The 144,179-nt window shown below is 39.8% G+C and overlaps 1 protein-coding gene and 1 long non-coding RNA gene across 4 annotated transcripts; one reads left to right on the top strand and one right to left on the bottom strand.

The window, feature by feature from the left end:
- Positions 1-25,566: 25,566 nt before the first annotated feature.
- Positions 25,567-120,710, bottom strand: Flrt2 (fibronectin leucine rich transmembrane protein 2). 3 transcript variants are annotated; one of them, XM_087552881.1, is made up of 3 exons: positions 120,597-120,710; positions 119,033-119,281; positions 25,567-32,348 (listed from the first exon to the last, which is right to left on the bottom strand). In XM_087552881.1, the coding sequence occupies exon 3, from the start codon at positions 31,954-31,956 to the stop codon at positions 29,974-29,976; it is 1,983 nt and encodes a 660-aa protein (XP_087409007.1). In that variant the 5' UTR covers positions 31,957-32,348; positions 119,033-119,281; positions 120,597-120,710; the 3' UTR covers positions 25,567-29,973. The 3 variants fall into 3 exon arrangements, with proteins under 3 accessions (XP_087409007.1, XP_087409006.1, NP_001100220.1); XM_087552880.1 differs by lacking the exons at positions 119,033-119,281; positions 120,597-120,710 and adding an exon at positions 115,700-116,493; NM_001106750.1 differs by lacking the exon at positions 120,597-120,710 and having other exon boundaries at positions 29,821-32,348; positions 119,033-119,404.
- Positions 120,585-136,293, top strand: LOC108351288 (uncharacterized). Its single transcript, XR_015622536.1, has 3 exons — positions 120,585-120,890; positions 121,607-121,820; positions 132,646-136,293. It is a non-coding gene; the product is annotated as an uncharacterized LOC108351288 (long non-coding RNA).
- Positions 136,294-144,179: the final 7,886 nt, after the last annotated feature.

The raw sequence follows: 144,179 nt of genomic DNA, 5'->3' as shown, positions 1-144,179 counted from the left end.
TCAACTTAAGGTCAGCATGTAGAAGAATGCAAATCAATCCATTCTTATCACCCTGTACAAAGCTTAAGTCCAAGTGGATCAAGGACCTCCACATCAAACCAGACACACTCAAACTAATAGAAGATAAACTAGGGAAGCATCTGGAACACATGGGCACTGGAAAAAATTTCCTAAACAAAACACCAATGGCTTACGCTCTAAGATCAAGAATCGACAAATGGGATCTCATAAAACTGCAAAGCTTCTGTAAGGCAAAGGACACTGTGGTTAGGACAAAACGGCAACCAACAGATTGGGAAAAGATATTTACCAATCCTACAACTGATAGAGAGCTTATATCCAAAATATACAAAGATCTCATGAAGTTAGACTGCAGGGATACAAAGAACCCTATTAAAAATGGGGTTCAGAGCTAAACAAAGAATTCATAGCTGAGGAATATTGAATGGCTGAGAAGCACCTAAAGAAATGTTCAACATCTTTAGTCATAAGGGAAATGCAAATCAAAACAACCCTGAGATTTCACCTCACACCAGTCAGAATGTCTAAGATCAAAAATTCCAGCAACAGCAGATGCTGGCGAGGATGTGGAGGAAGAGTAACACTCCTCCATAGTTGGTGGCATTGCAGACTGGTACAACCATTCTGGAAATCAGTCTGGAGTTTCCTCAGAAAATTGGATATTGCACTACCTGAGGATCCAGCTATACCTCTCTTAGGCATATACCCAAAAGATGTTCCAACATACAACAAAGACACATGTTCCACTATGTTCATAGCAGCCTTATTTATAATAGCCAGAAGCTGGAAAGATCCCAGATGCCCTTCAACAGAGGAATGGATACAGAACATGTGGTATATCTACACAATGGAGAACTACTCAGCTACCAAAAACAATGACTTAATGAAAGTTATAGGCAAATAAATGGAACTAGAAAATATCCTGAGTGAGGTAACCCAATCACAGAAAAATGCACATGGTATGCACTCCTTGATAAGTGGATATTAGTCCAAATGCTCGAATTACCCGAGATGCACAGACCACAAGAAACTTAAGAAGGATGACCAAAATGCGGATGCTTCGCTCCTTTTTTAAAAGGGGAATAAGAATACCCATAGGAGGGGATAGGGAGACAAAGTTTAGAACAGAGACTGAAGGAACAGCCATTCAGAGCCTGCCCCACATGTGGCCCACACATATACAGCCACCAACTAGGTAAGATGGATGAAGCTATGAAGTGCAGGCTGACAGGAACCAGATGTAGATCTCTCCTGAGAGACACAGCCAGAATATGACAAATACATAGGCGAATGACAGCAGCAAACTTCAGGGTTGTTTTGACTTGCATTTCCCTGTTGTCTAAGGATGCTCATCATTTCTTTAGGTGTTTCCAGCCATTTGATATTCCTCAGCTGAGAATTCTTTGTTTAGCTCTGTACCCCATTTTTAATAGGGCTATTTAATTCTCTGGAGTAGAACTTTGTGAGTTCTTTGTATATATTGGGTATTAGCCCTCTATCGATGTAGGATTGCTAAAGATCTTTTCCTAATCTGTTGATTGCTATTTTGCCCTAATGACAATGTCCTTTGCCTCACAGAAGCTTTGAAATTTTATAAAGTCCTATTTGTTGATTCTTGATCTTAGAATAAACCATTGATGTTTAGTTGTGGGAATTTTCTCCAGTGCCCATGTGTTTGAGGCCCTTCCCACTTTTTCTTTTATTAGTTTGAGTGTATCTGGTATTATGGGGAGGTCCTTAATCCACTTGGACTTGAGCTTTGTACAGGACTGTAAGAATGTTTCAATTCCCATTCTTCTAAATGCTGACCTTTTAAATTCTTCTAAATGTTGAACCAGCACCATTTGCTGAAAATGCTATCTTTTTTCCACTGGATGGCTTTAGCTCCTTTTTCAAAGATCAAGTGGCCATAGGTGTATAGGTTCTTTTCTCAGTCTTCAATTTCATTCCATTGATCTATCTCCCTGTCTCTGTCCCAATACTACAGTTTTTTATCACTATTGATCTGTAATACTGCTTGAGGTCAGGGATGGTGATTCTCCCAGAAGTTCTTTTGTTGTTGAGGATAGTTTTCACTGTCCTGGGTATTTCATTGTTCCAAATGAATTTGAAAATTGCTTTTTCTAACTAAATGAAGAATTGAGTTGGAATTTTGATGGAGATTGCATTGAATTTGTTTATTGCTTTTGGCAAAAATGGCCATTTTTACTATATTAATCCTGCCAATCCATGAGCATGGGAGATCTTTCCATCTTCTGAGATCTTCAATTTCTTTCTTCAGAAACTTGATGTTCTTGTTATATAGATTTTTAACTTGCTTAGTTAGAGTCACACCGAGGTATATTATAGTATAGTGACTATTGTGAAGGGTGTCTTTTCCCTAATTTCTTTCTCAGCCTTTTTATCCTTTGAGTAAAAGAAGTTTACTGACTTGTTTGAGTTAATTTTATATCCCTCTACTTTGCTGAAGTTGTTTATCAGGCTTAGGAATTCTCTGGTGGAACTTTTGGGGTAACTTAAGTGTACTATCATATCATCTGCAAATAGTGTTATTTTGACATCTTCCTTTCCAATCTGTATCCCTTTGACCTCCTTTTGTTGACTGATTCCTCTGACAAGGACTTTGAGTACTATATTGAATAAGTAGGGAGAGAGTGGGCAGCCTTGTCTAGTCCATGATTTTAGTGGGATTACATCAAGTTTCTCTCCTCATACAGGTATGTATTATATTTGAGAATTAAAGCAAACAATGTGATATGTGAAAGGAAAAAGGACATCATCTTTTATTAATTCTTTAATCTTTTATTTACAGTACAGTTGTTATCCTCTTCCTAGTTCCTCAACCCATAACTCCTACCCTGTCTCCAAGAGGATGTCTCTACCCATCACATCCCCACCCAACCAGACCTCTCCACTCTCTGAGGCTTCAATTCCTCAAGAATTAGGTGTACTTCGGCTAACTAGAACTCCTGAGATCTCTCAGACAATGAGTCTCCAACCAGGCAGCATACACCAGCTGATTTGAGGACCCCGAACACATTTATAGCAGAGGAATGCATGGTATGGCCTCAGCAAGGGAAGTTTTTCATGAATCAAATTCTGAAGCATGTTTACAAAAATATTAATTCAGATGCAACTTCTTGACCTGTAGATGAATCAATGTTCTCTTTCTCCCTCTTTAATTGCAGCATGATTAAGATATTTTACCTACCAAAGAAGTAAGGAATTATAAAAGAATAGAACAAACTCTCCATTACCCTAGAACTGAAACTGTATTTTTCCGTCTATATGATTTGCATATGTATGTAGATTAAACATACATTATGAAAATGGAAGTACTTATACTGTTTGCACAAACGTCTTTTTGTTGAAGTTAATGATTCGAAACCAGCAAAAACAATTGAAGAAATTCAAGTTAATATGAAGCTATTAATGATATGAAGGACATTAATTTTGTAATGAGCACAAGGTGTGAATATTATAGCATGTGTATGTTATATTGTGGAAACATTAATGTTCTCATCCCTTGTTGCCTACATGCCGTGTGACAAGTGCAGTGGTCCTGACTACAAACTTTTTACTTGTTAGACTCTATCAAGCATGATTTTTTTTCCTTTTTTTTTTTTGGAGCTGGGGACCGAACCCAGGGCCTTGCGCTTGCTAGGTAAGCGCTCTACCACTCGACTAAATCCCCAACCCCATCAAGCATGATTCTTGGATAGCATTCCAAGCTTAATCTACTATAATCTATGCACATTTCTGAGATGAGCTTTGAGAGTTCATCTGACAAAATACTTTGTACTGCTTTATATTCTGCCTCAAGAAACACATTTCCATCTCAGTTTCCGATTACTATCTTGTTTTTTTATAAAATTATTAAATCACATAAACCAAAAATCCAATGGATAAAAATGGGAGTTTTTGTACGTGCTTGAGTCAATCCCTTACAACAAGTGATTAAATCATCAAAATTTGGGTCAAGTAGTTTCCATTTGAATAAAGTGTTACCCATAAAACTGCATTGGGGAGTTATGAAAAATATTTCTAAAGGAAAAGTGATAATTAGAAAGTTTGTGTGCATTTGAACATTAAGCGATTCTAAAAATGTTAAATTAATTAGTAAACTATGAGACAAGACATAACTAAGTCAAATGTGTTTTGCATTGAACATAGGTAAGATTTTTAAAGATCAAGACTTTTATATTATTCATAGTAAATATACGTGCAATACTTTAGACTCTGGTATTCTCCATGAACTAAATATACAAAAAGCATGTTACATATTCAGAAATGTCCGAAATAGAGATCAGCTCTCCGTATGCTGCTCATGTACTGAAGGAACATTTCTAGTAACTACAAGAACACTAGTCTATACTATGTGTCTAGCACTTGAAATTTTAAGGTTTGGCCAGATGTGCTTTCTCAATAGAGTACGTGACATGTGACAACTTCTATCTCTTAAGGTACTTCCTTTTTTGTCATTTTTTGTGCTCATAACTATTCCATCAGCAGAAAAAAAATGACACAGCCATGCACTATAACTTACTAGTTTTCTCAGCTCCAAATTCAGGTACAACTGACTACTACCTCACTTTCAATTCCTTTTCAGGAATGTGTGGATGTACTTTGTCTTTTTCCTGTTAATGTTTCCACATGACACTTAGTATAGGAGTCGGGGGAAGCCCCATTTAATACTCATTACTGTAGACAACATATCTTACTCTTAATGGCAGCACTCTGAATATCCAATGGTATTTCAATGAAATGGTGCTGCGACTGAGTCTTCAATAGTCCATTATCATGTTTTAAATAGCTGGCTGCTTCAAGAAGCTGGTGGCACATAATAGTAATGATAGCTATTGACTTGGTCCCCTGGGTCCAATATCCATGGCTTTGGCCTCCCCCAAAACCTACTCAAAATTCCAAATATGGGTATGAAGAGAATGTCAATAATTATAAAAAGGTGTGACTTTATTTTAAAGCCCCAGTATTCTAAATGGTTAACGTTTATCAGGTCTGCACTATTTTCAAAACTCTGTGGCCATATGTTTCAAATGCCAGCGAATTTTCTGAATCACAGTAAGTGATGACAAAGATAGTTACTTGTGCCCCAGCGTGTGAATGGTAAAAAGTGTCTTCTTTTGAATGAGCTATAAATTCACACTCCTAGAGACTAGATTCAAGTATCTAAATAGCGCATCTACTGGGCAAGTTAGTTGCTTTCAAATATTGGAGAATGTAATGAGAGCTAACTCTAGTCATATTTCTCTAGAGAAATTATTCAGATATATACCAATGAACACACAGAACTTTGTCAAGTATGGCAGGTGTGGGCGTTTTCATGATCATTTTTGTCCTACCCAACTGAATGCATTTGAATTTCCGAGTTACTTAGGATGGTTTTTGCCTCAGCTCTCCATCTTCAATCATGTGACGTGTTACATAAGAGACAATGTCTGGTGTAAGAATGTCATGAACCCTAGGAGTCATTTATAATATCCTCATATGCTATGGGGCCACTCTCTGCCTGCAAAATTAATATACTTAAGTCATAACCTCAAACTCAGTTAATGATCCTGGAGATGCACCACTTTATGGTAACCAATTTTAGGTATAATCCTCAATTTGGATCTCCCTGGGGCTGTTATTGGATTTCTAAAATGAAGAAGATCTAAGTTATCATACTATCTATGTCTTGACATGTGATGTGCAACACCATCTATAAAGAAATGAAAGAGGTAGTCCTCACCAGTTGCTAAGTAGATGCCTGCTTCATACAGTTGTATTTTCCAGTTTTTAGTACAAAACCAAAAAAAAATCTATTTTTATAAATTATCCAGGCTTGAGTGATTTGTTATATCAAAAAAAAAAAACCCTGAGATTTCATTAACAATATTAATAATGTTAAAATCAAGCTATGGAATTTCATTGGCTATTTATTATTTCAGTAAAGAGTGTCTTCTATTAATAAATAGCTGTGTCTGAGATGGCATAACTCAGTTGACTTTGTCTCTAGATGAAATCATGACTGGAATTACCATAACAATGAGCTCCTTCTGATCTGAAAATTTTTTTTCATCCTTATTAACTTGAGTATTTCTTATTTACATTTCCATTGTTAGTCCCCTTCCCGGTTACTGGGCCAACATCCCCCTCCCCTTCTCTGTCGGTGTTCCCCTCCCCATCCTCCCCCCATTACTGCCCTCCCTCCAACAATCCACTTCATTGGAGGTTCAGTCTTGGCAGGACCAAGGGCTTCCCCTTCCACTGATGTTCTTACTAGGCTATTCATTGCTACCTATGAGGTTAGAGTCCAGGGTCAGTCCATGTATAGTCCTTGGGTAGTGGCTTAGTCCCTGCAAGCTCTGGTTGGTTGGCATTGTTGTTCATATGGGGTCTCAAGCCCCTTCAACCTCCTTCAGTCCTTTCTAAGATTCCTTCAACTGGGGTCCCGTTCTCAGTTCAGTGGTTTAATTATGGCATTCACCTATGTATTTGCTGTATTCTGGCTGTGTCTTTCAGAAGAGATCTACATCCGGTTCCTGTCGGCCTGCACTTCTTTGCTTTATCCCTTTATCTAGTTTGGTGGCTGTATATGTATGGGCCACATGTGGGGCAGGCTCTGAATGGGGGTTCCTTCTGCCTCTGTTCTAAACTTTGCCTCCCTATTCCCTCCCAAGGGTATTCTTGTTCCCCTTTTAAAGAAGGAGTGAAGCATTCCCATTTTGGTCATCCTTGAGTTTCATGTGTTCTGTGCATCTAGCCTAATTCAAGCATTTGGGCTAATATCCACATATCAATGACTGAATACCATGTGTGTTTTTCTGTGACTGATTTACCACACTTAGGATGATATTTTCCAGTTCCATTCATCTGCCTATGAATTTCATAAAGTCATTGTATTTGATACCTGAGTAATATACCATTGTGTAGATATACCATATTTTCTGTATCCATTCCTCTGTTGAAGGGCATCTGGGTTCTTTCCAGCTTCTGGCTATTATAGATAAGGCTGCTATGAACAGAGTAGTGCATGTGTCTTTGTTATATGTTGGGGCATCTTTTGGGTATATGCCCAAGAGAGGTATAGCTGGATCCTCAGGTATTTCAATGTCCAATTTTCTGAGGAACCTCCAGACTGATTTCCAGAATGGTTGTACCAGTCTGCAATCCCACCAAAAATGGAGGAGTGATCCTCTTTCTCTGAATCCTCGCCAGTATTTGCTGTCACCTGAGTTTTTGATCTTAGCCATTTTGACTGGTGTGAGGTGGAATCTCAGGGTTGTTTTGATTTGTATTTCCCTTATGACTAAAGATGTTAAACATTTCTTTAGGTGTTTCTCAGCCATTCAGCATTCCTCAGCTATGAATTCCTTGTTTAACTCTGAACCCCATTTTTTAATAGGGTTATTTGTCCCCCTGCAGTCTAACTTCTTGAGTTCTATATATATTTTGGACATAAGCTCTCTATCAGTTGTAGAATTGGTAAAGATCTTTTCCCAATCTGTTGGTTGTCGTTTTGTACTAACAACGGTGTCCTTTGCCTTACAGAAGCTATGCAGTTTTATGAGATCCCATTTGTCAATTCTTGATCTTAGAGCATAAGCCATTGGTGTTTTGTTCAGGAAATTTTCTCCAGTGCCCATGTGTTCGAGATGCTTCCCCAATTTTTCTTCTATTAGTTTGTGTGTATCTGGTTTGATGTGGAGGTCCTTGAACTACTTTGACTTAAGCTTTGTACAGGGTGATAAGCATGGATCGATCTGCATTCTTCTATATGCTGACTTCAGTTGAACCAGCACCATTTCTTGAAAATGCTATCTTTTTTTCCATTGGATATTTTTGGCACCTTTGTCAAAAATCAAGTGACCATAGGTGTGTGGGTTCATTTCTGGGTATTCAATTCTATTCCACTGGTCTATCTGTCTGTCTCTGTACCAATACCATGCAGTTTTTATCACTATTGCTCTGTAATACTGCTTGAGTTCAGGGATAGTGATTCCCCTGGAAGTTCTTTTATTGTTGAGGATAGTTTTAGATATCCTGGGTTTTTTGTTATTCCAGATGAATTTGCAAATTGTTCTAACTCTCTGAATAATTGGATTGGTACTTGATGGGGATCGCATTGAATCTGTAGATTGCTTTTGGTAAAATGGCAATTTTGACTATATTAATGCTGCCAATCCATGAGCATGGGAGATCTTTCCATCTTCTGAGATCTTCTTCAAATTCTTTCCTGAGAAGCTTGAAGTTTTTATCATACAGATCTTTCACTTGCTTGGTTAAAGTAACACCGAGGTATTTTATATTATTTGGAACTATTATGAACGGTGTCCTTTCCCTAATTTCCTTCTCATCTTGTTTCTCTTTTGTGTAGAGGAAGGCTACTGATTTATTTGAATTATTTTTATACCCAGCCACTTTCCTGAATGTGTTTATCAGGATTGGTACTTCTCTGGTGGAACTTTTGGGATCACTTAAATATACTATCATATCACCTGCAAATAGTGATATTTTGACTTCTTCTTTTCCAATCTCTATTCCTTTGATCTCCTTTTGCTGTCTGATTGCTCTGGCTAGAACTTCAAGAACTATATTGAATAAGTAGGGAGAGAATGGGCAGCCTTGTCTAGTCCCTGATTTTAGTGGGTTTGTTTCAAGTTTCTCTCCATTTAGTTTAAAGTTAGCTACTGGTTTGCTGTATATGGCTTTTACTATGTTTAGGTATGGGCCTTGAATTCCTATTCTTTCCAGGATTTTTATCATGAAGGGGTGTTGCATTTTGTCAAATGCTTTCTCAGCATCTAATGAAATGATCATGTGGTTTTGTTCTTTCAGTTTGTTTATATAATGGATTACGTTGATGGTTTTCTGTATATTAAACCATCCCTGCATGCCTGGGATGAAGCCTACTTGATCATAGTGGATGATTGTTTTGATGTGCTCTTGGATTCGGTTTGCCAGAATTTTATTGAGTATGTTTGCATCAATATTCATAAGGGACCTTGGTCTGAAATTCTCTTTCTTTGTTGGGTCTTTGTGTGGTTTAGGTATAAGAGTAATTGTGGCTTCATAGAAGGAATACAGTAGTGCTCCATCTGTTTCAATTTTGTGGAATAGTTTGGATAGTATTGGTATGACATCTTCTATGAAGGTCTGATAGAATTCTGCACTGAACCCATCTGGACCTGGGCTCTTTTGGTTTGGGAGACATTTAATGACTGCTTCTATTTCTTGAGGTGTGATGGGGTTGTTTAACTGGTTTATCTGTTCCTGATTTAACTTCAGTACCTGGTATCTGTCTAGGAATTTGTCCATTTCCTGCAGGTTTTCAAGTTTTGTTCAATATAGGCTTTTGTAGTAGAACCTCATGATTTTTTCCTCTGATTCTATAGTTATGTCTTTTTTTTTTCATTTCTGATTTTGTTAATTTGGACACACTCTCTGTGTCCCCTGGTTGATCTGGCTAAGGGTTTATCTATTTTGTTGATCTTCTCAAAGAACCAGCTTTTGGTTCTGTTGATTATTTCTATGGTCCTTTTTGTTTCTACTTGGTTGACTTCAGCTCTGAGTTTCTACTCCTCCTCGGTGTATTTGCTTCTTTTTTCTACAGCTTTTAGTGTGCTGTCAAGCTGCTGATATATGTTCTTTCGTGTTTCTTTCTGCAGGCACTCAGAGCTATGAGTTTTCCTCTAAGCACAGCTTTCATTGTATCCCATAAGTTTGGGAGATTTTCATTAAATTCTAAGAAGTCTTTAATTTCTTTCTTTATTTCTTCCTTTACCAGGTTATCATTGAGTAGACATTGTTCAACTTCCATGTATATGTGGGCGTTCTTCCCCTATTTTGTTGAAGACCAGCTTTAGCCCGTGGTGGTCTGATAGAACACATGGGATTATTTCCATGTTTCTGTATCTATTGAGGCCTGTTTTATGACCAATTATATGGTCAATTTTGGAGAAAGTACCATGAGGTGGTGAGAAGAAGGTATATCCTTTTATTTTAGGATAGAATGTTCTATAAATATCTATTAAGTCCATTTGGTTCATAACTTCTCTTAGTCTGTCTATGTCTCTGTTTAATTTATGTTTTCATGATCTGTCCATTGATGAGAGTGGGATGTTGAAATCTCCTACTATTACTGTGTGAGGTGTGATGTGTTCTTTGAGCTTTAGTAAGGTTTCTTTTATGTATGTAGGTGCCCTTGTATTTGCAGCATTGATATTTAGGATTGAGAGTTCATCTGTGTGGATTTTTCCTTTGATGAATATGAAAGGTCCTTCCTTATCTTTTATGATGACTGTTAGTTGAAAATTGATTTTTTTCAATATTAGAATGGCTACTCCAGCTTGCTTCTTCAGACCATTGGCTTGGAAATTTGTTTTCCAGCCTTTCTCTCTGAGGTAGTGTCTGTCTTTGTCTCTGAGGTGTGTTTCCTGTAGGCAGCAGAATGCAGGGTCCTCGTTGCATATCCAGTTTGTTAATCTATGTCTTTTTATCGGGGAGTTGAATCCATTGATGTTGAGAGATATTAAGGAATAGTGACTTTCTGTTATCTTCGTATTTGGAGGTGAGATTATGTTTGTGTGCTTTTCTTCTCTTTGTTTTGTTGTCAATACGATTAGTTTCTTGCTTTTTCTAGGGTGTAGCTTGCCTCCTTATGTTGGGCTTTGCCATTTAATATCCTTTGTAGGGCTGGATTTGTTGAAAGATATTGTGTAAATTTGGTTTTGTCATGGAATACCTTGGTTTCTCCATCTATGGTAATTGAGAGTTTTGCAGGATACAGTAACCTGGGCTGGCATTTGTATTCTCTTAGGGTTTGTATGACATCTGTCTAGGATCTTCTGGCTTTCATAGTCTCTGGTGAGAAGTCTGGTGTGATTCTGATAGGTCTGCCTTTATATGTTACTTGACCTTTTTCCCTTACGGCTTTTAATATTCTTTCCTTGTTTTGTGCATTTGTTGTTATGACTATTATGTGACGCGAGGAGTTTCTTTTCTGGTCCAAGCTATTTGGAGTTCTGTAGGCTTCTTGTATGGTTATGGGCATCTCTTTCTTTAGGTTAGGGAAGTTTTCTTCTATGATTTCGTTGAAGACATTTACTGGTTCTTTGAGCTGGAAGTCGTCACTCTCTTCTATACCTAGTATCCTTAGGTTTGATCTTCTCATTGAGTCCTGGATTTCTTGTATGTTTTGGGCCAGTAATTTTTTCCATTTTACATTATTTTTGACCTTTGTGTTGATGATTTCTATGGAATCTTCTGCTCCTGAGATTCTCTCTTCTATCTCTTGTATTCTGTTGGTGATGCTTGTATCTACAGCTCCTTGTCTCTTCCTTTGGTTTTCTATATCCAGGGTTGTCTCCCTTTGTGCTTTCTTTATTGCTTCTATTTCCATTTTTAATTCCTTCACCTGTTTGATTGTGTTTTCCTGGAATTCTTTCAGGGATTTTTGTGATTCCTCTCTATATTCTTCTGCTTGTTTATTTATGTTTTCCTCCGTTTTTCTAAGGGAGTTCTTTGTGTCTTTCTTGAAGTCCTTCATCATCATGATCAAATGTGATTTTAAATCTAGATCTTGCTTTTCTGGTGTGTTTGGATATTCCTTGTTTTCTTTGGTGGGAGAATTGGGCTCCAATGATGCCATGTAGTCTTGGTTTCTGTTGCTTAGGTTCCTGTGCTCGCCTCTCGCCATTAGGTTGTCTCTGGTGTTACCTTGTTCTGCTATTTCTGACAGTGGCCAGACCATCCTATAGGCCTGTGTGTCAGGAGTGCTGTAGACCTGTTTTCCTGTTTTCTTTCAGCCAGTTATGGGAACAGAGTGTACTGCTTTTGGGCGTGTAGTCTTTCCTATCTACTTGTCTTCTGCTGTTCCTGTGGGCCTGTGTCCTGAGTCCACCAGGCAGGTCACTTGGAGGAGAAAAGTTTGTCCTACCTGTGGTCCCACAGCTGAAGTGGCTCCTGTGGGTCTGCTTTTGAGCTCTCTTTTAGGGCGGCAACCAGGAGGGCCTGTGTCGCCTTTTCCCTGGGCCCCTGTGCACCAGGGTCCCAGATGGCGTTAGGTGTTTTCCTCTGGAGTCAGAAATGTGGGCAGAGTGTAGTCTCTTTTGACTTCTCAGGCATGTCTGCCTCTCTGAAGGTTTAGCTCTCCCTCCCAAGGGATTTGGGTGCAGGGAGCTTTTGATCGGGTCCCTTTATATCCGGGAGGTTTCTAGACCACAGGGGACCTGCAACTTGAATGCCCCTATCTTCTGGTTCCCAGAGGCCCTATACTGGTCTGAAAACTTTAAAATATAGCCACCCTTTTCACTGGCATATCATTCCCATGGAGATCATCAGTATACCTCAAGGAGTACCTCCAATACAGAAATCGAACGAATGGCTCTTATTCAACATTGTGGCTATCCATTAAGTTTCTTTGCTAAGGCTGGCTTTTTTTTTTAAATCATAGAATTCAGGTACAAATTAAATTAACTATCCATGATGTTAGGCTGAATTTTTTTCTACTCATAAAGAAATAGGTTGAATCACTTTCTTTCTTTTATATCATTATTACATAATATAGACAGCATCCCTACCTGGTGCCTTGCAATATTATGTGTCCTTTATCACACCAGTGTTACATTATTACCACTCAAATCCAGCGTTCATTTCGAGGGTCATATTCACACTTATATTTATGTCCAAGACAGAAAAATTCATGTGATGAATAATACTGATTGTTCAGCTTGATGAGATTAAAAATCATATAGGAGAAAAGCATCTGGTTTCTGGCCATGCTTCTGAAGTACTATCTAGGATAGGTTGCTTTAGAAAGATTTGTTTTAATTGTGAATGCTGCCTGGACTGAATACCAAAAAGCGAACTCAGTATAGTCATTCACATCCTGTGCTAAGTGACTTTAGATAAAATGTGGCCATCTGCCTCAAGCTCTTACATCCTTGATGCCATGATGGACTGTCCCCTAGACCTGTGTGTCAAATAAAGCATGCTTTCCTCAAGTCTCTTTTATTGGTTTTATTTTATTTTTTACTCTTATCTGTTTATGTTTTGCCCATAGCAACATAACAAAACAACTAACTAACACAGAAAACTGGAACCAGAAATTGTGCCATTTTTGAGATAAACCCCAGTCCATGGGTTATAGACCTTTGCGAATGGTCTGTGGGAATACTATGGAAGAATTTAGAACTTGTGCCTTGAATATCCATTAGGCACTTTGAGCACAGCACAGTGGTCAATACTGTAACTTAAAAATTGAAGCACATATACAAAATGGATGAGTTGCTTCTATAGCCAAAAAAAACATGGGAAAGTTTCTGAATTCGGTAACTCTGAACTCATCATATTTTTGGTCCCTTTTAATTAATGACTCGATTTTCACATGTATATAAGTATGCTGGGAATCAACCTCATTTTAATTCAACTCTAAGTATGATTAGACGCTCTGTACCTTTATCAATAAGAGTATTTTATTGTAAGATGGTAAGAGAGTTGTCATGGATGCTGCGTGACTTAGAGTTATCGTGAACCAATATTTAAAAGAATTTTTGTGCTATTTTTGTCCTAGAGGAAATACAGCCAATATGATAATTGATGAATTTATTTTCTCATCGTGAAATTCCATTGAATCAGTCACATGAAATCTTGAAAACCTTCATTTTCATGGGCCCTGTACTGCATGTGACCACAGGTGATGATTTTAGTCACAAAAGGGTTTTAGTTTATTTTCCTTTTTCACTGCAAGGGAATTTTGCCACAGTTCAGCTATCCACTAGAAGAGTCTCCCTTCTTTCAAGTTTAACATGGTTAGGGAAACCAATATTACATTACATCCTTGAGTAAACAAATCTCCTATAGTGTTAGTACCAATAAGATGCAGGGAACAGAAATGACTCCACTTGATTCTCACAAGAAAATGCTTAATACAAGCCTTGCCTTTGTGGAGAAAGATTGCAGGGATTCTCTCCTGAGTACTTGCATCCAAGGACATACTAAAGAAGCTTTTCTTAAGGAATCGGGTTGTTCCTGATTCTATTAGACCCTGGACATAAGAGCATTATTATGCTTTCTCTGCTTGGTTGTCATTGGGTCTAAGTCCAAATCTTGTTGTGAAAATGATTTCTTTCTTCCTGAGCCTTCCTTCAAATTTGATACATGCACATATTTTTCAAGGCTTTGTCATTTATAAAATCCAAGAGGAAAGGATTCCAGCAAGTAGTTGGTTCTTTCCAGATGTCCATGTGGATAGAAAGAATTGTGAGTAATGAACATCTAGCTTATGTGGGACCTTGCTGAAAGGACTCATCCTCACAGCCCGCTACCTCATCCTTCAATATCAGACTTTCTGCTGTGTTTCCTGGTGGTTGTTATAAGTTGTAAATGTTTTCTTTGTTGTCAGAGATCACTTCCAGTGGGTTTTATCAGCATAAGTTATAGGCTAAATACTTAGTGTGTGGTATTACAAAAATTGCACCTGTATTATTTAGATGTGTACCAGATGTGGTACTGGATTTATGTGCACTTTAAGCTGTTGTTACAGTGCAAACAAATGGCTTCAAAGTTGTTGGAGACAGGAAAGTCAAGGTCCATATAGGCCACATAGCCATATTGGATAAAAGCTTACAGGAAAGCTGTAAATAGCAAATGCTGGTTCACACTAAGTAGGGTCAAACACGGGTAGCAGGGGCTAGTGAGTCTCCTTTAAAAATGTGTTTGTTAGAATGTGGTATTCTCCGTATTGTCAAGAGGCTTAAATCTAGCTGCGTTTTGAAGGTGGGGGAGACCTACGAGAGTAGTTGATTGCCTCTGGCTTTCATAATTGCTATGAATCATACTTACATCCCAGCACTTGCAAGTGCTTTACAGATGGAGCCCCTTACCCTGCAGTAGTACTTTTCCCATCTTTAAAATGGATGATGTGTTTAATGGAGGTTAAAATGCCTACACAAAAGAGAAAATTCAGCAGCTGTCAATCATGCGGACTCCTGAACAGCAAGCATCAGAAGGCAGAAACAGAGGTCACTGGATCCCTGGTCCTTTATGTTGCTTGCAAGGCAGAGAGTAAATTCGGCCCTTAAATGTTTGAAGGTCTTTAATGTCCATCTTCATTTTTCTCATACAGATAAACCACTTTCAAGGAAAGCTGCTTATTTTAAAACCACTTTAAAACCACTTCAGAGGAAGAACTCAGTTCTCTTTTACTCCTGTCAAGACTCTGTCAACTTAACAGGAAGGTGTACTCATAAACAACATGGCATGGGATTAGCTGAATTTGTTGACGGGTATTGTCAGTAGAAGGAAAACAGAGAGTCTCTATTTTCTCAGCTTCTAGCCTGCAACTGAGACAATCCACTGGATCCTGCAGGTATTGTTAGAATAATTGGACAAAAATGGCTGCAGAATACAGGCTGTCAGCTCTTAAAATTGCATTGAATTTAGTTTATTTTCTTTTCTCTAGTCACAGCAGACACTTGCCCTACCACACCAGTAATGTTGACTACCACTTGCCTTCAGGTTTCATGTAAAGTGATAAACAATTTCTTTTTGTTTCGTTCAAAGTGCTAGGTAAGTTTTATTTGCTTTTGCTCACCTGTTAGTTTATAGCATTTTGTGGTTGTATCCTTGAAATTACAGTCATCAGAGAAAGGTTCAATACTGCCAAACTAAAGCAAGTTTACTACAAACACATTGGCTGCAATACAGAGGCTTCCAACGTTCACAGGCATCATTCAAATTCACAGAAGGAGAAGAATCATGAAAGATTATAAAATGAAATAAAACTTCCTTTCCACTTTCTCCATAAGACAGGAAGTTTTTAGACTTCATGCTTTCAACTTTAGATACTTAATGTGTCTATCTCTAATTACATTCCGAAAATTTTGTTTTTTTTCCAAAATTAAGAAACAGGTTTGGCAGTTTGCAATTGCATGGAAGCAGACTCAGGCAGACAGGCACGGTCCCAAGTAGCCCAACTGGCTGGTCTTTTGAGCTGGACACCAGTCAAAGGCATGGTAAATAGATGAGATTCGTTAGAGGAAGAAGTGGTCATGATAAGATTTAAATGGAAGCCTGAAATAAGTCTGCATCCCATTCAAAGTGCATGGACCTTTAGGGCTATTCAGAGTAAAGGAAGATGTCTAGGTACCCCTTCCCTAGCTTTTTTCTGTAACAAGGATCTAGCTTTTGTGAAATATCTGTTCAGCTTCGGTGACATCAAAGGGAGGTGACAACAGGAGATTTTCTATTAATAATTCAGTATATCTTATAGAAAAACCAAGCACACAGGTAAAGCTTGCTTTCCTCACTGCCCCTAAGTTAATGTCTTCCCTGGTGTTTGCCAATCCAAATGACTTTTGTTCAAATTTCTTTCATTTTCCTTTGTGATACCCAGTTGTCATTATCCTATCCTGTATCAGTTAATTGTTAGATATTTTTCTTCTGCTGCTGCTATTGTTTTTTAAATAAAAGCATGAAAAAGACATTCTTCACATGAACTCAAGCAGGGGGATTAATCAGGAAGGATGGTTCCAATGACAGGTCGGCAGCAGTCAGTGAGGGCAGGAAACATCGAAGACATCAGAGACCTAGCAGATATGGTCCTAGAACCTTATGATACTGAGAGACAGTGAGGACATGTGCTCATTGCTGGGTATTATATCGGAAGCTTCAATGCTGTTAAAATTAGGAAGTGTCCTGGCTCCAAAATTCTTCCTCTGAGCTCTAGAAGTCCATGGAGCATCAGAAGCCTCAAACCCATGTTTATACCACCAAGATGCCTGTGAACCAGTGTCTCTAGGAAGTCCTTCCAGGTCACATTGAATTGTGGTGAGTGCAATAGCCAGTTTACATGTAACTCAAGTGTCATGGGGGATAGAAGGGGTAGGCTAGGAACCACACTGTGAAGCAGGGCCACAGACCAGCATCTCAGGCTGCAGTGTGAGGGTGAGGTGAGCTCTGAATTATCCAAAATTGATTCTTCAAAGCACTACAGCAATTGACCAGCAAGATGAATGTGGATGTCGGTGCAGAACACAGTCAGCCTAAAAGGGAACTTTACTAAGGAAAAACTAGAAGCCTATGCTTCAAGTGGCCTGAATGGGCAAGCATTAGGTAAGAAAAAAGAGAATCCATGAACCTTAGGGTATGTACGAAAGGAAGTGAGAGGAGGTGAAGGTGGCTTCATGGATACAATTTCAATCACTCCTTCAAAGACCCAGGAAATACAAATATTGGCTCACCTTCCCCATTCCCCTGCCCATTCAAAATGCTGTTTATTGCTTCTTGTGGTGACTCTTGTATATGCAGGTATTAGGAATATTCGTTTCATTTTCATGTAGGCAGAAAACCTTTTTAGTCATCCAAATAAGCTGTAAAGACTTAGAAACAGCTTCCAGACACTTTGACTCAAATATACATTACAGGTCAGAGGTATCATAAGCCAGTAATCTACAGATGTGTGATCTCTTCTCCTACTAGTTATGACTGCTTTCCAAGGTTTTCTGAGAAGATCATTATTCTGTGGAATGATCTCACATTCTGGCTTCATTTTCTTATTGTCTTGGTAGTAGCACTTTCTTGTCAGATGCTTCAAGATGATCAGAGCCTCATTCTCTAGAGTGGTCATCCGTTATTCTCTTTTTCTCTCTCTCATTACACAGGTTCTGCTTGCAGGCAAAGTAGAGCAGGATGATGTTGTTCTAGGTCAGTTATGGAACCCATTAATTAAGAGGACCATTTGTGAAAGTTCCAGGCCCAGATTAAGTTTCTCATTCAGTTTCCTGGCTTTTGTCAGTAACCTCCAGTGCTGTCCTGCTTCTCTTCTTAGTATGACTCTATGTATTACATGAACAGGCAAGCCAGAAAAATTGTCAGGAAGCCTTTGCCATGGGCATTGTATTGATGTCACAGTCAGTGAATCTGAGCTCTGAATGCTGACTCTATCCTAATTTCTTTTAAGCTGGTTATGGATGGTCTGGTGTGGCTTTGCACATCTCAGAATGTATTGCTACCCAATAATTTCCACTCATTTCCTTATAGTTTCATATCCTGAGTTCCAATTACTTAGCTAGGAGTCCTTTATTAAAGGCTTGGAAAGAACCCAGGTTAAGTGTGCATATCTGGGTCATGATGCTTAGAATCAAAAATGTAAAGATTATGATGAGTTATTAAGCCAAATGAAGGATTCTAGAGCAAAAAAAAGTACAGAAATATAAGATTTCTTTTAATGACATCATATAGGTTCATGTCCTTGGCTCTTCTATGATAGTATGAGACTAAAATAAGGAAAGTATGAAGACTTTTCTATAGTCATATGAGTGCATATAAAAAGGGATCATCTTTTAAATTTTATTTTGAATCCAATAATATATAACAGTAAAGGTTTGGCAGAAATGAGTGATGGGCCCATCTGCAGGACTGCATCACTACTGCTCATATGGGAGGAGGATGTAAGTCTGTGAGATGTCAGTAATAGCAGTCAGCTTTCCAGTATTGGAAGCTCACCATTCTAAACTGCTTGTCAGTGCTCTTACTAACTTGTTGGTCTAAATATAATTTTTCATTGCTTCTAAGTTGTAACGATTTATATGTATACACAAATCACAAGTGTTTCATGATTAATAAACATCTATTCATCTATAACATATGTTACTCTTATTCTTAAATGCATGTAGTGTCAAAATTTATTTGGCCACATTCTGTTCTTTATCTTTGAATGGCTGAATGTGACCAATTTTAAAGAAACACGTTAGTGTTAAGTAGATTTATTCTTTGTTTTAATTTGATGTATATTTTGGGGGAATATTGGCATTTGGAAACAGACTTTGTAGTAATGAGTTCACTGATAGCAACTATATTTAATAAAGTAAATTATTACAAAGACACATCTCTTTAAAATGTAATTTTCTACCACTGTAAAGAATTAGTTGTGATTAATAGGATGTGGCACCTTTTCACCCTAGTGATACCACCTTTGAATTCCTGCCACTCGGTAGCAATATGCATGTTCCTAAACTGCTTATTATAATTTCAGTGTTTGCAATAAAAGTGTCACTAAATACTTTTATTAAATTTTCTTTGTTAAATTCCTTTATTAGCTCTACTTAGAGAAAGCATAATATTTATGCATGTTTAAAAATATTATTTAATAATTTGGCTACCTTTTATAAAATTTTCTTGAAGAATTAAAGTTTTAAAATTTCATAACAAGAGCTAGAAAATTGGAAACATAAATAAGAGCTTGTGAAAGAATAGGTAATACTTCAATTTCAGTCCTAATGATCCCTTGCCAATTAGATATTTAAAAGCAATCCATTTAAAATCTTAGTTGTTAGACAATTATAAATTATTGGAAAGTCTACACTATATCAACATCCATACTAAAGAAAATGTTTCATTATTTCTCCAGGTGTGTGATATGATCATAAAGAAGGCTCTTTAAAGATAACTATTTTAAGTCTAAAATTTTGTAATTTGCATCTCATTGTTATCTATTCAACAGTAGTTTTATCAATGTTACTGAAGATGTTGAAGAAGAATAACATAATTATTCTGAGGACTCATTCTCTGATTTAAAAAAAATAAATGTATTGTTTCCATATTTAGAGGATGGAGTGTGGGAGTTGGTGTTGAAAGCTGTCCTGTTTATTCTAAATTGCATTCTGATTATGATTTAATATTATCCTTTGCATTATTCTCCTAATTTCATTTCTCTAAATATGAAACAGTTGCTGGCTTCCAACACCATAGACTTGAAGAAATAGAAGACAGATTAAGCATTTCAAAATAACTCAAATGAAGTTTTTGCACAAGGTTTTTCATACATAATTTTTCTTCAATACTTGTTATCTGAATGAAGTAATGACCATATTTCCAGTTGCTTTTCTCTTTGCATCTTTTCAGGACTTAGCAGTCATGCTGGCCACTGAGCTCTCCACATCATTTGCTCTAGAAAAACCCTCAGAAGGACAAATATCATATCTCAAATATAAAGCATCTGAGCCTTTGGAGCATTGAAAAATCAAATATGAAATCAAACTTACAGTTGTTTGAGATTCAAATCTCCCCTTTTGTTCATGAGTATGTACGTTACATCCCTAAGCTGTTTAAAGTTATTATCATTTTTTTTAATTTTATGTATGTGTTTGCCTCAATGAGTTTACATTTACTGCCTGTGTGCAGGTACCCGTGGGGGCCAAAAGAGGGAGACAGATGTCCTGGGACTACACTTACAGATGGTCGTGAACCTCCTCATGTAGGTGCTGGAAAGTGATCCTGGGTTTTCTCTAGGAGCAGTAAATACTCTTAATTGTTTAGCAGCTGCTTCTGGTTAATGCTCAATGTGACCGGCTTTAAAATACAATTGGTAGAATTGATGGCTTGACAATTCTCTGTGCATTTCCTCTGTGCATCTTCTTCAGCTTTTTTGTTTGCTTGGTTGTTGTCTGTTTTCCCAAGTCAGCGTGATAAAGCGAACAAACTTAATAGAAGCTAAACTTCATGCAAAATAACAAGAGTGAGTCAGAATTTAAACCCAACGGTACAGCTGCAAATGCAACACGCTCTTCTGCTTTTGATGGTGACTAAAACAAGTGGCCATGCCCACGGTCTGACAGATAACTGGTGTATAAAGTATAAAATTCTGGATAACAATTCCTCATACTTCCCGAAGTAGCCAACGTTATTGTGCATTTGGTGTATGCCAGGCATTGCGGCCGGCTGTTACTGCGGAGGTGAGTCATTGAATCCCTCTGACCTAGATGAGAAGACCAGAGTATAAGTGTGCTTCTGATTCCCTTTAGTACAAGCCGTGGCAGAGATCTGAACCTAGTTGTAGATAGCTTTCACCTCAGAATTAAAGAGATCCGTCATATTTGATTAGGCTGGCTCTCCAGGAGGTAGGCAGAGGTTCTACAGATTGGTGCTTTTGTTCTTATGAGATTGAACTCCATTACATTCTTTTTTTTCACTCCAGCTTTCCCTGGCTCAGAAAGACTAGTGAAATTGACAAGTTTTCTTGCTAGCGAAGGCCTAGTAGAAGGTAATATAACACAAAGAACTGAGGGCCAGCCAGTCAATACTTGCCCAAAGAGAATAGACTGGTTCTATTGAATCACATAATGATGCTTTCTTTAGATACTTGGCATTATTGTCAAATGATATTCTTGAAGTCAGTTGGATAAAGAATTTAGGGATGGGAAGAAAAATATTTTCCATGAACGAATGAAATGTCTGGCTTTCTCCAGTATTTTTTTTTTTGAAGAAAAAAAAATCAGAGAAAGGAATGCTGATACAAACTTCAGTGAGAAAGCTGAATTGAGTCTATTTACTTTCGTGGACAAAAATATGATAGTAAGAAGGTATAAAATAACATGACAGAGGGTGAAGAGATGGCTTACTGGTTATAGAGGACAAATATTTCATTACTAGCACTCAAGTAACAGCTCACATTTGCAGAAAATCCGAAGGCGTCTTTGGCTCCATGGGCACAAGGCATATATGTGGTGCACAGACACACATCCAAAAGAAAAATAACATAAAAATAAATAACAAAACCTTTTTAAATATGATAGAGTGGAACAGGATTCATAGCTGTAAATTACGATCAGAATACAAGATTAAGAATATGATTAATTGGCTGGGGATTTAGCTCAGTGGTAGAGCGCTTACCTAGGAAGCGCAAGGCCCTGGGTTCGGTCCCCAGCTCCGAAAAAAAAAAAAAAAAAGAAAAAAAAAGAATATGATTAATTGCGAAAAGTGACTGGCAAGTCGTAAAAATGGCATGTGCATTCCAGAGACATAGAAATGGTTTTCCTTTGGGTTAGTGTCTGCTTGGTCATTGCAATTCCAGAATAGATTTCCATGTGATGATGCTGGCATAAAAACATAAAGTACCATGAATTCAATTAAATTAGACTTGTGTGGCATTCGGTGTGTGTCTTAATAAAAGCAGTAAGTTTGACCCTGAGCATGGCAAATCGAAAAATCACTTACAGATTTGAGGCAAATTCATTGCTTTTTAAATCATGCGTTCTGTATTTTAGTGTCTTCTGACTATTTCATTTTAGGGATGCTTACATATCTTGAGCTGACTCTCAATAATAAGCACACTTATTGGCGTTCTTCACACTAGGGGGTATAGGCAACACATACATGGCAGTGGCTTCTTCCCTCACTCAACAGTGGTTGAGTTCTCAACAGTGAAATGTTCTCACTTCACCAAGAAGCCAAAAGCCTGATGTTCTGTATGCTGTCATGAGACAACTCACTTCCCCCTGCTCTTTAAATACATACATACATACACACACATGTATGTATGTACGTATGTATGTATATGCATGCATAGTTAAGTTGGATTTGTCTTTACATAGATATCCTCTACATATAATTGTCAGTTACTCTAAAGTTTAATTTTCATCATAACAGAGTGGATGTAGGTCACCTCGTATTAAAGAAATCAACAACCAATCCCACAAAGCATAAGGTTTAATGTCATTCATTTGGTGATTTTTCAGGATCAAATGCAGTGCTACACTGCTCTAGTGTTGACATTTGCAGAGTATCATCCGTATTTATATAAGAAGAAATGAATAGCTTCAAATGCAACCTACTACTTAGACTAGTTGGCTAGTTAATAGTATGGTCAAATTTCTAACCAACCGGACTGCGTTTTTCAAGTCTCCGTTTTTAATGATCGCTAATGTACCTTTCTGTAGGGAGACGTTGTTTCTAGGAAGGATTATAGATTCTCCATAGCTGAAAGTAAGAGGAGACAATACAAACCTATAAGTAATATTTTGTATTTTCATCTGGCCTATGACAGTGAATACTGATGATCTGGTCAGAGCTTACCACTTGAAATAAAAGGAATATCTACTGTTTTCCAAATCGAGAAAATTCATTTTACCTCCCAAACTTTCAGAATGTTTGACTTAATGTGGACTGGTGCTTTGTGGATTTTTCATGATCATGTGATTTCATTGCAAGATAATTAAAAATAACAGTTCCTCTATATGCCTCTATATTCAAAACTGGCTCAGAAATTTGAATGAAATGAAGTTTTTCCATTCTTGTAACCTGTTCACTCAGTTCACCCCACGGCCCCATTATGATTCTGTACAAAACCTTCAAATCAAATATATGGCTGCAAAATTTTTCTATATACATATTAATGGGTAGTCAAAGAATTTTTGAGGGAGGGGACTGTTTTCCTTCATTTATGTAAAGGACGTTTCAACTGTTTGAGTAGGACTACCGCACATGGTTCAAGCTCCCATTTGTAGGATGCATTTTAGATGTAAGACGGCTGAAGTGGATGGCACATAGCAGAGGTCTGGAATTTTCCTCAGCAGTGGAGAGGCTAAAGAATTGATAGAATATGTTGAAGATTTCCAAGGTGTCTAGAATATAAGACAGGTGTCAAACCTGATGACCTGAGTTTGATCCCCAGACACACATGTTGAGAACAGACCTCTGACTTCGAGAAGTTACACAGTTGACCTTCATCTCACAAGCTGAGGGCAATAGAATTTAAAAGCAAGACTATGTCCTGCTCAGGCATTGTCTAAGGACTGCTTCCCTGCAGTGCATAAGAAAATCTGAAAGAATCTGGAGACCGAGAGAGGACAAGAGAGGAAAAAGCAAATTTGAGCAGGTCAAAGGCTGGAAGGAGCAACACCCATGAATGGTAATTTAAACACATCTATCCATGTTTAAGAAGCGGGGAGAATCTGGGTCATGTGTCATGTACTGGTGGTTTCTGGGACAGATTTTGTGGCAGACATATTAACTTCCTTAGAATATTGTACAGTTCAGCACCTAACTGATCAGCAAATGATGGTAATAAAAATAAAGCAAAAAAGGTGGCAGTGCCAATTCATGAAGGTTAACAAACTCTAAGGCTGTGTTTTATATCATTAGGGAAAGATTACCCCAATATGGAGGTTATAAATCAACTAAATTATTAAAAAAAAAACCTTTCCCAGGGAAATATCAGTGTGTCCATCTAGACACAGGAGTTAATATTGGCATGCACCAAAACCCTGCAAAAGCTGTATCATTAAAACTCTTTAAAGACTAATATTTTATCTTGAAGGTCAAACTTGGAGCTAGTCAGTGTACTGAAGATTCTATGTAGTCTTTCTGGAAGCTAAGTTCAAACCCCACCATTCCACCACACTTGGGATTATGGACCAAACCCTGAGCGTCTCATGAGATATAGTTCTAAATTTTGAGAAATTACTGAGACCGGGCCTTACATGGATATCTTAAAGGCACAGTGGAGAGATGAAAGAGAAAGATGGAGGGAAGGAGGGAGGGAGGGGAAGGGAGGGAGGGAGGGAGAGAAAGAATGAGAAAAATTATGTCCATGTGTTCTTTACATTTCTAATTATTAATAAAAATGTAATAGTTTGCATGCGTCATTTGGAAATATAATTTGAAACTCTTGCTGTGAATATAATTCATCTTATCCAACTGCACCTCCGCTTATTATCTTCTACTTGCCAATATGCTATCACTTTGCGATAGTTAATGACAGTTTATGACAAAGGCATCATCTTCCTCATAGATGTACCTCCTTTATTCCTGTGGGCATACTGTTAGTATAGTGTCTTACTAAATAGGATATAAGTATATAGGATGTGGTCTTTGAGTTTCTAAATAGCAAGATCATTCTTCTCTGTTTTTTTTTTCCGGAGCTGGGGACCGAACCCAGGGCCTTGCGCTTCCTAGGCACGCGCTCTACCACTGAGCTAAATCCCCAACCCCGATCATTCTTCTCTGAATCTAACAGTTGGAATAATCTAATCCTGTAGAAAGTAGGCCATAAGTGAATATGCTGTGTACACAGATTTTTAGTATTTTAGAAAATAGAGTTCCTTTTTCTAAGATTGCAGTCTATTTTTAGAAAGGCTCTACAGTCCCCCTAGAGCCCAAAACAGTGAATGATGACCTTAATAAATTCTACTGAATGAATGGTTCTTATTGGCTGAGAGCCCTTGTACAGTGAAGTTTGTAATTCTTGTCAAAAATAACCAAGTTTAGCAATTTCGGTATTTTATAGAAAGTCTCAAAGTAGCATAAATTGATGAGTAACACTGGCTTCCACAGTTAACTATCCAGTTGAGGTCTTGGGTTTGTGATGGTGGTTAACTTATGTTTCATAGTTTTTAATCATATTTCCTGATTAATTTGTTCTATGTCAAATGCATCAGTGGTGAAATGATCAAGTATAAGCGACAGGAATTCTGGAAGACTTTTGGAAGTCTAACTTGAATCAAATGTAAGTTATATGAGTAGATGCACTATCTTGAGTATCCATCAAAAAGTACAGATAAATATGCATGAGGAATACTTAAATAGAAGGAACAAGAATTCTCAAAGATAATGTTAACAGAGGTTAATAGTGGGAGGATATGAACACTCTACAAACTGCTTCCCTGGTGGCATGTTTTTGTGTGAAAAGTTTTTCCTTTTTCCACTTACATTACAGCACAAGTACACGTTATATTACAATGAACTAACTCAGATAAACACAATAGGTTTTCTTTTAAAATAAGCCTTTACTGAATATATCAACAAGGTACTGTATAGTGTAGAGTGAAGTTTGTAGTTAACAAAGTGTGCAACATGGTAGGTCTCCGAGGATGCATGACACAGAATCTTCCAGCCCCCTTGCAGTCCCTTTTCAGAGAAACACACTAAACACAAACCAGAATTAAATCAACATATGATTCAAACAGTAACAGATCGTCAAAGTTACTGGTTCAGTAAATATCATCCTAGGAGTGTATACAGTGGTGGCACCTCACTTTTCCCATAACTGGTTACAAATCTCACATCCCACAGACACCTTTACAAACACCCCCATGTATGTGTATGCATGGATTTGCATGTATTATATTAATTTTAAAATATCTGTTGCAATGGCCTTGGTTTGTGCTCTTCTGGTGGATGTGCAGCTAGAAAACCAAATGCTATAACAGAACACTCTGGTTTGCTAAAACAGTATTATACTGAGTACAAAACGTTTTCCCCACAATCAGTGAACAGCATCCCTGTTGCCAACAATTCCTTCAATCCCTCTGATAAAACTGGAAAAGGGTGAAGATACAGCTTCCTATCGTTTCTTACTTCAACTTTAAAAGAAGCAAAGTTTGACAAGACTAAGAATTGAGAGTCGTTTTGTGTAAATATTATTTTTGGGTAGGGCACTGTTCCATTTTGCTTTCCTATTCACTTGGAAAAAGCAAGTTACGAGCTGATATGTTCTCCTCAAGTTCTAAAGCAACGTCTAATATTCTGTTTTGGTAGGTCAGAGATAAATGCTATAAACAAAGACATCAATGGAAATTAACCACTTCACTGTTTAAAGCCGCAGGGATGATGCAGCTGAAGTATGCTGATCCAGTGTGGCACCTGCCTCAAAAAAAACAAAAAACAAAAAACAAAAAACAAAAAACAAAAAAAACAATGGTGCCTTGTGTTTGGAATAGATGGTCCCCTCACATGAAGATCTATGTTTTCTCAAGGGGAGAAGGAAATTCTGGCTGTGCACCATGCTTAAGACCAATATGACCTCCATTATTAAAAAACCAAAGGTGTAATATTAGCTATGCCATTAATACATCTTTATCTAAGGGTTGATATTACAGATTCTGTTTTACTCTTGAGAGAAAATGTCTAATATTGTATCAACAAACATCTGGAAAATTACAAATAGCATTATTTCTCACAAGGGAGGATTTTTCCACTTGTATCAAAATTAAGTAGGGAACACTCTTGTCATGTCTGTCTGTGATTGACCCATGTGTTGTACTACCTGTCCAATGCATATGGCAGTGTTTAAGTGAAACCCAGGACCTCTCTAGGGTCAAATGCATCTCTACAAGCAAGGGGGTATGGGTGACCACCTTCTGTTTAACTATCAGTAATATCTGTGTGGCTAGGATTTGCTTTCTCTTTTGCAATGTCCTGTGCAAGTATAGTTAGTCTGCAGACAGCGGGTAGACAATATATGGGATCAACTCAACTTTGACACTTGACTAATCACCCCAAAATAAATAATGAAGCCGAGAGAGGATCAAAACCAGAGGAGATGGAACTGCAGAATGCAGTCTCCCAATTAAAGATTCCAGTCAAAATGCCATCCAGTAAGGATTGCTGGCCATTTGTTTTTCAAATTTTCATATGCTAGTATAGATTTCATGAGGTGATTTTTAAACCAATGTAGGCGAGTCCCTCAGGCACAGTACTATGGATGTGATCAGATGGGCATCTGATTTTCGTGGTAGACATCCTTTCCGTGTTGTTCATGAGATCAAAATAAAGATTCTCTTTTCAGAAACGCCTTCTACCAGAGCAGTTTTGAGAGCACCCTAAAGGTTTCACATGACTGGCTCTCCCCCCGGTACCACTTTGACTCCCAATACTGTTGTGGATGCCATTCAATATTGTAGGAACCTCTCCACTCTTGTTCCTCTTGGGACAAAGAAAAGACATTTCCACAGTCCCAAATCCAACTGGGAGTTAAATACACAATACCAAGAGACAGTAATGGTTTTCTTTTATAACAAAATAAAAATCCTCAAAAGAGTCAAAGTACCTTTATATTGTTCAGCACACAGTTTTACCTACATAGTGAGAGGCAAGAGGACATTGAAAGGGAAACATCCAGCTAACGGACAGAGCCCCATGTTACTGTCCTGGTTTTAAATGATGTAACGCTACACTGATCACTGATCCAGATGGTCTGATCCCTTTACTGTGTGAACCTACTTTTGCAGAAACCAACAGCCCAAACTCTTGAGCTAATAGACTAAAGTGGAAACCCGAGTCATTTTAGAATTAATTAAATTAATTCGTAACTATGTTCAGCTCTACTGACTGCACAGTTTCAATGCTTGTGTCTACAACATTATCGCTGCAGTTACAGCTTTCTGCCTATTCTGAGGGATGAGGGAGATTAAAACATATGTCAGGGTATATTATTAAAGAAAATAAAGCTCTCACTATAAAGAAAAGCTTGCATAGCATTGTATACCTAAATTTTACAAGAAGACACATCACAGTTTTATTTTGCTGAGAGAGAGAGAGAGAGAGAGAGAGAGAGAGAGAGAGAGAGAGAGAGACAGAATGGCATTGATTTCATGAGTCTCTAAGGTGGAGGATGATTGTCAAGGAGCAGAGAATGAAATACATAAAAGTGGGTTTGAAAAAAAAATCCCCAAGGGTGAATTTTTTTAGACAGTACATGAGGTCTATAGCCCTTCTACACCTATGTGATGACAAGAATTAGGGTAAATTATGCCTGTTTCCTGAAAATGGAGTTGGTTGAAAAATATCTAGAATCAACCATGAATACACCTCTCTCCTACCATGCCCTCTGCTTTTGGCCCTTGTCTGCCATGATTTGGGGAAACTTTCATTCTCTGAGTTACTCGTTTTTACTGGTAGTCTTTTACCATATGGTTGATTATTGTTCTGAAATTACCAAATTAGAGGAGGATCCACAATCTAAAAGAAACAAATGGAATTTCTGTTTGGAACAGGAGCAAAGTTCATTCAAAATGAAAACACAGTATTGCTTTTAACAGTACTCATTGTTTTGGCCAGCTTGGGTGCCTTCACAGAATCATTGGCAATGAATGGTAATATGGAATTTACTATGCAAAAATACACAGGAATATTTGTGCAACCAAAACTTGCATCCATATTTTTCTTTGAAATACCCAGCAAGGGGCAGGGGGGAGATGGCATATACAACTTAATTACAAAAAAAATATATGCAAGATGATCGGAAGACAAGAATTTGAGGGAGAATACAGGTATTAATTCAAGCTATTTCAACATGGTACTAACAAAGTCTGTTGACACAGTGAAAGAGAACCACAAATATTTTTGCCTAAATGTTCTTAGTACTTTTGAAATCAACACATTACCATAATAGATTCTGAACACTGCTCCTTTGTTGGTCTAAATATCATGTTGATATAGCTTTAGTGAATATACCCAAATAATTTTCATTATCAAAAATAATTCCATTCAATATAATTTTCCCATTATTTTTATTAGCCTCTTCTAAAAAATTATTCTAGAATATAACTCTGTTGGGTAAGATTCAACCTGCCATGTGATTTGAACAGTGACAGTTTTGAGGGGAATTTTCTTGCTAGAATTGATGATACTGGTCTCTGAAGAAAACTAGAAGGAGATTCAGGTTTCCAATCTGTTATCGCATAAGGCCAGGGAAGCCTGAAGAGTGATTTTCAAGTTCACAGTCAGAAAGCCAACCTTGGGGCTTTAAGTACATTTCAAATCCCGCAGTTTCCTTGATTTGGTCAAGTAGGCCTAACTTATCTCATGGGAACTGGCTTCATCTCGATATTCTCTTTATTTCCTGCACTCAGTCAAACTGGAATAACTACCTTGATTATTACATTATAGATTTTTTCCACAAAGTGTTTCATTCAAGAGGTATAGAAAATATAGAAATAACTAGGCCATTCTTTCTTCACTCAAACTCTCCCTCTTACTCTGGTGAGCCCATCTGACATTATCCTTTCACATGACTATCCGCTCTAGAAAAGGAATTTATTCTGACAGCCTCAACAGCGAAGTGGTTAATATGCATCATAAGGATGAATCACTTGTTCTTCTGCCTTGGCATTGGGTTCTCATTGTACAACCCCGTACAGTACTTCAGCAACATTTTTTTTTAATTTTAAAAAGCAAAGAGTTACAAAACTGTAATTAACTTGAAATAGAAAAGATAGCACTTTTTTTTTAAATCCCATTATATAGTACACCGTATAAATTACAGAGTATTCAAATGCACAAATGCATCTGGGTAACATTTATCAAATGTAATTTGCATGTCTTTGTGTGCACACGTGTGTGTGTTCTTGAGAGTTCGGTTGTCCACCTTTCTAACGCTGGACCTCTAGGCTGTTACGTGTGACAATGCTCCAGATCTGGCACACTGCTGTTGCAGTATCTCATGTTGTTGGGGATGTGGCAGTCTGTGTAATTAATGCCCCCATTTGGGGTATAAATGGGCTGCAGTCTGAAATCTCCTTTAAGGAGCTGATCGTTATTTAAAGAGACAATCTGAAAACTTGTTTCTGTCATCTCCAAGATGGAGTTGTCCTTTTTGGTACCTGCCTCACAATAGTCATCTTTCCGTCGGCCCCGGTTGTATTTCCACTTCTGGGAGGTGTAGCGTCCCTTTTTGTGCATGTGCCAGCAAAAGACACTGAGCAAGACCACGAGCACAAAAATCACCGCACCCCCGATCAAGCCCGCGAGCAGAAAAGGGGACCCCATGGTGTGGGAAGTTGTTTGCTCATGGCTAGACGCAGTGTTGCTGCCATTGTTCAAATAAGAGGCGTGGGTGGTGGCCTCAGAACAGATGGTATCTTCCACAGTGCGGTAGTTGAACGCGTCCAGTGGCACTAAACAAATCCTGTACGTGGATCTGGGCTCTAAATTAACCAAGCTCAGGTGCTGCTTCTCACCGCTGACAATGCGTTCCTGAACGATTCCCCCTACGAGACTGTGGCCCATTTTCACCCACGTCAGTTTGTAGGCCATCACCGTAAAGAGAGACAGCCAGCTGACTTGAATTGAAGTATCATTAACGAAGTGGATGGAAAGTTGGATCCTTTCAGAAATAGGTGGGGTCGCTCTTTCTCTGCCATCCCAGTCCGGGATGGTGGGAAGTTTGGATGGGGCGGGAGCTGGAGGCACCGAGCCTCTGCTGGGGCTTGGAACAGAGACAGTGGGAGACTGAGTTGTTGGAGACACTGTACTGGGAGCTGGGGTAAAGACAGGTAGGCCGGGAGTCGTGGTGGGACAAGACAAGAGATTCATATTCAACTCCCTGACAGCCATCCCCCGGACTTGCTCGGGACCTTGGCACATGAAACCACGCACATTGAGAGAAGAAGGGATATATTTGAGCCATTCGGTGACCCATTTGATGCTGCAGTCGCAAAACCAAGGGTTATTCCGAGCGGTGAGTTGTTTCAGGTTGGAGAGATGATCGAAGACTCCTTGAGTTAACATTCGTAGCTGGTTATTGGATATATCGAGCCTTTCCAGCTTACGGAGGTTTGCGAAGGCTGTCAATGGGATATGGTTTATCTGGTTATCCTGTAAGTAGAGCCTGATCAGATGCGTACCTGGGAGGTCGGGAGGCGGGTGGGAGAGCGAGTTCCGGACTATGGAAAATTCCTTGAGCTTGGTGAGATGGCTGAAGGTACCGTCAGCAATGCCCTTGTTGGTCAGAAGATTCCCATCCACGATCAGACGCTCCAAGCTTGTGAGGTTCTGAAAGGCCATGTCTGAAATGACCGCGATTCGGTTTTCATCCACTCTCAGCTCTTGCAAGTCTACGGGGAGCCCAACAGGCACGCTACTCAGGTGATTCTTTGATAAAAACAACAGTTTGAGGCTTATTGCCTCCCGGAAGGCCCCGTCTTCCACTCCCACTGTAGATATGGAGTTGTCATCTAGGTGTAGTTCTTCCAGCTTGAGGAGCTGAGCAAGAGCAGCCCGCGAGATGGTCTGAATGTTGTTTTCCTGCAGATGGAGAACTCTGACATTCTTGGGGAGGTTCATGGGGAATTCATCCAGTTGGTTGCCGTAAAGGTAGACCGTGTGCACTGACTGTACGTTGTGCAGCTCTGCAGGAAATCCAGCATTATTAATTTGGTTGTTGTGGAGGTAGAGTACGGTTACGCCCTCCGGGATCCCAAGAGGCACTGAGGTCAAGCTTCTCTCATTACAGTAGACAAAGTTCCTGTCACATCGACACACACTAGGGCAGGCCAGGAGTTTTGACACATGTGAGTACAGTCCCAGGGACATGATGAGCCAAAATTTTAGAACAAAAGTCCCATGGCTGGGCCACTTTGCAGTCTGCAGGCCCATTTCTGAAGAAAAGAAATAAAATACTATGTGATATGGGGGGGAAAAATCAAAAACAAAAGCGCAACAAACAATAGCAAAAACCAGAAAGCAAAATCCAAATGACTGGACCAGGTTCTGTCAAAGTCTATCACTTCTGTTAGAGGAAATGATCCAAGGGACAATGGTAAAACAATCTTTCTGATGTTTTCAGTCTGATCTCCCTAGGTTGCCCTCATGAAGTGGTCCTCCTTGTGCAAAACGACTCAACAGGAAGAATTTTCAACACAAGCAAAGCGTGATGCCAAGTACTGTCAAGAGAAGTCCAGCCAGGCAGGCAAATCTTCCTTCTTCTATAATGAGTCAGGCCAGGGTAGAGCAGCCTAGGAATTTCTTGGTTAAGCAGAGTCAGTAATCTGTTGTAGAAAAGAAAACAGAAGAGTCAGTAAGTTGTTGTAAAGGAAGAAGCACTTGCTACATCTAAGCCCTGGAGCAAAACGATGACGGAGGTACTAGGAGCCAGGTTGGCATGAGGTGGCATTTTTTTTTTTATTAACTTGAGTATTTCTTATATACATTTCAAGCGTTATTCCCTTTCCCGGTTTCCGGACAAACATCCCCCTCCCCCCTCCCCTTCCTTATGGGTGTTCCCCTCCCAACCCTCCCCCCATTGCCGCCCTCCCCCCACATTTTAAGTGAAAACAGTTTAGTTTGAAAGTTTAAGAGTGAATGGAATTGTTGTGGGGAGGGCAGTAATGGGGGAGGATGGGGAGGGGAAAACCCATATAGAAGGGGAGGAGGAGGGGTTAGGGGGATGTTGGCCTGGAAACCGGGAAAGGGAATAATAACACTTGAAATGTAAATAAGAAATACCCAATTTAATAAAGATGAAAAAAAAGAAATAAATGTTTATTGTAAAAAATCTTCCAAAGGAGATGGGACTGAAACAATGGGGAGATCATTGAAAAATCCTAGGGAAAGTTTATAACCCAATCAGTATTTCCTGATATCTATCTGCATATACTGAAAGGCAGGTGCAAATGACACATTGTTGGATATGTGGTGTCTGTAATGATTAGTTGAAAGCTCTACTGTTTTAGATGGTGGTCTGGAAATGACAGGAAGCCCTACAGAATTATCAATGCAAAACAGGTACTAAGCCATTTTAAAATGCATCCTTCTTAAGAAATTCTCCCAAATATGTTGTATTACTAAATATAGTTAACATGTAATATTTACGATATGGTAAGAGAACTGAAAATCTCTTAGTTTCTATCTCCTGCAAAATGTATTTCCACATTCTGGTACAAAATAGTGTTTGTGCCTAGTGGAGAATTCCAGAGGATGCACTATAAAGGTCAGGGGGGAAGGTAAGAAGAGAATAAGGGTACATGAGACAAATTCTTCCACTTTTTCCTATGAACACACACACACACACACACACACACACACACACGTACAGGGAATAATTATCTCCCTTTATGATAGTTAACATCATAACTACACACAACTAGTATCACTAAAAACATCACATATTTTTCATCTGATAACTGGTAGAAACATAGCTCAAGAAGGAAGGCAAAGAAATCTCTTTTCTACACCCCACACCCCACACACACCATTTTCTCCCTGTAGAATAGTTTAAACGTGTTACTCAGGAGATTAACTAAACAGCAGTACCAGGCAAATTTCTACTTAGACATTCCCTCCCTTGGAATCTCTAGCTATAAAAAAAGATAGGCAATTGTGATTGTCCTATGTGTTGCCAGTCTCAAAAATGAGAATGAATTTTGCTTCGATGTGACCACCTTCCAGTGGGAGAGCACTTCTTGCCTTTACAGAAGGACTTTTACCAATTTTGGAAGGAGAGAAGCTGCAATTAAGACAGTCAGTGTAACCCATGGATAGCACTCATGCCTTCTTTGCTCCACAATGTTTTTCATCTGTTTTTAGATAGAGAGGGAAAGAAGTTAATTGAAAGGTGCCAGATTTGATTTCCCTGCAAAGTAACCTAACATGATAGGACATGACTGGCTGTAAGGTCCTCAATTCTCACCAACAGGGAGATTGGAAGAACTGGTATCCACAGCAAAGAGGCTCTGCTCGAAACTATTTCCTTAGCTCTCTTTATACTTAAAATTTATAATTTGAAAGTAAAAAGGAGTACTGTCAGTGTTATCTAAGTGTTAAATGCAGTATACACTTATTCTGAAATTTAAAGATGAAAACAAACTTTATAAAAACAAGCAAACAAATAAAGACATCAGAAAAGGCCTTGGAACACAAATTTATTAGAACTTTATAATATATAATTAATTATTAGAACGTAAAACTCCTTGGAACCTTTGAAGCAAGAAGGATGTTTTCAGAAGGGTTATGATTCCTTTTCCAAACAAAACCTATCTTAATTAAATAGCAGGCTGTTGAGGTTGTAGAGAGGGCTAGAATGGTAAAATCCTCAAAGCACATGCACAAGAACTCGGTTTTGGATCCCCAGAATCTATGTAAAATGCTGGTAGATCATTAAACAACTATAGTCCCAACACGGCTGCTGTGGAGACTGGAGGAAGCCTGAAGTTTGCTGGCCAGTCACTGGCAATGAGTCGCAGAACGATCTCAGTGAGAACAAGAAGAGTGTCTCAAGAGAACAAGAAGAATGTTTGAAAAAGATTCAGAATTTCAACTTTTGGCTTCTACACATACATATATGCATGCAAAAGTATATGTACACACAGGCAAACACAAGTAGACACATTAACAAGTAAATACATACACACAAAATATAACTATTCACAAGTATGTTTAGTCACTGACTCTGAGACATTCCTTTCAGAAGAAAATCTCTCTATATGCTTAAAGATTATATAAATCACACACACACACACACACACACACACACACACACACACAAACACCCTTGATGCCATACTTAGCACAACTTGAAAATAGTCTTAGTGATTCCTTATTACCTTTTACTCTAGTGGTTTTCTCAGCAGCATGAGTCTGACATGGGTTGTTGGTAGGAAGGAAGAATCTCGGGGAATAAAATGTTCATGTGAGGAAAAGCTTAGGGTATGTTCATTAAAGTTGGGCAAACAGTCCCCTAAGCACCAAGGTGCCTTAATTGTTTTAAAATATTAAATATAAGAAAAATGTGACAGCATGTCATATATCTCTTCAGAGAAGAAAGGCAGAAAATATACTAAACACCTTTTTTCCAGAAAACAACCTCAAGTCAAATTTTCCATGTAAATGTTATATTCTAGGCATGAAAGTCCAATGAATACACGGCCATTCTGTTTTCAATAGAATTTTTTTTTTTTACCTCAGCGATTAGCACAAAAGTCCAGTAGCGATTTACAGGTTCATGTGTGGTCAGAAGAGCACAGTTTCATAAAGTAGAAAAAAATTATTTGTTATATAAGTTTAGAAAACAATGTCTGAGTTAGTGTTTGTGTATGTGCATATGGTATGTGTGCATATCTTTACATTTGCATGCATATTCTAAATATGTATGTGAATTTAGTTGACAAGTACTAATTCATGTAAAGACCCAATTTTAAAGTCGCTTGAACTTAGAGCTTGATCCTTGCCAGCTTGGTCTTGGCCCTGCCTCCTGTGCACTTCGAGTCTAGGGTGGGCTGCCATAGTCATCTGACAGTTATATGAGTGCCCTGTATTCAAAATCAGGTTGTCCCACTTAAGTGACAAATCCATTAATAGTAAGCTATCCTTCCAACACAAATTTCTCATTCAACCAATATTTGTCGAATAGAATGAGAACCCAGCTGTGAGAGGAGGTGGTCCAACTTTGGCTGTATGTGACACGAGTTAATGAATAATACAGCTTGAGGTCACTTAAGACTTGAGACTGATATTCTACTGTGTATTCGGCATTAAACAAGAACACACCGATAGAACAACAAACCTTAGTGGTTATGAATTTTCCATATGGTTAGCTTTTACAGCCTAAGCCACTGCATAGTTTTAATCTGAAGTCATGTATTCTTGCAAGCTCCCAGTGTAGAACAATGCATCTACATAGTTTGCTGAAAACAACAAATTCAGATGTTCAATCTTCTAAAATGAATATCTACCATAAATGTTGAATACAGGGTTTATGGATATTGGTTGACAAATAATGACATTTATAGGACTGTTTTCTGAGTCAGTTGAGATCATTTGATGCCAATGACTTAATCTCTTATAAAACACTGTTAAAGATATTTATTAATGTTTCTCATTCTTTCCACAAGTGATGCTTTCTGTCCTGCTCAATAAAAACAAAGCAAAGCCCTTTGTTTGGAACAGACACACACAGACACAAGGTCATACAACAGACACACACCGAGAGACAGATACAGACAGACACAGGAAACAGATGCACAAGACAGCCTTCAGGCAGGCACCGATTCAGATTTATGCAACAGATGGACAGATAGACAGACGGAAGACACGGGCAAGGAACATGAAGTAAGAAAATTCAAATATGGATTCATTCATGGCTAAATAAATCGAAAAGGAAGAGTTTTTATTTACTTCATTAATATACCATGTATGAATTATTGGTTACTTGGAGCTAATTGCTAATGCGCTTAATTCACATACAGGATAAAAGGGACCATGCAATTTTTGACCTAGTGGGGTTTCATGTTTAGTTAGGGGAAGGAATGTGTAAGCAGGGAATTAGCAAATTATGACAAGAGCTGTGAGGTTATAATACCCAGAGATTTGGCACTGTGCATGGGTCTCTAACCTAATCCATGGCATATCTGGAAAAACAAACCAGAACAACCAACAACATGGGGGAAGTGGGACTGGCAAAAGGCCCATGACAAGGGTTGATGTGAAAAGTCTGTGCCATGAGTGCAGACCGCCTGCAGTTTGAATCAAGGTATAGAACCCAGCTTAACCCAGAGAGTGACTGAAGTTTCTACAGCAGAACACTTTCTCCCACTCTTTATTGTCCTTTGAAAGTAATAAACATTTCAGAATTCATTCGACAGTCCATTTACAAGTGTTTAAAAGTCAGTGATAAAAAAAATGCTTTATAAGATGAAACCAAACTTTTTTTCCGTACTCACATGAATAGGGTTTGGAATATGACCCTCTCCGCCACCAGCCCAGGAAACTGGGTTACAAATAATGGCTATATAGATCTTTAAGGGTACGAACAGAAAGTTGCATGGACAGTAACTAGCAGTGCAGCATCAAGATGCAGAATGTACAACTGCTGATTGGAGGCAAGGAGAGCGTGGTGCAGCCAATCGCTTAAAGAAGACAGGGACAAGAGCAGCTATTCTAGGCTACTGTTAGTTAATAACTCTTTTCACAGGAACTGAGATGCAAAGCACCTAAGTCATGCAAAAAGCTTTCCGAATATTTCTGCCAGGATGCTGCCTAAGAAGAGGGCTTTTTAAATTAATTCCAGAAGGCTGGATTCCAGGAGCGCTTAATAAACTCAGACTATAAAAATCATAGAACAGAAAATAAGAATCGTCAGTAAGCACTGCCAATCGCATCTCATAATGATACCAGGACAAACCTAATAAGACCTTAAGGGTTCCAGGGCTAGTTATGCTAGCTCGATTGTAACAGGACAGCCCTGGGTGTGATGTGGTACACAGGAGAACGTAGGTTGGGGAATGTAGATCAGTTGTTAGGTCCATGCTCAGACTGTATGGTCTCCTAAGTTTAATACCCATCGCCACATTAACCGGCATGCTGATGTATACCTATAATTCTAGCAACCAGATCAGAAGTTCAAGGTTTCCCTTGGCTACAAAGTGAGATCCAGGCCACCCTCGCTTACATGAAAATATTTGTCAGGTGCAGGGGATGCTGGTCTGATTAGGGTCCATCTAAGAAAAGCTTTCCAGGTTCAAGTTCCACTCAGGTATTTTTTGGAATGCAGCAATTTGAACTTAAAGTCATTTCCTTTCAGGTGAAGCCTCCACACAGCCAGCCAATACATGGTTTCTTTGCAATCCAGAATCACCAAAGCAATTTAGAGATGGCGCACACAGGTCTTCATTCTTAAGCATACGTTATAGGTACTGTGATGTAACAGTAAAGATGTCCTGATAGCACTGACCAAGATGAGCTGGTTAGGAAGGGGATCGAAAGAGTAGAAGAATATCCTCTTCCTCACCTTGAAATCACTTTTGCCCTCTTGAAATACACCATCAGGTGAATATTCTTCTTTTCTCAAGAAGAAAGGGAAAAGGAAAAATACCAGAGAAGAGAGAATGATGGTTGGGAGGGGGGGAAGATACAGCTCAAGCACTGGACAATTTCCTGGCTCCGCTAACTCTAGGACTGAAAACAGAAAACGTAAAAATAAAACCTACTCTAGCCAGGAACAGACTCGAGGGGGCTTAAAAGGCTTTTCTCCTGCGGTTTCCAATTAGTTTGAGAGGTAGAAATAAACTTAGGAAAAACAGCCACTATTACAGAGTCAGATACCTAACATCTGAATACGCGTTCACTACTGCCACCTGCCTGCCTCATTTCACTGGGAGTTCCGAGCGATCATCTTGGAATCCCTGTTATGTCGGGGACTGCCAGGCACTGACCACTTTGCACATTTGCCACCCAGGTTACTTTGAGCCAGCAGTTAGTATGACCAGCTGTCGTAATAGATGCCTGTAAAACAATTTCTGACCACTGTCAGAGCTGCTCATTAGTGGCCATGTGAGGGACACTGCAGAAGGAGAAACTGAAGAAAGAAAGAACAAATAGTCTACAAAAGGCATGGTGCACTGGGTATGACCATCCTGCAGCTATGCCTATAAACATTTTAGTCCATTAAAGGTAGATAGACATGCACATGGTATAGACTTTCCCCAGTTAACTACACGATACTTAACAACTTCAGCATGCATCTACCCAGGTACTCCCTTCAAGAACTGCTTTCCTGGCATCTACACATTATGCTCATTCTCTTCTACAACAGTGATGAAGGAGCTGGTCCAGCATTTTGAAAGATAGGTGGGTTTGGAGCCAATCCAAATCGGTTTTGATCTTAGGTCATCCACGCACTAGGAGCAGGGTGATAATGTCAGATTTCACTTTGAATGGGCCTATTATGTAGAGGTAACAATCACAGTGTTTTCAGAACACTGTGGAAGATTATATGTCGAAAGGGTAGCCTGAGAACATCAGCAATTAAACAAAAAGTACATTGGCTTGAGACAGAGAGAGAGAGAGAGAGAGAGAGAGAGAGAGAGAGAGAGAGAGAATATCTACTGAGCAAGGGGTAACCAATGAGGACATATAAATTCAAGCAGCATTTCCATTTGCCCGATGTGTTAACTTGGACAGTTGCTTCCACCTCTGCAACCTAAATAATCCAGGTAAATTTGTAGGAAAGAGTACCGCCATCTCTTCTCCTCAACACCCAGAACATAAGGCTCCCCATGTTGATATGTCCAACTATTAGTTTAGACAACAAGACTTCCCACATCACAGAGCATCTGATTCTCCTCTAACAAGGGCGCTTCTGTAAAATCCAGACAACTCAGTTTCCTCCTTCCATTCGCTCATTACTGAGGTTCCTTTTGGTGTTAGACACAGATCTATTCCCAGCCAACGGTGATGTAGATATACGGACACATATATGGCTGATCAGGGAATACAAGACTGGGTGAGAATATATGTACAGATGTGAGTTATGAGGCCTTGTTTCTCCATGTAGGCTCCTTGCAGGCTGGTCAGATTTTATCTTGCTTATTGTCCCAGAATCGGCACCTCTATATGGCAAACATCTAAGAACTACTTATAAAAAAAATGAACAAATCAAAGTATGACCTTCAGGTATGCCTCCATTTGAAGAGGCAATCTGTAAATCTTTGCAACATCTTCAATCTGAAGTCCCATAAGAAATCGCAAAGATAATATTTCAAAATGGCTTCTAAGAGTTTCAAGATACCCTAACCTATGCAGAAGGACTGAGTGACAGAGATGGATGAATAGTCAGTCCCTGAATACTGAGAAAATTAATGACCAGAGAAAAAGATATAAAACATGAATCCTGATGAGAACTTTAAATTGATGCAGCACTGTGCTTGGTTTAAAAAATAAAAAATTATTTCGTAAGAATTACTAAGTTTTTTGGTCTTATTAACCTAGAAATGGGGTCAGGATAGGAAAAGAAAACTAGGTTTCTCTTTTTATTGGTTATTTTATTTATTTACATTTCAAATGTTATCCCCCTTCCCAGTTTTCCCTCCACAAGCCCACTAGCCCCTACGCCTCCCTCCCCCTGCTTCTATGAGGATGATTCCTCACCCATTCACCCACTTCTGCCTCAGCAGCTTAGCATTCCCCTAACCTGGGTCATCAAACCTCCACAGGACAAAGGGACTCCCCTCCCAGTGAAGCCACTTAAGGCAATCCTCTGCTACTTATCCAGCTGGGGCAATGGTTACTAAGTTTCAAAAGAGGCGTGTCCTTATCTAATAATTCTGTCCTATGAGGACTGGGAACTAAAATTAAGAAACTCTTTTGTGATCTACTATAAAACATATATATTTCTGCCCACAAAATACCATTAGTTTCTACATATTTACATAACTCCATTGAATTTATAAATATTTACGGAGATTCTAAATATTTAAATAAGCACATTGTTCAAGTGAGCTTTTGTTACATGGTATTTTATCATTCTACGTAGTCAGTATCAATAAAAAATAGGCCAGTATCTTTGAGAGCTATAAAAAAGCCAATGGGGGAAAAACGAGAAACTGATTCCAAAAATATAAACATGGCCTAGTTCTCCACCAAAATATTTCACCACATACAATATACATATCACAACGGAAAATCTTATGCCCGCTTCTGAAGGAGAACGCAGATTTCAGTGGGCAATAAGGTTTGTACACGTGAAATAAAATTACATAGTGTGTATTTCCAGGTGAGTTATCTAATTTTGAGTCTAAAAAATGAAAAATTCATCACATCAGTTCATTTTGGTACTAGTCATGGCTCCGAATGTAAATGGTGTAAGTGTTCTTTCTGAATAAGTAGTTTTTACAGTGTGCATTCTCATCCTCAGAAGCCTGTCATGTTGAGGTGTCAAGACTACATTCCGGGGACTATTTCTGGATTTTGGAAATAAGAAGTAGAAGAAACAGAAGAAAGATTACTTTTTCATATCATTGACCCTTTTATTCTCTCAAAGATGTACTACCCCTAGAACAAGAGAGGATATAGGTTAAGATTATGCATTCCTAATTCTTAAAAATAAAACCCCTGATAAGGGTAATCAGCATCATACACAGAGTGGCTGCACAATCCACGGAAGAAATTACTCAGAGAACAATATATTTTAAAAATACATAACAGATTATAGAAGCCTTCATGCCTATGTAGCGTGGGGAGGGGAAGAAGGGAAGCAGAGAGATAGTGGTATTTGTTTGAGAAATATTTAAAGATAAAAGGAGAACCTTGTAAAGGTGTCAAGTGTAGGTTATACATTATCAGAACACTGCTCTTAGATTTTATTGCAAATGCAAAAAGATGATTCTCCCTTCACTCATATGTATATACTGTCGATGGGTTACAGCTATTTACTTCTAGAGGAGATAAAAGGAGAGGAGGAAGAAGGAAAAGGAGGAGAGGAGAAGAGAACACAACATACACCCATGTCCACAAATAAAGAAAATCATTCTCTCTCTCTCTCTCTCTCTCTCTCTCTCTCTCTCTCTCTCTCACACACACACACACACACACACACACACACACACACGGGGGTGGGGGGAGAGAGCAGGAGAGACACACACACATGGGGTGGAAGGTGAGGGGGGAGCATTCACTTGAAAAGATAGCTAAGATTCATTTTTAACCTTTTGTTTTAATCAAATGGTGCTTGGACAGAATACCCACAGCCTTCATTGCTAATTGTAAGTGACATGCACACGTCAGAGAGCAATAGGAAGTGAATGGTCATAAATTAGATTTGAAACACCGACAGTTATGAGGAGATCATTACATGCTTGCACAAGACTGGGCTACTCATGCCTTCTTTAGCTTGGCTGCAATGCAGGCCCTGGCTCTAAGGAGTGTTGGAAGTAATCAAAAAAACAATGATCCTTTAGTAAGTTAAGCTGGGAACATGGCATCACCATTGTGTACCTCCTATTGCTCACATTATGTCCAGGGAGTATCTGTCTTTTCCAATCACATAAAGTTCAGAAAGTTAGTGTTCAGCATGCTGGTCCTATTTATCACTAGATTTAAGCAACATAAGCAACTAAAGCAACAATTCTCGGTCCCTCATGTGTTGGAACTGCTTCTGCTGATACATTCAATCTCACTCCCTCTCATCCACACATCAGAGCTGTTTTGATAGAGAGTTCTGAAAAATGAGTTGAGATGTGGTCACCATGGGTGGCATTTTAGAGAATGAGATTCCATTATGAACTTGTAGAGAACTGCATTTGATGGGAGATCATTACTTAAAACAACATGACAAAGCACACATGTCAAGGAGAACGATACAAGTGTGAGGGGGAGGACCTATAAGCAGATGACCCAGGATGGTAGTTTTCCAATGGACTTCCTCCACTTCCTTAAGCACTGTTCATGTCAGCTAGAATTATTCATTTGTTTGTTATTACTACCCAGCGAGTTTATACCACAACTATGGGTGCCTTTCACATTTTTGCATGAGACAGGGTGTCTCTCATTGTGCTGGAACTTTGCCAGGTAGGCTAGACTAGCTGGCCAGTGAAAATGGAACAAGGTTCTGTCTCTACCTCTTATTTTCCCATTCCTGGGATTACAGGCACAGGGCACTATGCCCAGATCTTTATAGAGATTTTCATGTTCTAAACTCCACACTTGTGAAGCCAGTGCTTTACTGAATGAGTCAAGTTGCTAGGCTTGGATCTTTTCTTAATCACTCATCCACTGTTCAGTGGTTCCTGTGTAGTACAAGGCAATAGGGATGAACTTCCTACAGCCAGCACAGTCCCATGGATAGAAATAAAACATGTAAAATAAAAACAAACTAACAGCAAAGGAGACTGGGAATGACTAGACTATCAGCAGTGTCATGAAGAAAATAAAATGTGATATAGAATAAACAGAAAGACACACAGGAGTGAGTTAAGATTGGGTAGACAGGAAAAGTAGATACAAAATAAAAATGAAATGCTACAGCAGCTGTTAAGCACCAAGGATTGAAGATGAGGAAGGGCAGTTATCAGGGAACATGCGTGAGTTCGTGATCCATTCCTAAGGCACATGCAATGCCAATGAGGGAAAACCCATCGACTACCTTAAGAAACTAAAAACAATTAGCTTGTGTTGAAGAAGGAGACAGTCAAGAGTTCTACTGGGTTAGGGTGTGCAAGCCATGTGGCTTTGCTGAGCCTGGGGATTATATTCTTGGAATGAGGGGAAAGCTTCATCTGAATGCCCTTGAGCAAGGTGTAGCTCTGATGAGAATATAAGAATTCAACCGTGTCGCTAAGTGCAGTGAAGGACCAAAGGAAAGTCATAAAGAACTAGATGGGGAATGTTGTCAAGAGAAAGAAATTGAGGGGCTGGGGATTTAGCTCAATGGTAGAGTGCTTACCTAGGAAGCGCAAGGCCCTGGGTTCGGTCCCCAGCCACGAAAAAAAAAAAAAGAACCAAAAAAGAAAAAAAAGAAAAAAAGAAATTGAACAGGAGAGGAATCCTCCAACCACTGTCAGAATTCTTTAAATGGCTACTTGAGTGTCTCCCAAACACTCTACATATTTTGTCCAGCTGTCTCAAATTTGGAACTAGACAAAGCATAATAATCAAACAGACAAGTGAGCAAGCAACAGACATAGATAAGTGAAATGCAGCTTTGAGTCAACAGGGATTTGATGACAAAGTGATCTACTGGTGCTGGGTCATGTAATTAACTAGAAGGGTCTCCTTCATTCTCTCAGCCTTCCTCGCAGCCTACCATAGTGTCTCTTCCACAAGGAAAGTCGCAGAGCACCTGCTGTTCTCTATCGAGTAATATTTGATGTGGTGAAGACATTCCTATGCCATCTTTCTTCTATGTGGGTTCTAAGCACAGACATGGTGATAAGCAACCAAGGATCATTTGAAAATTAGCTTTGTGGCCCTAATTATTAATCTGGCATTTGGCAGGTTCCTTGAAGGCTGTCAGGGGGAAAATCTGTGCTTCCTCACCTGAGAAGGAAACAATGGGGCAGCATAGATCCCTCTCAATGAGCGCAGGATTCCGCTCATGCTGTAGTTCTTCCTAGAATTTTATGGTTCTAGAGCCCTGTCCCCTTACTAGTGGTGAGTTGGTCTTGGAGCCAGGGTGTGGATACAGAGACTACCTTGTTTCCTCCTTGCTCTCGAGCATTTCTCAGAAAGTTCAAAGTCTAGAAATAATCCCCCAAACTGATAACAGTTGTAGAAGATGTTCAAACTGATCAGATTACCCTTTCTAGACAAATGGTGTCTCTATATACCAGGCTGGAAGGTATAAAGTGGCGCACTTGACTAAAGCTGGTAATGCCCCACCTAGACAACATCCTAGGTACACAGATCCCATAATATCTGTTCTAAAATCTTCTGGGCCTGGGTGGCTCGCATTAGGATGTTTCTAGGCTGGTTGCCAAAGGAGGAGCAGAGGGTGCAGCTGGAGATTGGAGTGTGTGCACAGACAGCTGGAAGAAGAAAAGACCAGTCTTCAGTACACTGCCAGTTTTCCAGCGGGAACTTGCTGGACTTTGAGAATTTTAATGTATAACTTGCCTGGCCATCCAGGATGCTCCGAGACATAGGTCATCCATATTACACAAACCACACATGCATTTAAAAATTTGATTAATTAGGTTTGTAACTTTTTAATGATTCTATTGGTAGCACACTTCTCTAAATATCTTTCCCAAGGGCCTTGCAAACTCCTCCGATATCCTTTTGAATGGTAGGGTTATGGTGGGTGTGATGGTAGATATAATGGTTCTTTAACCAACTTACATGAAGAAAATATGGGCACAGTTATTGAATGAATAGAAATGTCACTAAGGAATGTTGCTTCCTAAGCATATTGGCAGGGTGTGCAGAGCACAGAAACTTTAGAAAATGGTACATTAGTTAACTGCTAGAATTTCTAACTCCTAATGCACACTAAAATTAAATAGAAATACCATTACTCATTCATGCATGCAAATTCATTTGTTGAAGTCTTAACCCCTAATATTTTAAAATGAGGCTATATTGAGAGATAGAGGCTAATATCTCTGGTGTTGCTATAAAAATATAGGAGAACAAGACAGATTTATATAGAAGATAGACCACGTCAAGGCAAACAGGAAGAAAGTAGGGTCTTATGCAATTCAAGGAGAGAGCCCTCAGAAGCATCAAATTCTGTCCATATCTCTACTCTGGAACTTTCACACTCAGAATAAGAAAAGAATAAGCTACCTAAGCCACAGTCACTTAATGGGCAGTGCTTTTTTGTCCAGTAGGGTAGCTAATACAGAAACGTGTAACTTCAGAATACAGCAACATGTGCAGAAACACATAGCATAAAAGAAAATAAAAGTCATCATCACAGAGGATGATTAAAAAACAGGCAGATTTAGCCAGGGACATAGCTCTACAGCGGAGCTCTAACATGCAAAGGGCCATAGGTTTATTATCCAACCCCAGCTCTACCACAGGGAGAAAGAAACAATCTACTTGCACCCAATCCCCATAATAGGTCTTGCAAAGCCTGGATATGTTCTACCTGAGCCTAGTTTTTCCACTTGATGCCCATTTTGCTCCTAATTTCTGCTGCCAGGCATTTTCCCTAGACCATTTTTATTCGAGGACATGAAACCTGTCATATCCTGGGTGCTGTGTTCTTAGCAGTCCTAAGAATGGACCAACTCCCTCCTGTCCAGAGCAGTGAGTTATGACTTCATGTCTTCAATGACAAGCCATTAACAAAAATGAAAACTGCTGCTAAGTGTTCATTAAGATAAGTGATATCAGCTAACTCTAATTGCTTTCTCAGACTGTGAAAAAAATCACTGATGTACTTCAATATTTTACTGACCCTTTGTACCAACAGCTTCCAAAGCTAAATGTCTATCTAAGAAGGGACATATGCCAGAGAGAAAGGAGTGGAGTGGCACTTTCAAGTGGACATTTGATCAAACCCCAATTAATGTAATTCCCATTTTAATGTGGTTCCATTGCCCTGGTACGACAGAGAACCCGATACTGGAAACAGACTCTCCATCTTCAATGAAGACAGTAAAAATGAAAATTGGCTTTTGATGAGAAGAGAAAAATCACCTAGCCATGTGATATTGTGTCCCTGCAAAGACATGAAGTAAAGAGAAGAAAGGTCTATGAGGCACCTCTTCAGAGAACAGAAATGGAAATATACAGTGTCATAGACCAGCAAGCATGGAAGTGATCCACTATAAAAGAGAATCCTGCATCATGGGACAGGAAGTTTGTCACATGACTGTGTGAAACTTGTCAACTGAATTGATCTTCCTGACAGGACTATGAAATAAACATTACTAAGTTATCACATTTGGGATGTACACACTGAAAAGTCAACCGTTTAGGTCGCTTTCCTAAGGTAACATGATTGAGAGCTCCCTGCTAAGATTCATGGACTGGAGGTTTCCATGCCAACACTCTCTCCTCACACCCTCAGTAAATACATAGGCAAAAGCACTCGGTGAGTACAGGATACGAAGAACATATATTCTTCTTGTGTCTCTACCAGTCCTCAGTTTACATGTTTGTTTTTGAATCTGTGAGACCCATTTTGCAGAGCAGGCTGACCTTCAACATGCCATCGTCATGCATCAGTTTCCTTTGTGCTGGGATTGCAGTTGTACAGCATAGCACTGGCCAACTATGCGTACTTTGGACGGCTGAGCACCCTGCTAATCAAGAGTTGAAGATGATGTAATCCTGCTCATACTCTTCTGCTGTTGGAGGGAAGGATGAAGAAGGACAAAGGGGAGCCCTGGAAGCGTGGACAGGAATGTGATAAAATTACAATAATACAGTAGAACTTGTATGAAACTTTCAAATTAAATAAGAGCGAGAAAATAATAAACACCAGCAATGTTGAAAAATTTAATACTAAGTCAACAAATTGACTGAAATGAGGTTGTGGATAGATAAGATAGAGAGAATCTTAAAATTTTCCTTCTGATATAAGAGAGAAAATTGGAAGGAGAGGAGCCTCCATGAGAGGGAAAAGCAATGTGAACTCCTCAATCAGTGTCTCCATGGGCAGAGTGAAACCTGGGCTCCACCGCCCGGCAAGTTCATGGCAAACTGCACACTTTAATGTTTAAACTGACATTTTATGTTTATATCTTCATTACACCGAAGTAACAACCAACTTTGTCTGATATTAGGTAACCTGAATACAGTAGCAATTTCCAAATGCATAAAATGCTTTTATGAGCCCGAAACATTAGAGTCATTGAGGTAAAACCCCATGCAAATTATCCTACAATGGAGAGAGATATAATTACCCAAAGAGATTAAGGTCAATCTCCACCTGTGTTTGTGGTTACCATAAGAAAATCACCTGAGTGCAAGCCAAACCCATGACTCCATGACAAGTCTTCTTGGACCAAAGCAAATATGCACAAGGATGTGAGTCAGATGGAAAGGCCCAGGATAACATTGGAGGAGAGAAGGGAACTATGGGCTTCCAGGTACACACAAATCTCTCTATCTGCCTAATTTATCAGGTAGCTGCCTGCAGGCCCCCAGAGGGCTATGACTAGTGCGGGATACTTTTTCTGAGTCCTGGGAGAACCCTGGACCCTGCACAGGAGAGTCCCCCTGTCTTTGCTGACTGCACTGATAGACAGGCATATCTAAAACGTATCCCCCAGTTTCCTGTTTTATTTCCTAGTGCCTGCACCTCAGCTCTTTGCAGACATACACCCAGTAAGGGACAACTAATCTCCCACCCTTGTTCTGTTGGAAGCCCTTTTTGAAAATACTTCCTTAGCACAGCTCTGAACTACAGCAATTTAGAATGACTACATTTATCTGTACCCAATTATTGATTCTGTAATTTGTCCAATGAACAATAACCAGTGAAATAACACACTGATTGAGAAATCCCCGAGTTCCCACTTAACACTTTTTGTGGTATAATTTTCCAATTGTTTTTCAATTTCGTCACTCATATCCACTTGTAAAAATAAATGCAAACCACAGTCATAGTTCATCCTTTAAGTGTGACCTATTAAGAATTGCAGTGTGGAAGATGTGGGCTAGATAAGAATCAGGCGTCCGTAAAGTGTGACTAACCAAGAATGATAATGGCCAACACATGACGTAGGTGGTAAAAAAAAATCAAAAGATGTCAAAGATAACATTTTTGAAATATTTATAAAGTCCTTGAGAAACATAGCCTAGTTTAATGAACAGAATTGATACAATAAAGAAGAGCTAAGCATGTAGAAAACACAGGAAAAACATCAAGTTCTGGAGAAATGCTGGGAACTTTTACTTTGAGTTCTGAATGTTAAACATATGCAGATGTGTCCCTCAGCTTTCATGGGCACAACACATGGTTACTTATAAGTATGCTGTAACCTGTTCTCCAACTTTAAAATGTGTGACACTTCCCCACCACCCATCTATAACAATGCAACATTCCGCAACAACAGACAAGAGAACAGCTTCTTAACACATTTTAACTCATCAGATTGATGTAGAAAGCAACAGACATGAACATCTATGAAAAAAATAAAACAATACAATCAAGACGGCCCCAATTACAACACTAGAAAGATATTTTGTTACTTGGAAATCAGTACAAATTTAATTGTTGAACTTTTTTTTTTGCATTCTTAGGGCAGAAATTAAATCTTTGCCAGAATAAACTGCCCCCCCCACATACACACAAACATTATATAATTGAAAAGGGATTCAAAAATCTCTTATCTGTTCTTATCATGTCCTCATGAGAAAGATTTCATTAGCAGTGGACAATACTACAGAAATTTTCTGTTGTGGTTCTCAATTATTCAATAAATTCTCTTGTTCTAGGATGCATCCTTGGGTCTATTACAACATGTTTAAAAACCAGCGCCCAGGACTTCAACTTCACTCTTCCCTATAGCATAAAAAGGACCTCTATGTCCTCTCTTCTGCAACTCATACCAGAAGAATACCTGCATTAGTTAATAAGTGAGATTGTACATGGACAGTGTATATACTAAGCAGTTCTGGGGAACTCACCAATAAAGCACTTCAACACCCCACCTACATATCATTTAGGATAATGACAAAGATGCTCTCTAAGCAGAAGGTCATGAATAGTGGTCCAAAATGTACTGTGTTCAAAAGAAGGAGATACTATTTAATTAGGGAGATCTGATAGGCAAGTGGGAAAGTTGGATGAGAGATAAGTTGTGCTTGACTCTTTACACTTTAGAGTGAGTTTTAAGAAATTAACCACAGGTACCCTCTCTGCTGAAACATAACCCAAGAACATGGATACTATTAATCCAGACTTATGGGAGATAATTATTATTCTCCACAGCAGCAAATATCTCCACACAGAATCCCATGCCTGGAACCATGCACCATTTATGTGTGACATAAGCAACTTGCTCTCCAATATGTTGCCAGACCAATACAGTTGATGTGACAAAAGGCACTAATCTGGAAGTGCAGTTGATAAATTATAATTACTCCCTTTATAGTTCATTCATAGAGAGTAATCAGAATTTTGTTCAAATTACACTGCTCTTCCCTGAGTACAGGATGGCATTTGGTGACTCTCACTTTGAAAACTCCAAAGTTTTGAACAAACCTCAATGCATACAAGAGGAGCAGAGAATGGAATCAATCCTGACTTCTTCGATTTGTCCTTTGAGCTACAGGGTGCTTCTATGACTTCAGAAAGGACATCTCCCATCCCACAAAATAGCAGGGGAGAAAGAAGAACCAGGGTTGTAGTGAGAATCCTCTCACAAAGAGAAATCTAGTTACAGTAAAAGGGATTGTCCGAAGGTTACATCGCATCGCTGTCTGAAAATCTAGACCAACATTTGACAGAACATCGCACAGAAAACCATCAAACATGTAACCTGAGAGAAATACATGCAAACTTCTATTTTCATCTACTGTGTTCATGTATTCCCACAATATATCTGCATAGACAAAATCCTACCGAATATCATTAATAAACGTTTGTCGATAAGTCATGCTCCCCTTTATATGGTTAAAAGAAACACTTTATAAAAGGTTCCCATTCCTGAGTATTCTGTGCCTGGTGCAAGGCAGTACCTCTGTTAGTATTCTTTCAAAGCCAACCCAACCTCTGAAGCTTTACCAATAAAGATGATTAGTATAGATCTAATATTTGTATACAACTTACCCATTGAACACTATCCTGATACACCTCACTGGATAGATCTTGGGAGCAAATATCATCACAGGTCTCCCTTTTGAAAATGACAAAACAGCCTTAGCAAGGATTTGCATAAGCTGGTCTAGGCAGCAGACAGCAGAGCTTGGAGTCCAGCCACAGTGTTTGTTCTTTCCTTTGGTCTGGCAAGACAGTCAAGGTTTATTCTCTGGGCCATTTATCTGCGGGACCCAGCCACTAACCACGAAGGTATGTGCTGTCTCTCATTAATGAGAGATTCCCCTCTTTCCACAGGTAATGGGTGATACTGGGGATTGGTTTAGGCACATTAAACTTTGACTATATCTCAGAACCCTTTTATGAAGTTCTGGCCACATTTAATATTGTGTGTGACACACAAGTAGCTCTGGCCACAGTGGGACAATGTTGCACCTCTCACAGAGCATCTTTTCTCGCCTCCCAGTCTGCACCACTGTCCTGCTGCCCTTGGTGTGTTTGGATTCATGACTCGCTAGCGCAATAACAATACAAAGTGTGAGGAGTATGTATAATTTAGTTTTGGGGAAAAAGGGGGCTAAATTTGTCATCAGAAACACATAAGCAAGATACTGCAACACGAAGCATAAGCCAAAGAAAGTTGGGGCCTCAGGCAAAGTCAACCTGGAGGATAAAGCTGGTCATGTTTTCACTGTTCCACCAACAGCCCACCCAATTTCATCTTTGCATTTACATAAATTATGATGTCTTCTATTCTCTAGCTCCGTACAATTTTAACTTAGACCTACTAAATTAGCTGTGGAATTATCTCATGTCTCATGGTCTTCGCATTTTCCCTGGATTCAAAGAGGAGGTGGCCATCTCTTCTTTCCCTATCCTCACCCACCTAAAATTTTCTTCCTTATTTTTTCTTTTCTTCTTCAGTGTGCTTGTCCACTTTCCAATCCCTGAACCACCCTCAAAGGAACCTCTACGACTCCAACTGATTACATACACTATGGCCTCAATACTTAGAAAAAAGAACCCTCAATGTTTAATAAAGATATAGCATTTGACCAGAAATTCAGTTCTATACTTCTAAACCTTTGGAATACCGAATGCCATGTATAAAGGAAGAAGGGAAAGGAGGAGGGGTAGTCAAGGATGGAGAGATAAGAAAGGCAGGAATTCAGGATGAAGAAAAGGAGAGAAAAAAGAGCAGTTACAAATACATGACTAAGGTATAATTTACCAATTTTTTCACTTGTGCATTGCACTACTAGATCAAGATAATATGTGTCCAACCAGTCCAATATGTTATATAAGCAAGTAAGCAAGCACATTTAAGCATAAATTAATTGCTAGATATTTTTAATATGTGTATTACTGAGAAGATACTATGCACTATGACCTTTAATTTAAAAAAACTCAATATAAGGCAATAAAAATACTTAACTTTAAGAGTTATTTTGATGGGGCTGGAGAGATGGCTCAAAGGGTAAAAGGCTGCTCTTCTAGAGGCCCCGAGTTCAATTCTCAGCAACCACATGGTGGCACATAACCATTATACTGAGATCTGGTGCCCTCTTCTGGCAGGCAAATATAAATGCAGGCAGAACACTTTACATAATAGAGAACTGAGAATAGCAATGTAATTTACCTTTGGTCATCACCTATTCCACTGTCTTTATTAAGTAGGTGTGTGTGTGTGTGTGTGTGTGTGTGTGTGTGTGTGTGTGTGTGTGTGTGTGTGTGTGTGTGTGTGTGTGTGTTTGTGTGAGAGAGAGAGAGAGAGAGAGAGAGAGAGAGAGAGAGAGAGAGAGGGAGGGAGGGGAGGGAGGGAGGGGAGGGAGGAGGGAGGGAGGGAGAGAGATAGAGAAGGAGGAGGAGGAAGAGGAGGAGGAAAAAGGGGAGAGGGAGTGTTACGTCCATATTATGTGTGATAGACAAGCAGGTGTCAGAGTGTATGTGCCCATATATGTGTACAGAGGTCAGAGGAGACCATGAGATATACTGGTCTACAAATCTCCACATTCCCTTGAGAAAAGATCTGTCATTGAACTTGAACCTGAGAGTTACCTTTTGGGGGATAAGCTAGTGTTCATCAAGCCCCCAGAGATCTTTCTCTTTTTGCTTCCTTTGTACTGGAGTTACAGACACTCATGTTCATGCCGGCTTTTCACACACATATTGGGAATTCTCAGCTCCATTCCACATGCTTGGCAAGAAAGTACTTTTGACCACAGAGCCATGTCCCTACTTCTATTGAAACTATTCCTGAGACTTGTCTAAGACCGCGATCTAGATCAGCAAACAAAATGGCTATCTCTGACACTTGGCAATATGGTTAGCCTATTGACACTAAAACGTCACCTTAAGTCCATCTGCCACATTAACACAAAGAATAACAGCATTCTTCTTATTCCCTTACAATGTGTAACCGCACCAAATGGATTATACACCATTAAGTCAACCATGTAACATGCATAGTATGAAGGGGAGATCTTGGATTCCAAGCTTTAGATCTTTATCTTACTTCTGCCACTGACTAGACACCTTGGTTATCTGGGACTGAGTCTTTTGAAAATGAAACAGGAGGGAGTTTTCATAAGTAAGGTCTCAATCAGCCTGAGATCCTGAGAGTGTGATGGACATACAACACTGACTCCAACTGAGAAAAAATCCCATCAGCTAGAAATGTCTGGAGCATCTGAAATTCACCATCAAAATCCATAGCTTATGGTACCACTAGACCTGAAGCTTGAAAGAAGCTAGGAGAAAAGACAATTGCTAGCGCATAGTTTGAATTTTTGGCATTACTTTGAATTGTGGCCAATAGTTAACTTGAAAATCTAAAGGAGCTTAGGATTCTGGAATAACTTGTTTCAAGAGCTAAGAAGTCTACTTCATACCCGGATGAATGAAATATAGCCAGTGCAAACACTTTTCTGCCATTAAATGAGCTGTGGGCAAATGTAACAAGTCCTTTAGCTCCTCTAATGCAACATGCATTAAATGCAGAGATTAAACAGGACCACTCTGGCAAAGCTTTTACTTGGGAAATAGCCTACATGTAGTAAATGCTGAAGAAAAAGTAATCATTTCTAGCATTAGACATAGGCTGTATCTCTATGATGTGACCAGCTTGATAGTTTAAGGTACGACACTCAAATAGTGGTAAATGTACACTGGTCATCAGAGACCATTTGACACCAGGGCAATCAACCTAGCTGAGTTTCCAAATGAGGATGTGTGTCGTGACTGTAAATATAGAAATTATGCTGGTATAAAGGCAATACTACCAGACTCTATCGTGTCTGTGTTTCCATTCAGCTATAACATCTTGTGTTATATAACTTTCAGCCAAATATTACTGAATAAAACTCAATACCATTGAATTTATTTGCAGAAGTAGAAACCACTGAGAAGAGAAATGCAGAGTCTCCGTGAACATATTGGGATTCTCTGGCTTGTTCACACCCATTAAATATCTTAGAGACAACTGTATGTTGATATTTCCAGTATTTGTCTCTCAAATGAGAAAACAGTATCAGTTTTAAAATTAACTTAGAAAATTTTTTGCTATTTTGTTGCAATTTTATCTTGCTATCTTGTTACTGGAACAACTTACAAAGTAAATTTATAAATTAAATATCTAAATATATATATATAATATTTCTCTGCATAATTCAATCAAAGAACTGCAATTGACTGCATTCTTGGTGTCCGAGAATCTAGCTCCTACTGTTACAAATACCTTGGGACTTAAGACACAGATAGCTTTAGAATTCCAAAATATGTGATAGACATAAGGATTAAAATTTATTTTGACTAGAACTCAGCATCAAGGGGGGGGGGAATTTAGCTGCCCGAGGCATTTATATGGTAACATGTGGATCATGATTAGCTAGAACATACCTGGGCTTTCTCTCATACTCTTTACATGTTCTAATGTTAGTGAGAAAATAGTCTGGCCACCAAAGATAGTATATAATTCTTGGATGAGAGTTTTAGTTACTTTGCTTCTCTTACAGGTTTGGGATGTGGACAGGATTCATTTATCAAGCAAGACCATAGCTATGGCTAAGATGTCTCTTGTTCTGTCAGCATAAACTCTTATGGTCTCATTATATTCAGCCACACATTTCTCTAGATTAGTAAAAGAATATACTTCTCATTTACATATTAACTTTTATTAGAATGATTTTTTAGTTCAAAAGCCCTAAAGTAGTCATGTTACCATAGTGGTCTTTCACGTCATTGTAGTTTTATCTAACCTTGAATAGTTGGCTCTGCCTTTTCACATATGTGCTCAAAACAACAGAATGAACCATAGCTAAACTAAGGAAGAAGGAAATCATTTCTGCCATTCAAATATCCTGATTTCACCTTGATTTCCACTGTCACAAAACTGTCATTTTAAAATATTTGCTTGCATTCTGAGAATCAGATCTTTAAAGCTGTATGCTATCTCCCTGCTCAGCATTCACATTTAATGCAAGCATACCGTTTAAAGTGTGCTTAAAATCAACTGAGAGTCACCACATCATATAATAAAGCCTAGCTAGCATGTTTAGATCTGTGCAAAAAAAAACACCTGAATTCTCCCAGGGACATGCTGACAGGCAGAAAGAGCTTAGGTGCATAGAATTTTCCAGAACATAATTGATTCACAGGAAAGATGATAGGTAGAGTTATGCCAAAATTCCTAAACTTAAATTTTTTTATCTGCATGCACATTGGACAAATCTAGAAAATATACATTTTCCCCTACTATCTTCACATTAAAAGTTACTTCCTAGGCTGAAGAAATCATTTAATAGAAATAGTGCCTACAGTAAAAAGCACAAGGATCCAAGTGCTTATTCCAAGTGCCCGTATAAAAAGCTGGGCACTGCAGCACTTCCTATAGCACCAGTCCTGGAAAATAGCCAGGTAGGTTTCCTCACCAGCCAATCTATCTACATACCTCAGCTAGTTCAGTGAGAGACCCTACCTCAAAAACTAAATTGTAGACTTATTTTAGGAATGCTTGTGGTATTGGTCAGGCCAACACACATGTAAATAGTTATATTCACATATATAATGCGCACATACCTGCATTCAGCACAGGCATATTTATGCATGGGCATGGGCAGGCGCGCGCGTGTGTGTGTGCGCGCGCGCGCACACACACACACACACACACACACACACAAATCAAAAATCAATCAGCTTATCTTCTGCTACTCTCTAATTCTGGCTTGGTTCAGAATTATAAAAAGACAGAAGACCAAGAGCAGAAAAAATATGTTTCTGCTCCCCCCCCCCGCAAAAAAAAAGAAAAAGAAAGAATAATAAAGAAACAAAAAACAAAGAAGTGACAGAAATACATGGAAAGTGGGTGTCCAACTTTGTCAGAGGTATAAAATGATGCATTTCATTTGTGTGTGCTTATGCAGATAAGGGCAAGCAGTCATTGTATTGGCTCGACCCAAACTTGTAAGGACTATTTCTGTATCTGTGCCCAGATCTACAAGGTATGATGACCAGTGAAAACAAACAGGGAGGACAGTTCAGAGGCACCTGGTTCCCGCCCCCTGGGCAAGCAGCAGCCTCTCTGCCTTGTGCAAGGAGGTCCTGCTTGTTTGGGCAGCAGGAGAATTTTAAAAGACTCTTCCAGGCCATGCAAAAAAATAGAAAAAAAAATAAAACAACAGAATAAAATGAACTGGAACTTCCTGTGTGATGTATGTCTTCCAGAATATGTATAATATGAAAATATACACAGTGTGAGCTGCAGGATACTCAGAGCTGTAGACCTTCTCCCAAGGATTCCAACGGACACCTAACAGCACACCAAACACTAAGGTCATCACTTGTCAATCGAGTGACCAGCTCAACTCTTCTTGGAACCAGCAAAACAAATAAAAGTCAGGAAAACATAACCAACAAAGAAAGCTGGAATTCCCCACTGTGCATGTTTCTTTATACATTCCCTTATAGGAATAACTATAGATTTTACTCCTGGGCTCCTCTGTATTAGAACTTCAAAGAAAAATTTCATATTAATCCTATTGGTCCCCTTTGAACACGGCAGGCATTTAGAACTTGGATAAAAGCAGAACATTAACTCTTGAGCTCTTCCATAGACTTCAAAAGGTTCTTTATTTTAGGTCATTGAAAGAAATCTATAATCTCTTATAGCCATGTACACATACATACATACATATAAACAAATCAACATGAAAAGAGTCCTTGAAAGGTCTATGAGTCATCTGAGAACATCACCTATGTCAGAAATTTTTTTCAGGCATTTTTAATCATTATTATTTTCTCTTAATAATCTCCAGAATTATCCCTGGAGGTTCTGATTATTCACACATTTACAAGACTTTTAAGATGAAGGAAAATTAAAAATCACTCAACGTGATGGAAAGTATTTTAAGAATCGGCACTCGACCCTATGCTTATGAGACTCCCCCAACCCAGGATCATAATGATTTATAACGCTCATCTTCTATTACCTAATTAATAGGGATGTGCATGGAACTGCTAAGAACATCTTAGCTCGTAACAGAATTGTAAGGATAACAATGAAAGGGATTGAAATTTGAAGGTTTTAAAACATAATTGTATATGTGAGTCAACTTCAAATGAGCAAGACAGAGATAATCCCAAAGGCTCTGTCTGCTTCCTGCAGAGTTCGGGAAGATATTTGCCAAGTATTTTCTAGGTTAACCTGAGTTTCTCAGACCTAAGAGAGAGGAGCTTAAGGTGTGCAGTAAAGGGGTGTGTCAGAGCAATTTTACACAGCCATGGTCAAGCTAAACCTCACCAAGGTATTTAAATAAGAGTTATACATACGAGGGATCTAGGCACAAAGAATCTGCCAGCTCACCCAGACCTGCAGGCAAAGACACATATATATGTCCGTCTTACACTACACACATGGCAGACAACCTGGCTCTAGGCATCATGGTCCACAATTCTCCTCCCCCTCCACTGAGCACAAACTTCAAATGCAGGCAGAACCCTAGCAAGACCCGTGTAGCCTACTAGTCAGTCCATCCTTTCCAACTTTCTGCCCCTTTGTCAAGCTTTTAACTCCCACAAAATATGAGTCTCGACATGCACAGATGCCGGTAAAATCTCTTCTGTCCTTGCTTTGTGGAGCCATCTTGACTCAGCTGCCTTTTTTGTTTCTCACTTTCCTTCCGGGCAAACATGTTTCACAGTTATATCCTTGTCCTACACTAATAGCTGCGTTACTTACGTGTCCAGATATTGTGAAAGCGTACGGGATGGATGGAAGTAACATAAGGGAGGGATTATTGGGTCAGCAACCCAAACTGCAGTCTGCTGTAGCAGAGACGTCTCAATAGCAGGAGCTTGTGACAGCGTGCATCTGTAGTCAGGACACTGAGAGATAAAGATCCTTCTACTGGGTTCACTTTCTCATTATATTCAGTCAGGACCCTAGCTCATTGACTGGAGCAGCCAATATTCTAGGCAGGTAGACTCAGATCAGTCAGTTACGTCTAGGTAATGCCTCACAGGCTCGGTCAGGTTTGTACCCTAGGTGATTCTATAGACAATCGCATTGAAAATCAATATTAATAACTAAACCACTTAAAACATCCCAGTTCGAGGACTTGTAAACTTTAAAGGCTGCCTACAATCCTCAGGCGTTTCTTTCAATTTTCAGTGCAGGAAAGCTCCAGGGAATTCCCAAGGAAGGTCACCACCCAGAATACGTTACACTGGAACAAAAGTGAGGAGCGGCTTACTAGGCGCACGTACCTCAGAGTTCTCTCCCATACCAGCTATATCACGTCCTCAATCAAAGACACATATTTTGGTCCTGTCAAGACAGAGCCAGCCTTCGTTCTCACTCTTGGTGAGTTGGGTGGGTCTACGCACCCAACCCTTGTTTGCATTCCTTGTAGAAACTTGATTCTGAATCAGAGAAATCAACTCCTTGAAATACCACAGTATGAGTGGACTTAAGAAAATCGTTATTGTTAGAAATAAGAGTTTTAGCCTAGGTTAGAGCCAAATGTTTGTGGTAAAATGTCTCACTAATTGATTTCCCTAAGATTACTTAAGTAATCTTATTAAATGCTTCCGTACGTCATAGATTACATTCATTAGTAATTTTAATATTTTAATCTATTTCATTAATAAATACCTGAGCTTTCAGAGAAGCAAATGATTGACAAGATCTAGAGTGGACCGTGACTAGAGGTTTAAAATATAATAATAAAAAAAAAGGTGTTAACTATCTAATACTCAGAGCCAAATGCAAAGTGATTTCAAGAAAAGGGAGAAACATGTAGGGAACTAAGCAGCATTTTAATCATTTCCAAACAATGAAAAAAAATCGCTAAGGGCTGATAATGACATAGAACTGTGGTGGGACTACCAAATGTTATCCTTTGGTTCTCAGGAGGAAAAATCAACACTGTATACCACACCACGGGGTTTACTCACAGAGAGCACAGGATACATGCGATGTTTTTCTATCACTTCCGGATTTCCGCTCAACACATTTTCCATCTCATCAGGGCCCCCAAAATTTAGGTTAAAGAGGGAACTTACAAAAAGTAGGACAAGGCTTAGATGGATATCCATGCAATCACAGGATGTAAAATGAAAGAGTTTCAAGGTCAGATGCAAGAGACATGGCAAGCTTCCTGCAATTTCAAAAGCAACACACGACTGCGTCTTAACAGGGAACACGTGGAATATATACCAAATTTAAAAACCTAAAGACTCAAAAGCAAACTGATTAACCATAAAAGTTCTTTGTGCCAAAAAGAAACAGAAATAAACTATTAACATTATGTAGAACACTCTGTTTAGCATTTCTTTTTGCAGTTGACCACAGCATTCTTAAAGAAACATGACCTACTACTTAAGAAAAGAAGTGTCATTATATCTATATCTAAAATGAAACTATATACTATATACTATAGTACAAGAAAGAATATTTTCTGTACTTCACATCCACCCACTGATTTGAAAATCACATATAAAACACACAATTTGGGTATACATTGGATTGCGTATTCTCAAAGAGCCTCATGTTCATAGAACAAACATGATAACTTACCTTCCACATATGAATTCCCCAGAACACCATGTAATATTGTACACGAAGAAAGGCAAAATTCACAAGTTATACTTTCTGACGGAGCAGATAATTTCCCCATGCTGCAGACTTCTGTTCTTACAGAAAGTTCTAGTATTTACTATATGACAGGAAGAGAGATGAAACGCTTCACCCACGGGCTGCGCCACCATTTGCAGATGGATTGCTTCTAGACTTGGAGAAAAACCCAGAGTGTTCTTGACAAATTGGGAGGCACTAAAGGGAAGTGCTTGTCCTTCTCTGGACTCACTTTCATATTTTTACACTTCATGTTGCAATATATACTGATCTTAATACACATATATTAGGATAGAAGAATGCCACCTTTATCCAGTTACTTCCCTCCACCCCAAAGAATTGTCTTACAAAATGTTTTCATTGGATAATTAGTTGGTGCACTCTTCCCTGGGAAGACAATTCTCCTACTCTTAGTGTTCCTTAGTTCCCTGTAGTTCTTTGGGTATGACTGTCTCCTGAGATTTCCCACCACTACATTAGCAGGTTTATTGTTGTTGTCCTTGTTTAGCTCATGATTAGGGAGTCATGTTAGTGAGATGTTATGGGTGTAGCTTCTGATGTTCCTAGGAGATACAATCTTACAGGAAATGCCTGTCCTTCTAGCTCTTACCTCTGGGTGGCCTTTCCTTCAGTTTCTGCTCCACTCTTTGTCCCTTCCTTTGCTTTTGACAGGAGGAATTCTGGATTGATATTTTTGAGGTGGGTGGCCCCATCCCTCAACTGTGGGCAGAGCCTATCCTCTGGATGTGGTCTCTATAGGTTCTATCTCCCCTTGGTTGGGTATTTTGGCTAAAGGCTTCCCTGTTAGGTCCCTGGCTTCTGGGACTTTCTAGTAGCTATCTGCAGTTCCTCCCCCACTGCTCTACCCCACCTAGGGATCCATCCCATTTGCTGACACCAAACCCAGACACTATTGCTCATGCCAAGAAATGCTTACTGACAGGAGACCAGTATACTGTCCTCTGACAGGCTCCGACAGAGTCGAACCATTACAAATGCAGACGTACACAGCCAAACATTGGATTGAGCAATGGGACCCCATGTGAAAAGTTAGGGCAAGGACTGTAGGAGCTGAAGGGGTTTGCAAACTCATAGGAAAAACAACACTATCAACCAACCAGCACCTCAAAGCTCCCAAGAACTAAACCACAACCAAAGAGTACACAGGAGGTACCCATGGCTGTATCTGGATATGTAGCAGAGGATGGCCTTATCTAGCATCACTGGGAGGGGATCCTCTTGGTCCTGTGGGGGCTTGGTGACCCAGGATAGGAGAACTCTAGACTGCTGAGGCAGGGTTGGGTGGGAGTGTGGGGGAAAACCTCGTAGAGGCAAGGGGAGGGAGGAGGGAATAGGGGCCTTCTGGAGGGGAAACTGGGAATCGAGATAACATTTGAAATGTAAATAAATAAAACAATCAATTAAATAAAAACAATATTCTCTTACCATTTTCTACAGTGGCCCCTCAGCCTTGAAAGCATACATAAATTGAAGCATTGTGAAGACTAAGCTTTTATATATTTAGAGAAACTAATATGTATAATATATAACTTATAAAGAAGCCCTAAATATGAAAAGAACTGGTGGAAATATGAAAGAATTTAAATGAAGCAAATGGATGGTGGAAATGATGTAGTCATAATTTTTAAAATATAAGAATTATTTGAAAACAGTTCAAAATAATCTTATTAACAACCGCTGTCTTACAATGATGATACTTTGACTGTATTATGTCAAAGAAAACTTATTAGTCATTTCAAAAACATCTACTTTAATGACCAAGTTCAAGTAGGGCCAAATCTATTACTAGGGTGTAAAGAAGTTGTCCACTTGACAATTCCTGAATCATGTTGCGATTCACCCTGTGAATTTTCAATTAGTGTATTGTGTTATTCATTTCTTCACTGTTCTGTATGTTTTAAACAATAGGATAAATGCGCACTAAAATCATAGGACATTCTGTGTGTGGATAATGACCCTTTGTCTTCCACATCTGTGAGTCTCAAGGTTTTATTGTCTAAATATTTATTACACAATAAAACTGCTGTGAATTCACAAGGTAAAGCAATGGCTCAATTATAGATGAGGAAGCAACTCACCTGTCACTCAATACATCAACAGTCATTAAAGGGAAACATGCAGTCTCTGATAACCCTGGATATATGAAGATTTGTATTCTTCTCAGATAGTTTTATGTAGTAATTGGCAAAGACGGCTCAGCTTGGCGGTTATTTTGAAGACTTGAAGTGATGAGTGTCTAGGTCTCCTAAGTGGTCAGCTACATTTCAATGGCATTAAAATAACCTCTTCTACTGCTTCGAGCAAAAGGAAGGGCTGGGCCGTATGCTCACCCTGTGTATCCTCAGATGCTCAGAAGCCAAATTCCTTCACCCTGCAGACTTTCTAATCAACAGAAGTCTTCAATACAGCTCGTTGTCCTTCCAGAGCACCTACATGGCAAGTTCTTGTTAGCTTCGGTGACTCTCAGGATGTCTTTAACGCCGAGTTCGCACCTTCATTACATTTTCCTAATGCCTGGGTACTTGCTGTGTTTCAAGACGGATTGGTTGCAACTCAGGTATAAGAAGTGTGTAGGGAATCTTTCAGATATGCAATGTTGAAAGTACATTTAAGGAAAGGATATAATTCCAGCAAAAAAAAAAATCCCATGGAACAGAGACAAAACAGCTGGGTATGTTTGGGCTGTGTGTGTCAGCTGTGTTTCCCGTGAGCTACTGGTGGTGTGAGGATTATGTGTGGGGGGCCTGGGCCTTAAGCACTTGCTGGTGAGGGTCAGGTAAGGGCTGTGATAGAGGGTAGGCATGAGAGTTGAGGGAGGCACATGCAGGAAACCTGGGAGAGTGCACATATGTGAGACCCAGTCTAAACCTAAAGATTTGAAAGGTTCATGTTAGGTTAGAATGAGAAAAGCTCACCCATTTGGGTATGTCACAGAGATGCTAAGCTTGGAGTTTGAGAACGGAATAAAGGGGTGATGGTCCAAGGCACTCATTACTTTGAACCAGCACACAGAAAGTATCGCTTGAGCAAGATTAGAATTCAAGGCCTAAAAAATGTGTCTACACTGAGAAAACAGAAACCAAACACTAGCTTGCAGGTCTTTGAAAACTTCCTGGCTTAACTGTGCATTTTGTAAAATGATGACTTTCACATCAATTGGTGAAGCCCTTTGAATAAACGCTTTCTTTCTAAAGCATGGCATTTCATTGCGAATGAATTAACTGACTTGGAATTTCTTTTTTGCTACCTTGCAATTAGACTTCTGCCACTTACCCAAAGTAAAAGGTAAAAAAGAATAGCAAAAGAGAACGAGTATTACGTTCACTAGAAAGGGGAAAAGGAGGAGAAGGAGGAGGAAAGGGGAAACACAAGCAATCAGTGACTTACTCAAGGCCACTCAGCATTCAGAGGAAACAGTGATTAAACATCTGACTCAGTGAACCTATGACTTTCCTAGCACGCACTCAATGGGGATAATCACATGGTGCTTCACATATGCCTCTCTATATAATAATGTATAGATACCATGTATGGCCTTCAGATATTCAAATCTCTATTCTATTTTTAACTGAATATGTCCAGGAAGACAGAAGGGACAAAAGCTAGCAATTATTACTACTTACAAGCTAAACAGAGAAATATGATACTTAGGAGGAATATCCCCCAGGCAGTGCTACATTATAGCTCTCTGTTATAAGAATTTTACATCTGTCTCTCCTCTAAATGAGGGGCCTGATGCAGACACTTTTGAAAGTCTCAGTATGAGGTGTGATTAGCATTGGTTGGGCAGCAACAGAGAGGACAGCGAAGGCTAATTCTCCTACAATGCACAGCACAGAATAACTTTCTGTAACAAAGTCGATGTTCGCTAGTGTCACCTCAAAGAAATACTGAAGAGGTGACAGGAACTTGACTAGGCTACTGATTTTTGAAAGCCTCTGTATCCCGCCTACATAATATCCCTAATGAAACAGATTCTTTCTTGAAAGCTACATTTTGGTGTGGCAACACACAGTTCAGTCAAAACGTCTCATTCAATTGCTGAAAGGCTCCTGAAATTTTAGCACGAATGTCATGTAGAAGGCTTCAGAACACACATGAACAATGAAGAAAATCTAGCTCTGAAAAAAAAATTAGGGTTTTTTTTCTTTGTTCGGTTTGTTTTTTTTTTTATTTGTATTTTAACTATTTTATTATGGAGGACAAACATTTGAAATGTAGATTGATGACTTAAGGAAGTAGTAAGGATGTTTGAAGCCCCTAGTTTTAAATTTAAAATACCACTAAGAAAGTCCATCATTGAAAATAAACAATGCCTGCTACCCTTTGGAGGATCTTGGTTTAATCCTATCACCACCAAGAAGACAGGATGCTAAAATAAACAATCCCAGAACAGTTTCTCCATTTGCCATCCCACAAACCTGAGTATTTTGCTGAAGGAGAAGGGCAATTACAAATTATAGTCAGTGTTTAAGCGGAAAGAATTTACACCTAAAGGGATGTTAAAATGACATTATATTTGTATTATCTTTGAAACAGGAGTTCCTATGGCAAAGCTAACTTTTTTTTAGTCTTAAGGGATCTGATATGGTTTGTTTAAACTGTCAACTGTGACCACATCTGAAGAGGCCCTTTGCATGGGTCTGCTGTTTGTGTGGTGACTTTTGAATAACAGGGACTTCTTCAATAGGGCAGGGAGGGTGGGTTTCCTCCCTGGTCCAGTCGTTTAATTTGTTGAAACAGTTGGCACTTGAAAAGCAAGTTCCTATTAAAATGTCCTAAAAATCCATTATGTTTCTCCATTTTTAAGAGGTGAGCAGAGCCAGAGACCACAAGATTACACAGCCAATGAACAAACAAAACAACTCAGGAGGATCCCGACAGCAGAAGGAGCTCTTCAGCAGAAATTCACTGCAACTCTTAGCACATTGGTGCTTGCTGTCAATGTCAATTAGAGGGATCAAGATGACCTCTGCTTTTTAATTTTCTCTCATTCCTTAGCCAGCTACAAACTAGATGACAAAGCAGTTTCAGTGCAGAAAAAAAAAAAAAAAAACTTGCGCCCACTTCCTGAAATGCAGAAAGACTCCTACTCTATGTGTGATCACCATGCATGCACATAAGTGTCACTTTTGGAAACAAGGCTAAATGAGCTTCCTCCTTTGGTGATAAGAGGCAATCACAGCATGCTTGTCTAAAATACAGTCGAGTAGCAAATACCAAGCTAGATGCTGGCTGTTAGACGCTGCTCGAAACAAGCATTTAGATTTTGCTGCGGTCAGAATAGAGACCATTGGTCTGCAAAGGAGAACATAGGAAAATAAATACAAAAACATTTCTACCATTTTTAAACTCTCTGGGAATCTCCTTGTCCCCCAAAGTACCTCAGAATAAGCCTTTGCTGTGTGTCAACCATTTCGATGTGAATTTCTTTCTTATTACTTGGAGATCAAGCTCCTTTCCAAATGAATTCTGTGTTGAAAAATCCCATGAAAATGTTTATTTCGTACATAGAAATTATTCGTGTATTTTCATGTTTTATGTATTATACATGCATAGGTATACCAACTTGTTAAACATTTATTTTACCTTTACATTTATGTGTAAGGTTCTTTTATTTTCTTTGTGTAGGTTACAGATGCTTATGAAGAACCACATTAGTGCTGGGAATTGGACCAGAATCCTCTGCAAAAGCAACAAGTGCTCTTAACCACTTGGCACTCTCTGCAGCCCCATAAGTGCCATAATTAAAAAAAAATTACATGACTTAAATTACTACATAAACATTGGTATACATAGAAGGGCTTTAAACACCATTTTAGCACCATCCCTTGTTTTAGAAATTCCACCACACTATGGCAATCATATACAACACGTTACAGACCCACTAATCAAATTGTTAACTGTCGAATATGGCATAGTAACCACAGGCCAATGATGTATTACATACCCCACAGGCTGCTCTCTCATACATGAAAATTTCTGACTGCTGACTAAGGATGAGAGTTTACCATGCCTGGTCAGCCCAAATCAGAGAAAAGCTTGGGCTCAACACATCCGATAAAAACCTAGTTCCTCACATTGATTCTGTCACCCTAAGGTTACACCTAAGGTAAATCACTTCAGTAGATGGTGTTTCATTTCCCTCAGTGTACAAATGGAGATGCAATAATGACTTGTTCTATGAGTTAATCATCTGGGCTAAGGATACAACTCAATGGCAAAACAGCAGCCCCGCAAGCACAAGGTCTTAGCTTCAATTCTTAGTAAGAATCAATAGCATTTTAATATATACTACGTAAATACATGATTAACGCATATGTGTTTATGCTTATATGTTATATAAGCATTGTTTACATTAATCCCACATTAGAATTGAAGTGTTTTAACAAAATGCTTTCACTTACTTAAGGAATAGAGAGCGGGTGCCAAGGAGGAAAATAGATCACAATATTTACTGTAATTATCAGCAGAACTGAAGCCCTGTTTCTCCTCCTCAGCATGAGGAAAGGCTCGCAGCGAACCCCTCATGTCTGGTTTGACGTCTTCTCCTCGTCCTTACGGAGAGTTTTAGGAAGAAATCCAAGGAACCCTTTGCAACTCTGCGCGACAAATGTCTTATTGTTCAGATTTAAATAAACAGGAAAAGAAGAACCTATCCTCATTCTCTAAATAAAACCTAAATAAATGGTAAGGAATACAACACACACTAGAATACTGTGTATCCACCCTGGCACACAGGTCTAAAAAATACTCACACGTGTACACACCTAGGTGCACACACTATGATCCCCTCTGTGTGCTGAGTTCCCAGTGCCTGGGTGATTTACTCTTCAGCTCCGGATTTTCAGAAACCATGAATAATACAGTTTCGTTTTTCCTCTGAAAGGAAGAAGGTTTCTATTTTTAGCGTGAGGATGGTTTGAGGGTTACCATCATCGCCGAACACTGACTTCCCCTTTGGAAGGGAAAGGCGGGATAAAACTAGTACAATGCAAATACTGTCCTGGAAATGACAGTCTGAGATCACACAAACAGAGTGCCTTAGCGAACAATGAAGAGGAGCGACAGTTGACTGGGTAAAGCCTAATCAGAGATGCTTGCACTGGGCTCACTGAGCGCTAGGCTAGACAGACAATATGGTAGGCATTATCTCCCTTACTCCCAGGCCCCTTTGGAGGTATCGCTAGATAAACTAGGTAAGCAAACTTGAGTAGTTAAGAAAAAACAAAATCAGAGTTCAAAGCCACACATTGGGCCAGGAGAGGACTTTGAAATTCCTATTTCTTGGAACGAAGTCAAATGCTCCTTCAACTATGTCACAAACATCTAAACTGCCTCTCGCTTTTCCTTGGTCCATCTATATCTCTATTTCCTGCTTGGTCATTTTGCCAGCTTGTCCCCTCCCAACCTTTTGAATATCGATCGTCCCCTTTCCGTGGAAAGTAAGCAAGGGTACAAAACTGGGCCCCAGCTCCCACACAGAAAGTCTGTCTAATGTGGGGTCAGCCATGCCCGGACCCAGCAGCGTTCTCACAGAAGTGCAGCTGCAGGCATGCACACCAACTCTGCGCGGCTCATAAAGCAGCCTTCAGCAGCTCTTAGCACTCTGTGTTAAGTGTGCATCTGCGGCCCAAGCCAGACACTGCACAGTGAGCAATTCTCTGCTGAACTCAGGCAGGCCCGCGTGCGAGCAGAGAAAAGGGCCTGGGAGCCAGAGAAGAATGTCCACCCTCTGTGGCTCTGGAGGGTGTATTGTCACATGCTTAAAGACAGGAAGAGGAAAGCCAGTCAAACACTGTCAATGGAAGAACGTTGGTCCCACTCTGTCTGCCAGCCTAGGTGACCAATATCTGCTGCTTTACAGAATCTGTGCAGAATGAAGAGACAGAGTTAAAAACAAAAATAAAAACGAAAACAGCTTTTGCAGCTTTTCGTGGCCTCTGCATTTTTCTCACTTATACTTTTCCATGGTTTGGTCACGAAATATCTTCCCTAATTATTTAAACAAGGAAATAAGTATCATGTCCTGAGTCAACATTCTACAACTTGGTACGTGCGTCTTAAGTCTTAGGCAAACATTAATCATCTCACTCGTCGACGGTATGAGGTACGCAGCTAAGAAGACCTAGTTCAGCGGTGCTTAGGGAGGTTAAGACAACAGAGCAATTTAATTGGAGGGCCTTCTAGAACCTTCAATCTCCATAGCAAAGGAGCGCGGGAGCCCATATCTTGGAACATAAATCTGACTACAGTGGGAAAGACAGTTCATACACAGGGGCCAGTCAATAACAAGAAACCAGTGCTAATCACATGCTGTTCTCATCCCATGCATACACACGTGGCCAGGTTCTGGTTAGCTGAAGAAGGTCCTGGTTCTCCTAGCTGATCCTCAGACCGCACTCTGCTCTCTAGAGTATGACCGTCAACTTTATGCACATACTGACTCCAAAGGGAACAATATTTCTTTAACGATACCTTGAAACAACCTTCCTGAATGCTGCCAGGAGCTTTGGCTGCCTTAACCCAGTAAGAAGAGTTCCGGGATACGCACCTATTAACTCTCAGAGACATCAGGGCCTGATTCTAGAAGTGCTTGTGGCTTTAAGCACCTGCTGCCAAAATAGGGGCCACACTCCTAAAATTCTTTGTACTAATCCACATTTGAATCCCTCTCATGACGGGAGCGTCCATCCACCGTTCAATGGATTTACCCCTTGATTACTACTACTCTGAAAATGTTGATGTTCCAGTTTCCAAGTAGCAAGAATCAGGGAGGGTTTACGAATATGAATAACAATTAACTCCCTTTGAAAAGATACCTTAAATTCCCTTGCTTCTGAGAATGCTGTGACATACCTTCAAAAGTAAGGCAGACAACCACAAATTAATACACTTCTCTACGTATCATTTGTACAAGGACCATAAGAGACAGTCTCAGTCTCAAAGTTGAACCCTGACAGCAATGTTCACTGTGTATTAAAAACTATCTTTCATTGACTATTCTATACATAGTTCTTTGAGAACTAACCTTCAACAAGTTATCCCATTCCTCAAGGGGGAATTTTTCCTAAGCTATTTCCAGTTCTTAAATTATTATTATTATTATTATTATTATTATTATTATTACATTTCATATTGTGTCACTACTTAACAAGTGCTCAGAATGATGAACTTTCCCTACTGAGTTGAAAGAATCTATACATGAATATCTCATGTTATCCCCTAAATGACCACTTAAGAAAGAACTAATTATCATTGCTATTATATACTCACGGTAGTGACTATACCGGTAGGATTTAAAGGAAATTTACTGTACCCGCCAGGCACAATAATTAAGGTGCCTTCATTTAGATTATGTAACAGTACTGAAGTTGGTTCTTCAGTTATTTCCAATGTACAGAGTCAGAAACTGATACCACGGAAAGTCAATGACTTAGTGCCTCTCTGAATAACTTGAACTCAAAATGCCTGGGTCCTCAACTTCATAGTCACTGTATAAATATACTTCAAAGAAATGCTGGGTGCAAATGAAAATCAATGGTTGAAATTCCAAAGGCTAACTAAAGTTATTGAGCAAAGTACTGTTCAGCCATCCAAACATTCAAACTTCAGGTCTGCTTCCTTTAGTCTTAAATCAAAAGAAACCACAGCTGCATTTCACTTAGAGAAAAAAACACCCATGCACATCAATCAATCGTAACTAATATTTCTTGCATACCAAAATAATGCCCGCATGACCACTGAACATAATTACATCCCAATTCTATTTATTTTACCTTACTTCAGCCTATAGCATCCAATAGCAGGCCCTAAACATACATTTTGGTCTATATACCCCACAGGATATAAATTAGCAGTCATCATTAAGGAAAGATTTCCCATTACTAAAGGTAGCATAACATTTCTCTCATAGTATATTTATACCAGAGAACATTTTTATTTCATGCACATCTACCATTATAGCCCAAATTGCATCCTTTCAAAGGTGATAATCTTGGTTGAATTAAAAGGGCACACAATTTTGTTTATGACACTTCCGTTCTGTGGGCAGAATAAAATGAAAAAAAAAAGTCCAAAAATATCTTTAAAAATTATATCACATCTTTATTTAAATGAAATATAGGAAAGGGATACTGGGTTACCATTCTCATAGTCTTTGTAAATATGCATACTCTTTGCTTAAATTGGAGAAAAATAACTTTATCATTTGAAAATCATTCCTGACAATTAAAACATAAAACATTCTATAGAAAAAAATCTGTAAGAATATTTGTAATGCATGCATTTTATGGAGGTAACTTAACCTCTCATTCCAGTAGAACATGAGCATTTGTCTTCCAGAATAAAATTTTAATTCTACGGATACTGTAATGGCGAGCGTGCGTGCCCGAGATGACTGGGGTTGTGAACTTTGAAGAAGGAAACAGGCACCACAACAACCAGCACATGCTTCCAAGAAATCGCAGTGTGGTAGAGTTTCCTGAATTGTTACAGCCAGAACTCCATGGCACTCTCACTTTTTGTTTTCCCCTCTTTACCACTAAAGCATGCCTTTTCTGAACCTGGTGGCTTTCTTCAGTGAGCCATTATGACCACAAGCATCTCATTCAGAGCACTGTTTGTTCTCGTCTGAAATTTGGAATACCGGTTGACCTCCCTACCGCCTCCTCCTCATGGTGGGACAGAGCAGAAACCCATTTGCATAAGGTTGATTTCTACTTCATTCATCTTTGGCCTAAATCGAGATCAGGGTGGTTTGGAAACGTCCACATGTGGGAAGCCACTAACATTGAAGTACGTGGTCGGTTACTAAAAGGCACATGCTCCAGAACTCAGTTTACATTTGACATTAATAGCTGAAGCTAGAAAAAGCTTGTTACAAAGAGAGGGGGTGGGGGTGGGGAAACAGAGTGACAGTAAAAATTGTCAATGTGAAAGCAAGAGGACGCACCACTGTTGTGTCCTACCTTTCTGCATGGATTAGCTAGAGAACCAGCATTTATGGAGTGCCTATGAGGTATCCCAGTAGTTTACTTGCATATCTGTATTTAATATGTAAAGGCATCTAGAATTATGAGGGCTTTCAAAATACAGCAAGAGCAGAAACCAGATACAGATGCAGTCAGATCTGGATCTGACCCATTTCCTTAACTCTTAGTCTATCTGACTTGCTTTCTGGACAGTCGTTTTCTAAGAGTCCTTTCCTGTGATAAACATGGGGCTGACAAATGCAACTAGGAACTTAAGTAACCTACTTAGCCTTCCGCTGTTTTGTACCCTGGAACATTAACCAGTGTAAAACCATGACTTTAAATTAGACCCTACGGAGTTGCATATACGACGCTGGACCATCCATCCATAATGAAGGCACGCTGACAAGTGGTGCATGTATGCAAGAACGGATATTTCTTGTGTAAATATACCTATCAGGAGAAAAAAATAACCCACACTTCTACCACAGACTTCTAAAAGTCTGCACAAGCACTGCGACAGCAACAGCACCTTCTCTAGATCGTTAATTCTGGCCCAAGTTTGCCATTGTCAGGAAAGCAGTCACACCGCCCAGCAGACACACACCTGCGATTAAACTGAATGTGCCTGGCATCTTGACATTCTATTGATTCTCATCCAAAGCTTATATTAAAAAAAAAAGGCAGCTCAGAGTCCAAAGGTTTCTCAGCCACAAATACTTTTGGGGGAAATCCAAAGACAGGAGGCAAACGGGAGAGACAAATCTAAGGCAACTCACAACAGGCTAGCACATGCTCAAGGACAAGTGTGCCATAGACGGAGACGCCTTCTTCTGACCCAGGAAGCCTCAGCACTGTGTGTGGGGCAGGACCGCCCTGAGTGGTCGAATCTGCAGTACCGCGTGTGTGCTCACACGAACGTATCCACGCTGACTCCGGTGGTATTGTCATCAGAAAACGGACAAATTTTGTCCTCCCAGTCTCTATGCATATCCAGTAGAAACTGCCTTACCATAGACATGGCTCTGCTTTTGACAAATTATTTAGGTCATTGAACAGTTAGAATGAATGAGAGATTATATTAAGCGCCTAAGCATACTGTGTCTTTTTATCTTCAAAACGACCAAAGGAGCAGTAAATGATTTCCATTTTACAGTAAAGAAAATTGAGGTGTGGGGGGGGGGAGTAATTTGATCCATATAGTAAATAAGGAGAAAATGGGTATAAGAAGGCATTGGAGACTTTTATGAATTTTGTCACACTTCTCTCTTGCTTTCACTCGTTCTCATTAACTATGACTAAAGGAAATCAGTGTTTGCCCAGCTTCCAAATGCTGGCTCCAATAGATTTGCATACAGGGGCTCTTCACACCCTACTCTGGACAAACAGACTGATTTTCAAGGGTTTCTGAAATCCTGATTTGTTTTATTTAATTTTAACAAAGAGAACATACCTATTTCAAAACAAAAAAAATGAATGAAAATGAAGGAAGAGGAGAAAGCTATAATTGCATGGAGCAGTGCGGATTTCTGTTGGCTCTTCCTTCCTTCCTGATGTTCTACTTCCCCCAGCCCACTGAACAACTCCCACTGGCTTCAAAAGCAGCTCCTGCAAAAGCAGGAGCAGTGAGGTCTGAAGGGGGCAGTAGGAGGAGGTTCTGATCCACAGGAGAGGCAGGGAGAAACAGAGATTCATTGCACATGCCAGTCATCTCAAATCGTGTGTTCAAGGAATCCTCCCAATGCTGCTGATTTCTATCAGGGATCTGGTGTGGCTCAGAAAGTAAGAGTTTCCATCTGGGAGGGGTGTGTTTCTGCTGCACAGATCATTTCCAGGTTTCTAAGACTGTTCCAGCCTTCTGTTTGATGAGCAGGGAAAGCCCCACCACGACAAGGCAGTGGGTACTACGTTTCCCAGAGAGCTAATCGGTCTGTATTTGTGCACTTCAGTAATTTCAATAATTCACTTTTTTTTTGGTTGAGGAAAAGATGACCCTAGATCGAATATGTGTGTGTGTGTATGTGTGTGTGTGTGTGTGTGTGTGTGTGTGTGTGTGTGTGTGTGTGTGTGTGTGTGTGTACACATCAATGTAAGTAGAGGCTGCAGTGTTACCAACCCTCAACCTCTCCACCTAGCTTGGACATCTGTTTCCTGTGCTGTGTCAGGGATTGGACTCTGCCTGGAAGTCGGGTCGATGCCTCCCTCTCTCCAGTCTGTCACTGATTTACAAGCTGACTTCTTTGAAACAACCATTTGGACACTCATTCTTCCGTCATCATCTATCCATCATCATCATCGGGTCTGCTTCATCATCATTCAAAATTAATACAGATTATAAAGATGAGTCTTCCAATACTAATTCTGTAATGTGTTTTCGCATTGCCTAGTTAAACCAGCATACATTTAATTGATGCTGTATCACCAAAGCCAGGGCAGTGAAGTGTTTGGCAGCTTTCTGGATGGCTACGTGCAGAGCTGAGAGAGGAAAAAGAAAATACGTTCATAGCATCTTTTGAAGTAACGGGGAATGAGGGTCCTTTCATGGAGAGGTGGCAAGAGAAAGTAGTCATAGATCCCAACAGGAAAAGGATGCGGGACCATTCATTCTCAACTCACATTTTGAGAATCTCTCTACAGATGCTGATGACCATCTGCTGAACGAAGGCCCAAGTCTCTTCTTCACCTTCTCCTGTATGTCCTACTAACAGTCAAGGAAGTAAAACACCTTCTGGAGCCTGGGCATGGTCCTCAGGAACTAATAAACACACTGTAGGACAGAATGCTGCCTAGGAAGTGAACTTGGATAAATAGTGTGGCTGTGAGGAATTAGTAAAAAATCCAAGCATCTCTTTTTAGTCACAGCAGCAGTGAGATTGTGACTAGAATCCTATCTATAAATGCACTCTCTTCCAACGCCAACATGACTTTCGCTACAGCATTGCAGAGGGAAATGGATTCCTACGTCATTTGCAATGATTCATTTTGCTTCCTCTCCTGCATTTTTATATATATTGACAGAATATAAAAATACATTCTATGGGAAAAAAATCAATTTTGTTTTGTAGTATTCTCCTGAAGCATCAAAAGGAGCCCTGAGAATTAAAAGATTTGACAGCCTGTGAACAAATACTTAAGTGGGGTGACCCACAATGGAATTCCATGAGCCACAGACTCAACCAGTCCACAAAGGAAAGTGCAAGCGCTCAAGCATTGCAGATTGCTCTTGATTTATTTTGAGATTTGAATTTCCATTTTATTTTTAACAAGAGCTTTACAGTCCGCTGACAAATGTCCTGCACTATATTTAGAGGAATAATAATATTTAAGATCAGGAGCACACACTGACAGAGCTGGCTCTCTACTTTTTCTCTACAGAAAGAGAAATCAAATGCACACAGTAAGACACCCATGCCAATGGTGTGTGCATTGCTGCAGAATTATCAGTTCCACTCTGACCTCTGATGTCAACGCTCTCCCAGGTATGTCAGGGATGCTGCTAAATTCCATCTATGATGTCTTTTCCCCTATGAACTAAGAAATTTCCTCCACTGAGCAGGCAATTAGTTTTATCCAAGGAGAGTTCTAAAGCTAAAAATGAGTTTGAAGACAAAAATAAAAAGGACAAATAGCATGTTTACCTCGTCCTAAACAACACGAGTGTGCACTGTCTCTGCATTTAGAATTGGAATTTTCAGAAACAAGCAAACACTGTTTTTCGTTTTTCTTGGAAGAAAGCTAGAGGCAAGTAATATGCTCATTATTCTTCAAAGGAGAAAGGGTGTTGAAAGCTTTTACTAACATGTAAAATCCCAAGTTTAGGAGCCACAAACAGCAAACAACAGCAGTGTTTTATCACATTATAAATATAAGCCACTCTGTCTACTGTTTGGAGACAGCAAATACTTTCAAACAAATCAGGAGGCCTTTACTTCTCTTCTCAAAGAGAAGGAAAAGGCCAAATACATTGAAGTGTTCATAGGTCACTGTCATAATAAAATTGTATGGGATTTGTTGTGAAAAAAAAGAAAGCACATATCGTTTTTTAAAAATCACTGAATACAAACAAAATTGAGTGACTGAAGGCATGGTTATTAGTTTCTGAGGCCCCTGTCGTGACGTTCATTGTGAACCAGACCATTAAGTATAGGATACACAGAAAATAAGTCAGTAGGCCTATGGGCTCATGCAACAAGCATCCATTTCAGTTCTAGAATGTGATCTCCCAAGAGGCAAAGAAGGATTAAGGTTTACTGTGTCTTTCAAGGCTGTCCTTCTGCCTAGCAATGAGCTAGGCTCTGAGCTCTAATACTTCCCATAGCTCAGGTGCATTAAATGAAGGTACCACTTCTCTTGTCATGAACACCTGACAACCAGAAGTAGGCATTATGTAAGGCTGCCGTCTTCTAGTTAGAGGGTGTCTAAAAGGTCCTTTGTCTTTGCTTCTAAACATTCTCAGCGAGCACTTCCTACACGGAGCCTTGGAAGTGTCAAGAACTGTCTTTATTCACTAGGACATTTTACTCACGGAAACCAACATAGCAAAGGATGTTCTGCACAGACCATAAAACATGGTAGCTTGGGGCCTCAGAGATCCTGACTGTTCATCTTCTATTACACCATGTATATCTGCTTAACCTGAGGTGATACGCCATTGCAAAAGCAAAGATATCTATTGTCCCTACTTTCAATCTAACTTACAGTTACTCTAAGGATGAATTCTGGAATACTTGTGGTACATACAAAATACCTTAACTTTTCTTTGAAAAGCATTACTTCCAAGGTGACAACGGATCAAAAAGATTCATTGGGGGGTTGGGGATTTAGCTCAGTGGCAGAGTGCTTGCCTAACAAGCACAAGGTTGGGTCCCCAGCTCCGAAAAAAAAAGATGCATTGGAGTTGGAAGAGATGTTTCAATACGGAACAATGAAGCTATTAGTCTTGGGAAAGGGGGACTGGGTTTGCAGGTGAACAATTGCCATATTCCATATTCTATCCTGATGTTCCAGACATAGCAGAGACAGACACTCGATATTTCTGTGTAAAGTTAATACCATTCATGCTGTAGACATAAGACAACTGTGGAGTTTCACCTGGTTCCGACTTTCTCAATTTCAGATTGTAAATGTCTAAGGACAAGCATTTGGAGATAAACAAACAAAAGTATGGTAAGTTTGAATCTGGACAGCTTAACTGTTTCCTTCGCCATCCTAACTAGACATTCCGAGTTCTCTATCAGAATCTGTAACATGAGCAAGATGTGTATTCCAACGATGAGAACAGAAAACCACTGACAAACTTACTAAGAGCCATAGAGAAGGTATTTGCTTATCCAGGCCACAGAACTTTTCTGCTCGGTGAATTTGTAAAATGTGTAGGCAGAGATCTGAGTGAAAATGAATCCTCCTGTCCTTGGTATTGACCTGTTTTACTCTTGGAAGGTAGACAAAAACTTTCTTTTCTGCATTGCCTAGGATTGTCCTGGAAGGGTTTTTGTTGATGTTGATTTTGTTCTCAGAGACTGAAAAAGTGACATTCAACTACTAGAAAAATATTCCATTTGAGATAATGGCTGTTTGAGAAGAGAACAAAGTAGTCAATGGGGTCATCCCAGCTTCCTCATAAACCACCAGTCAAAATACGGTTCTGTATTTGGGAGAAGGGATTGTACCCAGATGAGAAAACCTGGAACAAGTTTCCATGTGAAGAGATGACTTAATAAGAGCCATGGGGCTATGCTCCTCTGCACTCTGCAAAGCCATCTTCAGTTTATTTAAATGACAGAAGTGAAGGCTGAATTGTCACAGAGAGGCAGAAATGAAGAGAACTGAATAAGATATGAATGAAGCATCGCCATATTTCTATTATAACAAGTCTAGAAAAGGTATCTGAAGGCAAGCTCATGGTGGGACCAGTGCCTCTACAACCCAGTTCCCCACCCTCTATACTCTCTCTGCATTAACCTTGTCTCAGAGACAGACCTTTCCCTGTCTCTGAGAATCATAAAGTGCAGGATACTAAGCAAACCAGTTTTTCCAGGAGGCATAAATGCACAAAACACGTTGGGTGTTTGTCAGAAATTCGAAGGTAGTCTATTATAATGAAATGTATTTATTAACACTTTTGTATTAACAGAAAATTCTGGCAGTCCCAAACCAAATACTGAATGATTTCTTCTTGGTTAATGATGCGAGCCAAAGGTCCTCATAAGGCAGTCACTTTTCAGTTTCCCGGTACATAATTTAAAAGCATTAACTCGGAGTCTTCCTCATTGTGATCAGGATTCTTATGAATCAAGCGTCCTGGCATAGTCCCTGTGCACACCAATCTTTGAATAACTGTTACAACCCAAACTAATAAAGAGAAATGAAGAAGGACCAACGCACCACAGGCCTGTGACAGGTCACGTCACTCTGCCAGATCTCTAGAGATTAGTTTAGAAGTCTAGAAGCGGGAGGCAGCCTCAGCCTGGGAATGGTCAAAGCGATTATGACAACCCAAGTCACAGTCTGCTTCTTTAAGCAAGATGAGGATGCTACAGAGAAAGTCAGCTAAAGTAGCAAGCGAGAAGGACCAGAATAGAAGCCGTGGCACCCGATGCCAGAACTCACCCATGCTGTCACTGCTGAACAATCCCCCTCGAGTCCTGTTTCTTCAACAGCTGAAAGGACTGGCACACCCAACAGAAGGAGTGGAGACATTTTTCTGTGCTTAGATAATGCGCTAACTCCCTCACCACAGCGAGACTGTCAAATCCTCACACGGCTAAGGAAATCCACATACAAACCAGGAATTACCTGAGCAGATGTAAACCATTTCTTCATTTTATCAGCAAAAGCTCATACAACATGAAAAAATATAATATATATACATATACATATACATAAATATATATATATATATATTCGAAGTTGAATAGACAGAAACCTTTTTGTTCTAGGTGTATGTGTTGTACATGTGCATGTGTAGTGGCTGATGTGTTGTGGTATAGTAGGATGGAGAAGAGAATAGCCCCTTTGCTTTTCCTCCTATCTTTTGTCTTTCTTCCCTTAACATCATTAACTTCTGACATTTATTTTCTTTTAATTAAAATATGATTGCACCATGCTCCCAGTCCCTCTCCTTTGTCCAGTGACCCATGTCCTGCCTCCAATTCATGCTCCTTTTATCTTTAATTACTAATTTTACATATGCGTGTGTACATAATGAATAATAATGTAAATAAAACTTTCCGATTCCGTTTACTATTGCTCTAGCGTGTGTGTTTTCAGGGCTGACCACTTGTTATTCCATAAACATTTAAGTTGCTCCCTTCTGGGGAAGATTGATTCTCTCCTTCTTGGAAGTAATTAGCCTGCATCTCTTCATCTGAGGGTGGAGCTCCATGAGTTTTCTCTCATCTCTGTTGGCCTGCCAGCTGGTGTCACTGAGCAGGTCTTCTTCAGGCAGCCATATTGTAGAGATTACATGGGTGTAACCTCCCTGTCATATATAGAAGACACAACTTCACAGCCTCCCTTCCGAATGTTCCCGAAGCTCTGCATGTAGCGATCCCCACATAAATGTATCAACGGGGTCTGGACACCTCATGGCCAATTGCTAGTCTCTGTATGTGGACCAGCTGTGGCTTCCCTTAATGGTCTCCTTCTGCTGCAAGAAAGAAACTTCTTTGAAGAGGGATGAAAGCTACATATCATCTTGTGATTAAAATGCTAGGCTTTTAACACACCCCATTACATGTGTGGTCACTTATAATTGAAAGGAACTTCCCTATGGAAGCGTATGGGTGACAATGATGTTTTGCTAGGAATTCCATACTTCCAAAATGATGATTTAGACAGGGACAGATATCCAGAGGAAACTCCTTGCAAATCAGTGCAAAGAATGACCAAGAATGGGAAAGCTGATATGAAGTGTGGATAACCGTACTGAAAACTATATACAAGCAATGAGTGATGAAAGTTTCCTCTTGATAGTCACTCAGACCCATGTTCAAATTCAAGTTCCCCATCACTGGCTAACACAGAGACTATTCAAATCTGAACTCTGTGAGTCTCTTGATCATCCATCAAGGGTAAGTAGATTTATATGTACTAAGTATCCAGCATACAGAATAATGCTCACCATCTAATGAGAAGACTAGAGAGCAATGGAGTACATTTCTGTGCACCCAAAGGATTTTCCAATTACCATATGTTTACCAAGCCTCAGGCACAGATTTACTCTGTGCCTAGATATGAATGTAAATTTGTGCCTAGTTGTGAACAGGACAAAGGAACAACAGAATAACATCAAAATCTACTGTTTTCCTTGCCCATCAATGGTCACATTACTAAGGAAATCAATCCATGCTCAATACAAACCCTCGCCATGAACTTGGGATATGATCATGCGGATGGTACAAAAATCCTAAGACTTTTCCACTTGGCCTCCACATCTTGGATGGGAAGATAATGTGTAATTGGCTTGAAAAGCTAATGGCAACGAGTGGAATAATAACTACAAAATGACTGCATAAAAGTAAACATAGCAGCCACTGAGCATCTGCAAAGATTGTTGTAATTGGTTAAAAAAAAATTATGAGCTCAGAGGGGAAGGAACTACCTTCACGAAAAGGAGTCTGGGAATCCTTCGTGGAAGATAAGCCATTGGAGACAGGCTTTGAAGCTGAAGCAGAGTTCAGATAAGCAGAGTAGAGGAAACCCTTTCCTTATGACAAAAGGGAAGCCTCAGAAAGGAGAAAATACAGAACCAGACAATGACTGGGAGACACTGCAACCCATTATCAATGCTGTCTGTGTCTTCAGAGCCATTATTGAGCCACTGATGTTTAGGGGTTTCCAAACGTTTGTTATCTTCCCAGTATATTGTGAGTATATAACAGTCAGAGTCAAGTAGTGTCCATTTTCAAAATATCTGAACTAGCCCATGAGTTGTAATTGCCTTCCCTCAACAATATAAGCACAAGCTCGTGTTGTTTCATGGAATGCAAAGTGAACGAGCTTCTGGACACATGGTTTACATCACCAGCCTGGGGAACAGGAGTCACTGGATGCTTTGACAAGGCCTATCATAGAACACTTGATAAGGTAAGAAGGTGCTGACGCTGTTCTTCAGACATCAAATGCACAAGAAGTCAGACAAACACAATCCTCTACAGCTCTGCCCCTGTCATCTCAAGCCACTCCATTTGTTAGAATTACCCCCCTTGCTACCACTGTGACAACATCATGGAAAGAATTCCAGATGAATAATGGATACCTTTCATTCTACCTTTGTGGGGGAAACTAGTTGTTGATATAGCCTTGGGACATGTCAATCAATGGGAAAAAAAAGAGATCTCAAGGATTACATAAGCATTTTTCCTATGCTTTTACCAAGCTCTAACAACATGATTGGGTTATGTTTTTACATTTCCAATTTGTATAGGGAATGGAGTATCACAATAATCCAGGCTTGGCCATCTAGTAATTCAATGCCCTCACCACTTCACAATTTTTGGTTAATAGAGTTTGAGCATTTCTGAAATGTATACATAAAGAATGTAGGGGTTGGGGATTTAGCTCAGTGGTAGAGCGCTTGCCTAGGAAGCGCAAGGCCCTGGGTTCGGTCCCCAGCTCCGGGAAAAAAAAAAAAAAAAAAGAATGTAATAAGTTTCATTTTGAAAAAAAAATGCTAGAACGTTTATATTCTACAGACAAGCTAGCAGACCCCACGTTAACATCACGGTTGTCTTAAAGTGACATGTTCACTTACAGAATCACACCAGCCTTCTGAGTCAACATACAGCTTTGCATTTAAAACCATTTCAATCTTGCTAAAAAAACATATGAAGAAAAGCACGGTCCCAAATCTTTAACCAGGGCCTAGACCAAAGATCTCCTGTCATCAATTTTCATCACTCAAACAAAATGGAAAACCTTAATAAAGCATCTTCTAGAGATGGGTTTCCTGGAGGTTGCTAATGGCAGCAATAAGTTCAAGGTCATATTAATAAGTACAACTCCTGTTGCAGCACAGATTTCTAAGACAGTTTAATGAGTGTATTGTATAACATTTTCCTTTTTTTTCAAAAAAATAATGGAAGTTGAAGGGAAAATACAAAATATGCCTCAAAGTTTTTTACACTGGCAGCACTGTGGTATAGAATTGTGAATCAGCATTTGGTAAGTAGAGGAAGGAAGGGCAAGAGTTCAAGGCCTGCCTTGACAACTAGGAAGTTGGAAGCCATTCAAGGATACATGAAACCTTCCCTCAAATAAAGCATTACAAAACAAAACAATAAGGAAAGAATATGTGATCCAACACATTCTTTGCTTCTTCATTTAATTGTACAAATTAAAGCATATCAACAAAAAATTTAAATTAGCAATAAAACTCTAAATGTGAAGCCATTTATCTCCTTAATACAACATGCTCAAATTAAGAGGAGAAGGCACAACCAAGGATTCTAATGTCTGAAACAAAAGAGTGTCAAATTATTAACACTTTCATTTCCCATATGCACTGTGGGTTATCTACAATATCTTCACATAGATTCTAATCTAAAGTTGGGTTTTGAAATCTACGAAGGCCACGTTTCTTTATCTTTAGTGCTCAGTCGAATCTTGGCCCAGAAGGCAGAAAAGAGGTTTGAATGGGCAGCAATATTCCTCCTGTGTTGAGATGACCACACTGGGCTCCTGAATGATGGCTGTCAATAAACAGAAGCCAGAGAGAAAGGTAGAATTGCCTTCTTATTTGCTGTGAAAGCTTGTCACTTCCAGCACTTGATTTTCTGTAAGGTTGGAAGATGATATGCCCATTTAGAGGAAGGCTGTTTAAAGAATCCTGGCGTAAACAAAATGAGCACAGGAACATCTTATAAATACCACCGAGACTCACTGTCACACTCAATTAACTTGATTCCGAAATTCAATCTGGCCAAAATACTTAAAAGAAAACTCTGGTGATCCTGTTTATTGCTGATGCAAATATCCTCCAAAGTCACAGGACATGGGACTAAAGCCTTAACTGTATCCTAGGATTGGCCTTCTGTCATTGTCTTGTCACTGTTTGGCAAGATAAATGTATTTCTTTAGTATCTCTGATAAAATCCTAATGACCCATGGTTACAAAGGCCCAAGAACAAAACAATCCTCATCTGAAATTCTCGTAAGCACTTCTTACTATGACTGACTACAGACGGAGATGAGGACCCTCTGGCCTGTGTGCATTGTCTTGGCTCAGAATGGTCCCTGGCTGTGAACTTTTATCTGCATCGCTGAGGTGAATTCAACCTTTGTGGACTCACGCAGCATGAAATGACCTCTTGTCCCTGCAGTCTTTGCCCTGCTCTGGTCCCACAGTCCCAGAATAGAGGATTCCACTGCCCTTCTCCTGGTGCCATATCCTGATCAGGGAAGGGAACAAGAGGGGATCATATTTCCCTTCACTCCAGGTCCAAAGAAAACCTGCATAGAGAGTGGTAGTCTTGACAGAGGCTGTTCAGCTGCCAAAGAAGTTGAGGAATGGCGGAGCTGCTCTGGACAGACGCAGTTCCTTATTCCTAGGAGAAAGCCAAGAATGGTGATCAAAAGCAAAATGGCGAGCGTCTGTGGTTTCTCCAGTGCTCACCTTTTCTTCCCACAGGTCCCTCACTGGTATGGCATTTGCCTGCCTACACAACATGCCAACATAAACCTATAGGACTGCGGAGGATTCCTTCTTGTGAAAGACTGTGGTTCCTAGGAAGTCCCAGTTAAACTGCCCAATCATGAAAGAAATTATCGCTCACCCAGATCCTATTCTTTCTAACATAACAAAGACCTTGGCTTACATATCATTTAAGAGTAAGTAATATCAAAGTAAAGCGAAAATTGGGTGAATGAGAGTCAGGGATAGTGTGTAGGAAAATCAAGCCAGACAAACAGAATGCACTTGTGTTTCAGCATCTGAGAGGGACTGGTGTCAAGATGTGTCAGCTCCAAAATATTTACTTTTGAGTCCCTCTCATAAGTTGATACCATTTACATGAAATTGACACCCATCCATCTACACATTTAAATCATCTCTTGATGCCTTGTCACATTCAGTACCACATGATTGTTGTATCAATAGTTATTCATTCTATTTGGGGGGATGACAAGAAAACTGTCCATGCATTTCTTTTTAATCCATAATCAGTTAAATGTATGAATGTATGATTAACACACAAAAATGCCAGGCCCGTACCTCATGTCACCTCACCAAAGTCTGTAATGGCTTTTCCACTATACTTACAGTGGAACTGGGATACAAACTGTTAAGTAATAGGGATGGTGGAGTGACTCAGGGGTAAAGTGAAAGCTTCTCGTGTGTGTGTGTGTGTGTGTGTGTGTGTGTGTGTGTGTGTGTGTGTGCGTGCATGTGTGTGTTTGAGTGCTACTTTATGTAATAGTTAGGACTCTCACTCCTTAATTTGATCCGAAACTAGTTATAGGAAAGATAGAATAAATGGAAGGCACTGTTTTAACAATTGAGTTGTAGAGTAAATGTTATATAGTTGATTAACAATTCCTTGGATTGTTTGTTTGTTTGTTTGTCTGGCTTATAGTACAAAGATACAGCAGACACTGGACACTGAAGAAGTAACAGTAGGCAGTGAAACAGGGGCTGGCTCTCATTGTAACCAACTGAATGGGAAAGGGTATATGATCAAACTTCCATCCCTAAGAAAATTCACAGAAATAAAGAAGAAGAGGGACCTGTAAGTAAATTGAGTGTCTTGCATTCAGTGAATAGCTAGTCCAGGCTTCTTCATGAAATATTTTACATGACCATCCCCATAAATGGTGTGCAGCATAAGGACAATTCACTTAAAATGAAGACCAAATTATCTAGCAATGGCTGCTGTTTTGTTATTAATCCTTCTCTCTCAGGATGTCCAATTGGTTTATTATTTAAATACAGACTTGGATAATATGTCTCCAAAATACAAGGAAGACTTTACCAATACTCAGGTGGTCTATGCTTCAAAGCTCCTTTCCACGCTGCTCTGAGCTGTAACATGCCTGTGTGTAGATCAGCAGGGTTTTATAAGAACAACTGTGGTCTTTATTAGTCGACTTACAAAGCAGGAAAGTTAAAAGATTTTCAAGGGAACCCAAGTTAAGAACAGAAGTGGTTAGTTACCAAGTCAGCTGTCAAAGTCCTTACTAGGGTCATGTTACAGGATGGCTAGAACATCTGTGCTAGGAAGGAGCAAATCATAGTGTTTTATAGAAGCAGCCAACAAAGGTACACCTTCCCTAGCAAGGACCATACTCTAAGCCACTTGCAGATGACTTTGCATTCAGGCATCATTTCATGTGAAGCGTGAGAGATCCCATGTGCACTCTGCAAAGAGAGACAGGCAAGCAGAAGGAAGGCCTATGCCTCAGCTACTAAGGAAATGACCAGGCACTCTGAACCAACACAATATGAAAAGCAGAAGTACACACCGTATACATAAAGAGCAGCCTTTTTTCTTTTCTTTTTCTCATATCTATCTTAGATGCAGAAGGAAGTTAAGAGGCTTTAAACATACTAGGAGCACCTAACAGAGCCAGGATTGGGCAAAACAGACAAACAAAAACAGTGATCATGTCTAGTCTAATGGTTCAGGGAGAACATGTCAACTATGTCAGATAATTTTGATGGTTTCAATTTTTTAACCTATAATTCTTCACCTAATTTACATATATGTATATATGTGTATAATATAAACTTCTCTAGCTCCAGCCTCTTTCACATAAATTAGTGTTTGATACAAACATCCGCATATCATTTATTTAAACAAGTTTCAAGAGACACTTCTTCCACTGGAGTTTCAATGACAAGGTAGGGTGAGACATTTTGTGTAACTAAACTAGGATTCGTGGTACTTTAATGCCAATACAAACAAAATAGTGTTTGAAATTTCACAGTATATTACCCTTCCTCTGGCAGAAATCGGCTGCTTTTTAATCATGACTAATACACAAATGACTACCTCACAAAGTATTCATGCTTGGTGCAGTTTTAGGAAGCTGAAACACTCAAAGGATAAGTTTCTTCATCATGTCAAAGGTTTAAGAAGACTAAACATGGACATTATTTTTCATCCAGCTGATGATACTTCTTTTTCCTGCAAAGTAGGCTAGCAATATAAACCTGTAACCTGGGGCACACACATTTCTATCAAATAGATAACAGCGTTTGCATTTTCCAGAAGTCTTTCTCTAAAGTAGAAGAAATGTCTGCTTTGTTTGTGTAGGCGTGCTTGTGAGAATGCACACGCACACACACACACACACACACACACAGAGAGAGAGAGAGAGAGAGAGAGACATACACAGACAGACAGACAGACAGACAGACAGACAGAAAGAAAGAAAGAAAGAAAGAAAGAAAGAAAGAAAGAAAGAAACAAAGAAAATAGATAAGCTAACTTGCCTAACTTAAACTCGTGGATTCTGTATATTATTATGCACTGAAAAGTCAGGATATTTTTCACCTTTTTACAACCATTTTTATCCTTAGAGAAAACTTTGTCAAAAATGCTTTGTTATATTTGGATTTTCCCGTTGAAACTGGTTGTGCATTTCTCCAGTCAAACTCACCCATCATAAAGTCACTAGATTCTGGCGAACGCCATCATTCCTGCGCTGTGCATATAGAGCTCATCAGGGCTCCTCGGACCACAACAGTGTGCTCTCTCTCCTGTTAATATGTCTAGAGGTCACTGTGCTTTTGGGTTACATATTTTCTTAGGACCCTAAGCAGAATGAATAGGTGAGTACCATTATAAGTTTCACCCTCTGTCCAGGTACAATTCCTCTGTCTTCTAGCCCTGTCCAGTGCTTGTGTCATCAAACTACAACATGAGGAAATTACTACTGGCAGTAAGATTTATAAATTTCCCTGAGTTTTTTTAATTTTTCTTAACTTTTTCATTTGTTAGGATAGCATAGATCTGGTAAAAGACAAAGACTTTTCTTTTATATTCTAAATGCTGTCAGGAGAAGCCTATAAAATTTAGTACATGATATATATCTGTGCTCTATCGAAATCTCTCCTTAAACAGGGCATTTTCTGTCTAAAATGCCAACAAGCCAGCATTCTGTCTCCCTTAACACTGAGCCTGGTGCTATTTTACAATAAGTTCCATCACAGATTCCAAGACCCTGTGGATTCAACCTGTGTGAGTAAATTACTGTCACAGGAAGCGCATTTTTCCCTTGTGGCATGTGGCAGCTTTCAATCTAGGAATCCCTTCATGCTATTTCCAAATGTCTTTCAGGCGAGACATCTCAAAATAGCAACGTTTATTTTAAGACTTAACAACCTACATTTTAAAACCTGAAACCAGAGTTCAAGGACCCCGCCCCCAACATATATGCCTGCCAGTATATATCTTTATACTTGGAGTTTTGATATTATGAGGAATGCCAATAAACAAGCAAACAAACAGACAAACAAACTCGGTTAGCAGACATGCAATAAAGATGATAAAATTCTTGTGAGTAAGACGAGGAAATTGTCAGAATTTCAGTTAGCATATGATATTCTGAACAGCTACTGGAAGAACATTATTTCTACCCACAGACCATTTTTAAAACCTGCAGCTTCTGCTTGTGTCACAGCCGCATTGTAACTGAAAACGAAAGTGACAGATTCCTTATGAGAAAAGTAATAGCACACTAGTGATGTTATGAAAAAGTTATTTTTATTACCATATAAAGAGGACTTTCACATTAATCTATGCAAACTATGCATACATTATACACACATGGTCAAAAGCACGTGTGTGCGCGCACACACACACACACACACACACACACACACACACACACACCCTGCTTGAACATAAGTCGAGGAATCATAGAGGCTTATTATTTTCATTCATAGGGAAAAAAAGCAAAAACAAAAGAGTATCCAGTTCTTTTCAGTTTTGTTTGTTTGTTTGTTTTTCAGTCATTTCATTCCTGTTCCTAAGATCCTTGGAAGGAGTAGCAGTGACAACTGAAAATGTAAGAAGCAGCTTGAGTCAGAAGCTGGGGTTCCTAGAGTTTTGCATGTACACTCTACTGTATATGACCTTAGTCTCTGTACATGAGACTAAAGCACAGTTCAGAGATCCAGTGCTTACTTCTTGCTGTCATAGACATGACATAAAGCCATGACATAATCCATTATCACATGGTAAATGATTACTCTCCTCTATAATAGAAAATTGCCAGTACACACTCAACAGCTTTCCTTAATAATATAGTAGAAATTAGGAAAGCCCAACAAGTCACTAGTTGCAATTCCCTTTGAATGTTGAAAATTCATATTTGGAAAAATCTCAAAGACCAGGCTGAGTCCTAAAACCATTTGCTTCCTAAGGAACCCAGGATTGTCTTTTAAGAACTAATCTGTAGCTATGCAGTGACTGAAGAGAAATTAGTAAGACAAATTGTTATCACTGTATGAAATTGAGATAAGCCACACGAAATTGCTCAGTGTTTGAACCTCCTCAGAGACTCACAATAATTATTAGTCGTGGGATTTACCTGTGAACAGGGTTCGTCGACTTCAAAGTCCCTTCTAGACAGTTTCACAAAAAGCCCTCTTGAAGGGACACTAGTACCAGCCTCATGGACTGGGTGAGTCAGCTGATCCCCAGAGGAAGGAAAGCTGCAGTTTAAAAGTTAACAGTATTAAATGACATATTGTTTATTTCAGTCGGGATAGGAATGGTAATACACTTATAATAAGGTTACCAAGATTTAAGAGAGACTTAGAGAATTGTATAATAGAATCTTGCTTTCTAATCTTTTTATTGTTATTTCAGAGCACTATTTATATCTGAGAGCCAGCCTTTCTTGGTGACATCAAAATATCTCCAAATAGACTTCGAAAAACACACCTGTTAATGGTATTGGTTGGTCCGATAATGATACAATGACTTAGCCTTTTAATAGCATAAATATGTTCAAGTTACCAGTGGTTATTTCGGTTTGTTTCTTAGTTAAACTACCCCATTCTAAAAAGATTCATTTTTACCCATAGGAGATAAACAAGTGCCTATTTTACTATTTCTAAATTGCTACCACTTGTCCTACGTGACATAGGATAGGGCTTAAAGAGCGACAGAGCTTCTGACAATACAAACTGATCCATCCAATGTGTATTCAAGTTATTAATAGCTGTTGGCCAAATCAATCCATGAAGCACAAACCAAAGGTTTTTGGCTGTGATGTTACACAGATATTAAGGGGTGGTTTCCAATGGGTTTTTTTTGCCATCTGAATCACAAGGAAAATCAGTGAAAAAGAAAACACATTTGGCTACTATTTATCTTCATATCAGCATTATAGAAAGTCATAGAAATGTAGAAACAAGGGTCCAGGACCTGGCCTAGGCTGCTTCCCAATGCCTCCCTCTTTCTAAGTGACAAGAGAACTTCTCTTTGTGCGGGATGCTGTTACAGTCATTGATTTTCACTCGCAGCATGAAATGTCATTTGCGTAATTTCATTGGGCCATTTCTCCTGGGTCGCTCTGACCAATTATGCTCTTTGCTATTTACGCTGTGGAGCCATCAACAGATCCCCTTCTCAACACTGGCAGGGCAATCCTGGGATGGCGTTGTTTCCTGCATGTAAGCTATTGCATCTGATGAATGTCCACACAGCAGAAAAAAAGGACATAGGCCAATGAGCATCAGTCTTTGAGAAATAAAATGGCGAAATGGGTCATAGAACACAAAAACAAAAGGACACAGGCCCAAGGGACATCTTGGAAACAAGCACCATCTAGCAGGCAATATCTAGTCATTTATTCGCTACGATGATACTCGAACAATAGCTCTTTTAAGCCTTGGAATTAGTCTACGTGTCCATGTCATTAAATTAAATGTATAATGGAGACTCGATTTTTGGCAACTTTAACAATTTTCACTAGATCACAGGTTCAAAATGTAGTAGATAACACTGTGGAACCTAGAAATATAAGGGCATCCATCTTTAAGGAGACAGTGGTAGTTTTGTGTCCACCAACACTGTTACCCAGCTCATCAGTTACCCCAAAGACCATTTTAGCACATGATTGCATGTAGTCCAAGCCTAACACACATTTTTAAAGGGTAAACCCTTCTGAAAAAGTCCCTTACGACATGGGTTACAGTGAGAGTCACTGAAATGTGAACGAGTCTCCACTTCGCTGAACCCAGTCCTGATAGGCAGAAAACATCAGGACATACGTAAACTATGTGCTTAAAGTGCCTAAAGCACGCAAGGAGGAGGCCCTCTGGAATGTTAGGAGTACTAATCCCCAGAAATTACAGAAAACAGAGTAACAGGAAAAAAACATTATTTCTCCAAATCACAGATGCCTGAAGAACTGAAGAGTTAACAGTATTTTTGTATTATTTTATGTATAAGAATGTTTTGATAGCCTACATGTCATGGCCCACACCCAGGCTACAGAGGCTCGAAGAAAGCATCAGTTCCCCCAGAACTAGAGTTGCAGACAATTGTGTGCTTCCTTGCAGGTGCTGGGAATTGAACCCATGTCCTCTGCAAGAGTAATAAGCGTTCTTTAAGCACTGAGTCATCTCTTCCAGCATCAGGACTCGTTGTTTTAAAGGCGCCATTGCAATGCATTTAAAATTAGGGCAATTTCCCACTGCATGTAGAAAGTGATTCTATTATATGGCATCCCCATTTCATCACTATTTTTTAGACAGCCATTTTGGACCGTTATTGGTTGTCAACAGTATCATCTGCTATAATAATGGAGGGAGAGTTTCCACACTGGCAGGATCCATGTATCAGGGTGTTTTGTCATCCACCTGCCAGGGTTCAGGGAGTGTTCTGGTATATTTCCTCAGCTCATTCTGTAGAGTTCATAATCTAACAGATGGCACCATTAAACGGTGTCCCTGATAGTCTCTTTGAAAATGAGGGCAAAGAAATGCAGAAGGAAATTAAGCTGACTAGAATAATACACACTCTTTTTTTCTCCCGTACAGTGTGTTGACAATGGATGACAAATTTCTAGGGGATGCAATCTTACAGAACATGCACAGTAGCGTTTTTATAACAACATAAACCAAGGTTGTAAGATACCTTGATAAATAGCGCCTTGCTCACCCCAGGCTGTGTTTTACTTTCCTCAGTTACATGTACGGTTCCCATTACCATCAAACAACCAGGGAGAATTACATACTGCTCAGGAGAGGGTGTCAGCACTGTGGAGATGTTCAAAAAGCTATATTCAGATCATGGAGTGGTGGAACAAAAACACATCAGACTGAATATATTATCATTTTCCGAGGCAACGAAATATGTGCTGGGTAAGAGAAAGGTAATGGAGAAAAATTTTATCATCCTGTGTCTTGACAGCGAGCCGTTCACAAAGTGAGATAACCAATATTGGTGTGATTGGGAGCTTGCATTTTCTGCTTGGGGAATTATGATAATATGACAAGGCTATCGTTATAATTAGGATAATTATCATAACCGGGTAGTTGCTTTTCTGTCTTAAGTTTTACTTAGTCAGAATGATCTAATGTTAAAAGGAAAGAAGAGAAATTGATATTTGTATTCATTTTTTAAATTTTCCCCCAGCTATCACAAGAGCTCAGGGAAGCATGGCTAGACACATGGACACAATACACAACTCCTCCCACTTCTGTTTCCTGTGAAGAGCTTCAACTTTTTCAAAGGAGCTACAAATTCCTGGTCCTATAACATGGATCCATCTGTGTTGAGTGTGTGAAGAACCACTGTGACAGCATGTCTAATTCTGTTAGATTAAGATATGTTCTTTGGTTCTGGTCAAAATCCTGTCAGTTAGTTGAGTGACTACACCTCCTGACTACAGAAATGAGGCAAGGTGAAGCAGTTCCCTATATTATGCTTGTGAGCATGAAAGAAATGAGAATTTTAATAAAAGTCCAGAGGTAGTTCAGGCAATGTGTGTCTGGCAGAAACTATTTGAGGTTTGGAAAAAAGGAAATGGCACCAAGAGATATATTTAAATTCCTGGGGACTTGGCAGAGTTGACAGGAAGTCAACGTTTTACTTAGATTTGATAGGATGTCTAAAATAGTCTGAGTGGAGAATAAGCCAGACAGTCCCGGGAAAGTCACTAGCTAGATGTTGACAATGACCAGGGGACCAAGATCAAAAATGTCATCTACAACCTGTAATTCAACCTTAGGGTCATGGCAAGGGAGATGAGTCCCAAAACTTCACTGGGAATAAAGATATCTGTGAACTTGTGACAGTGACACTGTTAAACCCTCGTGTCTTTTAATGAACGACAATAGACCCATTAGTATGATTTGGTAAAAAATAAGGAGGAGGAGGAGGAGGAACAGGAGGAAAGAAAGTAGAAAATATAAAAGAATTTTATAAACAACCTACAAGTATATATTTGTGCTAATATATGTAAATAAAGGCATACATGTATGCAAATAAATTTTATGTACTGAACATTGAAAGGTCTTCATGCAAGGCACTATGGAATAAACCAGTCCCCCATCTCCCTTTCCAGTACATAAGCCCAGCACACCAAAACAACAGTGAAATTACTTGGAAATGAATGACTGTTTGTTCATGAGTAAATTTAATCCCCAAATGAATTCTTACCTCACCTGATATAACTTCCTATTGCTTATGTGCTTATCTAATGCCTCGTCTTTCATCGAGAATCAACTCGGAGGTCACTCCCTCCTGTAGACTGCCAAGGAGAAAAAGCCTCCCTTTGTTCAGCTCACAACTATGTGTAAATGTCCTCAACCATCCAACTGTAATCCACACTCCCACCATTTTCTTCCATAGCCATGGAGCAACCTGAGATCAGAGTCCTCTAGGTGTCTGTTCCTTACACACATATAATCTATGTGTGGTTGTGAACGTGTGTGTATCTGTGTGTACATGTGCCTCCATGTGTAGTTCTACCTATGTAAACACATTTTAAATTCAAGTTGTCACGATTAGCGTGCTAGATCCCTGGGAAGGCACTAGCCGCCTTGCATACATTGTTCTACCTAGAAAACACTGTGCAAATAGTGCGCTCCTTTATTTCAAATACATTATCTCCTACAGGTTACCATTAGTGTGGTTAATGACAGCATCAGAGCAATCACTACAAAGAAACACTGTCGGATAAGCAGGACAGGAACGCACTCCCTAAATCAAAATGTTGATCTAGAAAGGAACCACTTAGCAGGAGCTCCCGGCTGAAGGAACACCTTGATGCCAGAAAAGGCTCTCCGCTCTGCAGAAGAGCAGTCAGTCTCTTTTGTGATGGGATTTAAACCTAAAGCATTAGGCAGCAAGAAGGACTGTAATTAAAGCTTCACAGAGAAAATTACTGAAGAAGCACAGCGAGAAACTTCTCCTTTGAAACCCTATTTCAATTTACCCTGTGTCTCTGCAAGAAAACAAATTCTTCTGACAGTCTGTATTTTAGCACTGTTCCATATAATAATGCATATTGACATTTACCCAGGATTGCTGGCCCCAGATTTACTTCTCATTTCTAATCAGCGAAGCCTGGGCCCGTTATCAAAATTCAGATTCATCCCTCTCCCACCTGTCCACTGCCTCTTCTTCATTTTGTCTCATTTTCTTATTTTTCAAATTAAGTTTAGAAGCAAGAATAAACCTTGCAAAGTACAGTGAAAAGAAAATTATCTGAAAAAAAAAGAAACCTTCAGTATGATTGGAAGGTTAAAAAAATGAACAATTTACCTCTCATTGTGCTTAGGAAATAAAATTTTTATCCGACACTACTGAAATCACAGGCACAAATACACGCACATACAAACACACACACATATGCAGAAATACTCCAAGGGCAACACAGAATACCTAGAGGCTTCATTATCACAACAATCTGTCTCTAGAAGGTCCTGGGAGATGCTTTCTGTGGCAGTCCTTTCCTTGTTAGAGTTCCTGAAAACGCTCCTAGGCAGACCATTTCAGTGGTCAGGGTTTCCCTTTTAACATGAGCAAGTCTGGGGGAAAAAAACAGTTCTAAGAAGATTCCTTTTGTTTTTTGCTGTCGTATAGCCTATGCAGGGACATAACCACTAATATTACTCACATTTATAATATAAATATAGGGAAGGAAACATTAACGAAGATTTGGTTGTCATTTCAATGATTGGATAGGAGCTGCAGAGGTATCATGAGATGCTTATAACAACACTCTTGATTTGGTAATATTTTAAATCTATCACATTCCCTATCTCATTAAAAATGCTTTAAGAAAGAACACTGGAAATCGGTGAGTATTTTAAGCCTGTACTCCAGTAGGAATATATTTGTTTTACATAGGCATCTGTAACTTCATTTAGCAGGCAAACCGTTAAGTGAGTGGTATAGAGTCTGTGCTAAGAAAGCACTATTTATAACAAACAGTAAAACCTAATATTCGCTGCACACAAAAACGTGTTCTGAACTCGTGTGTATATTAACTGATGCAATCTCTTCCCCAGATGCTTAAGATGGCCTTCCTGTCAGTAGCCCAGGTTCTAACAGAACCACCTTAAAGTGTTCAGAGACAAGTTTGTCCACACTGATTCAGCAAGAGTTATGTAAGAGATAGTCTCTAAAACTAGGGAGTCTGACTCCCCTGCCTGTTTTACGTTTTCTACAGCTTCAGTGTCCTCCCTGGTATATTTAATGCTGAGAATAAACATGCTTTCCCCACAAGAATATCGTCTAAATCCAAACTACATTCCATTTCAAATGAACATATTTTAGCAACAGAAATGTATCTCTATTTTTTTAAGATCATCAGCATTATTTGAATGGAAATACAGATAATAAAAAAGAAGATATTTGGGGGGTAAGGGGAAGGTTTGAAAAGGGAAGTTTTTTAAAAAGTGCCTGTTGCTGTGACAGACCATCCTTCACAAGCTGCTTCCCAAGGACATTCCAAGGCAACAGCAGTAGGCAATTCTTTCTGTATGGTTAGTAGTAGAGACAGAATCTATACATTATCTCTAGGACATGAAGCCTGCTCACTTTAAATGCCTGGGCAGCAATAATTACTATTGATGCTTTGATTTTTACTGTGAGGAATCATTGGCATAGTCTCCCCAGCTCCATATAGTACTAAACTACCAAAGTGATGTCTTCTTCCCCTACACAGATAGCCTTAGATGATGCCCTGGGTTTTTAATCCACTTCTGGGAATTCTTCGGAGTGTTATAAATACCCAAGTGGTTGAGGGTATGTAATGGGGGCACATGGTTAATGTGTTTCTATGGACTGGGAAAATGGTTCAGTGGACACTTCCCACGAAACCATAGCTTGACCTCCAAAGCCCCCCATAGTGGAGGGAGAAAATCAATTCCTTTAAGTTGCCCTCTTTTGTCCACATGTGTCCCATGTCATGCAAGTATACACACACACACACACACACACACACACAGAGAGAGAGAGACAGTCAGACAGACAGACAGACAGACAGACAGAGACAGAGGCATAGACACATACACACACCACTCACACACACACCCCCACAGGCATGCACACACACGCACACATGTGCACACACACACACACACAGACACACTAAATAAATAATTTTTAATTTTAATCCCTGTGCATTTGGTATGGGCACATGGATGCCATAGGATCCGTGGGGAGGTCAGAGGACCATTTCGGTTGTCAGTCCTCACCTCACACCTTACTTGAGTCATGGCGGGGCTTGCTGTTTACCACTGTTTATGCTAAGTTAACTTGTCAGCGAGCATCCAGGTATTTCTTTGTCTGGGATTCAGGGCATGTGTCACTGTGCCTGATTTCTTACATGGGTTCAGTGGATCCACTCATGCTTGCGTGACTTGTATGTTTTTTCGCACTGAGCAGTTTCCCCAAATCATGTGCACTTAATTCATTTCTTTTTAGTTAGTTTTTACATTTTAAGTGCTTATTTCCTCTTCTCATCTTTAAAAACATTATCAAGATTTTAAGTTGCCTGGCTCCATTTTTTCCTATGTCCTTTCCAGACCTATTTTAACTATTTAATGGCAACACATTGTAGTAGGATGTGTCAGGCCCCAGGTTCAATTCCAATCGGTTCCAAACAATAATGAGTGACAAAACAAACTTTACAGTGTTTCTACTCCCTTAAATCTTCCTTTCCCCTCTATACTAAGAGAACTTTTTACAGAGTCAAGTATGATTCCTAAGTGCATGCTGAACATCTAAGGAGCAAAACTACCTTACCAAAGTGATATCTGTTTCCGGCAAACAAACACTATTAGATGATGCAATGTTTTTGTTTGTCTGTTTGTTTTTGTTCTGTGAAATCATAGCATTCTTCAGGGTGTGGTAAGTACCGTGGGGTTGAGGATATGCGGTCCTGGCACACGGTAAAGGCTGATCCCACCCTTGCAGGACACCAAACGACTGCTTTCAGGCATATAAAAAAAGGACACCTTAAAGTCACCTTCATCCTGTGTTGAAGCAGAAGTGTTTTCACCAGAAGTTCAAAAGCAAGATCTTTTCTTTTTGAGTTTACATTCAGAAAAGAAATACTGAGCAGAGATAAACAATGCTTGGAGTAGGTTAAAGGATACACTAATGTTCCTAGCATTAATTGTTCAGGCTAATGGATTGAATTTTCCAAATGTTTCGCCTAGACATCACAGGAAGCAACCTCTTTCCTATTTGACAAGTTGGATTCATAGTTTCCTAGGCAGGACTGAAATGGAAGACTTCTATTTTATTTATTTTATCATGATCTCTTAGATGCATGTTTGTTTTCTGAGAGACACAAAGTAGGTAGAAACCAGGAGGAGTACAGGTAAGAGAAGCCATAATCAAGATATATGCAGGGAAAAAAAATCTACTTTTAATAAAAGACAACTTGTCTTTTATTGACATTTAATAAAATGTCTTTATTAAAAATCATAAGTCTATTTCATGCTAAGACATGAGAATGATTTGTCACCCAATGATGTTCTTTATAAACAAATGAGATTTCTGTGCATTCTGGACCATACGTCATAGATGCACTACCATGTTCCAAATGAAGCGTATACAAGCAACTATCAGTAAGGGCATCATAGCCATGACAACGCCTGATGAATGTCCATCCTTAATGCTTTGCTTTTGACTAGATGACAGTTTGTTGAATCTCTCAGGAATGCCACTGTACTAGTCTTAGAACTTTCTGGCACTTGGAACTTCAATAAATACTTGATGATTGCTGTCTCTGGCAAGAATCTTTTTTTGCTTAAACATATATGGTGTCCTGCAGAGTGTCTTAAAACCCTGTACTAAGTTAAGCTCTTAAAAGAGAATAAAATAAGAAGTTTTCCCTTTCTTCTCCCAGCAAATGAAAGGGCAGGCTCTGCTTTGTGTTTCTGATAAGATTTTCTTCCCAATTTAAACCCTCAAAAGCGCATTTGACAAGTATCTACCCTATCCTGTAAGCCAAAAAAAAAAAAAAAAAAAAAAAAAAAAAAAAAAACCACATAGAATCTATTGTGTTTCTTTAGGCAGAGTTGAATTTTAATACACCCTGAAAATCGCCTCTTAATTCTTTCTTTCATAGCCCTCACAAAGTCCCTGTCCTCAAAAATTAAAGTACAGTATGAAAATAAAAACAATTTACAGTGACTTTTGGAAGTAAGCTTCAATCATTTTTGTTGACTACAAGCCCTGTAATCTTCATTCTCCTTATTTTCATTGCTTAACTCCTTCCTTCCACAAATATTTACCAAATATTCAATTACTATCAGGTCTGCGGATAAAAATATGGAACTAACGTCTCTAGTTCCCAAGTGTTTCAACAAAGGCAGATTGCCATCAATGTTACCAGTGACATTGGCTCTAAGACAAAGGAAACCTGTGGGTCACAAAGGACAGTCAGTTAAAGTCAACCACCAGTAAATACTCTGTGTGTTAAGAAGATTCATCTTCGTATCTTGTCCTTATCCAGGCTTCTTGGCAAATGAAACATCATAGCTTCACCATTAACGGAATCATTTTGGCCTTTCTGAAGATCGTGAATGATCATTGGGAAAGCATTGCATTAAGGATCACTAACACCGAGCCTCACACTATCTTAACCTGGATCAGAAAGGTAAGAGCCAATATATGAAGAGCAGCTCTTCTTTATAGCACTATCTGAGCCACTTTACCTGCTTTGCCCGAGTGTCTTTAATCACAAAGTTCCCCTCATTGAAATTCACTGAAGGATTCACATGTCCAACACTGCATTTAAAAAAATCAGAGCATTGTTCCTGCAGTCTTCAGAACTAGATCCTAGAAATTATGCTGTACATAATTTTCAGAGACTTTTAATACAGTGGAAGACACGTCAGATGGCTGAGTGTCAAGTGTCATTACGTCAGCAGTTTCGGTGTCTTAGATGCTCGAAATAACTTTCTTCCAAAATGTCCCTAGTAACCTACCATATCCCAAAGGTCTCCATGCTTTACCTGTCTTCGCCTGGAAACCTCCACATCTGACAAAATCAGCATCACTATCATTCCTGATCCCAGTGCCTACAGAAAATAATTTTCATTTTGAGGAGGCCTGTGAGACATTCCAAGTTTAGCCATGATGACCCAGTCTTGGGAGTGTTTCATTGAACATCATCTAGGCTGTTGAGTAAATCATACAAGATATATTGATGGTAATGCTCTCAGAAATACTTGTCTACATGTGTTTTTTTTAAATCTTTTTACAGAGTCACGTTGAAAAATCATTGGTATTTTTTCCATCTCTTACCTGTACTACACACTCTGCTAAAGGCTTCTTATTAACTCCGCCATTTAATCTTCAGGACAAATTATCAAGTTATTTCTGATCAGTGTTTTCTACACTGTACACATATGAAAAAAATGAGCCTCATATGTAGGTTAAGCACCTTGCCAACACAACAGGACCATGAAACAAGGTAGGCAAGTTCTTAATTCATGCAGACTAAGCTGAGGCCAAGTCTTCATCTGCCATTCTTGACAGCCTAGACTGTGAATGTCAGAAGTTAGCCTTCGAAAGATAAGGAAACTGAAGACCAAGGTTAAATAATTTCACATTAAACAAAAGGTGTTTTTGAAGTGGCATAAAAATTAGAATGCAGTGCTGTCCATAACAGTATAGATCTGTTGAGAATCCTATGTAACATGTTGGGGCTCAACTCATAACATCAATTGTTGATGAAATGTCTCTTGACACAGAGATATATAAAAAAGAGATTACCTTCTGCAATGCCCTGCCTGTCGCTCCACATACTGGTAAGTGTTATATGTACAATGTAAATTTTAATCAAAGGTACACAAATTACAAAAGTAAAAAGGATTAGGAGAAGTAATTTTCCTCTCCAAGTTTCTCATCCCATGGTTGTATGAATACACTTCCTTTTTGTAATACTTGAATTGAATCTCTAGTTATCTATTTGAGTTCCTTGCAATCTTAAACAAAAAAGTCTCCACAGACTTTGAGGGCTAAACTCTCATTCAGACACACTCATTTATTGCAGGAATGCCTTTGTCCATTAAATTTACTAAACAATGAGAATATAGTGGTCACCTGTGAGGCATATACAATATCAACAACAAGACACTATATTCCTATGCACAGTATGGTGTTCAGTCTGTTTCACTTAACTTTCCTGTTTCACTTAACTGCATAGAGTGTCCTTGATTTTCGGAAGGATTTAGATAAAATTAATAATATTCTTAAGCGTCCAGGCCTATTTAATACCACATTGATGTGGTGCCTAAAATTCCATCCATGTCCAATCATGTTTGCAGGTAGCAAGGGAGAACATTCAATGCCTCGCCAGTCTCTCGCTCTTAAACAAGACATGTATGGGTGACACTGGTATCTCTGTTGTTATCAAATGAGCTTTCAAGAGTTAACTAGATGAAAGCAAGAGTTTCACCTGTTTTAAATTTTTTTAAAATGTAACAAGTAATGCCCCTTGGAGAAGTATAAGATCTACTTAACAAAAAACACACAATCAATGAGTTTTTATCCATAACATAGATGGGCATTTCTCATGTACGTTTTTATTCACTCCACTCCTCATTTTCAAATCTTTCTGGTCAATCCTACTTCTCATATTACTTTAACTACGGTAAACTGCTCCCATTCATCACCTTCCTTCTAATACAACATAGAGTTCTCAATTTCAAAGAGAAAAAGAAATGGGGTTTGAAGATTAGATCTGTTTCATCATCCTGTTAGGAGCCCTGATAAGCAGCTGTAGTCAGAGTTGAATCCAATCTACCTGTTAAATGAAACTAGAGACTTGTCACTATATTCAATTATTTAGAAGTCGCTTCTGGACACAGGGAAAAATTATTTGAATAGCAGTTTATTTCAGGAATTTATATGCTGTATTCAGAGAAACTCCATTAATGATTTAGCAATGTAAGAAGCATGGATCTGGAGAGGACAATGGTGGCCAACTTGTTTGTACGCTTGTCAAAATTAGAGCAACTGATTCTAAATCACCTAGATGACTTAGACCACTTCCAGATCTCCAAAGTGTGTTATAAGAGGTCAGTCCCCCGACACAAGGACTTTCCAACTTTCCTTTGCTGTAGGTCACAAAATAGATTCCATAAATCCTTTTATATGTGTTCTGAAGTTGAGTTTCCAATTGTCAGCAAACTGTTAAATCAAGGGTTAAAAAAAAGTAAAAGTACATTGGGTAGAGAAACAGCTCAATGGTTAAAGGCACTCAACCATTCTTGCTATTACAATGGACGCAGGTTATGCACCAGCATCTACCCACAGTTCATTGCTATGCATAACTCCAGTTCCTGGGGATCTACTGTCCTGTTTAGTCCTCTGCAGGAAAGGCACATATGTGATGTCCATACATAGAAGTACGTAAGCACTATAAAAATAACAATTTTTTTTAAAGAATGAAGGAATACAGGCTACTTTTTCAAACCACCACAACCGGTTTTATTATTATTATTATTATTATTATTATTATTATTATTATTATTATATACTATATTCATTAACTATAATCACACTGATCCTTCATTCTGAGAAAAATGTGCCTCATATCACAATGTGGTCTAGAATTTAGTCAGATGATTTGCTTGTTTATTATTTATTGTTATTTTTTGGTTTCCCCTTTGCAAGGGCTCTCTCTCTGTCTCTCTCTGTCTCTCTCTCTCTCTCTCTCTCTCTCTCTGTCTCTCTCTCTGTCTCTCTCTCTCTCTCTGTCTTTCTGTCTCTCTCCATGTCTCTGTCTCTGTCTCTGTCTCTGTCTCTGTCTCTCTCTCTCTCTCTCTCTCTCTCTCTCTCTCTCTCTCTCTCTCTCTCTCATTTGTTCGTTTGTCTGTGTCCTAAGAGTTTCTCTGTGGGGAATCTCTAGAGTACATGTTCATTTTCAGACCCTCTTACCAGAGAACTGAACCTGGTGGAAACACAGCATTGTCTCCATAGAATACGTCAGGGACGCTGCACTGTCTCATTTATAGTGACAAGAGGAAATTGAATAGAAACTCTCTTTTCTCCCGTTCATCCGCAGCGTTCCTCTGCAGGCAGTTATTTTGAAGAACCTTTGTTTGGGTAACTCCTTTCCAACAGTCCCTATTATCCAGTGCCTGTGAAATGATGAGCCTCTTGGAGATATTCCTTTTCTTCCTTTTCATTTTTTTTCAGAAGAATTGATTTTTATGAGAAAAGAGGGTTCTCACTAGTTCCAGAGTATCTTCCCTTTCCCTGGCCCTCAGAAACAAATATTGTTATAGAGAAATTTATGGAGGCCAGACAGAAGGTTCCTTTGGGGGAACTGGTAACTATCTTGCAGGACTTCCTTATCAATTCAGAAGGAAAAGCCTTATAAGCCACAAAATTCCCTGTGTCAAGTTGAAGGGTAGAGAAGAAAAATCTTCATGCCTGCTAGACATGATACATAGGAGTGCCACATAAGCTGTCAGTCAAAGTGGCCCTATGAGTATTATTGTCTTCTAATTAAAAATTGAGAAAACAGATACGAAGGGAAGAAATCATGCTAACAAGCTGAGTTCAAATCAGGATTCAAATCGAATCTATGTAAGTCCAAGCTCTGGCTTTCCACATTCTCCCTCTCATCCACGTTCACCATGAAGATCATCAAAATATCATCTAAGGCATGAGTGATTGTATTCTTCAAAGTATCCATCTGTCTTCAGAGATCCCAGCAAGCTGGAAATCTATGGTTTTGCAATATCACAAGGATTTATCTTTCAGGATAAGCTACCGCACCAATAATTTGGCTACCAGGCTTTGGTTTTAAGAATCCAATTCGGGGGCTGGAGAGATGGCTCAGCGGTTAAGAGCACCCGACTGCTCTTCCAGAGGTCATGAGTTCAATTCCCAGCAACCACATGGTGGCTCACAACCATCTGTAAAGAGATCCGATGCCCTCTTCTGGTGTATCTGAAGACAGCTACAGTGTACTTATATATAATAAATAAATAAATCTTTAAAAAAAAAAAGAATCCAATTCGGGGTTGGGGATTTAGCTCAGCGGTAGAGCACTTGCCTATCGAGCGCAAGGCCCTGGGTTCGGTCCCCAGCTCCGAAAAAAAAAAAAAAGAAAGAAAAAGAAAAAAAAGAAAGAAGAATCCAATTCAATATAATCAAGTTCCAATGTCTCTGATTGTTCCTATCTGCTTTTGCCTAGAGGCGTGGAAAGAGTAAAGGCTTTGCCCATATAAACAGAGGGTTCATGGTGCTGTTGGAATGTTCTACCTTCCTGTTTTCAAAGTAAGAAGCGACACTGTTTTGAAAAGTATTCCAGAGAGAACAAAGGAAGCTTCTTCTATTAGATCATTTAAAACCGCTTGTACATCTGCACAAACTCTGTAAAGGCTAGCATGTTCAGCAATTAAAACCCCAATAGGAACACATTTCTCTAATGATGCACTTAACACGTTATAATACATATTTCAGAGGTGGAGGGATAGACAACTGAGTTCAACTCAGCTCCTCATTTTTGCAAACTGACTCTTGTTCTGAGTGAGCTCACAGTCAGAGAGTAGACAAAGAGGATTGAGGGATACTTTAATTTCACATTGGGAAGAGGGAAAAAAACATAAAGTAACAACCTATCTTAAATTTTAGTTAGAAAAGATGATACGTGTCCTGGAAAGACCATGGAATATTTCTAATAGAGAAATATAGGTTGCAGACCTGGAAAATCGGCCTCAACCCCACAATTAGTGGAGAATGAGATCACTGAGAAGAAGGAGAAAGATTCATACAACTGCTCTTAATGGCAGTGAATGAAAAAGGTAGGGTGGATTCAGGTGGTAATCACTACACTGGTCACAATTGTAAAGACGCGTGGATAACACTAAGGAAGGAATTCCCTCATAATGTACAGGAAGAATGAGAGGAAAGATGTTGAAAAATGAAGAAAAGAGGTAATGGTGGCTCAGAGTAGGCCAGTCAGTGTAGAGCAAGTCTCTACTTCTACCACTTTAAAGGCTAAGGCATTGGATCAAGTGTTGGAGGCAGGCCTTAGACTCAGAGTGAGACTGGCCATCCCCACTGCAATAGACAAGAAGACCAGACCGACTCAAACGTGTGATCCGATGTGGGCTACATCTCATGTTCACAGTGAGATGACTATGAGTGGAACTATCAGCCTAAGAAGTGCCGACATTGAAGTCTAAAATGTTCAAGTAAGCACAGAAACAAGAGGAGGAATGGAGAGCGATCCCATGTCCCAGACCTACCTGCTGAAGCTAATGGTACAGAGAAGCCAACTGATCATGGGTTTCCAGAAGGATTCACACCAGGAAGTTTATGACTTTGTTTTAATTGGATTTGATCATTTCTAATTATTAGACCATTCAACGAATGTTTATATTCTATCTAGTACAGACTCCTAGATAAGAAACACTACATCGTTTGCAGAGAGCTAAAATGAGCTGAGAATTCTCAGGAGTCAGGGAGTTGGGTGGTTTCAAAGATGCTCTCCCAAATTTTCCCACACCTGGGTACTGAATTCTGTCAGACAAACCCAGAAATGAGCTCTTCTGCGCTGACCTAGGTCAGAAATAATTCGCAGTGTCTTCATGACTCACAACAGTTAATTGGGTATGGTGACAAACGCGTGCAGAAGTAACAGAAACGGCAGTCTCCTGCCTTAAGGGAAGGGGAAGGATTCATAAAAAGACCCCTTAATTTCAGCAGTATTAAAAGTATTTACATGCAAACATAATGAACACATAACTGGAGGATCTTAATTTTAATTCTGGAGCTTACAAAATTACGACTTTTATATGTGCAGAAATTGCACTACATAGACAGAAAGTCAAAAAGAGGAACGGGCAGTCAAGACTCCATCCACAGAGTTGACAGGAAGACTTGGAAGATTATGCTTTTCTTATTTTCAAGTCATCAACCTGGAACAAGTCCTTCCCAGCCCATCCCTGACTCATTCCTTTTTTCACTCAATAAAAGCTTACTACCCAAGCAATTACATAGATTGAAAAAAGGAGCGAAGCTGACCTATTTATAACACAGTCAATTCTCCATTATTCCAGATGCTCTCTAGCTATACACTGTCTGCTGTTATTGGCCCTATGGTCCCTCCATTGCCCATTATCACCTCCGCAGGGAAAAGAGGTGAGTCTCAACTCAGTCCACTTAACTATGTATTAGCAATGCTGGTAAGAGGACGGGGGAAAATAATGGAGAGCCTCCTATACAATTAATGTAGTTCTCCACCTCTAGCTTTTATCGGCAGACACAGATTCCCGTCACAAAGGCTACTAAAAGTTGTCATGTTTTATTTACAAATGAGCGAGTGACACTTTCAATATTCCCATTCCGCTGAATTATATTGATCGATTCAAGAATCATTTTCTTCAGTCAAAACAACAGCCAGAAAACATCACAATGGTGTAGGTAGTTCCATTGTATTAGCAGAATTATTAATAACTATAAAGTAAGAGAAGGAAACTAAGTAAGCTTATCAATTGTACTGTGTGCAAGGCAGAGCCTTTACAAGTGTAATCCGAAGAATGCAGTTCACACAGACTTTGTAAGTAATTTAATGTGGTGTCATACATGAATTGATTAAGCAGCATTCTGGAAGAATAACTATATGATGGATAAAATTATTGCTAACCTTTATTGGTAGTGTTATTACTATTGATCCTCTGGGTGAGAATGTAGCCTCTCTAATACTCTGTGAAATTCACGACCAGGGAGAGAGGTCATTGCTTCACAGCAATCAACAGATTCTCACCAAAAGTCTGGGTTGGCATTGGTCTGTCCTGTGAAAGGCTTTGATAATGTAAGAAACTTTTTTAGGGTTTGGAAGAATGGACAACGTATATATGTAACAGTAAAGGAAACTTAAAAGGTATCAAAACAGAGTCATTTCCCCTTTCTTTTCTACCTCTGTTTTATGTTTGTTTTTTCCTCTAAAATAGGAATAGGTGCAACCACAGACATAACACCTGCCAGCAAGTCTATCTACCCGCCATGAAATCAGAAAAGCACAATTAGATTTGTGTTTTGGTCAACAAGAAGAGACCTAAGGTTTACTTTCTGCAGTTACCACGGTTAACTGTTAAATCGAGTTACTCCATACATGTTGTAGCTTATCATAACCTTCACATATCCTTTGCTTCATTCAACATGCAAATCAATAGACCCAGCAGACCTGTGTTTTTGAAGAAAAGTGATTTCTAGTCCATTTTTTGCCCTGCCTAGAGAGCTCCTGTCTCTCAAAGAACACCGTCAAGAAAGAATTTACCAAAGATAAAATAAATAAAATCAAATCAAAGAACAAGAGATATAAAAAGAGAGCAAACGCACAAAGTCTCACATGTTCTTTGCATTGTTCTACTTAAGTCTGCCAAGACAGACAAATAAAGGTGATTCAGAGAGTTATTCTTTTAATTCTATGTGAAAATGCACAGTGATGTGAGCAGCTACTGCAGTTTCATTTGGCACAAGGAGAGATATATCATGAAACAAGATTATTTTTTAACATATCTATGCTATGTGGCATCTGAATTACCTCATGTGTGGGTTGGAGAGCTTGTCGCTGATCAGGGTTTGGCTAACCAGCAGTTGTTTGCCTGTAAAACCTGTTTGGAGAAAATCAAAAGGTGGGGGCTACATTTCTTTCTATTAGGCAACCAATGTATGGGAATGAAATCTGCTTCTGACAGACTTTCTCTGTTACAGTATAAAGATCTTGTCTTTCCTGATCAACTTATGCAGTTACACATAAACTGATTTAATTGCATGTATGCAGAATTTGCTGCACCAGGCATTTTTATTAACAGCAGGAAAAAAGAATGACTAAGACAGGCTTTGGAGTACAGTGAGAGACACAGAGCTGTGTACAAAGACATTATAATACAACATGTACCAAGAGTCAATGACGTTTTCAATGAGAAATCCAAAGAAAGATATGATTTATGATGACCAGGAGGAAAGTTTATATTACAATGAATCTTACTGGAAAATTTCTAAAAAGAAAGACAATTAGTTCATGTTCTACATAACTGATAAACTCTATAGGAAAGGTTGAGTTTCTTAAGTTACTTAAGTACACAGAATGGGGTTTTTGAAAGCTTAGAGGCATTTTGAGAGCTGGGTAAGAATGGATCTTGAAAGACAGGCTGATATATTTGGACAGGCTTTGTCGAGGACAGAGAATCCAAGAGACAGAATGAAGAGTATGACACAACTATATCCTTTGACCTGTTTGATATTTTAGTACATTAGTTCTGGGAATAGTAAAGACAGTATAAGAGGTCAAGGGGGTATTGGTGGTGCAGGGACACCATAGGACATTGCTGCTTCCAAGAGTGAAGCCAGCCTTGATATTTAAAGAATAAAACATAAAAAGTACATGGAGCAGTAGTAGTGGTCTCTCTAGAGAGAGAGAGAGAGAGAGAGAGAGAGAGAGAGAGAGATTGATTCTCAGCTAGAGGACCACATACTTACTGAATATCAAGGTCAGAGTAAATAACGTCTAACCTTTGATTACAATCAGGAGTTCTGATGACCCCAGAATGCCATTTTTCTATAAAAACCTACTTAGGCAAAATCTCCAATGCTAAGGTCTAAAAGCTTACATTTTTATCTTGTGTCTTTACTTTACTTTAACCCTTTACTACTAAGGGTTAAACGATCACCATTTTGTGAGCACCGATGGAGTCTTACTTCAACATTTATCCCAAACGCCTTGCACAAACTTAGCATGGTGTGTGGTACACGGTTAGTATTCAGTCTTTGCCCGGACCTCAGTTACAAGCTCCTGACTTCAACGGATGTCTGTCTGGCATTCCTTGGAGCCTGAGACTATTACACTGAAGTTTTATATTCCACTGCTGTCAGCACTACTGGACTTGTTCCTTACCTATTTGGTAAAAAGGAAAATATTTTTTAAAAAAATTATTTTCCAAAGAATTTTAATCTCTCTTATATTTTCAAAAGTAGCAAAACAAGGCCTTATTGTTTTATGTTGGGTTGAATGTTAACTCAGAAGCTACTTAAGAACACTGTAACAGTTTAAGAAGTGTACTCTGGGGCCTGCTGCCCCTGATCCAATTTAATTAATTACATGTATTTATGTTACACTATATATTATGTGATCTTAAAAGGAAAAGCTACTGTGTTTTCCTAGCTGGTGGCCTGGGACTGCCAAGTGTCCTGCTAAACCAAGACATTCATAGAAATACAATTTTAGAAAAAAATCAAAATAATATATACAGTAATATAGATTATACTTTCTGAATTATAAATATGTAGTATTTTCTGCAAATAATGATAAACTAAAAAGGATTTCCAACAGCGCATCTTAGGACTTGATTTGCTAAGAGGCCTGTTACAGAAGCTGTGTAAAACCCCCCTCTTAAATAATGTAAAAATGTTTTTGAAAGAGAGGTCTCCACACTGAACTGATAGCCCAACGGCACTATTCCACATCCAAAATATATAAGGGTTCTAGCCTGGCTTCTGTTGCTCTGATAAATACCATGACCCCCCAAAGCAACTTCAGGAAGGAAAGCTTATACTTTCAGCTTATACTTCCAGAACTCTTTCCAATGCTGAGGAAAGTCAGGGCGGGAGTTGTAGCACAACTTCGGGGAGTTGTTTACTGGTTCACTCACGGGCTCAAGTCCAGCTGTCTTCAATAGACAGTGCTAACCTACTTGCCTAAAGACGGTGCAGTTCACAGTGGGATGACCCCACCCACATAAATCAGTCAAGAAGATGCCTCACAGACTTGGCCCCAGGACAATCTGAATGAGCTGACTCTTTTAGTTGATGTCCCCACCTCCCTTAGTTTGCACTGTAGTTGACAATAAAAACTAACTGTGACCCTTCCTGTGCAATCAGGACGTAAAATAGTATTAAGAAATGTAACAAGAATTTAATTTTTAATTTTCTATAATCAAGTATTTTCATGACTCTGACAAGAGCCATGTGTGAAGTGAACTGGGCGAAGGACGTGCTTAAAATTCTTCTTGGTAAAAAATCGCTGTACCTAAGCAAAGACATAATCAACATCGCTCACTGTGCTCAGTGCAGTAGTCAAGAACCTGGATTTCTTATAAAAGTTGGCCAGTGGTTCATGGACATACTTCCATGGGTAAAAGGCCATCAAACAAAACTGTCAATAATTAAAGAATTATGCTTTCAATGAACTAGCTGACATAACTATCTGATTTCCTAACTTGAGAGAAGGTCTTCATTCTAATGGTCCCCCCTCTCTCTCTTTTCCCAGCACTATCTCGAATTACCTTCTTATACCTACTAACTACAGGCTCTTTTTGTCACTATATTACATTTTGTCCTTTCTTGTTGCCTATAGGTTCCAGTCATTTAAAAAAAATGACTTTGGGGTAGAGGCTACATCTGCTCAAGAACTGGGAAAAATCTTTGTGATTCCAAGGAAATGGCCAGAGTATTATGGAAGGTGAATGTGTCATTTTGAGGACATAAGGATGTACAGTCAGTATTTATTTGTGCCCAGTTAGACATTTTATACAACTAACTTAATTTTCACCAGAACACCTTGTGTATCTAATGTACTTTCCACATTCTTTGTCATTCTTCCCTTCCACCTCTCCATCCCTTTCCTTCCTCCTTTCCCAGTCCTTCCTGTGCTAGACATGGACAGCAAAGCCTTCTACATGCTAGACATTTTCCTGGCCACAGAGATACCTGCCTAGCCCTTCCATTTTCTCCTTAAAGAAGACAAAGACTTAGAAACACTTCAAAATTTTGCACATTTCACAAAATTAGCAAGTAGAAGGGACACCATTAGGACCCAAGGGTGTCATTATCTGGATGCAGAGTTCCTTTCACTGCACATTTCTGGCTCACCCACTCAGGCTGGCAGCGCTATCTTCAGTCATGCGGGACCCAACGACGTAAGCTGGCTCTGCATCCCCCTCTCCTGCACCAGCATGGAGCCACACACACAGGACTCCTTCACTACAGACCCCAGGACCTTCCAGTAATCCTGTTCGCTCACGCCTGCATTGTGTTTCTGGTCCATGGCAAGATCTAAAGATTATCTTCTGAATGAACGAATGAACTTTCTTCACCATCTGTAGTATATACCTTCTGGGTCTAAAGCATCACAAATGACTTCACAAGGGACAGACATTCAGGTGGCATGAGGTACATTTGTCGCATGCTGTTTCCTTCTAGCCTACGTGGAAAAGAAAATCTCCAATTAAAGAACAAGTAACTACGAAATGCTGAGAGTGGGCGAAATAGTCTTCTCCGGGGAAGGGCACCCCAATTGGCCATCCAATACTAAATGGTGACTTCTGAGGGCACCCATGTGAGTGGCATTGTCCAGACTGAGGCGTTCCTGATGGAGAATACATGTGTATACACATAAATATTTAGATATCAATAATATTAAATAAATATTATTTAGATATACACATATGTATGTAGCAATAATTGCAAGAGGGGCCTGAATTTACAAAAAAGCAAGTGTGGATGTATGGGGTGGGGGCGGGGCATGCTCAAAGGGAGGAAAGGATGGGGAAAAAGAATAATTATATTATAAACTCAAACAAAGAAAGAAAAATTGGGGGAGGAGTACTGTTGAGACCTCTTTATTTTATTATCTCAAGGGGTTAACAGCTCAATAAACAACAGCTTATTTTAGCATATATATACTTCTTCCTCTCCAGTCTCAAAGACCTAAGATATAATTTTACACTACAAGGGTATACACTAATATGCTAATCCCCACACACAGATACATATAAGCTCTTTTCATTTGATTACTTAAACTTTCAGCAGTGGAAAACGTCTTCCTTCATAAGAACTTATTATTATAGTATTTAACAAGGCCAGACCCAAAAGTGTTTTCATCCATCTTGCCAAACTATGAAAGCAATTTTCCACCTTAAAATATATATCTTTAAGCATGGCCTTTACAAGATACTATAATACCATACTTAAGGAAGACTTAGGACTAGTGGTAAGTCCCTTTAACTTCAGAATTTGGAAGGCAGAGGCAGGCCGATCTCTATCAGTTCAAGGCCAGTCTGGTCTACAAAGCCAGTTGTAAAATGGCTAAGGCTACACAGTAAAAGCCTGTTTCGGTAATCTCAAAAAGTATAAATAAATAATAACAAAGATCAATAAAACAGAGAGAAACATGAACTTTCAGAACCTGGAAAGATAACAATTAGGAATGGAGAAGAACTTAGAATCATTGGTTGAAATACTCATTCTAAGCAAGAATCATGATGACAAGATAATTTTGCACACTTCACAAATGCCTAGGTTTGTGAAACTTTGGGTCGAGGAATACAACTGAACAAAATTTATAAAAATAAGCCATAAAGTACTGTATTACCTGGAATTTGTTATACTAATGACATAAAATTTGTAATATTCTCCATCATAACAAATCCAATCTTTTTACTCATTGATAAGGAATGAGTATTTTTTTTCTTTTTACCAAAGGACTAAAACAATAGTCTTATTTTATAAGACCAACTTTTAAAACATGTCACACTTTTTTTCATTAATGCTGTTATTTTCACAACAGATAACTTTCATATTTAAAGTTTAAACCTAGTCCAAAACAGAAATGATTTTACTGTAAGAATTTTTCTTTCAAGCTTTCGTCCAATAAAGAGCCATAGCAGAATTCAACCATGATCAATTCAATCAAGGGAAGCAAAGTCTAGCCCTTGAACTGATCTTGCCCTAAATTACCTTTAAGCTTGGAAAGAAGAAATGCATCAAAATAGAGAAAGTTCATCAAAGGAGGCAACCAATCACTAAAGGAGTTGTTAAAAACATGATTCATGGGCCCAGAAAACACTTCATAAGTTAAGTGAAACAACACACACACACACACACACACACACACACACACACACACACGAACCAAGGCTCCTGAAGGACAAAGGAATCCCTTGCATATCTTGTTAATTGCATATCTTGTTAATTAAACAAAACCAAGCCTATCCTAGCACAAGACAGTCATGCAATGATAAATGTTATCAACCCAAATAATGCTTCTTTATGAGAATATAACCCTGTATTGTTGTCAAGGCATATTCCACACACATTAATCTTATTAGACCTCTTAACAACTGTTGAACTCTGCAGAGAGGAAATTAAGTCTCCAGTAGATTAAGCCATTCCTACAAGGTCAGATATAGGAAGAAATATGCGGGCATTAACATTCACATTGTATTTTTTTCTACCAAAGAATGATATCTCTCATGCTCTATCATGCTTGAGAGATCAAATACCTATACCACAAAATTATTCTTTAGATGATAAAAACATACTAAATTGTAGAATAGCAGAAGGGTATGAAAATACTGTTATTTTAAATGTAAATATGTCAAAGACTGCCATGAAGTTTTTGTATTTTAATTAAAAAAAAACACCCAACTCTGATAATTTTTGTTGGATCTGTTAATGAATGAAAATTTTTTTATCTGTATTTGGAGTATTTTTGAATCTGCTTAATTAAAATTTAATATAAATGTTCATTATTACCTCTGTGTAAAGCAAGGTAGCCCTCACCTTCATGATGTTAATTTTTCAGAAGCGGATCCACAAGGCGAGAAAAAAAATTGAATGAAATGTATGATAGGGTCTCTAAGGACAATGTTCAACTACACTATTCTCCTCAACTTCCCTTCGTCCTACATGGAGTTGAGTATGAGAACCACTTCAAAATGCCTTTATCCAAGCATGTGTGTACAAGCTGGGATCAAAAAAAAAAAATAAAGGAAATTATCTCAGGGTTGGCTTGACACTGGAATCTCATGAAAGCAATACCCACAACCAGCTGGGGCTAAGAGTGACACCAACAGGTGAACCTATTTCAGGACTAACACGTATCTAATGTTTTCCACTGGGCCACGTGACCTGGGTGAACTCCAGTGAGCAGGAGATTTCTAAACCTTCACAGAAGCCACTGTTGTTCTACTCCCCCAAACGAGGGTGGTCACTGCTCTCTGCGTACTTCTGGACCTGGTATTTTTCCAGTGGTCTTCCTTCAGGTTCTCCCCAAGTTCATATGAGGGACCTTTAATCTGTGGGAAAGCTTAGATAGAAATAGCTGACATATAACAATATAACTGAAATGAACAAGGGTACTTTTGAACTTTTAGGTCAACAGAAGGTTTCTTCCAAGTTTCTTGGACATTCCTCTAAAATCAACAAGAGAAGAAAGTATGAAGCACGAAGAGAAGGCAAGGGTTGGCAGCTCCCAAGATCTGTCTTGGGAATGTTTCCAAAGATGGCTCAAGTCTTTAACCAATAAGCTGCCAGGTTTAAAAAAAAGAAAGGGTATGTCTTCATTAAACACAGTAGAGTACCTGGCCAGTGTTTGAGAATTGTGAATGAGGTCTTCGGACTTCCTCAATTACACAGGAGGATTTTCTTTTACCCTCTCTTTTTGCAGTTTGGAAACAACTATGCTGCTTTGTTCAAGGGACTCGAGACACACAAGGCACTGCACTCTTCTCCAGAAACACATCCCACATTAAATTAAGTTAAAGGTGGTATTTGAAAAATAAATAAATAACGGAGTTCCAATTCACTGCAAATGGTACAGGAGGCCAGTACGTAGGAAGCCTGTGAGAGAAGGGCTTCTTTTAGAAAGATGTTTTACAGGACTTTTTCTGCATCATTAACTCTCCTGGAATCCTGAACGTAACATGATGAATTTCCCTAAAAAGTGGCTACTGTTTAATTTTGAAGCACTTCAAAGAACCACAGTAGAAGGAATCAAAGAAAACCAAGAAAAGGCCAGTAGATGTGAAATTCGCCGAAGGGTAGAGGGGAAGAAAAAAAGAAAGAAAAAAAAGGAAAGAAACATGTAAGTTCTAACAGATTTTGACCATGTACTCAAAATACTGCTGATTATTTTGCTAATACAGTGTTTTACTGTTCCGTGCAACTGAAATAAGCCTCTGTATTCATCAGAACACAGGATATTTTTATTACAATATTTGTGTCATAGCCCTTATAAAAAAGGAACAAACTTAGACCCTTGAAAAGAATCTCTGTCTGAAAATTGCCCATGAGGTGTACACATATGTGTATTTGATAATAAACAGATATTTAATTGGAGTTTGCATTTTTTATTAGATTTGAGTCACAACATACTGATAATACTGTTCCTACCCTCACCATGTAGTGGCAGAGAAAAAAATATATGATTTCATGAAAGCAAATAAATGAGGGCAGGAAGGAAGAAAGCCAATGGGGATACAACAATGGTTGACATCCATGACAATAACTGATCTTTAAAAATGTCTTTTGTGTAAAGCCTGCCCAAGGAAGAATAAAGACAAACTTCTAAAAATTCCACATCTCAAACACCAGTACATCAAAAATATGCTGAAAACGTCAGATAATGATATCCACCCAAGTTAAGATAGGAAGTAAACTTTAGCTTCAATTGATATTTCAAATAATCAACTAAAACTCAGATTTCTATTTGAAAAGCCCCAGAAGACAGTGATGGATAAAGAGTCAAGTTTTTAAGAGATTCCTTAAAAGGGCCATCTGTGTATAAATGCCCTTCTCACACTCCACCTCACCCCTCATCATCACCTAAGTTCACAGAAGCCAAGCTGAATTTAAAGATGCATGCACGCAGTTACTGAGAAGTCTAGTTACCACATATATGTTCTGGGCCCGTGTCAAGTTTCCCCTATTATGTAAGCACTTAGGGGCAATAAAATTTCACAGCCATTCAGCAGCAGCCTCAAGACAACAGTCACCTTGAGTGCACAATTCGTTCAGGCAGCTTACATTGCTCAGATTTAATTTATTTTGATCATATCGTCAATGCTTTATGGAATAACCATTTAGTAGGACTGATTCCATTCACTGATAACATCTTATTACCGTTATTAAATATCATTAACCATCCTGAACTCTGTATTAGAAAAAAATGGAATTAGGGAAAAAATATGAAATATTCAGAACGATCTATGGAGCTGGTAGGGTCCCTAGACACACATCATCTGTCTGCAGATCCTGATGGGAAGAAAGAAAAACAATTGAGTACTCACTTCTCACAGATAGAGGTCACTAATGGACTGAATTTGAATCAGTGTGGCAGAAACCACAAAGTTATTAAAGCAATCCAGTGGGGTAAAAAAAAAAAGAAAAATGAACTTGAATTAAAATTAAAGATACCAAAAGATGATTAGGTAGATTAAAAAAAATCCCTATGACCCAAACAGAAATAATGTTCTTCACTTCACTTACTGGAATGTTCTAAAGAGAGAGCCACGGTCTCTGAGCACCCTCACTCTTTCCTTGTGTGTATTTATTTAGAACCCTGGGCACTGCTGATCTTAGGAGCAGACGTTCTTCCTTAGGACGGTATAAACCTGAAGGGTCAAACTAGATTAGGTGCTCCAGCTGAGCATCTACAGAATCAGACTTTCTGGTTGTGCACAGACTTTAAAACACAACCTCAGACTGGGGAACCGAATCACGGCTTCAGGAAGGTTGGTTTAAATCCTAAGTTAAGCTCTCCACCAGGCCAGGATAAATGTAAGGGACCTCAGAGGAGGTCCAAATGAGATCCATCCTTCGACACTCAGATATGCTCGCATCGACTCAAGCCCTGCACATAGGAAAGAACCGTGACTGACTGCTCTAAGGACGCCACAGAAGGCCAGCATGACATCTTTTGGAACCTAACTTATTTTCCTTGAAAGCGCCCCAGAGAATTTGCAGAACTGCAGTGAAACTGCATGCGTGTTAATGACATGGGCCCATTTACAGAACAACAACAGCAAAAACAAAACCTAGCATTCATTTTGGGCAAGGCCTGTACCATTATGATAGGTTCTGCTATAGTTCAGCTGGTCCAATTCTTTGTACAGTTCCATGGTCCTACTATCAGACACACGGAAAAATGATTGAAATCACATCTTCCAACCTCCTTCTGTCACAGGTATTGACATGAGAGCGTGGGCTGCCCTGACAACAGTCATTAGTAAAGACCCTTAAAGGGTTTTATCCTATCCTGCTTTGATAACGTCTCAGGAGCCACAAAAAAACAGACGAGGAGAGAAAAGTTGTCCACATTCAGAGGCGATACCACTGCATAAAAAAGAGCAACTTTTTTGATGTGCACATTCCCCAAAGATTAATTCTCCTCTAATATGGTGCCCAGCCTGCTACATGCATCTGGTAAATATCCTTGCTGATTTAAAAGACACAATCCAGTTCTAACATTTCAGATCCCCATCCAGAATTTTATATTCATTCAGCAACAATCGCACAGTGCTGTATAAATGCCAAGCCTGCATTCTATTTACCTCGGAATGTTGGGGGGGTACTTCTTGGCAGATTTAATAAGGTCATGCCAGGCAGAACTAGACAGAATCCCACTCTGGTATGGAAGCCATCCTTCATATTAGCTTTGGGCTGGGGGAAGTTAGACATAATAAATTTAGCAATAATCCTGTAAGCTAGTGGACATGCTCTGAAGCTGCCGGAACCCTGTGTGATTAAGTAGACTCCCAGCTGAATGGGGAGCAATGGCTCCCGTTTAGAAAAGGGTTTGCACAGCAGACACAGCATGCAAAGAAATCTGATCAGCACTTTGCACTCCTGTAGGAGCATTTACAGGGATTTGCGCCTTGCGCTTGCTTGATTAGTTTACTGTTAGCTTTATAGGAGATTCCCTCTATTAGAACTAATCAGAAGCTCACAGAGAGACGATATTCATTCAGGGAAAGTACTAAGAGTTTCCAGGAGCATTAATAGTGATCATCATAATAATGATGAGGGCAAGGCCCCAAGAGAAGCTTCAAAACTCAATAGGGCCTTAAGGGGTGATGGTGGTGCTGAATCTTCTTTGCCCTGGGAAGGAGCAGTAGCTCTTTTATTAGCTGAAATGCGTAGGGCTACTGTTCAGAATTTGTGAGCCTCTTCCCTCTGGTACCCTAGCCTCCTTGCACACATGAGGCCATTCTTACTCCTCCCCCCCGCCCCCCCCCCGCCGCCCCTGCATCACTGAACATCAGGCAAAAAGGGGGGTTGTCTATAACATCAATAGCCTCAGGCAGCAGTATGCACATCCTTATCCCCCTCTTATGCTAACACACACACACACACACACACACACACACACACACACACACACACACACACGCAGCAAATTTAAAGCACCAGTGGCTAACACTTTTCATTTTGCCCTTCAGTGAAAATGTGAATTTTATAGTCTATGCTTTTATGACACCCGAAGGTTAATGAAAGTAAGGAAGACTCCACTCCGAGGATGTCAAAGCAGGAGGGAAAGATACAGTTTTCCACTTTGCTTTCAATATTCATACCCCTCTCCAAGTCTAAGATCCAGGGAGAGCTCAGAGAAGCTGGCAAGGTAGAGGTGAGCTTCCTTTCCGTTTGTACGAAATAGGGCTGAGATAAAGAGCTGGTGCAGGTGAGTGAAATCCATCAATCTCTTCTCTGGATTTGAGCACACTTAAAAGTCCTTGGTTACACATTCCAAATTTCCAAACTACAAAATCAGACACCAGCTGGGGCCCAGGGTTCTCCTGAACTCCTGGGAGAGAGGGGGTCGACTCTCGCACAGCTGCCTATCTGGCAAGAAGAAACACCAAGACACCCCCCTCCCCCAGCCGCCGCCACACACTCACACTTCCACACCCAGCTAACATGACGGTCGAACTGCCTGGGTTGGAGATCCACCCCTGGGACCTTGAACTTGGCCTCGCTCTTACTTTGAGTCAAACCTAGCTAACTCTGCTCTCTAAGGAAACCAAGCCCAGAATGGAAGGCACTGTTAAGAGTGCGCGTTTACCTGCTAAGGGTTTTCAGGTCTCCCTCCAGCCCCGCCGGTAATTCCTCTCAGCACAGCGCCCTCCCCAAGATCCAAACTTTTGCTAGGTCCTCCGAGTGGCGGCGGCGGCTGCTGGAACCGAGCTCGGTCTCCCGCTGCGTCGGAGCCGGGGGAGGCAAAGGCTGGAGCTTCAGAGCGGTGCGCGCCCCCCGGCACCCTGCCGGCGCCCCAGCACCCGGCTCGCCTTGCTTGCTGTCGCCTACTTCCCCTACGGAGCCGCGGCATCGTCTTCCCCCGTCCTCCGACACCTCCGCCTCCAGGGGTCGGGCATGCCACTTTCTCTAGACTCGGTCTGCCGCCGCAGCTCGGGTCTCCTCTCCTCAGTCTCACCCTCTCCGCCTCGAACCCCCGAAAAAAAAGTAGGGCGATCTAGGAGGGTGGTGGAGGGCGTCCGAGCGAGTCCCGGACTGCTGAAAAACCGGGGGCTGCGCGAGTCGGTTGGGGAACCGGGCGGGAGCTCGGTCGCAGAGTGTGCGCGGACCACGAGCAGCCGGGCGTACAGTTCGGGCTGCGCGGGGGCGGGCGCGGAGCTGGCTCCAAGTGCAGCGTCTGCGGGGAGCCGGTCTGGAGGCTGCTCCAGCCACACTGCAGCCGGGATCGGACCCGGTCAGCCTAATGTAGGCTCGGAGCGAGGTCCCCACCCCTACCCCTCCTGACAACCCCCTCCCCCTCGCGGGAGATGTTTACTGTAATGAATTCGCGGGGTCGGCTTTGCTGCTCGCGCGCCCCTCCTCTCCCTCGGTCCCTCGTGCTCTGGCGCGCTCCCCTCCTGGAGCCCTCTTTCTCTGCTCCCCTCCTCTCCTCCCACCCTTGCGGAGTCCCTCCCACTTCTCTAGTTTAAAGAATGCTTGGGAGGAGCCGCAGCAACTCTAAGCTTTCCAAGAGAAGTCAGATGGGGCTTTTAACCCTGTCCTCCCTGGAGAGAGTTAAGTGCATCCCGCTTACCCAGGGATACCAACTTGACCCAGCACCTCTCCTCTCCCTCTCTCTAAGCTTCCTCAGAGGTCCTCCGTCCCCACACGCAACTCCTCTGAAACTGGAAAGACCCTTTCCCTGTAGTCCTCCGGATGTGTGCCTACGCCAGAGGAGCTGTTACTTACACTCAGAAATGATGGAAACGTAACATTAGAGGGTAAAAATATAGCAAGTCTCTCAAACCAAAATGGCGTTATTTCACTCACAGGCAACATTGGTGATGTGCTGCACCCCGAGCCCCTCAAAGTCCGCCTACCAAGCTTTTCTTCCATAAACTTTAATTGGAGAAATTAGAGTTTGGCATTATATTTAGACACATCCACTTTCCCCTGTCACCCTGGCTGCTCCTGGAAAGAATTATGTTCAGTAGATGAGTTGTCTCCATAAATTACAACAGACAACTGACAGCGTCTGCTTCAAAGACTACGAGAAGCGGCTGTATAGTTAAGATGTCCAATCGATACAGCTTTCTCACTTGGGATTCTCTTTGCAAAGGTTAAAGGGTAATCTAAGAAATCGGCAACATGATTCTTTATTGGATCCCCACCCCACCCCCCGTTTTGGCAAAGGAATAGTGGCCTGGTTTGCTCCTCCATTCATTGCTGTCCCTGTGTCTCCAGCAAGTTGTGGTCCTGTTTTAACTAGTCTGGAGACCAGCGGAATACTAACAGAAAAGCGAAAACAAGCCGTCACAGAGCTTTAGTCTTCATGGAGGCACACAGTGGGTATGGGCCCCCGGAAAAGCGATTTGCAACTTGAAAGCGGGCCTGGATCAACTCCCAAGGGATCTTCTCAGCTCGCCCGGCTGAGGACTTTGGCAGGGGCGTTGGCTGTAACGCGCTGGAGGTGATTTCCGGACGAACCCCCGGCGCGACCGCACTCCTTGTCCTCAGTTCAAAGTCTGAGTCACTTGGCAGCACTTCCCCAATTGTTTTTATTTCCTTGCAGGGCTGGCTGTTGTGTCTGCTACCTTCATGTATCTGAGCTCTTAAACCCTGGTGAGGCTACTTGGAGAAATGCCCGATGTCTCCCAAGCCACACAGGGATCCACCCAAACCCGCCGCGACTCCTGCATTCACTCACATTGGCACACACCGCTGGGGTTCAAGAGAGCTTGCCACCCTCCCCGTGCTTTATATATACAAAGGAGGCTAGAAAACACATAGGCACATCCTTGTCTGTCTTCTCTCCAAACTCAAAGTGTAACTGACAAATAGCCCGGAGAGAAAGAGACTCCAACGTAGACTCTAATCTGAGAACAGATAGTGAGAGTCATCTTGGGAGCGTCTGAAGTAAGTGCCAAGATAAGAGTGGCGGTGGCGGTAGCCTTCAGGAGCTACTGCCCCGACTCTCTCACGCAGCCTGGCAGGCCACATGATTTATCCAAATAGCAAGTGTGGGACCAGCCCTTCCAAGACAGACTTAGCTAGCTGGGCTTCTTGATCCTGGAGATGAAAAAAAAAAAAAAAGTGACCGCAGCAGCTCTGAAAACTCCGGGAAGAGCCCTGGACTGTTTAGCTCAGAGGGAGACTCTTTCCAGGAGGCCCAGAGTCTGCTGGAGACTCTAAGGCAGCAGGGTAGGTCCTTTCCCCTTACTACCCTGGGTATCTGCATTCAGCGCCTGAGGCGTAGAAGGACCCATCCTCCTATCCCAGAAACCCGGCGCGGGGAAAGTGGCTTCCCCGGGTCCTGGGGACTTCTTCATCCCTGGCTGGTGAGTCAGGAAAGCACGATTACACCAGCTCAGGAACTGCCAGTCCCAGGGGCAACAGCAGGGCAGGAAAGGTCTTTGGCTTGAAAAAAGCACGCGCGATTGGAAAGAAAACGAACTAGTATCCTTAGCTTAGTGACTAATTGATCCTGGATTTCGGGGCACGGGGCAGGGTAGGGGCTTGAGATACTGAGGCTTGACACATCACTTCTTGCATTCAGCACAGATGGGTTTGGGAGGTTGCTACTTACCGGACTTAAGAGAAGCATTCTAAGGAAATGAAAGGCTGTTCTAAGCGTAGGGGATTTGGAAAACTCCATTTAGGATCGATGTTTTTGGCAGGTAGCAAATGAGCGATTTTCCCCTCAACTCAGTTCCAAAACTCCCAAGAGGATTTGGAATAGACTTGAATATAAAAGCCCCCCACCCCCAACCCCAAAATCAGGGTAGAGAAAAACATTTTCTTTGCAGCTAAAGAGACCAAACCTAGAACGCCCACCCGGTGACCACCCACCACTTGCTCAAAATGGGGGGCGGGGGGATCCAAATAACGTGGTGACTGCTAGGGCAGTCACTAGACACTTCACCTGGCTTTGCCATCCCTTTACCTGGTAGCCTTGTCTCCTTAGCTCATCCGAAGCCGACCGGGTCGGGGAGGTGGAAAGGGAAGAAGCTGGTGCGGCAGCAGAGGGACTCTCCGGGCATGGTATTGTTTTAGGGGTCGCCGCTGAGGTCCCTCCTGCCCATCGTTGAGAACTACCAGCTTGATCCTGAGGCTCGGAGGACTCGGTGACCGGTTCTGCGGTGCTGCCTCCGGGTGCCGGAAATTCGGCGCCAAGGACCAGCTAGGAGCGCACCTGGAAGCAGAGGAGCTCCGCGTGTTTGAGAAGCCCTGCACTCGGTGTTATCTCCCAGCGCACATTCCTTGGTGGTGACAATGGATGACGCCAAACTCACAAGTGATGGCGACTGCTTTCAAATGTACAACTAACTGCCAAGGTACCGGGCAAGACCGAAAGCTTCCTTCACCTCCTACTCCTTTCCCTCCCATCAAGGAGGGAACTAGCTTAACCCTGTGTTCACCCTACACTCCGGAGAGAATCTAGATTGCGCTGAGAAGCCGCAGTCGATGGCTCTCGGGACGGAAAGCTTTGTTCACGTGCAGTTCCAGTGGGCGTGTGGCTGTCTAGGGGCACTTGGGGTGGCAAGATGCCAGTGGCGCGCTTTCCGAGCCAGACTCAGGGATGGGAAGGAACCTAGCGTTTCATCCGGACCAGACCCAGCCCTCACAACCTATTTTCTTTTTTACCTCCACTTACCGGATTTATTGGAGTTGCCAGCAAAGCTGGGTTTTACCCCTTTACTTCTGTGTCCCCCGCCTCTCAGATAATTTCCTTTCCCAGCTGCGCTTTGAAGACTTACAAATCTCTGCTCTAGCTCTAACTCTTAACAGAATTTCGAGTGCAGTGGGAGAGGAATGGAGAAGGGTACCCACCCACTCCTGGCAAATTTAAATGAACTGCAGGGACAGCTGCCTCCCACCTACCCATCAGAAGCCCTTGTCAACTAAATGACATCAGTCAAGTCAGAAAGACCACCTGAAGACCCGGTGGAAAAGAAAAAGGAACGAAGTTGATTCGTGGCTGGGGAGATGAGCATAAAGACAGTGGCTTGTATGGAATAAATAGGAGGAGGAAAAAACAAGAATTAAAAATGCGAAAAATTAAAAACAGGGGGAAAATAAAGGGGGCGGGGCTTAAGACAGCAGGACAGTTTTTAGGGCGATTTAACCAACAGTGTTTCCTCAGCTCCCTTGAAACAGGTTAATTATATAATAAACTCGTGCTTGGGTTTAGTGGACAGCTTTGCCCAGACATTCAGAACTTCCAGAAAGTTAACTGAATAAGCAGAGAACCACCTCATTGACCCCCGAAAAGAAACACAAGCCTAAGAACACAGTTCTGCTCTGCTGCAGCTTTCTCTGTCAAATGAGCCAAGACTGTGATCTGAGCGAAAACCCACAACCGCTTCTCTCGGGCTCTCTTCAGCACTAAAGAAGTTGGAAACGGTTGGAGAGCTCTGAGAGTTACAGGTAGGCATTGCTGACAGGGATTACTTTTAAAGAGAGAGCAAAGCGCCATGAATCGATGCCCTCCTCCGGACCCAACATACCCATCCTGATGGGAATCACAGCCACTTCAAACGCCCATCTGAGCCCAGCAAGTCTGAGAGGCCTCCGGAGCGGCTTCAGACTCCAGCTTGAAGAATTCCGTTGTAAATCCTTCTGATTTGCCAAGGCGGCAGCAGAGTACAGGAATAGATCCGTTAGTTCTTGAATCAGCAAAGATCACACTTTAGGACGAATGCATTCCCACCGTCCTTTAAATAGTAGGCATACGTGTCGGCAGAACGAATCTTCCTCCGCATCCTTCTTCTGGGAGGACAGTTTCTTAAGTTCATCCTCAGGTACATATATCGGTTAACTGACAAGAAGGAACCCTAAAGGGGCTTTACTTTGGGATTTATGTTGGTGGGAACAGAATTAATCCAGAAAGGGAAGAGGGGCGGTTGTTAATAAAGTTTCATTTTCCAGTAATGGTGATTCAAAATTACAATGAAAATAGTACAATGTTCATGCTCTCTTTTCTAAAAAGCCATGGGTATGATCATTATGATCATGATTTTTATAACCTGGAGACGTAGGAAGAGAAGCAACCTGAAAAGTCCTAAGTCTGATGATTAGAGTCAACTTTGGAAATGCATGGGGGTGAGGTCAGACAAGTAGATGCGGTCGGAGGGGTTCCAAAGTCTAGTGATTTTACACATTGGCCATCTGTTATGGCTGCAATGTTTACACGGTATTGAGAAACAATCATGAATACAGTAGGATGTTAGTGATAGTCTTAGAGTGGGAAGAAGAGAAATGGAAAAAAGCTGCTGGACCACTAATAATCTTTAGTTCTTAATGGATGTTTTATTGCAACTGAAATATTGTTACCATCTCAGACTAATGACTTTGCTTCTAACATCTCAAATTCTCAAATAATTCTGCATCAATGTACACACACACACACACACACACACACAGAGAGAGAGAGAGAGAGAGAGAGAGAGAGAGAGAGAGAGAGAGAGAGAGAGAGAGACTAATCAGTCCATTCACCATTACTTGGTTATCTACCTAGGATTGAACATCCTATTGAGGAACCTGGTCCTTGGGAAAGACTGATTCTCCTCTCATCTGCCATTAAATGACCACTTGTAATTCTACCTGGAAGTGTGGGACTATGTGGAATTTCTGCTGTTGACATGTCAACTGGAATTGCTATTTCACAGACCTTGCCCAGGCAATCACATCATGAGATTTCATGGGCAAATTTCTCCTGCTATGCTCACGGGGTAGGTACTATTCAACATCAGACATCCTGAGATTCTTGATCTTACAACTTTTCTGGCTCCTTTTCCATAATGTCCTTTGGGCCTTTTGGGTGTAGAGGTCGCAGTGCAGATGTTTCAGTGGTGACTGGACACCTGCAATCCTTTATTCTCTGCATTTTTGACAAGGGGCGGATCTCTGTAACAGTCTTCCTCTGTTGCAAAAGAAGCTTCTTTGATGGAGGGTAAGAGCTACAGTTACCTATAGATTTAAAGATTAGTATTTATGATATGATTAAGAAGTATAGAAGCTTTGGAAAATGGAAGGACTAGGTTCTTCTTTCTGGGTTATGACTTCTCCGGCATCTCAAGGTTTACAATGCCAGGCACTAATTCTTTCCTATTGTGCAGGCCTTCAGTCCTGTTGCACCATCGATGATACCTCACCAATGCAGGCTATTTTTTTTTTGTGGTGGACATGAAATTATAGCTGGTAGGACTTAGCTATTATGCCTCTCCCTTGGCAGCATGCAGATCATCTTCTAGTACTAGAAAGCCTCCAGTATTTCTTTGAAAGATCATTCCACAATCTCCCTCGTCTACTCACTTTGGATCAGTTTATCAACTAATCTGTATCAAAAAGTCCTTTTTCCATCTTATTTGTGCTTTCTTTTTATCCCCACATCACATTCTTTATTTGTTCAAAACCTCCCCTTATTCACGCAAAGATAACAGTCATACTACCCCTGGCTCTCTGTCTCTCCCTCTCACATTTTCCCCAAGAGGGCTGTTCATTTTGGTTTTCTATAAAGCAATGCTTAACTATCTGCAGTTTCTGTCTCTCAACTGGACCTTAGCATCTCCAAGAATTATATTGGTTTCGTGTTTTTACCTCAGTTGTGCACAGTTTATCATTCTTCCTCCCAGTAGATGCTCAAAGATCGTTTGATTTCACAAATAAGCCTTCTTTGCCAGGCATAGAAATGCATCCTTTCTTCTAAGGTGGGGACAATTGTAAGGAAGTCCGTGGCTGGCACACAGTGTGCAGATTGCTTTTCTTCTTTTCCACAAGTAGAAAATACTACTAATTTATGAAATTACTTTGTCACTGGGGCTGTTGTCCTGCCATCTGCAGCTCTGGGATACACTCCCTTCTGATTTGAAAACATTATGCTGCCAAGTGTAGGGTGCTCCCCTCAAACATCTGTAGAAAATGTATGACTCGTAGCAGGCCTTTGATGAATAGATTTTGTGTCTGCCCTGTCAAATTCTCAGTCCAGTGAAGTCCCAGAGACACATAATTACATGTTCATTACAGAAATAAAACAATTTTAGTATGTGCAAAGTGCTTTAGTGCTTTGAAAGACATCTCTCTAGAGAGGAGGCCTCATTCAAGTGATGGTGAAGACCTCTTGACAGTATACTGATTTTACAGGGACCTCTGTGGCATTATCTTATATCCAGCCTTCTGCATGCTGCAGCCCAGCTACTGGAGTCTCTGGTCTCATGAAAAGCCCTTTAAACCAAGATTGGAAAGGCAGCCTATAAGTAATTGCTGGAACATCCATTTTCTTAGCCATGTTATTTTTTTCCCCATTTCTGTGTAGGCTACAAGATGATTATGCGTGAACAAAAACAGAAGGTACACACTGACAGGAAACAAAAGCACATTAAACCATGGAGATTTCCTCTTACATAAACCTGCTGTTTGTTCTGAAGTTGCTCTGTTCCAAAGGAAGGCTAGCAAAAACGTGATGTATATTCTTCAACTGCACTAGGGGGAATAACTTGGAGACACACCTTTTAAAAACTGGGGTATAAAAAGAAATGCAAGATCTACCCAGGGACTTATTTAATCTTAGATGTTTCCATTATAGTAAACGTAATAGAACTTCTTATATCTAGCTGTGATCCTGATGAGCAGAGGCAGCATCTTAGAATCTGAGAAAGCACAGTTAATTGAATGTGTCTATGTTAGATTCTGAATTAAAACTGATATACGTTCCCTCAGTTTCTGTGTATTGGCATGCTAGAAAAATAAACTTAATTTCTTAGGAAGGCAGAGACCGTTTGCAAGACTGACTTTTATTAGGAAAACAAACACATCTTCACTCTGGCTTGTTCGATTACAGATATTCCAAACTTGGACTTAGAAGATCTTATTTCAAGCCTGCATCAGTTTATCAGGAAATCATTACATGGCTCTCAGGCCCCAGGCTCCTTCCTATCAAATAAATGTTAAACCAAGTCTACCATCCAGATGCATGTGTAAAAATCAACTCCGTTGAGCTAGTTCAAGCCTCAACATAGGAAGAACTTATCTGTATATAGTTAAGGTGCCCTGCAAAGCATACGTCACCACTCGACATATTCCACTCTAGACTGCGCAATGCTGCCTTGTAGGATTTTCCTCGTGTCTTAGTTCCCACGCTGATTATCACTTGCTTTTACCCAGCCTCTCTTAACTTCCAGTGCATAGAACCATAGAGATCTTGAAAAGTTATTTTGCACAATACCTTCAGCAGTCACATTTTGCTTCCAAATTTTACTCATAGGAGGAAAAGTACCTGACCTCAGAGACTGTCAGAGTGTCCTGTGTCATTTAAAACTGTCATAGTATTTGCTGAAGAATTGTTATTACACTTCCTCTTCTGGCTAGCAGCAGCAGAAGTAGCTTTATCCCTTATCTTTATTGTATTCTTGCATTATTTTAAGACCCAAATTCCCAGGATCTAGTTATCTCATTTACTTAGATGGAACTACCTGGGTCCCGTGTTTTTTCCTTTTTCTGTCAGAAACACTTTTTGAAAATTAAAATGAACACTAGAACTTGGTGCTTTAAAAGTAAAATATTTTCTCACAGAGCCCCTCCATCCATATAACTTCAATTTGAAATTTGCCACTACACACTAAGGAGACACTAGATTATTAGCCTATTTTGAGGTTCACAGAGATATTTGCTTTGAAAAGTTTTGTTAGTGAATTTTTTCTGCTGAAAGACAGCACCAGGGAAATATAAATTATTTGGCATCTTTCTCTGAAAGTACAGTTATCGTGGTAGAGAAGTCATGGAGACAGGAGCAGAAGGCAACTAATCTTAGTGATCCAAAATCAGGAAGCAGAGAAAGACTGAGTTTTGAAATAATGAACAGCAAATATAGAGGCGAATGCCAGCAGCAAACCACTGAACTGAGAATAGGTCCCCTATTGAAGGAATCAGAGAAAGAACTGGAAGAGCTTGAAGGGGCTCGAGACCCCAAAAGTACAACAATGCCAAGCAACCAGAGCTTCCAGGGACTAAGCCACTACCTAAATACTATACATGGACTGACCCTGGACTCTGACCCCATAGGTAGCAATGAATATCCTAGTAAGAGCACCAGTGGAAGGGGAAGCCCTGGGTCCTGCTAAGACTAAACCCACAGTGAACTAGTCTATGGGGGGAGGGCGGCAATGGGGGGAGGGTTGGGAGGGGAACACCCATAAGGAAGGGGAGGGGGGAGGGGGATGTTTGCCCGGAAACCGGGAAAGGGAATAACACTCGAAATGTATATAAGAAATACTCAAGTTAATAAAAAAAAAAAAAAAAAACAAAACAAAACAAAAAAAAAAAAAAAAGAAATAATGAACTCATTCTCTGTTTTTCATTCAGTCTGGAACCTGGGCCCACAGGATCATTAGAAGCTATAATCTGGGTAGGCCTTCCACCCTCAGTTAAACCTTCCTGGAAACACAGTCTAAGACCTTGAAGTGTATATCCATGGTGATTCTAAACCTTGTCAGATTGACAAGGAACAATCATCACACCTCCACACCTTGTCAACCTGACACCCAAACACATCAATTTTATAATACAGACTTCTGTCTCTGGTTCTTAGCACTTCATTTTCATAGTATAATTCAAAGTTTGTCTCTGGAAGTTTCCTTATCTAGTAACATCCCAACATGGTTCTTATGCCCAAAGTCTTTTAAGACTCAAGAGTAAAAAGTAGCTAAAGAAAACTAAGCTATATGCATCCCATATACAATAGAATAGACATTCCCAGAAGAGCCACGAAAGTCGAAATCAGACTGAACTGCAGAAGAGCAGGTGCCAACCTCCATCTACTGCAAATCTACTGCAAATGGACCTCCTGTTTGCACCTCCGAGCAGCCCTGCCACTCCAGCCCTGGTGCCTACAGCACACTCTGTCTTGGGCAGGCTCCATTCCTTCCTAAAATTTGATGAGGTAAACATCTCACAGATGTCATGTCTAACATCCCGGGGTATTCGTTGTCATTTAAACCTTTTATTGGCAGCTTCCTGGTTCTTGCCCTCAAGACTTTCCTGGAGGGAATCCGACACTGCTACACATTGGCTGGCCTTTGTAGCTTTCTGGAAACCTGGGTGCTGGCCACCATCACCCACTTGTTCTTGCATCTCTCAGGCTTACAAAATGAGAATTATTTAGACACCACTGTCAGCTCAGTATATAACCTGCATTCTGTTGAACACAGTCTCACAACATGGGCAGATGAAGCCAGGCTCTGTTTCAGAATTTCTCATGAAAGACATCCAGCCCGGTTCCTGAGAGAGTCCATGGTATACTCTGAAACCCCAATAACTAGGCCCATGAGGCACATCACCAACTTCACCACAGCAATAGCTCCAGTTTTCCCACCAACTGTGGGCTATCACTGCATTAGTATATCTTGCAGGCAGGATTTCACTGTCAGTCAGACAGACTGTGACAGTTTTATCTTATTATATTTTATTTTGTTATTATCCCATAGAAACCTGTTTGCTTTTAATAGGAGAAAGGAAAGAAGTGAATCTAAATGGGAGGGGACATGGAGAAGGGCTGGAAGTAGAGGGAGGGGAAACCATTACCAAGATACATTGGGTGAGGGGGAAATCTATTTTCAATAAAAGGAAAAAGAAGAGAAGAAATAGCTTCACTTCATAATAAAAATGTTTGTGCCAGTCAGATATCTAAAGGAACAGGACCAATATATTATAAAAATGGATTTATTAATATAACTTACATGACAAGGAATGAGGAAAGTTTTGCTCATCCACACACAATACTCACTTTAGGAAGTCTGAGATTATTCTGCTTCTGAACTACACATATTTTGTTTTTATTTTTATTTGCATTTATTTACTGCTGAATTAATTCCTGTGCCATCAAGTGTCATTTCTTCAGTTTCTCTGGGATATCTTTTTCTCCTGTGCAACCTCCTTTTCTGGCTTTGGAAGAACCTGTTCCTTCTCAGTGAAGATCATCTCAATGTGGCAGGGGGAGCTCATGGCTGGATTAATCCAGCCGTGAGCTCTGTAACATCATCAGCACCTTATAGATGGCTTGTTCACCTGAATATGTTCAATAATAAAGAATCTACATCTAAAACCTTAAATTCAGCATTACTCTCTGTGTTTTAGAGCATATGCAGCAATAATTTGGTACCCTTTCTTGGCCACCATCCCTCTGTGCAGCACTAATGTTTGTCCTGGGTACACCTACTGACTCCACTATTAGAAAGCTGGAATAGTACACATTGTTTTTGTTTTTTTTTTTTTTGTTGTTGTTGTTGTTGTTGTTGTTGTTTTTTAAGTGACATCCTTCAGAGACTTGGTGGCTTTGCTGATAGATATGCATACCTTTGATGACCCCGGTATTTTCTCAGGTGTTCTGAACGTGGACACAAAGATTTGAATCTTATGATGTGCATGATTTTGTTGGATTTCCTGGGTCAAGAGAGTAGTGATTTTTCTTCATTTTTCACCTCAACTGCCTGTAGGAAGAGCCATTTATTTATTTATTTATTTATTTATTTATTTATTTATTTATTTGACTGACTTGTGCTGTGTCTCTGATGTAATGTTAGATTTTTTTTAAAAAGTGAAATAGATATAAATAAATAAATAACATGTAGCAGGAAGACTCAGAAGACTGTAGAGTCGGGCCCCTTTCCTGATGAGTATCTATTTCGCTTTTATATAGGCACAAATATTAGTTTTGTAATCGTAGGTAAAATCAACGGTAGTCACAGTTGTTTCTAATTATCCCTGAATTAGAAGATGGGTACCCAAAAAGATGCCATATTTTTCTCCTTTGTCAGTCTCTAACAGATGGATCTTTATATTGTAGAACTGAGTCTATGAAAGCTAAGGAGACCTCAAGGTCATGAAAAAAAAAACTACAAACCCAGACTAGAGTGAGGCACCAATTAGTACCCTGGAATGGGGGAACAGACAGATCGACTGTGGCCTACCTGCATAGTGATATGCTATTAGACCACGAAAAGTATGACTACGGATACATTCTACAACAAGTTGTTGTATTCAGTGAAAGGTAACACAGAGGAAAATTAAATCATATGATCTAGTTTATGGATATATATATATATATATATATATATATATATATATATATTAAAACTATGAAGACTAAAAGCATATTAATTAATGGCTCTTCTGGAAGGTGAAGCTGGGCAAGGAAGCAGGGATGTAGATTAACAGTAGAAGAATATGAAGTGGTAGCCTGTAGAGACAGTGCAGAGTATGACTATTAATGTCTTTTTTATCCAGCAACCAGAGTAGTAATCCCAGGAGCACTGTGAAAGCAAGCATACAGGGAAGAAGTTTTCTGGTCAGGCCAAGATTAATTCCTCTCTGTCCTAAAGCCCAAACATGTTCTCTTGTCAATAATAAAGTCTTCGAATCTCTTTATGGTAGGTAGCTAAAAGCAATAGTGGGAGCCTAGGTTGTTTTGGAGAGCTTCAGTGCTTCCTGAACAATAACTCATCAGAAGGCATTTTAGGACTAGGACTGAGATTTTTTTCATTTAATTTCTCATTTTCTGAGAGCAGCCTTATCCATCCATTTGGGCATCTCTATTCAAACTTCTCTTAAACAATCGTAACTATCTTGCAAACTAGTAGGCTTTCAGAAGGCTTCTTATACATCATTAGTTTTGGTTAACCTACCTCCTTTTCTCACATCCTCCATCCCAGATTTCAACAAACAAACAAACAAAAAAGCCTCAGCCTGATCAAACCCCTTTCTTTCATATTGGATGAGTTTTTCTTCTGGCTAATTATATATATATATATATATATATATATATATATATATATATATATACATATACATATATATATGTAATTGGTTAATTAATATATTAAAATATATTATATATATTAAAATATATAAAATATATAAAAAATATATATGTAATTGGGTTGCAAGCTAGGAGGTTTCCAAATGACTTTTCATACACTCTTTAATGATTTTAACTTCTCTTCTTTTGTACTCAAAATTTCCCCTTACCCTTAACTTCTGCCCTGCTTGAACTTCCCCACCCCTAAAAGTACCTATCTCTATTTTTCTTTGACATTCATTCTACTCCTCCTCTGTTTACCCATCCCACACCCTAGTGTTTCCTTTCTTGCCTCCTACACTCTGTGTGCTAAAATACAAAGCAAGTTGTACTGAAACAGTGGTAGCCCTACTCTTATGAAGATATCTATCCATTTATCATCTTCATTATCGTCGTCGTCGTCATCATCATCATCATATTTGTGACCTAGTCTACAGGATGGAATTCATAACTGAAACTGTGAACCTCTCTAAAACCCATAGCTTGTCAAGTCATAGAAGCTAACAGAGAGCCTTCTTTTACTTCTATGCTAAATAGTCAGATTTTCATATTGGCCGATGATATTTGCGTTTAAACCCATAGACTTGGACTTTTCTCAGCTTTGATCTGAGAAGTTTCTTTTGTGCAGTAGGCAGCAGTCCAAACAGAGACTTATAACTCATCAAAAATAATCAGAATAAATGCCTGTTGAATATTCAGACCTCCATGGGGCATCTATATCAGTTCTCTTCCTGGGCTTCCCTTAATCAACATGGCTTTGGAAACATAGGGGAAAAATAGGAGAAGAACAGAAGACATTAAGAAGGAAAGGCATGCTGTTAACCGCTATCTTCCCGGCCTGAGGTGGCTGCTGCACTCATGACTTCTGCAGTGTGTCTATCCGCATGCGATCTGAACAAAGGGAAAAGAGTAGAGATTACTAAATGGATAGGGGAGGGCTTGTGAGGCCATATTCTTTTTTAAAAATTTTTATTGGTGATTTTATTTATTTACATTTCAAATGTTATTCCCCTTCCTGGTTTCCCCTTCAAACCCTTCTATCTCATCACTTTCCCCCTTCTTCCCCAAAAACCCACCCACTCATTCCTGCCCCACGACCCTAGCATTCCACTATGCTGGGACATGAAGCCTTCACAGGACCAAGGGCCTCCCTTACCACTGATGTCAGATAAGGCCCATCCTCTGTTACACATGCAGTTGGAGCCCTGAGTTCCTCCATGTGTAATTTTTGGTTGATGGTTTAGTCCCTGGGAACTCTGGTTGGTTGATATTGTTATTCTTCCTATAGAGTTGCAAACCACTTCAGTCCTTCAGTCCTTCCCCTTACTCCTCCTTGGGGTCCCCGTGCTCAGTCTGATGGCTGGTTTGGTTGGTTGCAAGCATCCCCATCTGTATGGGTAAGGCTCTGGCAGAGCCTCTCAGCAGACATCCAACTGGGTTGACATTAGCTGAAACACCCAAAAAAGAGGAGAGAGAACATATCCAGAGGATAAGCACGGTCCCCGGTTGAGGTATGGGGGCACCCACCCTTCTCAAAATTTTAACCTGAATTGCTCCTCTCTAAAGGAAATACAGGGACAAAGAGGGGAGCAGAGACTGAAGGAAAGGCCATTCAGAGACTCTCCCACCTAGGGATCCATCCCTAGTCACCAAACCCAGACGCTATTATTGATGTATGATATGGATGTCTCCTGAGGCCATATTCTTAGCTGAGAGGCTATTAACAGATCACGACTGCCCGAGGACAGAGAGGCATTTTTCTTTGGTGGGAGGATGCTCCACTGGAAGGCTTGCTGCCCATGCACACATGGACAGCACCAATTGGATTCACTGGTCAAATTAAACTAAATCAAACAACAAAAACGAGGAGGCCTAATCATGGAAGGGTGAATGTGTTGGAGGGGAATCTGGGAGAAGCAGACAAGGGAGAGGGGTGCCAGGACCAAAATACATGGCATATATGTGTGAAGTCCTCAAGAAATGAATAAAAGTAATATCAAAATATAGTGGGTTATATGTAATATTATGGTAGTAATGTTGAAAGATACATCACTTGCTAAGCTTGTTAGAAACGTTGAGCCTTAATCTCAATAGCAATGAGCTATAGGATACAAACTATGCCTAAGTGGAATTATTTTATAAAAAACAAGATTAAAGGGACAATGCCCATATCTCTGATTATTTAATCTTTGAAAGTTGTCTTTTACCACTGCTGTATGAGACATGACTCTTAAGAGTGGCAAATGAGGTATTGGGGGGGTAAAAGAGAAATAGCAAACTAATGTGCAAGTCTAAATAGTATTGTCTGTGGTTACAGAGCAGTTTACAGCAACAGGTGAACAGTGTTTCTTGTTGTTGTTTTTTTTTAAATTAACTTGAGTATTTCTTATATACATTTCGAGTGTTATTCTCTTTCCCGGTTTAGGGGCAAATATCCCCCTCCTGCCTCCCCTTTCTTATCGATGTTCCCCTCCCCATCCTCCCCCCATTGCCACCCTCCCCCCAACAATCTAGTTCACTGGGGGTTCAGTCTTAGCAGGACCCAGGGCTTCCCCTTCCACTGGTGCTCTTACTAGGCTATTCATTGCTACCTATGAGGTCAGAGTCCAGGGTCAGTCCATGTATAGTCTTTAGGTAGTGGCTTAGTCCCTGGAAACTCTGGTTGCTTGGCATTGTTGTTCATAAGGGGTCTCGAGCCCCTTCAAGTCTTCCAGTTCTTTCTCTGATTCCCTCAACGGGGGTCCTGTTCTCAGTTCAGTGGTTTGCTGCTGGCATTCGCCTCCGTGTTTGCTGCATTCTGGCTGTGTCTCTCAGGAGAGATCTACATCCGGCTCCTGTCGGCCTGCACTTCTTTGCTTCATCCATCTTGTCTAATTGGGTGGCTGTATATGTATGGGCCACATGTGGGGCAGGCTCTGAATTGGTGTTCCTTCTGTGTCTGTTTTAATCTTTGCCTCTCTCTTCCCTGCCAAGGGTATTCTTGTTCCCCTTTTAGAGAAGGAGTGAAGCATTCACATTTTGATCATCCGTCTTGAGTTTCATTTGTTCTAGGCATCTAGGGTAATTCAAGCATTTGGGCTAATAGGCACTTATCAATGAGTGCATACCATATGTGTTTTTCTGTGATTGGGTTACCTCACTCAGGATGATATTTTCCGGTTCCAACCATTTGCCTACGAATTTCATAAAGTCATTGTTTTTGATAGCTGAGTAATATTCCATTGTGTAGATGTACCAGTGTTTTAATTGAACCCTTCCATGTGATTTGTTAAATTTAGAGGGGAAAAAATAAGCAAGGTTCAAATTACTTATTCTTCCCACTACATTTTCTTTAAAAAGACATTAACACTTTTTAAAAGATCTGTAAATTCACATGCAGAGGAAAATTTCTGATTTGTGTGGCTATTTGCACCCGACACAAACGCCAAAAAATCCTCCTGCCGTTACAGCGTTAGGGACATCTTGTTTTCTAAGTTCACGGTAAAACGTAGGGGTGGTTGGTTTTGTTTTGTTTCTTTTTTCGTAAAACTCTAGTTTTGATCACAGAGTTATGAATTTCTTGCACACAAAGAAGCTTAATTCTTTTAGAGATTCAAGCACCGAACATCGTTTTGTTTTTGTTTTTGTTTTGTTTTTGCCTCTGTCCAACGACAGCAATGTAAATATCAATTTTTGAGAATGTCTACGTTTTCCTTTTTCACTTCTAGCAAAATAAGAGACACAAGACGGATGGGCAAAGAAGGAAATCAGACATGGTATCAATCGCCAACGCGGGGAACAAGGACAACATCTTGTGCCTCAAGAAACTTGGCTGAAGAACCTTTTTTTACTCAAACGGAGACAGGTCCAGAACTCTGAGCAACCATGAAATAAACAACCAAAGCCACCTAAGGTGCCGCTTCCTTGTTTAACATGGCGGTGTCTTGAAAAGGTAAATCTGTCATTTTACTGGGAAAATGACCTGACAAAATTAAGTACAACAAAGGAAGAAAATCCGACAAGCGCGTGTCCCGTCCGTTACATGTGGGTAGCTGTCACCATGCGCTTTCAGGGTGCTGTTAAGGAAAAATCTGCTGGAAGAATAATTCTCATCTACCTTGAAGGGCAAAAAGGATGCAAAACGCAGAGTGCGCTCTGCACACCGGAAGTGTTAAGACACTAGGCACAGGGTCTCTCAGTGAGGACAGGTCCTCTTTGGTTTTCTCTGTTCATGTGTCTCCAACCATAGATACAGTAAAATCAATGGGACATGCTCCTTAATGGCTTTTTACAGAACAGACGACTTTGATTTTCAGACCTCGAAAAGCATTCTAGGGTGAAGGGGGTTAGGACTAGACCTACTGATCCCGTGATCTACCGGCTGTGATTTTGGAAGCAGCCCCAGTGAGAAAGAAGGGGGAAGCACATTTTAGAGGGTGTGATCTTCGACTAAACGAAGAAAGCACAATTAGGACGATTTTGAGAATGCTTTCCAATGGAAAATGTTTCCCTATAGATGATAAATCACATTGCCTTTGTTTTGCATATTACTTTAGGGAAATGGGGAGAAAATCAATTTGGAGGTGTTAGGAAAAATGGCTCATTATTCAGGTTCTCTGGCTAATGCCTTATAGGATGAGTTTAGGTATTAAAACAGGCCAGTATACTTTACGACTAAAGTATATATGCTTATGTATGCTATGCAATAAAAAATGAACAAACAAAAGTGGAGAGGGAGTAAGACGTAGGAGAAAAAGGTCTGAACAAATGCAAGGATATAGAGGTACGATTTTCATAATAAAACTATTATTTTGAATTATACATAATGATGATGATGATGATGATGATGATGATGATGATGATGATGATGCCAGGTAATGGTGGCACATGCCTTTAATCTTAGCACTTGGGGGAAGAGGCAGGCGGATCTCTGAATTCAAGGCCAGACTGATCTACAATGCAAGTTCCAGGATGGCTACAGAGAAAAACCATGTCTCCTAAAACAAAATAAAACTGGTGACAGTGACAATGACAATGACAATGGTGTTGATGTTGGTGGTGGTAATGACAATAAAAATAACAGATCCAGACTGAATTCTAGTACCCGAACAAGTTCCCAACCTGTTATGTTTTCTGCAGTTACTCGGTGACCTGTGCCCCAGATATCTCAGGCATCACAAGATGATGATGATTTTTGCAAGCTCACTTTACACCACTCTGTAAGCATAGGATAACATGACCGATGGAAAGATGTTTGAGGAGAAAACATTTCACAATGAAAAAGTGTTGATCTCACTTAGAAGATGAGAGCCTTCCCTCTTTAACCCTATAGTTCAGTAGAGGATGAAAGCCAGGGCTAGCCCTCTGGAAATGACGAGGTTTTGGTTTACATTTCTGTCATTATCGGAGGTGATAAAGGTTGATCTGTGGACATGAAGATCCGTAGATCATGTAGACACGTACGGACTTAGGCTCCGGTTAGAGCTGGAAGAGCCTCATTAACCACGCTCCATTGTGTTACAGGTTCTGTAAACACGCAGGGCAGCAGCATCAAGTACAACTCTACACTTAGTTTAACATCTTTCCAACCAAGCCCCAGGAAGCCTCTGAGATTTCCTTAAATGACTGGATTTCATTTCAGTCATTAGTTAACCCTGCCTAGTGGGTGACTCCAAATCCCACCAGGCAGAAGTAAGGAGATATGCATTCAAACAGTTCAAACAAGGTCTACCCTGTCATATAACCATTGAGAACTGTAGGGGGCCTTTCCTTTCCCGGGGTCAGTCAAGTTGTTTATGTGAATAACATACTATCCCACATTTATTTGCTTTTAGACAGTTAATGCTATAAAGTTATAGTAAGGAAAAGGTGCCGGCTGTCCTTCCTGTGCATTTTCTGGGTGAGATCAAATGGAAAGCCTTGTTTTTAATCCAGTTGCTAAATGGTAAAGCTTCATGTGGAGAATAAGCAGGTTATTCAACCCAGGAGGTCAGGTCACTCTTGGTGGTCAGGCTGCCTTTGAAATTCACTAGGATTCCTCTGCCAACACTCTCAAATCCTTTCTTTTGCAAATGTTTCATTTTTACAAATTTACAAATACTGATCTTTCCCTTGTCAGAAATGTCAGGAAAATACATAGAGTGGCTGTAATAAAGAGGACTTTTTTATGAGCTGTAACAGGAAGTATGTCAACAAATTAATGCCAGAGAGAGCACTGCAATTATTTTTTGAACAGAATTTGGGTAGAACATATAAATATGTATTATAATACCATTCCCAATCTCTAAGTTCTTTGGGGAGTTCCGAACATTAGGTACTACTGAATGATATCAAACACAGATGTTCTGGGAGCATTGAGCGTCTATCCCAGATGCAGTTACAGCTACCACGGTTTAGTCTTGTTTAATAAGGCAAATGTATCGGTCATGTAATTTTACACTAATTAAGGCGTTTCATATATTACTAAAACAGATATAGGTAAGGCATCATAAAAGTCATGCCAATCGAAAAATATTTATCTCACTTAAAAACAGTGAATAATTCATAATCATTACCAGAAGTATGGCATAAATATGGAAATGCCAATGTATGTGCAGTTATGAACTAAGTGTGTTCATAATTAGCATAAGACCTGTGGAATTATTTATTCTTCCACTTATTATTCCATTTATTCTAATTTTATTCTTTTGTATGAAACAAAATGCATGCCTAGCCTTACAGCATTATGTCTTACAATGGTATTACTTGTTGAAACTTAACAAATATCTCAGGAACTTACATATCCTCTTAACTACTCTTGGGAATTTACCTGATTTCCTTCAGTTGTTTTATTTTTCAATTGAATTCTTTCAGAACGAACATCATATAGATATGAGACTTTTTATTCTTAAAAAATAAAGTGCGCACGCGGGGGGCGGGTGGCTGGTGTAAGTATAAGGACCAAGTGAGTGCCGTGTCCCAATAGAAGCCAGATGTCATTTTGAGTCACCAGGTGTGAATACTGAGAGCCAAAACGAAATCTTCAGTTAGTTTAGCAACTACTGAATCATCTCTGCACTTATTGGCTTTTCTTATCATTCCTTTTCTTTTTCTTTTAAGCATGTGAGCAGTAGGTACCATTTATTATTTGCATCAATGCATAATTCTCAACTCTTCCTGTATGCCAGGAACTGTATGGGGTACATTGTAATTTAGACAATGAGTGAAGCAATAGAGAAATTCTAGAAAGTGCCAGAAATTTAATGTTTTATGACATCCCAGTGACTGGGCATCTAACTCACTCTGTCAGAATTAGGAGCCTTTTCTGACGTGGCATGGGATAATACAGAAACTCATTCAAATGTGTTCATGCCTAGAATCTCTGTTGTGTAGGAAGCAGAAAAAAAAAGAAAGCACCCAAAGTGGCCAAACTCCACACAAACTGAGGTAAAATGTGAGCATTTTACTGACAGAAGGAGGAAGTCTCTGGCTGTTTAAAGTAGGATAGCAATAAATTCCAATCTGTGCCATACCATGGAGGGCAGACGAGGAAGAGGGATAACATTTGAAATGTAAACAAATAAAATTATTTAAGAAAAAAAAAACTTCAAAAAATCCTGCTATACAGTGTGAAAGTAAACGAGCATGGGTGTAGTCCCATAAAACTTTATCTAAAAAAAAAAAGCAGCTATCAGATTTTTTGACTCATAGATCAAACTTTGCAAGAATTACCAAACAACTTAGGAGATAAAATTGCAAGGGAAGGGATGGGTAGAAGTAAGGAAGAGGAAGATAGCCAGATTCTGACCTAGTCCACATGTAATGATAATTACCAATGAGTAATGCTAAACCTCCCATGATAATACACAGAATGGTCTGAAAAAGACAATGAGATAATATGTGATTATACAAGGAGTGATGTCTCGAAATGATACTGACAAGACCCCGAGTTAGACTAGGCATAGTGGAATCAAAGACTGAGACACCCATTCTAGCAGCTTCACAAGCCACTAAGCAAATAGCCACTTTTAATGCTGTCCCAAGGAAGATGGCATTTGCTTGAGCACCACTCACTCCTATAAATAAATAGAGGTGTTAGGTACAAGGAAACTATTACGATACATGTAGTGTTTTGAAATGCTTACCCAAGAGTTACACATCAGCTGAAGAGAATGGGGGAAAATATGGAAACATTTAGAGAAAGGATGTGACTCACCGGAAGGGAGCCAATCTGAAAACCCAGAGAAACGAAGGGAGGAGACCATGCAGAAATCCAGCTCGATAGGAAATAACGGCTTGGAGAGCAGATGGTGTACTATCTCATTTGACGAGATAAGATGAGAGAGGGATCAGCATTTTATTCTCAAAATGTTACGTGCTTTCTGTTACATTACTTTTCTTTGAAGAATGGCTCTGCCTGTAATTTGTCTTTATTCAAGATTTGGATTTCATCTTTTTTTTTAAATAACATCACTGCTATAACCTCAAAGACAGATATTTCTCAAACCATTCTCTCCCTCTTCCCCAACTTTTTCTCTCATCCCACTGATTGCTCCCATCCTTCATGCTTTATAGATAAAAGTGGATATAGGGCAGGGGTATTGCAATTAATGTGAAAAGGTGTGGTGACTTCTAAGTAGTGTTTCTACAAGAAATTGGCAGATATTTTTCGACACTGTGAGTAAAAAATGCCTACCCATCTCCTTCCTGGCAAGCTTGGCTCTTGATCTTTGACAGATCATCAAGAGAGAGAGAGAGAGAGAGAGAGAGAGAGAGAGAGAGAGAGAGAGAGAGAGAGAGAGAGAGAGAGAGAGGGAGGGAGAGAGAGAGAGAGATATCACTTTGTAATTCTCAGAGAACATAACTTGGAACTTCAAGCTTTCATTGTTCTTAGCATCTAATGTCCGAATGCCCTGACTATACCAATGTTTACTGTAACTCCACCAATCTCTGTTCTCTGAACACTTGGCATCGTTATCTTTAACGTCTAAAACTTTTGGCATGAAAACCACCAGCAAACAATGAAACGTTTCCTTTTCATGTACACCGGGCTGTGTCAATGTGCTTTAGATCTCAAGTGCCACTCTGCAAACTGTTTGCAAATGCTCTCCATTTAAAGCAATGGCACAGATACAAATGTCAAAAGCCAATAACAGCAGAGCAGATTCCGTCCCCATCTCTCAGCTCTACCCTGATGAGCCCTGAGTATGTCCAGATGTATGTGGGCAAGGTTTCTTGTAGCTTGCCAAAATGAATGTGCAGACAAACAGATGAAGGTTACGTACTAAGAGACTATGTATCTGTGTGTGTGTGTGTGTGTGTGTGTGTGTGTGTGTATAAAATTTGTGATTTATATTTTCAGAGTAAAATAAAATAAAATCCAATAAGTAAATTCAGTTTATCTGTGTTTCAAACTGTAGTTCCTAGATCATTTTCTTGTTACCATTGCTATCTTAATTTCTATGAACTTCAAAAGTTCCTTCTAGTTATCCTGTCTATTATACAGTAACAAGGACATAGGCATAACAACCTATGCTTTCAATGGCATGGTTTACTTTACCAAAATCAGGCAAAAAACCAGGGCAAGTACCAGCTTTCTACTGACTATTTTACCAAATGCATTTGTAGATGGGTCACCATATTAAAAACGTAATCTATAGGCTGGAGAGATTGCCTATTGATTAAGAACACTTGCTAAGTAACCTGCATTGAGATTTCCAAACCCATGTCACAGGGGTACAAGGTCTCGTGTGTGCCTATATCCTCAGCACCCAGCAGGAAAAAGGCAGGTAGGTTGTTGCCCGCCAACCTACCCATAAAGCATCAGCTCTCGGTTCAGAGAGAGATCCTGCCTCCACATAGTAAAATGGGGAGTGGGAGAAGAGGGTATCTGAGGCTTTCCTCTAGCTTCCACACACAGATGCTCATATATCATATACACATGTATCACACTCACACACACACTTGTTTTGACATGAGAGAGAATATCGTTATTCAAAGATAAATGCAAACAAGACTATGTGTATTTCTAATATTCCAGACATTCATATTTGACATGGTTTTATTGTCTTAATATGCCCTTATAATAATTCTCCTAGAACATTTCCATAACTCTTATTAGCTTGATTAAATCCAGTGAAAGGTGCTATTTGCCCTTAGTTGTAAAACACTATTGCTTTGTCTGAAACAAATCCAGAGTAAACAAGATTGTAACTTAAAATTTTATAGCTTCTGATCATCAAATGCACTTCAGACAATTCACAACACAAAATTAAGCCTTGCTTTACATAGAAAGTTTTATCTTGTTCAATAACTACTTAAGTCATTTGGAGAATATTCAAATATACATTACTCAGTCTAAATTATCCCAGGCTGGTAGTTGTGAGACAGCCCAAAATCCACTCATCCGTGCCAATTTTATAAATGACATTAATCACTAGAGAGACACGCATTTCTAGTGACTGTCTCTAATGTTTAAAAACTCTTAGAAAAATTGGTGGGTTGGTGAGTTCACATATAAGTAATCCCAGCTCCTGAGAGGTAAAGAAAGGAAGATAAAGAATTCAAGAATAGCTTCTTTTATATCATAAGTTTTAGGCTGGACAACCGTGTAAAAAGCCTTTTAAGCATAGACACACACACACACACACACACACACACACACACACAAAACATAAAAAATAACAAAGTGAGGAGGGATAAAGAGAAGGTAATGGATATATATATATATATATATATATATATATATATATATATATATCCTCTCTATCTACATCTACCAAAAAATACATTTTAAAAAATTAAAAGCACAAAAAATTAAAGGAAATAAAAAGTCCCGAGGTTGAGAATTTAGCTCAGTGGTAGAGCGCTTGCCTAGCAAGCTCAAGGCCCTGGGTTCGGTCCCCAGCTCCGAAGGAAAAAAAAAAGTCCCAATCCCAAAGAAAACCAAGTGAAAAATCCTCTCAGGACACACATTTTATGTTCTATCTGAACAAAGCTCTATATCAGGTACCCCCCTCAGAAAAGGGGGTGTAGTCTTTCAACATTCTCACACTTCACGTTTCTCAGTAGAAATATAAATGTTGTTATTGCCTGTGGTCAAGACACTTGGGAAATACTGACTTTTACAGATATTGAGAACTCCCCACAAACATCCTGAACAACCTTACTGGGCAGTAAAAGCAGAAAGCTGACTAGGACACACGCGTAGCCACATTCCTTTGCCATTTGTTCCTTTGAAATGAAAGGCTAGGATATCGTTTTAGTTAACTATCATGACATACCTATGTCAGATAAATAAGCCCCGCCATTATTGTCAACTAATTGTCAAAAGATTGCCAGAGTGTACAAAAAGAACATTAGTGATCTGAAGTTTGGCAGAGTGACAGGCAATTCTTGCGGAACTTTTCTGGTTGACACCAAGTCAAAATCTTAAGTATATTGTTCCTTTAGTTTGTTAGCTTCTGAGGATACAAAGAATTCACTCCTGACTAATTAAGTAAATTATAAAGGTAAGATTCAACAGACATAGTTACCTAGCAGGGAAATGATCACAGATTTTGATGATCACTGACACATATTGCTTCTGGAATTTTCACCACATTCAGTGACTTCTGCTAGTCCAATGGCAAGCTGCCAATGAGTCCTTAAAAGGGTAAACAATATTCCTTTTTTTAAATTTATTTTTATTTTATGCATATAGCTATTTAATTTATATGTCTGTGTACTGCATGTGTTCCTTTTACATACAGAGGGCAGCAAAGGGCCTTGGAGCCCCTAGAACAGGAATTACATATAGTTGCGAGCAGCCATGTGGGTACTGGGAATTGAACCAGGGACTTCTGAAAGAGCAAGGAGCGCTCTTAACCACTGAGGCACCGTTGCAGATATCAGCAATCATCTGTAGCAATGCCTGTATATAACACATAAACCCTTCAACTTGATAGCCTGCAGATAAAACTTGCTTTCTCTGGAAATTCCCCAGATATTTATGGAAAATTAATAAGGAACAAATGAGAACCAAATGTAGATAACGAAAGAAAAATGTATTTTCTATGATAAAGTAGAAATGTTAGTGTTCATCAAATCTAGATTCCCTTTGCTTCTTTAATTTTATCTCTTTCAACTAGCTAATGAACTCCAGACCTTATCAGGAGTAGTGATGTCAATGGGAAAGGAGATATGGCAAAAGAGTGAAATGCTTTGGTTTCTGGGTTACTCATCTCTTAGACAGTTTTTGCTTCTGTTTTTTGGTGTATGCTTATATTAACAAGTGATTGTTTTTGGAGAAAAATGTGAAGCTACTAAATGAGCTTTCTTTATCTACATCCTTCTAGTATATGTGGACAAGTACATGACATGGGCACTTCTTAATATCCTTTTGCTTGCATGAAAGCTGTTTCTAGACTCATGCAATTGCTTGCTGTTCCTCAATAGACTCCCACAACCCATCATAGCACATGACTTTCGACAACTACAATCACTGGGAATATTGGACAACGGTTGTATTAACCTACTTCTCGCAGTTTCGTAAAAATTTTAACTTTCTTCTTCCTAGAAATGTGGACAATATCCTGAGATTGACATAGAAACATCCCTCTCCCCGTGGGTTTCCCAAGGTATGCGGTAATGTCAGGTGCAAGTCTAAGTGTTAATTCTCTTCAAATATCTTAGATTAATCAACTGTCGTAATGTTTTAAAAATATATTTTAAGTGACCCTGTTACATAAGTTGTAAAACTTTTCCTTAGGTGAATACTTCTTAAAAATCCAAGTCCTGAAATCGAACACAGTGAACCAGATTGTGAGAATCAGAGGTGATGGGTGATTCCAGGTAATGTTCTACAAACATAGAAAGAAGGATACAGATGTGAACTGACAGAGCATGTAGAGCCCCTTCACAGACTCAAGCAAAAAGATGTTCTAGTCCTGAAGAGAGGAGATGAACATGGGTTCCCACCCCTAACCAAGAGATTATCTGCAGTAGGTATTTGCTTCCAAAGGAAAAAAAACAAGTCTTCCCCAGTGGAGTCTTAGTGGGTACATTAAATACACTTCAGAGTAGCTCTTGTGTTCAATTGTCGATGGCCAACACCAAACAAATCAGTAGTACTTCTGTAGGCACGCTTGTTTCGTGTGGCTTGATTTGAGCATTTGCTTATTTTCTTTGTAGCATTGGTCATTTCCTTCTGTATTTTGTTTTCTGGTTTTGTGTTTCTGTGAGGGCTTCTTGTGGGTGTATTACCTGGGTTTTTTTGTTATTGTTTGTTTTTCTTCTGTTTGTTATATCATGCTGAGTTTTCTTTCTCAGCAAGGAGAGGAAGAAGGGGTATAGAGTGGGTGGTAGGAAAGTTTAGAGGATCTGAGAGGAGGTGGGGGAGGAAAAGTTGTGAACAGAATACATTGTATAAAAACACATGTTTTCGACACAAGAAAAAAAATCAAACTTATGATACCATAGCCGGATTTATCTAATTACACTTTATTATGAGAAATGTTCTGGTCCCTTCCTTTTCCAATTTTTTTCCTCTCTATCAACTTTAATCTTAAATATTTGTTTGTTTATTATTTTATGCATATGCCCATGTGCATTTATGTACACCATGTATGTGCAATTGAAGAAAGGAGCCAGAAGATAGCCATGTATCACCTGCAAAGAGCATTACAGGTGGTCACAAGCTGCCACATGATTGCTGGCAACCAAACCTCCTCGATTTCCTGCTAGAGGAACAAGTGTGTGTTCTTAATCACTGACCTATTTCTTGGGTTTCTCATTCACTTCTATGTCTTACCATATTCAATTGTTACTTCTACTTCTGTGACCCAAAATATTTGATCTAGGAGAACTCAAAGATAACTAAAATTTTAAAATATTTCTGATAACATCACCCCCACCCCTTCCCCCTCCCTCCAGGCCTCCCACTCTCTGGGATTTCAAGTCTCTATCTCTTTTTTTTTTCCATCTTTATTAACTTGGGTATTTCTTATTTACATTTCGATTGTTATTCCCTTTCCCGGTTTGGTTTCCAGGCCAACATCCCCCTAACCCTTCCCCCTCACTTTCTCTCTGCGTGTTCCCCTTCCCATATCCCCCCCATTACCACCCTCCCTCCAACAATCACTTTCACTGGGGGCTCAGTCTTGGCAGGACCAAGGGCTTCCCCTTCCACTGGTGCTCTTACTAGGATATTCATTGCTACCTATGAGGTCAGAGTTCAGGGTCAGTCCATGTATAGTCTTTGGGTAATGGCTTAGTCCCTGGAAGCTCTGGTTGGTTGGCATTGTTTGTTCATATGGGGGTCTCAAGCCCCTTCAAGCTCTTTCAGTCCTTTTTCTGATTCCTTCAATGGGAGTCCTGTTCTCAGTTCAGTGGTTTGCTGCTGGCATTTGCCTATGTATTTGCCATATTCTGACTGTGTCTCTCAGGAGAGATCTACATCCGATTCCTGTCGTCCTGCACTTCTTTGCTTCATCCATCTTATCTAGTTTGGTGGCTGTATATGTATGGGCCACATGTGGGGCAGGCTCTGAATGGGTGTTCCTTCTGCCTCTGTTCTAAACTTTGCCTCCCTATTCCCTCCCAAGGGTTTTCTTGTTCCCCTTTTAAAGAAGGAGTGAAGCTTTTGAATTTTGGTCATCCTTCTTGAGTTTCATGTGTTCTGTGTATCTGTAATTCAAGCATTTGGGCTAATATCCACTGATCAATGAGTGGATACCATGTGGGTTTTTCTGTGATTGAAGGTTATGTACTTCTATCAGTGAGGCCAGACCAGGCAGTCTGCTGCAGTGTACGTGTCTGGGGCCTCAGACAGGCTGCCTGGTTGGTGGTCCGGTGTCTGGAAGATCCCCGAGGGGTCTAGGTTAATTGAGACTGCTGGCCTTCCTATGGGGTTGCCCTCTTCCTCAACTTTTTCTAGCCTTTCCATAATTCAACCGTAGATGTCCCTGACTTCAGTCCACTGGTTGGGTGTAAGTATCTGCATCTGTCTCAGTCAGCAGTCCAAGGCTTTTCTATTGGAGTTTTTTATTCAAAAGTCATTTTTTTTTGGTGTTAACTTTCTCAAATGTTCAAGGTTTTTGATCTGAACTCAAAATTGAGCTGTTAAAGGTTGTTAGCTGCGTTGATCTGTCCCCCAACACTTTTATTTCTCTTTCATTAATGACCCATAGCAATTTGTCACCAAAGACATTTTTTTTCATTCTTTTAAGCAAGAAGAGAACCTCTTATTTTCTTTCTTAAAAAGTGATGTCCCATGAATGAAGTCTCTTCCAAGTCATAATTTTCA

Source organism: Rattus norvegicus, chromosome 6, assembly GCF_021556685.1.
Source record: "Rattus norvegicus strain SHRSP/BbbUtx chromosome 6, alternate assembly SHRSP_T2T, whole genome shotgun sequence".
Lineage (NCBI taxonomy): Eukaryota > Metazoa > Chordata > Mammalia > Rodentia > Muridae > Rattus > Rattus norvegicus.
This window is presented reverse-complemented; position numbering and strand designations above follow the sequence as displayed.

Excerpts from the sequence above, each read along its gene's own strand:
- Flrt2 (XM_087552881.1), bottom strand. The coding sequence starts at position 31,956 with ATGGGCCTGCAGACTGCAAAGTGGCCCAGCCATGGGACTTTTGTTCTA.